This window comes from Elgaria multicarinata, chromosome 7 (genome assembly GCF_023053635.1).
Source record: "Elgaria multicarinata webbii isolate HBS135686 ecotype San Diego chromosome 7, rElgMul1.1.pri, whole genome shotgun sequence".
In the NCBI taxonomy this organism is placed as follows: domain Eukaryota; kingdom Metazoa; phylum Chordata; class Lepidosauria; order Squamata; family Anguidae; genus Elgaria; species Elgaria multicarinata.
Window position 1 is genome coordinate 18,730,426 of NC_086177.1, and position 144,179 is coordinate 18,874,604.

Here is a 144,179-nt window from a genome sequence, read left to right on the forward strand (position 1 = left end):
GGGTTAGTGAGTCAACTATATAATATATTAGTTGAGAAAGGAGGGCTGGATAGTGCTGGGGAAATGGTTTGGGAGACTGATTTGAAGATACAAATAGGACAACAGAGGTGGGATGGACTATGGAGACAGAGAGTGTTGAGAAATATGTCAGTAAGAATAAAGGAGAATTACTATAAACTTGTATGGAGGTGGTATTTAACTCCGGTTAGATTAAATAAGATTAATAAACAGCTTTCAGCAGATTGTTGGAGGGGTTGTGGTGAAAAGGGAACATATTTACATATGTGGTGGGATTGTATACATGTGCAAAAGTTATGGAAGATGGTGTTTTATGAGATTGAACAGATTGTGGGATTTAAAGTAGAAGTTACACCAAGGATTGCATTACTCTCACTGCATGATGATCTTAAATGTAATAAAGAAATGAAAGAATTGATAATGAACCTGCTGACAGCTGCGAGGTTGATAGAAACTAGGAATTGGAAAATTACAGGAGATTATTGTATTGAAGAATGGTATAAAGAAGTGTGGGACATTGCTATAAATGATAAATTGACATGTAATATAAAAATGAAAAGAGGCATAGTAAAAACGAATGATTTTGAGAGTATATGGAAAAAGTTCCTGGAGTTTGTATTTTCTAAAGGAAGGGGGGAGCCACCAACAGATGAAACTATGAGTTTTTGGAAACAAGAATGAGATCCCGAGGTGGGGGGAGCACTGTTATGTTTATTATATTATGTTTAATAGGTTAACATCGAATATATGATAGTAAGGTATTATAATGTTTTTGTATTAAGTGATTTTGATTTGTGTTTGTTGTTTCAATAATAAAAATAAAAATAATAAAAAAAGAAATGCAATTAATAAACAAACAAACAAACAATGACAGGCTCAAGAAACCATCCCAACCTCAGATGTAAACAGTCCCTGACTCTAGACCCCATAATGAGCAATGAGTGCTCTGTGGAAGGGAATTGATGGCTTCCTTTAGAATTTCTATGTCAAATTTCTCCAAGAATTTGGGAGGTATGTTATTCTGTGGAATTTTAGAGGCTGTATTCACCTATCTCTGTGCTATGATAAATGGGAATCAGCAACATATTTTTGGAGCAATTAGGTTCTTTCCATTTCTAGAGCAAAGTAACACTTGAAGGATCAAAGACAGTGAAATAAAAGCCACATCTGCTTTGATGACATAAAGCTGGCGGAAACACTCTTATGTTACCTATATAAATAAATAAATAAATAAATGGAAGCATGGCTTCAGTTCCAAAACCTCTGAGCTGGACTTGGAAGAAAAATGTTCAAATGAGCCAAGCTAAGCAAATACTGATTAGGGTAATTTACAGGCTAACAGCAGCAGTCACACAATCTATACAGTTAATCCACCAGAAATTACTTTAACCAATTCTAGTTTGGGGGGGGGGGGGCTTTTTTTTTTAAAAAAATGATCCTAAATCCAGATTGCCTGCATTAACTGTATACGGCACAATCATTAAAATGAAACCCTGTTAAAAAAATAATGAAGTCCACAAATTCCTATCAATAAGGCAATAGTTTGCAAGGTTTATGGCTATATAATTAAAGAAAAGCACCTTTTAGCAGTTTTAGTTATATCCTGGGTTGTGTCTAAAGACACTTGTTTCTCCATTTTCAGTATTCAATATTGCTTTGTATTCGTGTTGATAATTCTAATGAAATATGACTTTCCTTCCCTCCCATTTTTGGCCTAGGAGTTTTACAACAACAAAGTGTAAAGAAGGCTGACCTAGGCAAAAGAACTGATGACTACAGGGCACAGTGGCCACAGTGAAGTCACAGCAACGCTGCACTGGAGACGTATCCCCCCTTTTTTGTAGTAATGTTTTCGTATATTTATTAAATGGAGAGCAGAAGTGAAGTGAAGAACTTTGGCTGGTTCACATCCAAGCTGATTTCTTGGGGGCTGATCAGATATAAGCCTAGGTGGTTTCTACCTCAAAAACCTCCTTTCTGTTTCATTTTTGCAGGATAGTTGGGAACAATGGGCTTCTTTAGCTTAAAGGGAAATTGCATTGCCTTACCAGAGGTTTGTTTCCTCCACAATTGTAATGGACTGCATTACATGGTCAGAGAGGAGCAACCACAGTCTATAATGGGAAACTTCCCTCCTTCTCAGTGCTCATAGCCCTGAAGGGGATAACACCCTCCAGTGGGTGCTTTGTAGTGCAACTTCCCCTGCACACGTTAGGAAATCCTGAGATATTTCAGAAGAATCCAAGGTTTTTAAAAGAATGGAATTACCAGGGGAAAGCACAGGAGAAGTGCAGGAGATTGACAACATTGTCAAAAGGACCCACAAATTTCTGTGAATGGCCAGTCATAAGTGTGCCTTATTTCGCTCGTGTGAAGAAGCTCAATGAGAACACAGCACAGCTAGGGATGGGTGAGAATTCTGTTTGCAAACAGAGAAGGAAGTACCAGAAATAAAACACAGACACCAGAATATGGGATTAAAATAGGGCCTCTTTATTTACTCATGGGGATTCTACCCTCCATGAATCTGCATGTGACCATGCAGGAATCATCTTATTTCTCTTCAGGCAACTAGCCTGTCCCCAGGGCAATCCACTCTGCTGGAAAAGGGGGGTTGGGTGACCCAGCCCACTTTCCAACCACACTTGTGTGTTTGGGGAGACCAACCTGCGTCATCTCCATTCAGGCTGCACAGCCGAGTAGATGAGACAAGAAGGTCCCCAAAGGCAAACCATATCCTGGCACGAAGGCTTCAAAGCCCTGAGGAGCAGGACCTCTGGATTGCCCATCACCATAAAGGTGCCAGAGTGGTCACCATCCCTATCCTGACTTCCATCAATTCCTGCACATCCCTGCCATTAGATCAACCTATTTATCTTCTTGAATAAATTGGATCCAGTATAGAGTAGGCAAAAATCTGCTCATTTCTACATGGCAGGGGAAATTCCTACTCAGCACCCTCTCCAAAGAGGGCGACTAGTTACACCTATACTAGGGTGACCATATTTGGGAAACTAAAAAAGAGGACACCTAGTGTGTGTGGGGGGAAGCAGGTTTCTGAGTCCTGCAGAAAGTATGTTATTCCCCCGCCACCTTAAAGAACCCGATTGGAGTGGAGGAGGGGAAAGGATTTCATTCTGCACCACCACCATCCACTCCAATTGGGGCCTTTTCTATAATGCCCACAAATGACCCACTTTCCCCTTTAAGACCTCAATTGGAGCTCGGGGTGTGGGAATGATGTGCCTCAAGAAAGCATGTCATTCCCTCCTGCCATGCTAATGGCAGCCTTAAAGGGGAAGGTGTGTCATTCCAGGACATTATTGAAAATTATAGAAAATCCCCCCTGACACCATGGAAAGAACAAAAACCAGGACAAATCCGGGGAAATTCTGACAGTTGGTCACCCTAACCTATACTGGTTTATAGGGTGGGACGGTGGGGCCGAAAGCGAAAGAGGCCAAGTGCCTCATGGGTGTGAGCCTTTATACCCTCGGCTTTGCCCCCACGACACGAGGCAGCACACGTGCAGCCCGTGCTGTGTTTGTTTCATTTCTGCCTCTTCCTTGCTTGCAAATACCACCCCCCGCCTGAGCCAGTTAGGCAGGGCGGTGAACGGGCTTTCAGTTGGTTTTTCCTAAACATAAATACTATACAAAAGATAGCAATTTTTCCCATATTCAAGACAAAAAGAACTTGAAATTGGACAAAAATGGAAGTGGGAGAAACCGAAACTGACAGATTTGTCCATCCAAATCCAGGGCTTTGAATGCTTAGCTTTAAAAAGTCTGGGTTTGAGTTCCTGTGTATTGAACCATGTTAGCACTGAATTAGGGTTGTCTCTTCTGCTTTCTGACAGGCTCCTCATCTTAACAGCTCTATGGCAGGTATGTACATCTTGGTCCTCTCCATGCTGCTGCATATAGCTGAATCTATCACATTTGGCCAGTGAGATGATTGAGAATTTAATCTCAGTTAATTTTTAAATAGAAATTTACCCAAATTCACACACCTTCATATTTGGGATGCAAAGAATTTCAGATTTTAATTTTTTTTAAAAAAATGGATGTGGGAAAGAACAAGGCACATATTCATCTACCCCCTTGTGATGACAGGTTCAGCTTGCATGAAAAATGAATCCTGCCAGAACCAAATAGAAGCAAGATCCAGAATAGACATTTGGAAATGCATATTAGCTTCCATACCCATGCTGGTACATGAGTGGTGCCTGTTGAATTTCTGCCTGTCTTGCCACCATTAAAGATTAGAGATGCCACGGACATTTGCCTGAGCCAGGGTTCTTGAAACGGCACCTGAAGAGACAGATGAGCTATTCTGCCCCTGATAAGCTAGAAAAGAGGTTGCAGCTTTCCTTACGCACATCGTTGTCAGCTTTCTAGCCCTCAAAGTGCCTTTCCTTTTCTTATCTGCAACTAAGGAGTGTGAAAGGCAATAGTAGTAGCAGTTGAGAGAAAGACAAAATAATGTTTACCTCCACCCCTATGCCTCTGTTGTCCTGACACACTCCGCAAACTGAAAAGAGCAAAGGCACTTAGGAATTGCTGAAGTCTTCTCAAGGGCTGTTGCCCCTGCAATAACACCGTACAATCAGTTTACTTCCCAATCTGACAAAGTTGATAAGCTTTAAGCCTTTCATTTTAAACTTGTTTACTCATAAGCCTCACTGTTATTTATAGCCGTGATTGGTGAAGTGGAGACTGGATTCAAGCTGGCATTAAAGTATTACAAAGACACGGCGATTATGATAAGTGTTTGGCAATTGAAAGAGCCTCGTGTGGCGCAGAGCGGTAAAGCAGCAGTTTCTGCAGATGAAACTCTCCCCACAGCCTGAGTTCGATCCCAGCGGAAGCTGGTTTCAGGCAGCCGGCTCGGGTCGACTCAGCCTTCCATCCTCCCAAGGTCAGTAAAATGAGTATCCAGTTAGCTGGGGGAAAGGTAATAATGACCGGGGAAGGCAACGGCAAACCACCCCACTATAAGGCCTGCCAAGAAAATGTCAACGAAAGCTGGCATCCCTCCAAGAGTCAGTGATGACTCAGTGCTTGCATGAGAGGTTCCGTTCCTTTCCTTTCCTTTCCTTTCCTTGGCAATTGGAATTCAGTTCAACATTTGATATCAAAGTGTTGTTAAATTTTGGAACTGGAATCATTTGTGCAGGCTCCATTACACAATTTAACACAGTAGCGTTGGCGTTAAGGGTGTGTGCAGTGCAGTCTTCCATGTGCTATGAAACATCTACGAAGGGGTTCATCAATGTTAAGATCACTGGTCCAGGGGCCTACATGGCTTCAGTAGTAATTTCAGCTGAAGTTGTATGCAAATGGCCTCTTGAAATTGGTCACCTTGTTTGTGGGCAGAGAAACTAGGACGGGGAGACCATTTCATCTCCAGAGGGAGGAGAAAATTTTCCAAGTTTCTCAGAGGTGGAGCTCACCATTAGGAGTAGTTGTGGCACGATTTCTTTCTTTTTTTCTAAGTTCTTTTTCTTCTCTTTTTATAGCCACTGCCAATGTAAACTGCAGCGACTACAGAAGGAATTAACTCTCATACTTCTGACCCACCAAGCCAAACACAGACCACCAACCATGTCCGGTAGCTGATCAGGTCCTGCTTTTGCTCTTTGCCTTCCTAGGACTAGAAAGAGAGAAAACACAGAATTCTAAAGAAGAACCTGCTAAGCCACAATCTGTAGCTACTTGATTGAGTTTGGTTTGGTGGATCAGCAATCTGACATTACCTACCGGAGCCACCAAGTGGTGTTTAAATATTAGCAGAGTAGTGTAGAAATGACAACCATATCACTAAGAGAATATAAGAAGGGGCCTCAAAATGAATGGGAAAGGAATCCTTCTCTAGACTACCTCAATGACATCAAATATTTTGTCTCAAACACTGTGGCAGGATCTACACTACAGCTTTAAAATGGTTTATAATGGTATTGACAGCTGTTGGGGCCCAGAACACACTCCAGATACAGTTCTCAAACCATTTTCGAAGTATTGTATCCTGCTTGGTGCAAAAGTAGCCTGTATCAAAGTATTGGGCTAAGCACATTGTTAGTATAGAATCAGACATAGTAAATGGAAGGAGCTAGATGTTACAGGAGGAGATCCAGGACTGTAGTTAAAATCACTGGACCTCTCTCTCTCTTTCTTCTATCTGACACAGGAAAGTCTAGCAGTACAAAATGTATTATATAATGTCACGGAATTGAGAGATTGACAGCCCTCATTCCACTCCACTGATGGCTGCCAGTGGAGAGGTTGGTGAGTTTGCTATGTGACGACATCACATCATATATTTCTAGATGTATTATTAGATGTTACTAGGAGAGAAAGGAAAAAAAAACCCATCAGCCATACATTTTCCATAATGTCTGATTCTGGCTTAAAACATAAACCATTCTTCATGTATTCCAAATGGCAGTTTTAATGCATACATTATCTGTAAATCGTGCATATTCAAATCTGGATTTGAATCCCCTAAAAATCTGAAATGAAATGGATGGATTGTGCAGTCACCACCCAAAGGCAGATGTTTCACATCCAATAGCTTGGATTTCCTTGGTACTTTAAGATCTTCCTCCGGATGCCTTCTACACACCAGGTCTCAAGTATAATTCAAGAAAAATCTATACATTATGGCCTCCACATGAAGGCTGCTCAAACCTTCTTCAATACAGCAGCTTCCTAACAATGGAGCAGTTTTTATCCTCATCCATTCTCCCCAAACTGAGGAAACACTCTTAAATATATTTACTAGACTATATGGATAGTTTAGATGCCTGGGGAAAAAATCCATGTGGAGCAGCCTAGGGAGTCCATTGAATGGAAATAGCATCTGAGAAAGTGCATCCATGCTTACAGTAGGGTCCATCACTGGGAAATCCAGCCCTTTTGGACCTCGATGGATTTCTCAGGCATCCCAACTTGGTTTGCATTTGTGAGCTAAGCCATGAGTTTCTTCCAGAAATTTGGGGACTTTTTTGGTGTTATTAAAATTTGTGTAAAATTATTTTTGTGCAAATTCCAAAAATACCAGTGAAATTTGCATAGTGTGTGTGAATTTCTGCTGTAATTTCCACCAACTGCTTTTTATGCAAATTAAAAATAATAACAACAATGAAAATCTGTGAACTGGTCCAAATTGATGCAGATTGAGCCAGGCCAGTTTACCGGAAAGCAACCCAAATTCCCGGGAAGGGACAGCTGATGAAGCCGCCGTGAGAGCCTTTTTTGGCTGAATGGCGGGATAAAAATGTTTAAATAAATAAATAATAAATGAAAGCTCAATGATCTTCACCCGCCCGCCCCCGCCATGGATTCCACAGACATCCCTAGCTTACAGGAGTTCCCTACCAGTCATGATGTGTATGAATGTAACAACTGAAAAAAAATATGTCACTGGGGAGTGACATCCTGGGTACTGCAGAGCTGGAAAAGGTACAAAAACAGGTTACCGAAATGAGCAAGGAGTTGGAGCAACTCCCTTATGCGCGGTTCACAGCTGTTATGGTTAGAGAAAAAAGGGTGAGTAAGCAGGAAGCATAGTAGACGTGTATAAAATCATGCATAGGGTGGAGAAAGTGTATACAGAGATTTCCCCCCCTCCTTTCCCCATATTACTAGAAAACCAGGTCTCCGCCCAACCAACGGTTTGGGCGCGAAACCGGCTGTTGCTGGGGAAAGGAGGCAGAACAGGGCACCTCACGTGGTCACAAAAGATCACGTGGGGCAGGGGCTGCGCCTGTATAAGGCAGCCACACCCGAGGCTCGGCCTCTTTCGGTTTTGACTCCCACCCTTGTCTAGTATGGGATTAGCCAGTCGCTCTCTTTGGAGGGAGGGCTGAGTAGGAATTTTTCCTTCAAGGTTTTTGCCTACTCCATACTGGAGGGTTATGTGAGGGGGTGTTTAATTAGGTTAATTTGTGGCAAGGATGTGCGGGAATTGGCTTTATTAAGATAGGGACGGTGAGCATTCTGGCACCTTTATGGTGATTGGCATATCCAGATGGCCTGCTCCTCGGGGGCTAAGCGGCCTCAGTGCCAGGATATGGTATGCCTTTGGGGACCCTCCTGTCCTCACCTACTCTCTGTCGATATGGCAGGGGGCGTGGGTGTACTAGGGGGGTCTCCCCACACTTTCATAGTTTCAGATAAGGAAGGAACCGGATTTTCTGACTCCTTCTTTTGGAGTGTGGCTCCCCCTTATTACAGGCATGTGGCTTGAGATAAGGAATTAATTCCCGCACTTTCATGTGCAGATATCGGGAGGGTAAAGTTACCATTATTTAATAAAGAGGCCCTAGTTCAAACCAAGCTCTGTGTCTGTGTCTTTATTCTCGCCTTCCTTGTCTATCAGCAACCAGTGATATCCAATGAAGCTGGATGGTGGGAGAGTCAGGAAAGATAAAACAAAGTATGTCACACAGCGCATATTTAAACTGGAATTCACTATCACAACATGTAGTGATGGTCACCAACTTGGACAGCTTTAAAAGGGGATTACACAAATTCATGGACGTTACGGCTGTGAATAGCTCCTAGTCCTGATGGCTATATATTACCACCAGTATCAGAAACAATATGGCTATGTAACCAGTTGCTCAGGAAGAGGAGCAGGAGGGTGCTGTTAAACTCATGACATACTTGTAGAATTCCCATGGGCAACTGGTTAACTATCACGTGAACAGAATGCTGCACTAGATAGGTCTGATCCAACATGGCTGTTCTTATGTATGCAGCAGTGGACATGCTGTACCAAATCTTATTTCCTCCACGTAGCTGCACCCACAGGACTTCTCCACATGAAAAGAATTTCAAACATCTGAATGAGCTCTGAGAGCCATTGAACTCCATGTACTTCTGAGTAAACTTGTTTGGGGTTAGCTTGTTACACAACAAATCACTGTCACTGAAGGGCTTGCTTGGGTTTATGAGTAGAGAAGCAAAGCCAACAGTCATTGCTTCCCTGGGGCTCATTACTGTGGCACAACACTGACTCAACAATGCCCTTCTTGGGAACAGTTAGACATGGAGGTTTTTAATGACATACAAAGCACAGCAGTGATGGTCTACCAAAACCAATTGAAAACGCTATTTAACCTATAGTGGTATAAATCTGACTTCAGTGCAAAGCTCTTCAGAATCTGGCCATTACCACCACCACCCCACACACACAAGTGTCTCCCAACATTTCTGTATCACATATATGGTAAACTAAGGCAGAAATTTCAGCTGTTATTGAAGATCACAGGGGAAGTCTGTAACGCAATGAATCTTTTCTTTAATGATCAAAGTTAGCTCTTTAACTATATTCTCAACCAACTTTCTGCTCTATCTCTGACCCCTCTCTCTCAAACAGAGGCCTCTCATAATCTCTCCTCCTATTCCTCAAAAGAAAACTTACAAGGACTTCTGAAGGAGAATGTCATAGTATCAAAAAGGTTTATCCCAGGATCATCCTGGGGTCATCCCTGTTCATGTAAATGACACAGAGGATATCCCGGGAGTAGGCAGGGACAACCCCAGGATGATCCCGGGATAAACCTTAGGTCTAGCTAAGGCCTCAGTCTTACAACATAACTCAGTTTCACAACTTTACTGCACAATATAACTGAAATGCTGAGTTCACTAAAACATTGGAGAATGACTCTAGGCAGATGTGCAACCTGACTGGGATTGTGTGCAGATGCCTATTACAGAGATGGTGACCTCCACATGATTGCTTAACCTCAAGCGTGGGTCACATGTCCTGTGGGCCCCCTGTGCCCCCTGCTGCCCCAAGTAGTCCCAACCATCCCCACTGCCCCCACAAACCCCCCAAAGTTTTTTTTAAAAACAAATCCCCCCCAAAAAAACATGGCAGTGGAAGCACTCTGGAAAACATTTTTCCATTAAAAATTAATTCATTTTTGAGAGACCGCAGCCCATCGGAGGGTCATAAAAAGGTTGCAGGAGACAGTGTGTATAATATCTTTCAGATGGAAGCCCACATTGATATACCTCCAGTCAGTCCTAATCTGCTTGTGAACCTCTGGGCAGCACCATGCACTCCTAAACTTAGGAAGAAAGAGGAGCACCATGCTGTATATGCTGGTTCCAGGAGAGAGGGAGGCAGGTGAGGAAGAATCAGGTGGACACCTGCACCCCTATCCTGAAAGCCATCTACATCAACTGCCCTGTGGGTAGGATCCTGATTAGATTTTATATGTTAATAATAATTTTATTGTGATTTTGTTAATATTTATTTAGGATACCTGTAAGTCTCCTTGGAAGGATTTTTCTCTTGAAAAGCAGGAAATAGGCAATTGCAATAAACAAACAAACTAACTAATACCAGGTCAGACTAATACCTGGTCCATCTAGTGGAGTGCTGTCTGCACTGAAATGGAATTTCAAGGTTCCAGACACACCTTTCTCAGCTCCACCAGGAAACGCAGAGGTTGAACGTGGAAGGGGCCTTCTGCATGTCAAGCATATATTCAACCATTAATCAATGCCCCCTCCCCACAACTGTGGCAATACCAGCTGTGTTGGGGATGCCAGCTCTCTGAATTAAGTCACTCGGACAGAATGCTTGCTGGAAATGATCAGATTCACAGATAGAACAGTTTACTTTAGAATCACTGGATATTCAGCTACCTCCCACTGCCCCTGACTGGTCTGACCTTCCAAATCAAGTTATATTTTTGCCTTTAACTTGGTCCTGAGAATCGATACTTGAATTTCAGATATAAAAGTCACTGAACAAAAAATACTGTCTGCCAAAGTCAATGCAAAAAAGAAAAAGGAAAAACGAGCATTGGTTAAATAGACACAGATCACATTCCAAGCCATCTGCTAACACACACAAAAATGAACAGTCTGTAAATGTGTCTATTAAGAGAGAAAACACAATTATCTGTGTAGATTCATTGATATTTATGGCATGTTTACAAATAAGACACTCACATGCCCAGTTTTAGGCTTTTGCTTAAAGACAGCAAAGGAGCCCACAGAGAAAGAAATTGCAATATGTCTCAGGGTTCTTGCACACAGTTTTTATTTTTTTATTTATTTTATTGCATGTTTATACCGCCCAATGGCTGAAGCTCCCTCAACTTGGTGTCATTCAGATATGGCATCAGATTGCCCAAAAGGGCAGATTTCCTGGTGTCTGACATCCCTAGGCGTGACAGCTCTACTTTAAATTGTAGAGCAAACAACTGGAGGAGGCTCTTGCACTGATCCACTTCTTTCTTGAACTGGATTAGGATTCCAGTTCTATGAAGTGAAAACTGAAATGTTTCACGTGTGACACGTAAGGATGAATGTTTCTGGTTTGTGTCACTTTTGCATGTGTTGAACTATTTGTCTGTCCTACTTCTGCATTTTTTTTTATGATTTCATGAAAATTTGCATTTGAACACCTATTTAAATACTGTTTTATTGACCATGTCACAAATTTGGAGAAGGAGAGTTCTGATGGAGAGCTACCACACATTAATCAGGCCAAGTCAGTTCATGTTAGAATTTGCAAGGTCGAATTCTTAAGCATCTCTAGTGACATGCATTGAGAGATCCCTCTGCAAACTGCTGCTTTCATGCAGGCACTGGAGAGGCCATCGTACTAATGTTGCGCACAGGCAATGTAACATGTAGTTTGGCCTTATGTTCTCAAATAATAACCAGTCAGCTAGGTCCAGCTAACAGTAGAGGAACTCTTATCTTTCTTTCTTACTGAAAGAGTTTGTTTTGTGTGCCGAGGAATTATTCAGAGCACATTGTTGAAGCTGCTGATTACGTACGGAGAGGATGAAGAACCCTGTTCACAGCTGTCAACCCACTGTGCTTGACAGCACTTTCAAACAAATGAATATGGATGCCTTTTTGGATAAACGTGTCTGTCTACACTGGATGTCTGAAGGTACACAAGAAGAAGGTGACGAATATTAATAGGAATAACCTCTTGCTTGGTCAAAAGAACATTGTCTCCCTTTAAAGAAAAGAAAAGAAAATTCCTTCTGCAGCAATCATGTCTTTCTAAATCTTACCTCATGCCTCCAGTGCAATGGGCAGTTTTAGATCACTGCCATTTGCTAGATCAGGGCTGGGAAACTTGTGACCCTTCAGATGTCCTGGCCTACAACTCCTTTGATTCCTCAACATTGGCTATGCTGGTTTGCTTTGATGGGAACTGCAGGACAAAATATCTGGAGAGGCCACCCTTGTGATAGACAGAAAGGCACAACTGTGGTCAACAGCTTCACTTTTCACAACGTTTGTTAAAACTATGAGGGACATTCCAGCCACAGTTATGTTTTTTCAGGTCCCATTGATTCTAGTGGGAGAAAAATTAAGATATGCTTAAGTCTGAATCAGGAAGTGCTTTATGGCCAGGGCAAGGCTGGGGGTTTGGGTGACCACTTCCAAAATCTCAAATTGGAGAATCGGCTTAAAGCCCTTGTCATACCCCTTGCTATGGGTACATTTGATCAGTGTAAAAGAGGGGTCTCTCCTTACACTTCAACCCTTCCCTTTATACACACTCACTCCCAGTTCATGGTACACTGTTTTCCCCACTAGGCTTGACCACTCCCTTAGTACCACTGCCACCATATAACCTTTATTCAATACTGTTGGTCTCACTCAGAGACTACCCATAATGAAAGATGCCACACTATATGCTGTGAACAAAAGAGCTTATAATTTATTAATTATACATAAGATGGTAAAGAAGATTTATTGTGTGTTCAATAAAAGCTTTGAAATTAACATTTCATTTATTCCTAGCCTGATTTAATTCCTCCCTCTATATCTATCCCAAAACAACAGATTGTCCCTGCACTCTCTAGCTCTAAACCCCAACTATCTTAACTCACTGACTCACTCCTCTTTATACCCCATTATCTCCAGGTTCTCCACCAATCATATGCCAGCACACCAACGTTCCATTCACTCTCTCCCCCTTCTGTATTAACTAACTTACCATATTAACTCTACACAAAGGACATAAATGACATTACCATAAATATGCACATTACCAATGTTCCCCATAACTCATGTTACATAGCCAGACATCACAACCTTCCAAATACAGAGGTTGTATCTCAAGAAGCTGGAAGTACAACATCAGAATGTACCACTTTCTCCACGAAGTAAAGGCAGAAGGCCACGTTCCTACATTTATACCAGGCTTGGACAATCAAGAAGCTTCATACCAACTAAGTGCAGATGCTGATGTTGCCCACCCCTGTTACTTCAGTGTCCTAAGTGAGTTCAGTCCATGCTAACTTCAGATCAAAGATTAATTCTCAACTATAGCAAAATGGAAATGAGCCAGGACTTGCCATGGGCTCATGTTCTCCCACTCCCCTCTCAAACTGTTGTTAGTCTAAAGTAGATCTCCAGATGTTTTGGACATCAGTTCTCAGCATTCCTGACCATTGCCCATGCTGGTAGGGACTTCTGAGAGTTGAAGTCCAAAACATCTGGAAATCTACCTTCTGCTCACCCCTGGTATAACATAGGGTTTGCAAGGAAAAACACAGTTTGATGATAACTTGTTTCTACAAATGTGATTTCATTGTAATTTTTTATTTAAAATATGTAGATACTGAACTGTTGCCAAAGTTCTGAACTGATCACTTACAAAGAACATTTGAAATTATGTCACAGGCTGTAAAAAAAAAAAAAAGTTATATAACTCCAAGCATTCCTCAGCCAGCATGGCTGGCTGGGGAACATTGGAAATTGTAGGACTTTTTTTTTAACTCTCTAAACATGCATAGGATTGTTCCCTTAGGGATGCAAACTCATATCATTAATGGTATCTATTTTTATTCTTTTGTTCCCTTATTCACTAATTTCTTTTCTCCCCTGCTACTGCCTCTGCCACCAAAGCAGATACATTAGAATAATCTATTGCCTGGATATTCTGTGGATAATTGTAGGTAATAGACTGATCAAAATCTGTCTACTCTCTCCTTTAAAGCGAGTCTGAGCACTTGCAGAGAAATAGTTCCTAGTGATAGCGACAGAAGAGGGGGGGGAAATGGCATGATAAATTACTACAATTTCACCAGACACATTCAAGTGCAACCCCTCCCCTCCCCCTCGAGATTAAATCCACAGAATGTATTACATAATTAGGCTGTCCTTGGGTGACACAGGGAGCAAGAGCCTTTGGAATTTGTTCCATTCTGAAGCCAGCTTCCCATGTGGCAAAATCATCATGCTGCTTCCTCTCTGGTGGGCCAGCTGCCAACGGCTTTAAAGGATCATTAGGCAAACTTTTTAAAGTGTTGGGAAAATTGAATGTAGCAGTTATGGGCACACACTGAGATGGGAAATCCCAGTGATGCAGCACGGCATGTCAAAACGCAGGCCCAGTGGAAGTAAACAAAAGCAAAACATAATACAGTGCTATGCCTTGAAATCCAACTGAACTGACATGATCTAAAGGGAGGAGGGAAAGCGATCCCTCCTAATGGAGTTGTGTGTTGTTTCTAGCCTCGCCAAGAACACCTAACATATGGGAATGCCAAATTACATCCATGTGGTCCCATCAGCTAGCTCATCTATAGAAATCCACAAGCAAACGATAAAATATTAATACTTCCTGTGATGCTTTTGTGGTTCAGGTGAACATTCGGGGCTGAGAAATAAATTAATGGCATGGTAATCTTGAATCCATTCACTTGGAAGCAAGCCTATTTCTCTCCAAGGAGTTGTGATGCACCAGAGCCTCCAATTTCACTGAGCTCCCTTCAGCAGATGGTACAGACAGCATGTGGTGGAGCAGCCATCTCTTTGCTTCGCCGTGTGCCCAGTTTGAGAGGAGGGAACCTAGCTCAATCGTAGAGCATATGCTCTCTATGCATAAAGTCCCAGGTCCTGTTCCTGGCCTCTCCAGTCCAGTTAAAACCTTTGAGAGTTGCTGCCAGTTAGAGAAGATAATACTCAGCTAGAAAGTCAAATGTTCTGATTCAACTTAAGGCAGCAGTACTTCAACACAAGCGCTCAACACGAGGGCTATGTAAACCAAAACATGTGCTTAGGGTTGCAAGCTGAGATCAATTTCAGAGGTTGCTTTCCTTCAGGAGATTATTCCTGTCCAGTCATGTCATAGGAGTTCTCTGTGTTGATGAACTTCACTTTGAATAAGTTCAGGAAAGGAAGGTTTTGAGATGGGTAGGCATGCAACCTTTCAGTGTGATTTAACACCATAGAATGTCATAGTATCTGGTGAGATGTGACTGAAAAAGAGTGAATGATAGTAGAAAGAATGGTTGGAATTAGTTGTATTAATTCAAAGAACGCTACCAGATGCCATTTTATTTATTTATTTATTTATTTATTTATTTATTTATTTATTATATTTCTATACTGCCCAATAGCCGGAGCTCTGTGGGCGGTTCACAAAAATTAAAAACATTCAAAGTATAAAACAGCAGTATAAAACCATAATATAAAATACAATATAAAAGCTCAACCAGATAAAAACAGCAGCAATGCAAAATTACAAATTTAAAACACCAAATTAAAATTTATTTATAGACTGTTAAAATGCTGGGAGAATAAAAAGGTCTTCACCTGGCGTCTAAAAGCATATAATGTAGGTGTCAAGCGAACCTCCTTAGGGAGCTCATTCCACAGCCGGGGTGCCACAGCAGAGAAGGCCCTCCTCCTGGTAGCCACCTGCCTCACTTCCTTTGGCAGGGGCTCGCGGAGAAGGAACCCTGAGGATGACCTTAGGGTCTGGGCAGGTACATACGGGAGGAGGCGTTCCTTCAGATAACCTGGCCCCAAGCTGTTTAGAGCCATAATGAAAGTTGCTGCTGCTGCTGCTGCTGTTTTTACTTGTTAGCCTTTTATAAATTAAGCTCAGAATGGCTGTTCTATAGTCAGAAGCGGAGACCATATCTCCAGTTTCATCTAATTTACATTAATTATGTATTTATTTGGCATATTTACCCCAACTGTTAACAAAAGCTCTTGAGGCTGCTTGCAATTTCTTTAAAATACCGCAGAAGAGTTACTTGGAATGGGCAAAGGTGCAAACATATTTCCTTCCACTCCTCAGATGTTCCAGCTGGCACTCTGCTGCTGAATCTCTGGGCCACAGCAGGCCTCACAGGAAACAACCCCAGCCCTGAAATGGCTGCTTCACAGGGTGGGCCTTCATCAACCAGCTGCTGCTGCTATCTCTCACAGCTCCTAGCCGCTGGCAAACGCAAGAGGCACTGGAGGTGTGGGGGGGTGGCATTTCCAAGCCTCCCGCAAGTCCAACTGCCTTTCACTTGCCATGTATTCATACAGCACGGTTAAATTTTCAGAGTGCATTATTATTTGTATTGCCTGCCCTTGAAAACAATTGTCATGAATATTACCATTGTTGTTATTTTTCAGATGGAGAGCTGGGACTAAGAGAAAGTGATGTTCTCACAGCTACACATTGAGTTATGGTGGAACTACCAACCTGCCATTTGACATTGTGTGTGTGTGTGTGTGTGTGTGTGTGTGTGTGTGTGTATATATATATATATATATATATATATATATATATATATATAAAATCAGAGTTGAAATATAATGTGTGTGTGTGTGTGTGTGTGTGTGTGTGAACCAGTACACCCATCTATTTTCCCTTCATAAGTTCAATTTATTGGATAAAAGTAGTTCAAACATCACTCTTTCTTTTTTTAAAAATCCTTTCTCAAACTGAAAAGGTGTAGGTTTTAGTTTGCCTTGGTATTCATTGGGGTATGTTACCATAGCAACATCCTGGGCATTGTTAGTAGAAAATTCGAAACACCATTCTATTAGCTACATTTTTGCATCTGGTTTAGCCACAGGGGGATCATGATTTGCAGTCATTATCAGCGACTGTCATAAAATATTATTGCTTAGACAGTTCTTAAATGTAGTATTTTTGGGTGGATCCTTTTGCTACTTTTTCTGATTTCAGTAAAACAAAATCCTATTATTGTGATTTTTTTTTTCTGGGACTAAATTTAAAGATCCTTTTTGTGAATACTTTTCACAGTGTTGGAAATTCCCCGCTCAAGGAATTGTGTGTGTTTGCGTGTGTATTTGCTGTGAAAGGACTCAAATATCTTTCCTAATTTGGGAAGTATTGCCCTCATTCTGAAGTGATGTTGTTTGCACTTAGTGACACTACATACAGGCAGATCAGACTGTCTCCATATCATGTGATATCATCCCTTTCATTATGTGATTCCTGATTGGCTGGAATGGCCCATGTGTCTTTTAGGAGGAAGATAATGGCTCAGCAATGGCTAGTTCTTAAATATGCCAAAGTAGTAACAGGTTGGAAAAAACAAAAGCAGCAAAAAAAAAGTTCATAAAAGGTGAACATTACATAAATTACGGGTTTTCAGGGCACATTGTTGCTCTGGAAATCCTACCTTCAACCTCAAAATCAAAACAAATGAACAGTTGGTGAAGTCCTACCTCCTCTTGCCACTATATCTACAACTTTGTTACATGTGATATTTTTATCTATTCTCCCTCATGCATTCTCAAATGCAGAATGATTCCTTATGTCAGGGGTGTCCTGAAGACAGATTGTCATAAAATATAGATAGCTGGAAACCTGAGATTTTTGCTAGTCTTCGTGTATCACTGAAATCTCTTAGATTTTTCTTTATGGTAGCACCTGTGGTTCAAAATAGGCAAAATTTCTGATCAGGATTTACCCAGTTCAGACCTTCAAGACCAAATCAGAGTCCTTACATTTCTGAGCTTGTAATGTAATTCATGGGCAGAAAAAGAATGTTCAACAGCATGCATACATTTGAAAACCGTGCAGGAAAAAATGTGTCCTTTTGAGAAATGCATCTAAATACACTTTAACCAATGGAAGAAGAATGTCTTCATTTTAAAGATGTGCACAACTGATGCATGTATTTTTTTTGGGGGGGGGGGAATACACACAACAGTACAGCCCCAGAACTGTTGTTGATTAAATGGATACTGTTGTTTTGTACTGCTGTTTTTATATTTTTGATGGTTTAAAATTTTGTATACTTTTTAATGTTCACTGTTTTTAACTTTTGTAAACTGCCCAGAGAGCTTCAGCTATGGGGCAGTATATAAATTAAATAAATAAATAAATAAATAAATAAATAAATAAATAAATAAATTTATATTTAATAATAAATAAATGAGAAAAGAAAAAAACCCTAAACTCACTATTTGGTATGCACGTGAATCAGAATGAGCTTCCAGATGGAGTTCAGGGAACTCCAGTGGGTTCCGGTTTTGCTGATTTGCACATCCCTATGTAAGACTGATACCTCCATAGCTGCTCTTCACCGGGTGGGTGATGCCAAAACAACATAGGGACGCTGCCTTGATTGCTTTTTAGCAAGTAAATCAGTCTGGTGATGTTAATAATAAATATGTAGACGTAATGAGCATGGAGACTGCTCTTATACCCACTCCCCATGCCTGGCCTTGTTACCTGACTAGCTCCAAGCCCATACTTTGTTCTACTAAGATGCCACAATTCTTAAAATCATATGTTGCCAATGACACTTGCAACCCATCTCCACTGAGATCAATTAAAGCTGTTAGATTAACAGTTCCAGTAAAGTAAGTGAGTGAGTGAGAGAGAGAGAGAGAGAGAGAGAGAGAGAGAGAGAGAGAGAGAGAGAGAGAGATGCCCCAGGATGCTGTAGTGTCCAATTTAGTGAAACATTGTCATTGGAAAAACTTCTAAAACTAACACGGTTTCATTTTTCTCTTTTATCAGTAAAATAGCAGCATATGGGCTGCAATCCACAGCATAAGTAATGTCACCAAAGTTCATAATATATATGGCAAGAAATATGCACTTGTCCAGGTCCTAATGCTCAGCTACATTACATGCTGAGTGCCATTTCTTCCAAAAATATTCTTAGAATTGGATTATCATATGAATTCCTCCATCCCTCCTCTGCATCTGAATACTGCAAGAGCATTATCTGAGACACCAAGGTCCCTTGGAAAAGTAACTTTCCAGGGCACTTGGAACCTCACTATGGATATTGGGCACCATGGAAACTCCATGCCCCCAAACTTCTCATATTTGGAATGATTCTGAACATACTCATGACATCTTGCATGAAAGAAGACTAGGACATGTAGTATCAAAGGGTGCCTGTCATACTAAGGATCCAAGTGCCCTGGAAAACGAAGTTTTTGTGGTGCCTCAGATACTGTCGTAGTAATATTCAAGGCATCAGGAGAGAGGAAGACTGTCATGAAGGTCTGTTGGAAAACTTCTCACCAATGCCATCACCATATAAGTGAAGAGGTAATTCAGTGGCAGCAGAGGCTGGTGGCTCTGGTGTCAGTGGGGCAATGAATCCGCTCTGGGTTTCAGTTAGAACCAGTCAGAACTCTAAAGGAGCTGTCCAAGCTGCAGAGCTCCTGGGCTAAGTCGGGCCAGCTCACAGACTTCTGTCAATGTCAGCTGCTTGAAAAAGTTGTGCAGAGTGGTCAGCAGGTGATGATGGCACTGACCATTGTTCACAAAGGTCTCCAACACACTGGTCACTGTATGCAAAGGTCTGCCTTCTCCCTGCTGGGGCACACAAAGAAGTGAGACTTGAGCACAATGACCAGTCATAGCACACAAAAGTGGTCCTTCTCACTGCATGCAGGGGAGACTTACACACAATGACCAGTGCTGGAATTGCCCATTGCAGTTCATTGTGCACCAAGTTTCCCTTCTCCCTGAGATGAGACTGGTGCCCCAGCAGGGAGAAGGGAGACTTGCGCCCAAGAACTGGAACTCTTCAAGTTCCAGTGAGAACCCTACAGCTTGGCTTGTAAATACAAGCTGAGCCTGGGGCTCTGGGGGAATCTCTCAAACCCCAAGAGTGCTGGATTTCCCCATGCCAGACATCCCTACTGGTAGGTCTCCAGGATTCAAAAGCTGAACAGGCCTGGTTTAGATGAAATGCTATGGTTGCTGCTACACTGCAGCAAGACTGTAATTATTCTGGCATTTTGGCTATTGCAGTCACAATGTTTATAAAAAGATTCCATTGCATTTAATTCTAACTAATTGTGTATGTAACTTTTAAAGAAATAATGAGACCACCATATATTTAGTTATAATTTAATTTACGTAGTTCACTCACCAGTTCAAAGACATAATGAGTCTTCAGTAATAATCTATAAAAGCCATAATAAATGCCTTTTAAAATACAGCCCTTTATCAGCATTCAAAGCATACGTTTTTGTTTTACTGAACAAAATAATGAATTGTTGACCATCATACACTTTCACTCTTTTGTTGTTATGGTAACCACCAGTTATTATAATCAATTTATTTTTAAACTATTCTTTACAGGAGGAACAATCAATAGTTCAGTTATATGGTATTTATTTTGCAGTCTTTGATCATAAGATAACAGAGACTATGTAAGTCTTTCTATCAAAGAAGAGATAATGTATCAAAGTTTTAAATATGATAGGTCTTTGATCATGTCTGGAGCTTTAACAAATGCTTGAGTAACATCATTATCAACTCCAAACACAAATTCATTAGCCAAATAATCATACTTTAATGCAGCATATTAGAAACATTTATAAGAGAAGTGCATTGGACAGAGAAGCAAGGAGATCAAACACAAAAAATGCAAATTAATGCATAACTTTCATAAACAGCTGCAGATGAAGGGAATCTTCAAATAAATACAAAAGCATATGTAAATTAGTAGGAAAAAATGAAACAAAACAAAAAGCTTGTGTGTGGTGGTTCTATAACTTTACTCCAGAAGAAAAGTTTTCCTATAAGGAAAAGCTTCGGCTATTGGGCGGTATAGAAATGTAATAAATAAAAATAAATAAAAATAAATATAACTTTACCCAGGAAGAAAAGTTTTCCATTAAGTGACTTAAGTGCCACCTTGATCCTCCTGACACATTGGCCTGGTTCAGACAACACGCTAAACCATGCCGCTTAACCATGAAATGGTTAATGGAATGCATTATGCCAGGCCACTGAGGAGCAGTTCATAGAACCATGACTTGGAAACTTTATCCATGTGTGTTGGATATTCGGATTTCACATGCTCCTCCCAATGAACATGTATAAACTATGTGTTACATAGTTTCCGTTTTTTAAAAAACCTGGTATTGTACAGAAAGATCCTCTATACTGGCTTACAACAGTAAAAGAAAAAACCGGGGGAGGGGGGAGATGCATAACTAAACACACACATACATGAGTATCACATGATAATGAGGGGAATTAATACTAAGTAGCTTTTTTGTTTGTTTTTTATTTTAAAAAAATCTTTGTCCTCAAACAAATTAATGATGTAGAGGTTTCTGCCTGGGAGAAATATCTAAGGAATTCTGGGTTGTATCTAATGCTTTACTTGCAGAAAAGTAGAAGACGAGGCATTGTACCATCAGCACATACACAACCACCAGCAAAACACTGAGCACAATTATTGCAAGTGACTCCTATCCTACTGAAGTCATAACGATTTGTGCAATGACTTATGGAATGGCTTGCTCAATTGCACATTTAGACATCTGCACAACTATGAAAATGGGTCTTTCACAAGTAGTAGAAGCTTCATGCTAGTGATTCAATTCAATTCAAGAAGGACGTAGACAAGCTGGAGCGTGTTCAGAGGAGGGCAACCAGGATGATCAGGCATCTGGAAACAAAGCCCTATGAAGAGAGACTGAAAGAACTGGGCATGTTTAGCTTGGAGAAGAGAAGATTGAGGGGAGACATGATAGCACTCTTCAAATACTTAAAAGGTTGTCACACAGAGGAGGGCCAGGATCTCTTCTCAATCGTCCCAGAGTGCAGGACATGGAATAATGGGCTCAAGTTAAAGGAAGCCAGATTCCAGCTGGACATCAGGAAAAACTTCCTGACTATTAGAGCAGTACAAGAATGGAATCAGTTACCTAGGGAGGTTGTGGGCTCTCCCACACTAGAGGCACTCAAGAGGCAGCTGGACAACCATCTGTCAGGGATGCTTTAGGGTGGATTCCTGCATTGAGCAGGCGGTTAGACTTGATGGCCTTGTAGGCCCCTTCTAACTCTGCTATTCTATGATTCTATGATTCTATGAATGACACCATTGGATATAAGCTTATGGTGGAAAGCAAACAGATTTTGATTAGTTACATTTCTCATAGGGTCACCACCCATTCCTCTCTGGGACCAATGTGACACCAATGTTTTACAAGGATCAGAATCATTTATTCAGTTTAATAGGAAAACAAGCTTTGATAGATAAATACAAAGTGAATAGCCTTGTTCTTCTAAAAAGGTCAGTCTTTTCTCAGATGTCCCATATTGTTAACATTATCCATTACAAATTATTATCTAGCATACTCTACAAGAAGATGGCATAAATTGCCCAAATCAACATTTTACCATGTCGTGGCTTTAGGCCACATAAAATCTGTATCCCTCAGTAAATGAGGGTATTATACAATGAGGATCACAGTGTGTTCCATTATGCATTAAAGTGTAATTACATTACAATAAGCAGAGTGTTTGTTTGCAGAAGGAGAAGAAAAGAAAAAGAAAAAAGGAAAGCCAGATGTCTAAACCAAGCATGCTGACCAAAGACTTTAAACAAAATATCCCCCCCCCCCCCCCGGGGCAACAATCACAAATTCCTTTACAAAAGATGCTTCCTTAGAGATTGAATTCAAACCTGATATTTACAAGAAGAACATCTTGAGTTAACTACAGTTCCTAGGAAGCACTTTTTCAACATATACTGAACATGTGAAGTTGATTTATACTTAGTCATGTTACATTAACCCAGCCACCCCCATATTAGTGTGTTTTTTCTTTTCTTTTGAAAAGTGTGTTTGTGTCTGGGGGTGTCTTGTTTTTATCGGTATTCCTCATGTGGGGAGAGGAGGTGCAATATGCTTTCCCCAAGGTCCTCTTTAAAAGTGCCACCCCCATATGACTACAGGAATTATTTGGTGAAGGGGCGTCTTTTTTGAGCTCCATAGCTGTGGGGCGGGGAGTAACAGTGCGATCACCAGTAAAATCAGTGTTGGAGATGGAAGTATTAAACCTTGTATACCCCTATCTGTGGGGTGGGGTTGGGGATGGGGGTGAGAAAAGGAAAGATGGGAGGTGCTAGCTTTGTCTTGAAAGCAACATGGTTTTAAGCCCATGGTGTAGTCTGCACCGACTGGGAGTAATTCTCCATGTTCTTAGAAAGAGATCTTTCCCAGCCTTTCCTGAAGATGCCAAGAATTGTACTTAGGACCCTCTGAATAAAAAGCATGTGCTCTACCATTGACATATAGACCCTCCCCATGATGCCCGATTGCTTTATTGCTTACTGGTTGTTCCCAAGATTTTTTGTTTGATAATACACAATTGTGGAAAAAGAAAATTAAACTGGAAAACCACTATGGAGAAGATACAACAAACTGTCCCCCATAAAAGAGAAAACCTACAGTATCTGTATGTTTTTCCTCATGGGGCAAACAGCCCCCCCCCATACACAAATAAACTCTTTTTCTTATGGGCTAATTTTCTGCTTTAGTTTGCGCATGATTTCTTTACATTAGCTCAGTGTTCATTTGATGACTGGCAAGTGAATATAGTAAAGTCTCTTAGAAGCCACTGCATTTGAAGACATATCACAGATATGTGGTAATGCCTCTATGATGAGCCATATACATATGCAATTCAGCACCTGATGCTACAGTAACCACATAATGGATATGCACAGGACTACCAGACTTGTGTGAGAAGCAGAGTGCACTGCTTGTGAAAGGAACAGTAGAATATACATTGAAATTTTGTTTTTACTCACTGGGTGAAATCCAGCATAAGTCTTACTTAGAGAGACTATTGAAATGAATTGGATTTAAGTTTGTCATGGCTAACTAAAGTTATATTTATTTCTGTGGGTTTACTCTATGTAGGACCTATGTTGGATTTTACCCTTTGATTCCTTTTAAACACTTAATTCAAATGCAGGTCAATTAAGATGACTCCCAGGCTGGTGGCTACTGGCTATGGATTGCCTCATTTCCTTAGGCAGAACTGGAGAGAAAAAGTTTGACAGCAGGAAATAGAGATGGGGGAGAAATTAGGATTAATTAACTTCACATTTTACTACCAACTTACCTAATTTTATACTTTCAAATCACCATGTGAACCAAAACTCAGTTAACTTTTAAAATGTACACATTTCCTAATCTTCTAATGGAGTTCCCAGATCAAAAAGTGTATACAAAACCGGCATATTAGACAAAATAATGGTCAAAGATGCATGATATTAGGAAACATGCTTCCAAAAATGTTCACAAAAATACATGTATGAGCAAAAATATGCACAAAAATGTGTATAAATTTACATGAAAACTTGGTTTTAAAACATTTAAAACATTTGGTTTGGAACAAACCAAACTTAAATTCTCAAACATGGAAATTACTGACACTTAAGATTGGAAAAATGAGAAACTGAGAGAAACTGAGATGGATGGATTCATCCATCCCTAGCAGGAATGCATTAAGCAAATAAACCATGATGCAATGTTAGCGGTTCCAAGCACACAATGTGTTAACTTCTGGAGGAACTGATACTTTCCACACAAGAACTGCCTTTCGGGGAGCCTGCCAGAGTTCTTGAATACTTGGGGTGTTACTAATTTGAAACCTCTGTACCAATCAGCACAGGAAATCTTAGCGCCTTCGCTTTTGTAGTCATAAATTACAGCCACAACTTGCATGATTAATCCCAGGAAGATGATTTGCTATGAGCTACAGAGTTTAATTGGGATGTAAATCATGGAACTGGTTATAAACTTAGACTGATGTAACAATAATAAATGATTAGACTTTCTTCACTTGTTTTGCATGCTTAATGTAATGCTAAATTAATGATCTTCTGGTAGCCTTTACATTCCAACAGTTGTAATCAGCTGCCAGAACACCATCTAATCACTCACAGAAAAGCTAGTTGTCAACGGGCTCGGGGAAGCGTAGAAAATTCAGCCAAGCAGAAGGGACCAAAAATGGAGCCCTTCATTTAGCTTAATGCATAGTGCTCTGAGTGGGTGAAAGTATAAATGAGATAAAAAATGTGTAGTGCCATTGGTAAAAGATAGGAAGAAGTGCTATCGTTAGATGGATGTAACGATAAATTCAGCTTCTAGTATTTCACAACTCTACATCCTGCAAGATCACAAAACACAGCTCAAGGCAGGGTTATGCAGAGAGGACAGCAGATTTGATTCTCAATGGCTGAAGTCACCAAAGCCATGGGTAGATATAGCAGCCCAGGGGCCAAATTCCATTTTGGAGAAGCTCTTGGGGGCCACATTCCACTGGTGGAAGGGGGCAATGGCAAATAGGGAAGTGCCAAAATACCAGCATATTGTAGCTCTTACTGCCAGAACCTACGCCTTGGGAGAGGCATTTCAACCTTCTAGAATGGGGGAAAACTGCACAAAAGCTGGGAAACCACCAAATGATGTGGGGTCAGGGGGGAAGAGAGAATGCCCATTTGGGGAACCCCAGAAGGCCATATTTGGTGCCTGGGCCTGAGGTTCTCCACTCCTGAGATATTGCAGGCATCCTGTTGGTCATCCATCTCTGCCCTAGTTTCCCCAGATGTTTTGGACTAAAACACCTAGCACGCTGGCTGGGACTGATGGGAGTTGACATCTTAGACATCCAGATGGCACCAGGTTAGGGTAGTTGCTGTAAGTGTCTCCACTCTGCTTAACTTTCTCTTATTTAAGTTGATACCACTCTTCAAATACTTGAAGACATGATAGGTAACAGGGGAGACATGATATCACTCTTCAAATATTTGAAAGGTTGTCACACAGAGGAGGGCCAGAATCTCTTCTCGATCCTCCCAGAGTGCAGGACATGGAATAATGGGCTCAAGTTACAGGAAGCCACATTCTGGCTGGACATTAGGAAAAACTTCCTGACTGTTAGAGCAGTACAGCAATGGAAACAATTACCTAGGGAGGTTGTGGGCTCTCCCACACTAGAGGCATTCAAGAGGCAGCCATCAATGAGGTATGCTTTACGGTGGATTCCTGCATTGAGCAGGGCTTTGGACTCGATGGCCTTATAGGCCTCTTCCACTTCTACTATTCTATGATAGCTATAGGAGAAAAATAAAATCTTGCACTTGTGGGCCAAATCTCCCCTCCTAGGGATGTGTGAATCAGCAAAACTCATCAAAGTTCTCTGAATTCCATCTCAAAGTTCATTCTGATTTGAGACCATTGAATGTTTTGGGGTTTTTCGTGTGAAAATCCATATGAATTTTCCTAAATGTATGCATCAGCTGTATGCCTCTTTAAGATGAATGCATTTTTCTCTAATCGGTTAAAGCATATTTGTGTGTTTTCAAAAGTATGCATTTTTCATACACAATTTTCAAATGTACTCAATGCTGTCAACAGCATTCGTTTTGGTTTGTGAATAACATGGCAAGCTCAGAAATGTATGTACTTCAACTCCAGATTGTGCCTGAGTCCGTGTTTTGGAAGGGACAAACCAGGTAAATCCTGATAAAACAAGGAAACTGAACCTAGTTTCAGATACATCCCTACCTACATCCCAACATTACGTGAACTGGCTTTCACCAATAGGAAACAAGCAGAGGGTCAATGCATCTCTGAGCAAAGAACACATATATTTCTATTTATTACTGCATTTATACCCACCTTTTTTTCCTGCAAGAAACCCAAGGCCTTGGTTCTCCTCATCTCCACTTTATCATCACAACAACAACAAGCCTGTGAGGCAGGCTAAGCTGAGAATCTGTGACTGGCCCAAAGTCACTCAGTGGGTTTCCATGGCTGAGTGGGGACTAGAACCCAGGTCTCTTGACTACCAGTCCAACTCTTTAGCCACTACACCACACTGGCTATATTCACTTCACTACACACACACACACACACACTTTACTATTGCCCAACATTCAAGACATTTGTCAAACAAATACCTAAACAGATACCGGGTAGCCCTTGCAATATTCAAACCTTCTTTACAAGAACACACATAATCAAGATGATGGACATTTTGCTAGGAATCGTAAGATGACTATTCATTTTTCTTCCTTTCAAGGAGTAACATTTTTTCTTTCTTTCAGAGGATGTTTTTAGAATGTTTTCCGAGCCTTTATTTTGAGTGGCACTGTGATTTTTAATTATTTTGAGGAATCACTTTTCAGAAGCTGTGTTATTCTTGCCACGTCTATTGTGTTCACAATATTGTACACTGCCTCGGGTGCTGCTTAGGTGGCAGAAAACATGAAACAAAGATATTAGAAATCAATCAAACACAGATTTTGAAAAGCCATGATGGCTGCAGTCCAGCTCTCGCCATGAGTTACACATGTCAATGAGTGTCCCTGGATGGAAGTGCACATTAGTTCAGAGGGTCTGAAAGAACACTGTAATATGCATGTAGATCTGCATCACTTATACATGCAGAAGCATGTTTATGCATACAAATCTCCCTTCCCTTGCCAGACTGGGATAAATCAGATTTTAAAGTGTCTTTTTTCATGTATTCAGATAAAAGATGATAAATACATAATTTAAAGTGTTGTTGTTGTTTTTTAAAAAGCTTACATTAATTCTGCTTCTCAATCATTTCTCAAAATTATTATCTAAACATGTGTGCTCTGAAAATACATTACATTTTACAGTGTCTGGAAATAATTTGCTGGAAGAGAATTTGCTGGTGCAATCATTTTGCATCTCTCTCCTGATCCTAGCTTGGCTCCCGACATGACATTTTAACCACCCTGTCAATCTACAAAGAATGCTAAATGGGTCATGTTTTTTCTTCCATTCACTTGTCGAACTGTGCATTTGGTTCCTCTGAACAAAAATTCCCCATCACCGAATGTGCTAACATATCAAACTTCTGGGACTGATAGTGTATGTTAAACTGAAAAGGCCATCTGCCTAAACTAGACAACATCCTTTTCATATTAAAAAACACTCATTATAGCAGAGATGCAAGCAATATTCTCTAATGCCTCAACATTTTGAACCATATCCCATGAGAATACTACAGCCTCTTTTTGGAGATTGCCACCCAAAGTTCAACTAAAGCAATTTGTATAGGGTGACCATATGAAAAGGAGGACAGGGTTCCTGTATCTTTAACAGTAATGTAGGAAAGGGAATTTCAGCAGGTGCTGAATGCATACAAATGACGCCTGCTGAAGCTACCTTTTCTATACAACTGTTAAAGATACAGCAGCCCTGTCCTCCTTTTCATAGGGTCAGCCTACTACCTTTCTAATAAGGGCTGTGTCCTAGGCTGACCCTATGAAAAGGAGGACAGGGCTCCTGTATCTTTAACAGTAATGTAGGAAAGGGAATTTCAGCAGGTGTCAATTGAAGTGGGTGAAATTCCCTCTTCATCACAACAGTTAAAGCTACACTGGCTATAGTAGAGTGGCCAGATACAAAAAAGGACAGGGCTTCTGCAGCTTTAACTGTTGTGATGAAGAGGGAATTTCACCCTCTTCAATTGACACCTGCTGAAATTCCCTTTTCTGCATTACTGTTAAAGATACAGGAGCCCTGTCCTCCTTTTCATATGGTCACCCTAAATTTTAAGCAAATGTGAAGGGTTGCTTCATAAGACTATCAAACACCCTAAGGAAAGTCCCATATGCCCCTATGTTATTGCCCTAATCCAAAATGGGTTTACTCATTTTGGGTTTCTAGTATGGGTTTACAAAATGGGTAAATGATATCACGTTCAATGGGACATACTCAGAGATGGCTTGAGATGGCAGCTTTAGAAGGAAATTCTTTTCGCATGTCACGAAACTGGCTAGAAAACAACTTTAGACACCACTATTCCAAGAAATCCAAGGAGCAAATTACAGTGGGTAGTATCCAATGGTGATGCAGCATTACAGGAAACAACACTGGGATAGATGGGACCTACTGCTTTGTAGCACAAGCAGAAACTTGCCCAAATGAGTGCTTCCAGATTCGGACAAACCAGTAGAACTGGGCTAGTCTTTGGGGTTGCGGTCCAAGCACTAGTTCCCTGTTGCACTAGTATTTGTTTCCACTAGCACATCATGTTCAGTGGCAGCAGACGGCTGTGTACATTCCATTTCAGGCCTCTAGGGGGCTTCTACTGTCTCTGTGGTTATCAGTGCAGAACAAAGCAAACAGCCAACACAGCAACAGGTCTTGCCTCGAATACTGGAGATAGCACACAAACATCAGGGCTAGTAGCCATTGATAGCCTTCGCCTCCAGGAATTTATCCAACTCCCTTTTAAAGCCATCTAAATTGGTGGCCATCACTACATCTTGTGGTAGTGAGTTGCATAATTTAACTCTGCACTATGTGAAGAAGTACTTCCTTTTATTTGTCCTGAATCTCCCACCAATCAGTTTCATGGGATGACACTGGCTTCTAGTATTTTGAGAGAGGGAGAAAAATGTCTCCCTATCCAAATTCTCCATACCATGCATAATTTTGTACACCTCTATCATGTCTCCCGTTAGCCTCCTTTTTTCCAAGCTAAACAATCCCAGTTGATGTAACCTTCCCTCGCAAGGGAGATGCTCCAGCCCCTTAATCATCCTAGAGAGGATCTACACTAGTCAAGTTAGAGCATGTCTTACCGTTTTTAAGTGTCTGTTTCGTAGTATTACGCCACATGACATTCAGTTTGTGACGTCTTATTGTTGTTTTTTCTCCGGTTTTTATTTTGAACTTATCTGAAATAAGTCGTTCTATTTGGTATGATGTGGCCAATTTCATCGTATTAAATGGGTTTCCTGTATTTCTTAATTAGCCAATCACATTCCTGGGGGGATGTTTATGTAATTTCCGCACCCAAAGTTGGAGCCTTTTTTTCTTTCAAGCCTCTTTTTTGCAGCCACTTCCAGATTCACTTTTGGGAGGCTACTTGGTGGATTGTTTGTAGGTGGAGGATTGTCTTGGAGAGAAGAGGAAGTGGGAGGGGAAATTGGCAGATGGGGAAATAGAACAAACGGATTTATTTTCTTAGTGTGGCCAAAAGGAATGCATTCCCATGGAAAGAGAAAACATAAGTAAACGTTTTAAAAACTGCTACGGTTTAAATCGTTCAAAACTAAAACGTTCAATGACTGTAAAAACAATGTTTTATATACTAGTGTAGATCCCCTCTTAGTCACCCTTTTCTGCACTTTTTCCAACTCTATAATATCCTTTTTTAGGTGTAGTGACCAGAATTGTACACAGTATTCTAAGTGTGGTTGTACCATAGATTTGTATAAGGGCAGTATGATACCGGCGGTTTTATTCTCAATTCCTTTTCTTATAATGCCTAACATGAAGTTTGCCTTATTTTCAGTGGCCACACAATGGGTGGACATTTTCATCAAGCTGTCCACCACAATCCCAAGATCTCTTTCTCGGTCTGTCACCGACAGCTCAGATCCCATTAGGTAATACTTGAAGTTGGGTTTTTTTTTTGCCCCAATGTGCATCATCATACACTTGCTTTCATTTGAATGAGAAAACTGCACAGGAAAAGTGTGCATTTCTGTGTGCATTTTTCAAAGATGTACATTTGGTTGCAAGTTCTTCTGCTTGAGCTAACACTGCAGATGTGGCCTCCAAAACCTTAGTGAAAATGCTGTGTCACCCAGCTACATCTCCACCACTTCCAGCAGCCTCCGTGGCAGTTCTGCAAACTGCTCCAGGGGCAGCACTACACAGCCGGTCCCTGCCCTGGGCGCAAAGGCCACAGACTCTGCTCTTTTTCAAAAGTGTGTGCTCCCTCCATTGACTAAAGAATGAATATGTAATATATCAAAGTGTGCTTTTTTAAAAAAAAAAAAAGTTTGGGACTGCTTGCACAGTTTTCCTCAAAAATGTGCTCATGTTCACATTCATGATTGCTACTGGGCCAAGTCTTGATTAGCTGTGAACTGTAACAAATATTCTCTCACATCCCTAGTAAAGAGTGATTCTAAGCACGGTTAGAATCCTTGCTTAATATACAAAGGTCAAGAGTGGAGTGAGTGACATGAGTGGAGGACACTAGGGGTGGAATCAGCGCATGTAACACTACAACCCCTACATAGGTTTTGACCTCATGCGATTGGCTGAATACCTCAATCATGTAACAAACAAAATGCTATACCCAATGGATATGTTAAACCAAATGCCCTGTTTGACTCAGCCATTTTTTTAAAAAAAGACTATTGAGTTTCATGCCAGGGGCTACTCATTGTAGATAATTCAGATGACTATTTTGGGCTCATGGAGTAAGATTAGCTTCTGGCAGTCTCAAAAATGAGACCAACTTAAAAAAAATAAAACAATGACCGGGGGGTGGGGAACTCAGCAAAAGTGTAATGTTTCTGGTTCTATCCAGCCTAGTGGCTGAAGGCATATGCAGCTAGTATAGCATCTTTCCTAGGAGAAACTATGAAAGAATTGCTGGGGCTTAACACCACAACCTGTTCAGAGTAAATCATGAGCATTAATCTCCGTGCCACATTTTCCTATCCCTTGTGAAAAATGGAGTGTTGACAGGAATTGACTTCATTTTGTTTACTGAATATCAATGAGGTGCAGGACAGAGGCAGTTAGCCTCTGATGACTAATATTACTACTAATGAAGAAAAGATGGTTCTGCCTGAAATGTTCAGATTTCAGGGGGCCCACCGGGGGTCTCTTGGGATGACAATCCCCCTTTATTAAAGTCAGTGGGGGAGAATAAAATTCTGTATAGCCAAGGATACAATTGCCAACTGATCAGATCTACTCCTGTGCCTCTGACAGAATGTAGTATGCAGAAATTAACAAGTGATTGCATTTCTTTATGGAACAGAAATTTAAAAAGAACACTAGTCCAGGGCTGGCCTAATATTTGCGAGAGGAAGCGGAAGCATAGAATAAAGACACAGACACAAGAGCTTGGGTTAAACTAGGGCCTATTTATTAATAATTAGATAGATTCATCCCTCCCTGGATCTGCATGTGAAAATGCGGGAATTAAGTCCTTCTCTCAGGCCACTTGCCTGGCATATGGGCGAACCACTCTCCAAAGCAAGGAGTTGGGAAATCCGGCTCCTTCCTTATGTGACACTTTGAATGTGTGGGGAGACCGCCCTACGACACCCCCACCCACTGCCATAAGGGACAGCAAGTAGGTGAAGACAGGATGGTCTCCAAAGGCATACCATATCCTGGCACGGGAGCCACATAGCCCCTGAGGAGCAGGTCCTCCAGCTATGCCAATCACCATAAAGGTGCCAGAGTGCTCACCGTCCCTATCTAATATAGCCAATTCCCGCACATATCCCTGCCACAAATCAACCTACTTACTTACCCTCTCACATAAGACTTCCAGTATGAAGTAGGCAAAACCATCAGAATGGGAAAAATTCCTACACCCACCCCCCCTGCAAAGGGAGCGACTGGCTAATCCCATAGTAGAAGAAGGGTGGGAGGGTGGGAGCCAAAATGGAAAGAGGCCGATGCCTCGGGCAGGCTGCCTTTTATAGGCACAGCCCCGCCCTACACCACATGGTCTGTGTTTCACGCCACAGCAGATGACTTCATTCTGCTCCTCCCCCTCGCAACAGCCCGCCTCCTCCCAAGCCTTTGGGCTGGGCGGATACTGGATATTTTACTTTTGGAGGAAAAGGTCCCCTCCCCAGCTCCCATCCCATGTACAAAAGCTGGCCAGACCAACAGTTGAATTTTATTTCAACACTGCTGAGAGGTCAGCATCCTTCACTGTACCTAAAGGTAGCAGACTAGGTTAAAGACTGCAGGACAGGCAAAGTGGCACACATAGTTCTGTCCTCCAACACCTTACGACCTCTGCCTTCAGCATCTACCACCAAAGGTGGCCACTTCTGAACATCAAATTGCTATCAGAGGTACAGGAGCAAAGGATGGTTAAAAAACCAAAAAGGTTGGCAGCCCTAAGGTATAAATGTCCTCCAACCTTGAAAAAAAACATGAAACTGATAAAAACTCAAACCTCTTGATGTAATTCTTCTTCTTCTTCTTCTTCTTCTTCTTGAATATTTATTGTTTTTATTTTACTATAGTTTGTGTACAATGATCAATAAAGAGTTTCCTTTAAAAAAAAAAAAGAGAGAGAGAGAGAGAATGAAAGGAAAGTGAGGTTGTAACCTTCTGAATCAATTATTTGCTCTTTACCAAGTGGTTTAGAACTTCAGTAAAAATGTAAAAGTCAGGAATCTGGGGATGGGTCTATGGATTTTAATATTCAAGGATCAGTGTGGGACACAGATATATCTTTTCTATATTTGCAGTCCTACATTGTGCATAATAATCTTGAATAGAATTCAATTGTTCATAATAAGTTTGAGCACATGTTGAAACATCACCTATCACCATCACCAAAATTTCACTCATCTAATCAAAACTCATTTTGCTGCCCTTGAAATCTCTTATATATACCATGAGGGACTTACACATTTGTCTTGAAATACTGCTTCAAGTGAAATTGAACTGCAACATTTTACTTGATTTTTTTCACCATTGCCCTGTGTGCATTGAGAGTTGGGCTGGCAATGGGACATCCAGGGCTAGTGAGAGGCCAGTGAAACTCCCAACGAAGATTAAATGATCATCTGTATTAATGTTCAATACTGATCTGTCACTGGGAAATCCAGCCCTTCCGGAGCACCCCCAACTTTGTTCACATTTGAAGACTAAGCTGCGGGTTTTCCCAAAATATGGGGACTTTTAAGTTTTTTAATTTATGCAAATAGAGACTTTTGCAAATTCCGGCTGCAATTATTGTAAATTAAGCAAACTGCACCTGCAATTTTCGCATGTCTGTATTAGTTCATTAAAAACAAAATAAAACAAAAAAACAATGGAAAATACACTTGCTTGCCTGACTCAATCCAGATTAAGTCGGGTCAGATAGTGGAAATCCAGTGGGCCAAATTGACAAAAGCTTGTTGAGCTCCACCCCACAACCAGATTCCTTCAACATCTTTAACTGGTCCCAGGCTCTCTCCTTCCAATGAATTAAATTCTTATAGGAACCCTTTTTGTCACCAAAGAATTCCCTCAGATGTCTGAGAGCAGGAACATCTAAACTCACCTTAAACTACTGCTTTTGGTTGGAATTAGGAGACAATAATAATTAAATTTCTGCACCTGTTAAATACACCTCACTTAGACTGTTGACTGTAACAATGGATTACTAAGGCACTGTAAACTGTAGAATGGTTAAACTGGCACATTGCACATGCATGCATGCGCTACACTGTAATGCCAGATAATTGTACTGGGTGATCAAACTGGCTCCCTAAGTGCTATAAGGCATGAGGGTTGGGAAGCCCATAGCTTAAATAGGGCAATGACAAAAGTTAATAGGTAAATTTGTATGTCTCCAAGGATTGGAAGGGATGTGTGATCTGCCATCCAAAAATTACACCAGAGGGGAACCTTATAGTGCTGGGGTTCACCTGTCCAATGCAGGCAATTGTATTTTCTTGCAGGATCTACATGTGGGCCTGTGGGATTTCCCCAGGCTTGTGGGGGTAGGGTGCTGAAGCACAGGGTTGGCACTCACCTGTGGCAGGATGTGGGAATTTGCATGATATTACAATAGGGACTTTGAGCACTCTGGCACCTTTTGTTGATTGGCATATCCAATCAACAAAAGATGTGGTTTGCCTTTGGGGACCTTCCTGTCTCTTCTACTCAGAGCTGTGCAGCACTGAGTGGGGATGATGCAGGGCGGTCTCCCCACACTTTCAAAATGTACCATAAGAGAGGGGCTGGGTTTACCAGACTCCTGGCTTTGGAGAGTGGCTCGCCCATAATGGCAGGCTAGGTGCCTGAAGAAAGGATCTAATAGATTCCTGCACTTTCACATGCAGATCCAGGGAGGGGTGAAGTTCCCTTGTTTAAATAAAGATGCCCTAGTTTACCCCAATCTCTCGTGTCTGTGCCTTCATTCATGCTTCCTTCTCCACTCACAACAGATAGCAAATCAAGTGCTTCTGAGCAAGCCCTAAATAGAAATTAGCTATTTCAGCCCTGAAAATTTTATGTTATTATATTTCTCTTATTCTCTTTGTATTTACAAAACAGATTAATATTAATGACACATTTGACACATAATTAGCCTCTCAAAAGAAATTCCTGTTGGGTGATAAAAAGAGCATTATACAGAAGTAATGAACAGCTTATTTTCCTGCAGACATGTTCTCAAAACGTAATGGTTTCCAGAGATTATTTATATCCATTTTACGACGTTCTTTTTTTGCCGATAAGCAAAATTAAGGCTAAAATTCATCACAAAAATATGGAACAGAAGTCTATATTCATGGCAAAATGTGGACTTTTTGACCATGGTGCAGTTAAAGGAGTCTAAAGGTGGAAGCTGATCCTCTACCCCAATCAGCTGGACTGGGTGCATAAAGAGATTGTTCTGCAGGGGGAAAATCCCTGCATCCTGCAGTTCATAACACAGGAAGAATGCTGTGCACTACTGCATTTGGAAATATTCTTTTTATTCAGCTCCATCTAAAAAAACAGGCTTAGAACATGGAAAAAAAAATCCCATCCAGCTCTGTAAAAAACAACCTGGCATAACCTTGTAGGTGACCTGCAAATGTATTGTGGCTGTCATAAAAAGAGATTACCATTTCTGTTATTTTTTTTAGCTAGTTAGCATTTCATGATTAGGGATGGGCAAACTTAACAAAGCCTGGGCGGCATGCCACTTGCCAGATCCCCATTGCCCACCCAAACTTGCTTGCTGTTTTTGGTGAGCCACTGTGCAGTCCGTGGGCACCCAACAAGCATTGTGTGGCCTCCCACTCCCTTGCTGAGCTTCCATTTTGCATAAAAATGACAGCCTGACTATTTTCCGTAAACGCCATTTGTGTAAATGGCAGCTGTAAAGAAGTTATTTATGCAGTAAGAAATCACTGGGCTTCGAGCCTCAACTGGACACCTGTGACATCCCAACTCATTATATTTCTATATTATTTTTGATGGTGATGATGATGATGATGATGAAGATATCTACTTAAATGAGCTTTGTTTGATGGCTGGTGGCTATTAATTATACAGCATACACCCCTCCTGCATTGTTGAGAATTGGAGAGAATTTTTTTCTCTCTCCGATTGTTGAGAATTGGAGAGAAAACTGGAACATAGCCAGTGAATGAGAAAGCTGTTTGGGTTTTGCAGAAAGAAGTAGCCGTGGATGTTTAACATGTGGTCGGCCTGCATTTGAGAATGCTGCTGCTTTATATGTCTGCTTGTGTCCGTCTGTGTCCGCAATTTCAAGTTGTTCAAAAAGAGCCACATGTTGAGCAAATGTTTAATGGAGTGAATATGGGGCAACTTATTTTCAGGTAGTAAACTTCAAGAACAAATTCATATATATATATATATATATATATATATATATTGATAATTTTGTGATTTGGTGGATCAGAGACACGTGTTTGAGGCAACATCTTTGTGTGACTATATTAAATTGCAGAAGATAGTATAAAGGGTAGTGACATATTTTGTGAAGTTTAAAAATAATTGTAAGAAATTGGTGTGTGAGCTGTTGCATCCTGTAACAAGATTTTGTAAGTAGTTAAAAGAGAAGCAGAATTTAGGAAGCCCCTTTTTACACTTCTGGGTAAGTGATTTATGGAATGTAGCTGGATTCCCCACCACCACCACTGTGATTTGTATGCTACCTAATATTTCCTTTTCTTTGAATAGCTTTATAATAATACAAAGGACCTTTCCTAAAAATGACTTAACTTTTGACTTCTTTGGACTAATTCAAGCCTTCTGTGGCCTCACTAGAAATGTACAACACATACATACACACACCAATTTGGATGGCTTTAAAATGGGTTGGTTAAATTCAATGCTATCAATCGCTACTAGTCCTGATAACTATGTACTACCTCCCTTATCAGAGGCAGCAAGCACATATTTTCCAGCATGGCATATGTCTCAGCAGAAACGTGCATATTTTCTTGAGAATGAAGTTGCGTAACTTTCAGGAAAGTTATATATGGAATTCTGCGGACTCTGCGTGGCCTGGGGAGGCTGCTCCACAGCAGATTCCAAAGGTCGGATTCTTAGAAATCCAAACTTATTTAAGTCCATCCCAAATTTCTCCAGTATCTCTAGTCATGAGTCCATAATTCAAAGACAGATTGTGCCCATAGGATATTTATTTGAAGAGTGACAACAGAGCTGTATTGTATCATGCTATACTTGGCAGATTGCATACATTAGTGCTGTGCTGAAAGAATTCTACTATATTTTTTTCTAACATTCTCATTTACACTGATAGAAAAGAAATTGCTTTCAAAGAGAAATACAAAGGAGAAGAAATTTCTGAGAAATTCTCATGGTTTCAGTCCAGGCTTCTTGTACTTACCTTACTTTTGAGAAGGCTTCCCGCACTTCCTGCCCATAGATGTCTTCAATTTATATTGCAGCAATTACTAGCATGCATGTGTAGACTCTTTAGATTCTTTCTTTTTAAGAAACTTTCGGTGAAGGATTTTTCTGGAATTTCAGCTACATAATATTACCTAATCCACTCTTGCCTGATTGATTTCCTCCACAATATCCAGTATTTCCTCCTCTACAAAAACAGTCACTAGCCTTCACATGATCGGTCTGCCTTGACTAGTTTCTGCTAATTTGTCTAGAACAGAAGCAGCCTCATTAGCCTGTGATTTTTAGAACTACAGCTTGAAAGGCTGGTGTTACTATCATTAATAACCTTGCTAAAAATGCAGAAGTGAGAATTGAGAAATTGGATTCTGTGCATTATAAACGTGATGGCATGTGGACCAATGAGTGTCAACCTTACAAACATACCTGTGAAGTTGAGAATCATGAAGGAATTTTACAGGTTATCATTTACCAATGATGTTCTCCTTAAAAAGTGCTTGAACATTACCATGCCAGGTGCTGGTATGTTCATTTTTGAAACCACTGGCCTATAAAACATCTCTTCATAAACTACCTTAGAATTCTTTACACTGACAAAAGTAATTAAATTTTGTGGAAACTAAAATTGCTTCCTACCAATTTCCAATAATTGAGAAATGAGAGGTCGCATTCATGTTATCTGATCATGCACATCCATGACCATAGATGAGAGCCAGTGTGGCCCAGTGGATAGCATTTTTTACTTGCCCCTTGGAGAACTGGGTTCCAATCTCCACGTTGGGTAAAATTGAGCTAAATTCCTAGTTAAAATGAACCATCAAAACAAATAGGACTTTAACTTAGGTCCCATTTGTTTTGATGGTTCATTTTAACTAGGAATTTAGTTCAATGACTAACCTAAATCCCATTCATTTCAATGTGTCTACTCCAAGTAGGACTTTAGTTGGATTTTAGCTTAGGACATGAAATCCCTTTATCAACCATTGTCTCTCAGCCTAATCCAGGGGTGAAGAACATCTCTCAACCCAAGGAATGAATTCAATATCAGCGAAGCTTTTGTGGGCTACATTCCATGGGTAGGCAAGGCAAAAGGTGTGGAGCCAAAATACCAAAGATATGACCATATTTTAGGTGAAACTCCATACTGAGTGTAACTACATGCTAGGAGAGGCATTTCAACCTTTTAGAATGGGGGAAAAACATGCAAACACTGGGAAACCATCCAATGATCAATAGGGAAAATGGGTGGTAACCAGGAAAGTGGGCATGACCATCTGGGACATCTGAGAAGCATAGATTAAGGCCCCTGGATGGTCAGATTTGGCCCATGGGCCTGATGTATTTCCTAATCGTATTGTCAGGATAAGATGCAATTCATGTATTCTTCCTTTAGTCTCTTGATGGAAAAGTAGGTTGCAAATGTGAAAAATAAATTGCAGCCCAATCCTATATAGTTCTAGTCAGACATAAACACAATGAACTCCATGAAATTTATTCCCATTTAAGTGGGTATTGGACTGCTCTCATAGGATTAATATAAGCTCTATATTAAGGCTTCAATGTGAATCAGGAATTCATTTCTCCAGACAATTGATCAGGTTTAAAAATATGTAACTATGATCATACGTGCAAGACAGAAACTATTTATTTAGAACACTAATGTCCTGCCTTCCTTCCATTGTAGAACTCAAGCCAGCATGCACGGGTTTCCAATGTGGTCTTCTATGCAGGCACTGACCAGATTAGAACTGTTGCACTTCATCAAGTGATTACATTATGAGCCATCAGACCATGTCCTGGCTCACCTCAAATCAGGATATCACTGTGTTACTTACATGTCAATCGTAGCTGCGACCTCGTTAATTGGCTAAAGAAATAGAAGATGTGAGTGGGCTTGTTTCTCACTAATAATTGGTGCTAGCAAGTCTGTCATTTTGATTTATATTTCTGTTCTACAGCTTACTTTTTGTTTTGAATACAGGACAGCTAATGGCCGAAGTGTACACTAGGCGGCATGGCTACTATCCAGACAAAACCAAGGTATTCAGACCACATACCCCTATACCCAAGTGTATATACACCATAACTGTGAAGCCTTTACTGCCAATTGAATCATAAGGCCCAACCAACCTTGTGATATTTATTTATTTATTTTTATTTTATTTATTTATTTATTTATTTATTTATTACATTTTTATACCGCCCAATAGCCGAAGCTCTCTGGGCAGTTCACAAAAATTATATAGCTTGAATGTAAAGGCACACACACCATTCCTGGCCACTGGACTAATGAATGAAAAAATGTTATGTCCTTTACATAAAGAAGTTGGCCATCCCTTTGTTTAAGGTTCACAGCATATCAAGCTCCAACATTAAAAAAGATTGTGCATGGTTCTTCCTCTTGCTTATTTCTTCTGGCCTATCAAGAAGAATTGGGATGGGGTGGGGAGAGATCTTGTAATTTTCTTTACTCCACCACAAATAGCATTGATTCACAGTCTTTTAAATTTTACATTGTCATTGCATATTGGTAGCAGGAGAAGTTTAGTTAGGCATGTTGAGTAACTGCACTTGCAGGAAACATCTCAGACAACAAAAGCAAATGGTCAACAACTGGTCTCACTCTCACTCTCACCAAGAGCTAGCATAGGAGTGACTCCAGTCAGGCAAGGACAAGAGAGATATGATTTGCAATCCCTCCCCCAAGCACTCTGATTGGATGGGGACAGGGAGACAACTGTGTCCAATTGGATAGCCACAGATATCAATATAAAAGCTATCTCCCACACCCTCAACGTCTACCTTGTATGGAGATGTGTTCAGTTAAGAAAGACACAGTCAAAAACAATGTTAAAATCAAGCCTCGAAGCCTGAAAAAACATAGAATACTTCTAGAGCAGTTCAAAACTTTGATTGGATGCTGCTCCGCTCCAAAAATATTCGATGGATTTAGAACTGTCATGCTCCACTCTGGAAGATCGGAGCTTTGTGGGAGCTCCAATTTTTCGGAGTGGAGCACATAGCCCTGGCATACAGCACAAATGTATCCAGAGAAGAAGTTTTTGCATGTTACACCTGTACACATGAAAGCTTCCATGCAAGCATGAACCCATCCCCATCCCTACTCAGGTGTTGATGTAACTACTTTTACATAATGCCTGAATAGGGTTAAGGAAACACCATACATGGAGTGAGATCTCTGAAAGTACTGTCTTTCTATTATACATTGGATATAATTGGTAGATTGTCAGGCAAGCATGGTTTGGTAGAACTGACATTGCAACAATGGTAAATGTTAGTTATCATATATATATATATATATATATATATATATATATATATATATATATATATTCAGTGTTTGTTTGTAATGCTTCATGTTCTTTTATTTCAGCTGAGAGAAGCAGATCTCAAGTCCAACATGAATAATAAAAAATAACTATGGAGATGTGCTAGTTTGGCAGTCCATTATACAATGGCATCCTACAAAAGCATGGTATTTTTCCATTAAGATTGGCACCAGAGGGAATTTAGACAGATTCATCACCTATTTTAGCTGGTGGGCTGATCATTATAAATGACTTTATTGACCCATGGTTTTGTTCAGCATCATACGCTTCAGTGAGCCAAGCAATCAACAGCTGATAAATGCAAGTGAGTACCCATAATAGCAAATACAAGTATTGAACCACCAGTTTGCTTGCAATCGTTATAGACAGGTTGTTTCAATTTGCTAAGTTTCTATTTAGTGGATAGACCTCCCTTTTTCGAATAGCAATGCCTCCATTAGCTGCTTCCAGTTTTCAATTTTAACAAAGGTGGATACAGCCATTCAGTCAGTTATGACTTGAGAGCAGAGCTATTGCATAGGAACTACTTTATACTGGCTAAAGTTGAGCATCATAAAGAAAGAACCACGTGGACAGCCAGTGTTCCAGTTGTTGGCTTTCCTCATTGCAGTTTCTGCCGCTGAAAAGACAACCCACTGATCAATTTACAAAATGGCTTGACTTTCAGTGGTAGAGACTATAGGAATTAAAAGAAATAAAGACACTATAGCTGAATGTGCAGTTTTCCCTCTGAAAGCAGCTGCCATAAAGACAGTCACAAAGACTAATCTTTTCCAGCAGACCTACCAAGATGAATTTTAAATCTAAGAATTTTAAGATGTCATGATTATTTTAATATTGTATTGGTTTTATATGCTCTTTTAATCACTTTTATGTATTTGATTTATATTGTATCATTGTATTTAATGTTGATCTCCAACTCGATCCAGAGGGAGAGGCAAGTAATAAATAAATAAAATTACTATTATTATTATTATTATTATTATTATTATTATTATTATTATTGCCTGAGCGTGAATCCCTGTGTAACCCACCATGTTAGTACTAAATTAGTGTTGCTACTTTGTTTTTCCAACAGCCTAATCATCTTTAACAGGAAAGTACGTCATGATCTTCTCCATGCAGGCAATAGCTGTACCTACTGAACTTGGCTGCTGCGGATGGGAAATAATTTCGCATTTCAGTGCATTTTTGATAAGGCTTTACCCAAATTTGCAAAGTTCTTCATATTTGGAAAGAAACAAAACATAGGTTTTTGTAAAAAAAACAACCCCCCCCCCAAAAAAACCCCCTGTGGGATAAAGTGAAACTGACGGATTTGCTCATCCCTAATTTTGAGAAGATATTTTGAAGTCACTGCAAGTGGGAAAATATGTTTTCCATCCTCAGTGTTAAAACATCGCAAGATCTAACTGCCATTTTCATTCTAAACATGTGTTGTAACAGAGATGTTTTCTGGAAGAAAACCTTCACCAAAGTAAACTTTTATATAAAAGTATCTCCATTCTGTTGCACATTCTGAGCTAACAAGTCATAGCTTTTAAGTCCTTGGATGCCAGTTCCTGATTTTGGACCATGTCCCAATAAACGTAGAATCTGATGAATTGGAAAGACAGGCACAGAGCTCACATTCATTCTCCAAGGGCATAATAACTCCATCTGCCAGGATTGTTGTCTTTGTGATGAGGTAAAGGGAGTGAATAGAAATATGGTAGAGTCAAGACATATAATAGCCAACATTACTCAGGCTTCATTTTGGAAATCTGGACAGGAGATTTATTTTTGCAAGAACAAGTGAGAAAGGTACTGTATTCTGTTGAATAATATATTTTCCCTCAGCTACAGAGGTTGTTTTGCCTAGGAACAATGGAAACAGGTTTCAATATATAGGAATAATAATTTCTGCAGAGTATACCAATGCTGAGGTTAAATGCAACAATATCTGGTAATCATAGGTCTTTTCAGAAAGACACTGTAATTTATAAAACTGTATTGGGAGTAGACTGGAAATATAACCCCATGAAGTCTAAAAGAACAAATTGTAGTGGACAAACCAGATTGGACTCAAATTAGCTCATAATTTGTAGAGCTATCCCTCGCTCCCACCCCTGCAAAAGAAAATGGGACAAGAAGAACTAAGTGGACATAATGCTCTCCTTTGTGTTAAAGGTGAATATTATGATTCAAAGTTCATATTCTGATAAAAGAATACAAATTTGGCTGACATCTTTAACACATATGAATACCCCAATATCCAGAAATGGAAGAACATTAACTCCCCAAGACCAGAGGCAGTATGCCTCTGAACAACAGTGGGTGGGAAACAACAGCCATTAGAGGGCTATTGGCCTCATGCCTTGCCTGTGGGCTTCTCATAAACATTTTGTTGGCCAACAGATGGTTGGACTAGGTAGGTCTTTGGTCTGATCTGCAGGGCTGTTCTTATGTTCCGTTAAAACAATTGGAGCAATACCCAACAGATGTACCATGATTGTCTTAAAATGGGTGGAATTGAAATAACATTGCCTTGTGAAACTCTTGGCTTCTGGTTTCACCCAGATAAGCAGTTCCAAAAGATTTTGCAAGTCAACACCATGGAAAACGAGCACCAAAATAAACTAAGGCCATAGCTAGACCTAAGGTTTATCCCAGGATCATCCAGGGTTCATCCCTGCCTGAGCACTGGATGCCCTGTGTGGCACTTAGATGGACAGGTTTGACCCCAGGACAATCCTGGGATAAACTTTAGGTCTAGCTACAGCCTAAGTTTCCAGATCATGATTGGAGAAATGTGTTGATGACTAGTGACACCCCATGAATGCTTACACCACTGCCACTGCAGCCCCATGAACCAGGCCCTGTGAGGCTCATGAGCATTTGGCAGCTGCCCTCCATGGCTTTGGCCCTTTCCCCCCACTGTGTTAATGGCAGCAGCCAGTAACACAGTGGGGGAAACACACACTTTCTGGAAGTTGCCCTTGTAGACCCAAGCAGATGTTTGGGCCATCTCTATTGATTAGTGCTTACAGCAAAGTTTGTACTAGTCTTTCCAGGGTTTCTACTCAGCAGAAACCAGGGCTAGATCTGCACTAGTTGTGTTTTATCGGTATGGAAGTGGACAGGTAACTATTGGAGCACATTAGGCATTCTGTATACTGCTTTTCTAGCATTATTTCCTTCTTCTCATTCCATATTGTCCAAAATACTGCAACAGATGTCATTGTGTGTATTATGAGGTATAAATAAGCAGGAGGGGTATACGTCACCATGATGGGATTGTATCAATATGACACAAAGTGTAGATCTGGCCCAGGACATGAACCAAGGAAAACAATGGAGATCAATAAAAATTTTCTGAAGCTAGTGAAGTCACAGAAGTCTGAGAGAGGGGTGGACTCCCCCACTACTAGGCCTCCCAGACTCCAGTCCACAGACCACCGTGCTTGTCTGTGACAAGTCATGCTAGTATAGTGGTCCCTGCTGGCCTACCAAGCCACCATTTTGCCTAAAATGGTGACTCATTCTTTAATGTCAAGGGCCTTTTATGTAGGGATGGACGGACTCACCTGGGTCCATGCTCAAGGAGCCATCACCTACTCCTCCATTTGATCTTCCATTTTAATGCAAGATGGGGGCTCTAGATATTTGTATATCTAATGTTGTGCTTTACATAAACGAACAACCCTCCATTTTTATGGAAAATGGCAGCTCACTGAGGGATTGGGTCACTGTGTACTGGAGCATGCTGGGAGTGGTAATCCATCACATCTGGAGGGCACCAGGTCAGAGAAGGCTAGCTTATAAATACAGGGACCATTGGTAGCAGTGTCAGAATCAGAGGATATATCTCCCACAACAGCAAAAACATAGCAGCCTGCAGCCCCCTTCCCATCAGTGGTTCCTAACTCCTCCTATCTCAAGCCAAATTACAAAGTTAGGGAAGTAAAAAACGAAATGCCATTTTTCTGCCACCGCCTCCCACTCCTAAAGCAAGGCCGGGATTGTGGGGAGTGGGGAAGTGCTTCTACTTCATACTGGAATGTGTCAATGCAAACTTTCAGTGAACTGGCTGTTGGTCCCCATGTACTACACCCCTGTACCTTAACGCTTCTCTTTTATATTCACCACTGAGGGGGTGACTGGAACTGCTGATAACTGTGAAGGAGAAAAGGAAACAGAGGTAGGGAGGTGACTGGAAAGGAAACAGAGGCAGGGAGATGAAATGCAGATGCTCCATCCCCAAGAATCACCACCAAACTCCATGAAAAAGAACCCCGTTGTGACATGAGTCATATGATGCAGGGTTCAGCACTGTTATGCATTGTCCAGCTTTGTCATGAATCTCAGGAACTTTCAAATTCCTGCTCCTGGCCCTTCAGCATTTGTAAAAAGTTCCAGGTCAGAGGGGACAAGGAAATAGAGAAAATCTCTAGCTCAAATTCAATAGAGCTCAAAGAAACAGATCTCAATGCTTCACCAGGAGGTTAAATAAATAAACTTGTTTTGAACCTCAAACTCTGCGATCTATTTTACCACCCCTGAGAACTGAAAAAAGCAATTCATTATTGAATGTTTCAGCAACCGAAACAGCCAATGACAAGAAAGTTATCAATAATTGCACAATATATTCTATTCTCCTCTTACTGCTCCTCGACAATTACCAGAATCCATGAACAAGACATAAACTAAAAATAGAAGGGATAAATAATTAAAGACATTGCAATGAGTTTGTTGTTGCAGTAAACAGCTTAATTTTCCAAAGTGCAATTGTGATGAAGGAGGACAATAAGCCTTAAGAACGGTTTCTTGCTATCAGCTCTTCTGCAGGAACCTTTTGATGTATTTTGTACTCTACAGACCTATGTCATTAGTTACTGTCCATGCACTGTTCTAGCTCCAAACACAATAAGCATTTGAGCAAAGCAGAAGTATCTTTGGCTCAATTCAAAAAGCTCTGAAATTCGATTGAAGGCAACTTTAAGAGCGTTATCTCCCCACTCTGGATGTCTCCACATTTGGGCTCACTTTCCATACGGGATACGAGAAATGCATTGTATTTTCTCTGCAAACTTGCAGTGTATAATATCGGCTGAGAATATTTTCTCACTGCCATACTCAAGCCTGCTTTGTTTGATACCTCATTATCCACACAGGTGATAAACAAGTTGTTCCCGTATTTCAATGGAAGTTACACAGGCTGAACTTAGTCTTAGGGGGGGAAGTGTGAATGAAGACCACAGCAGGGTAAATAAATTAATCACAGGCTAGAACTCCTATACCTTTGTTTATTTGGAATGTGTAAAATCTCTCTCTTTCATTCCCTCTCTCTCTCTCTCTCTCTCTCTCTCTCACACACACACACACACACACACACCCCTACCTTCCCAATGCTGCTGCTCTTTGACCTGTTGGAGTAAATTTACAGCTGTCTATAACTTTAATGCCTATAATTTTGCCTCTATGGGGAAAATAGCTTCAAGGGTAGCTGGAAAATGGTATGAAGGGAAAGAGTTAAACCTATCTCCCTTAGCCCCAATCAAGCTGGGATGCAGTGTCAGAAACACTCATCCCACCAAATTTGAAGGAGATATTAATTTTAAAAAGTTATACTTGTGCTTCAGATTAGGGGGATCAGTAAACAGTGTTTTTTTAAAAAAATTACAATTAAAATAAAAGTACAGATCTAAAAAAAAGAAGTAAAAGCTTTCATGCTATAATACCAAATCAATGTGCATTGATCTTGGTGAGATTCGCTTCTGAATCAAAACCATAGGATTGTGCTTTTGCATGGGCTTGATAAAATGATTTATAGGCAGATTTGTGTGTTAGGGGAGTACTGTCATCCCTCACATGACTACCTCTGATTGTGGCATCGCTTGCATCTCAGCTCACTGCAGTTTCAAAAGCAGCACTGGAGTATTTCCCACCTGAGACTAGAGATACAATGGATCTCAGCTGAAAATAAACGTTGAGGCATAATCTGAGGTTACAATGAATTTTGAAGAAGTGAAAACAATGGGCAAGACATTTCTTAGTAACAATAGAAGCTGCCTTAAGCCGAGTCAGAAACATGGTTCATCTAGCCCAGTACCGTCAACACTGTCTGATAGCGGTTCTCCAGGGTTTCCGGTGCAACATTGCCAGCCTTATCTGGAGAGGCTGGGAATCAAACCTGGGGTCTTCTGAATACAAAGCATCTGCTCTAGCACTTGAGTTATGACCCCTCCTGGGGGCAGGTTTGTGTGTGTGTGTCCTGTATGTCCATTACTGAAAGGCATGAAATAAATTGTTCAGAGTTGCTAGCAATTTATTTATTTTTTACTTACACAGAGCATTTCCTGTGTGTCATTTACTCGCCGCCCAGAGAGCTTCGGCTATGGGGCGGTATATAAATGTAAATCATCATCATCATCATCAATTGTGCGAAGGGGAGACACAACCAGGTTTAGTGCCTGTGTAATACCTGCAGTCCTTTACACCTATCCCTTCCCTTCTTTCACACCTATTCCAAACGTCTAGAGTGCCTGTCACCAAGTGACATGAAGCTAATGGGCCAATTCAAACTGCTCTGTAATGACTATCACAGACTGAATTCTTCACATGCTTAGAGGGATGGGGGCAAATAGATTATGCTCACCAAGAATGAGACATCTGGCCTGATGAAGTTTACAGTCCCTCTTCTCCTTTCCAGTACAGACAGACAATATGGTTAGGTTAAATTATGCCAATTCACCCACCCTATGTTTTTGTTAGGCCACTGTCTGCAAGACTTTTGGGTACTCTATAGTGTCTCCCTCCATATGCAAAAGTGAAGTGGAGTGGCATTTCAATCTTCAACACTGATGATAGGAGAGCACCTGAAGGCAGCAGGAAAGGATAGGGGATATGGCTCTCTCCACTAGCACCTCCCAGCATCTGCAACCTCTGAGACAGCTACCTCACTTTGCCTAATGGTAAGGCTGTCACTGAAGTGTAGAGACACTTATTATACATTTATTATGCTCTCTTTGCAGAGTGATTGGGGGTGAAAGGGAGAGACAGGTGATAGGAGATGTGTGACTTTACACAGCCCATAACATGTGAACAACTGTAAGCAGCAGGCAAGGTAAATATGGAGAAACTGTAAAAAGCACTTATGGATCCATGCAACTGGAGGAAATGAGATGGTTACGCCTAGAAAGGATGAGGCGAGTCAATTACTACCTTAAATAATAGTGCCAGAAAGCAACGAGAAAAGATAAAACACTGCTCATAGTGTAATGAGGCACCTGTTTCTCAGCCACATTGTCACTAAAATTTCCACAATTTCTTTGACCTCTTGCTAATGGTCGAGAGGATCTGATCCATCTCTTTCACCAAACTCTAATAGCTAGCATGTGAACCCTGCAGAGATGGCCTACAGTAGACAAAGGAAAGTCATCCATAAAATAGTAAAGCTACCGAATTGTGAAAAATCAAAGGGAGACCACAGGCCAGTTGGACAGCTTTGGTGGGTAGAGGCCTCAAAGAAGATCCAGGAAGAGTAGAGATGAGAATGCATCTTAAGAAGTCAGCATGGCACTGGATCTATTAACATCCTGCTAGGATGTTCATCTGGTGAGACACGTCTGAAGAATTGTTTTAGGCATCTTTAAACATTCAGCAGTGGTGCATGTTTTATTTATGTTTAAGCACCATGCCTCAGACTGTAAGAGATGTCATTAGCTGACATTTCAGAGTCACTTATGTTTACCATAGTATCGCTAGTATCACGTTGCTCCTCCTTCTGACAGATTTAGGAGCAATGTAAAAGTGTTTGTGCATGTGTGTGTATTTGTAAAGTGGTATATTCACCAACAAGTAAAAAAGCATAATATTTGGACTAAACATAGCAGCCATGAACTCAGTAGGTAGCCTCTGACAAGCAAGCCACTGTTTGTCACCTTCAGCTCCACATCTGAAGTGTGGAGATAATTACACAGAGTTGTTATAAGGATTGCTTCTGAAGTAATATATGTAAAGTGTTCTGATCACTTTGGAACGCTGTATAAAAAGTTGAAAATTCTTAGCAATGCAATTCTATACACGCATATCCTGAAATAAATCCCACTTGATTGGAAAACCTGGAAATTTGTTTCTTTTTTAATATTTGCATAAATAGACATTTACACATATTATGCTAATTTTGTCTGAAATTTGTGCAAATGTCTATTTACTCAAATAATAATTCTTTTTTTTAAAAAAAATGGAAAATTTGCCAGGTGGTCTGAATCGCTGAGAGCAGATTCCGGTCAGCTGGTGGAAATCAGAACAATGTCCAGGGGGCCAAGCTGAGGAAAGGTTGTTGAGTCCACCCCACAACTGGATCCCTCTGACATTCTTATCTGGACCATAGTGTTGAGTAACATGAGGAAAAAACAAAGTATTCTTCCAATGATACCGTAATAAACATAAGGAAGTTTGCATAATTTGAGCCACCAAGCCCATATTGAGCCGCCATAATATACTAAAGCAGACCCATAAACTGAATGCAGCCACAAGGCATGTATGGAGGCCCACCAGGGAATCAGTAATCCTCCTGCCTCTGGTTCCTCCCTGTGCCTACAAAAATGGAATGTAGAGGGAGAGAGATGGTTATCAAGCAGCAGAAAGAGGCTGTATTCAGCTAGGTGGGTTGGGCCTGCAGTAAAGTCATCAAGGACACATTATATAATATTGGAGAGACTACGCAAAAACTTTGCTCTTGGAAACTGTAATGCATTGACTGAAATTTCAGTGTAGTGCATTGATACCTTGAATGCTGTCCAATACAAAATACCCTCAGAATATATCATCTTTGCTATACACAGGAACTTACAATATTACTGGTTAAGGGTTTGCCATGTTTGAAAACCAGTAAGGTTTTTTTAAAAAACAAACAAACAAACCCTTATTTGATATATTGACAAGGAAGAGAACAGCTGATAAGACTGCTATCCAAGAATGTATACCAACAACAGTATATTAATACCCAGTGTGTCTAACTTCATAAGACTCAGCTTCAGGTGCAACTGATTCAAATTCTCCAAAGGATACCTAAAACGATCTTCTGTCTATGCTGTATGATGGAGGAACTTTCCATTAGTCTCCACCCTGAAACTCCCTGTTACTACCCTATTCTAACTACCACCATCTCTTCCAACACCATTTTTAACTACTCTTATGTCTTCTTTCCCACACCTAGACACATCCATAATCAATTCTTCTAGACTGTCCCTCTCCTATGAGCTGTGATTCTCAGTCTATACCATATAAACCAGATTTCCCTTACCTGATGCTCTCCAGATGTGTTGGACTAGAATTACCATCATTCTGACTAGGTGGTGAATAGAAGAGTTGTTTTCCAGCACATCTGGAGGGCACCAGGTTGGGGAGCCTTTTCACAGAAAAAGTGGTTACTTCTGGGAGTTGAAGGTCTAAAGGTCATCTGCAAAACTGATCTAAAAAAAAAAAAAGATTCCAATGAATCTGTATATGAACTTGGCACATGCACACACACACCATAATCTCTCCACAAATGTCACATGCAACAATTCACTATGGCAATCATTATCTTTTCTACTTGCCTTAAATATGTTAATTGTTATACATCTGAGCAGGTTAATTAAAAGTCACTATAAGTTTATAGTATAAATATATAGGAACAGTATAAATATGACTATAAACTCATTTGAAAACTACAAAATAAATGACCCAAGGACTGAGGCCCTTATAATTTTAATCAAAAACCACAGGATGTGACCCCATAGCAAATGTACCTAGCTGCAAGTCCCATTGAAGTGGATGGTTCTTACCTCAGAGCAGGCATGGGTTGAGCTGATAGTTCTCATTAGCTTATTGCACTTCATGTGAATTACAACAGAGAGGAGTTGTTGTCGTTAAATGAACCAAACGTACAGAAAGAGCCCATGATTACTGCTGGCAGCCATGATTCCCATGGAGATCCTTCAACTGAAGAGGTCAGGAACTGCAAGTGGTTGGGCAATGCCTGCCAAAGACATTTTGCTGCCAGCAGCAGAAACCAAACAGTGCCCTCCTCTCCCTAGGCCTTTAGCGAGGCACTAGAAACTTATGCTATTTTTGCCAAGAATATTTGTGCTAGTTTTAATAGCATTTTCACACATCCTTTCAAGTAAAGTGTGGGGAGAATCCTCATCAACATCATCCAATCGAGCTTTTTCGTCATTTTCAAAATCAAGGAGGATAAATATTTCTAGTTGATTAAAAAGTTTCTGTATTCAAAATAACCCCTAAACCCATTCAAGCAGAACATTTTCAAACTAATAATTAAGCTAGCAAAGATCAAAATTGTATTTTGTAACATAGCCTGCTATGTGAATAACATAGGAAGAAAGAGCCCCCTAATGGCTCTAAGTTAACTGCAGGGAAAGAGTTTCCATCCCATAGCATAGAGAAAATGTGTTCCTAAGCAGGCAAAGTTATCAAAATGGGGTCAATCTGATTAACACTGAACCAAAATTCTGAACAATATCAGGATTTCTTATGCTCAACATATAAAGGAAACAGCCAGTTCAAACTAAACAAAACCAGATCGAAGTAGGGGTTTTGGAAGTGTTTTCAATCACAACAGAACACACATGTGCTGCATGCCATCCTTCCAAAAGCCTCCGACCTGTGTCAGCTTTGCCATACAGAAGCTTTAAATACACCCGGAATCCATTTCTGTTTATGACATTATACAAGCTCTGCAATTTTCTTTTAGCGCCACACAAACAGATACGTACAGCTTGCAGAAGTTATGTTTGGACAAGAATGGCATTGATTATATTCCTTTTGCAGAGCTAATAGTATTTATGGGTTCCTTCTCAAACAGGGAAGAAGGAAAGTCCCCCTGAGATACATCATGTATTAAAGAGTGTAAACACAGTGAGCAAGGACCAACAGTTCAGAGAAGAGAGAGATGTATACTACAAGGGTTCACCATAGCACTTCTTGTAAATTATCTCTAATGCAGGAAATATGTAAGTGTGTTAAAGAGATTTTACCATATTTGACATGAAGCCACTTCACCATGACATAACAGAATGTCACAACCAGTTCATCTCAACAGGCAAAGACAGGAAGTCTGACTACCTCAAGACCCATTACTCACAATACCATTGTGTGGTATTTCTAACCTGTCTCCATCCAGCAGTCTGCTGGCTTTTAACAGTTTCTCCTCATAATGTAAGCACGGAAACCTTCAAAACTGCTTGCGCGTACAACAGATTACAATATGGCTGTTGATTTCAATAAGCTTTTGACTATTCCCAATATAGGCTACATATGGGAGAATTTTCCTTCCCTTGAAGTCCGAGAGAACTGGACAGGCAGAACGTTTCCTCAGGGTAGTGAAATGTGCAGAAGAAATATAGACAAAATGCATTTCTATCAGTAAGAGACAAAATATTGCCAGGGATGGAGAAAAGTGTCTGTGAAACTGCACCTGGAAACTAGCATTTCTTTTCCTAAAATACTGACTGACACATAGACACCTAGGGCACGATCCGGTCAGAATAGGGTTCCAAGGTTATTGATGAGATTGATTTACATATTCACTTAACTTTCCCATTAAAATCACTGGGACGCAAGAGCTTAAATTTGGCTGGACTGTTCTAGAGTTTCACTGAAGTAAAACACTATATACTCCGAGGCAACCAATACCACAGTTTACCTCACCAATGCCTGTAGAAGATATTAATAATTCTACTATCAATTCCTTCAGGTCACTATACAAAGAGTTATTCTGGTTCTTAACAGGGCTGCAAAGCCAAATGTTTTTATTCTTCTTCTTGTTGTTGTTGTTTTAAGTTTCTAATGTTCTTTTATCAGCTAAAAATCAGGGTGCAAATTCTATACCACCATCGAACTCCATGGGCCTTACTTCTGAGTAGACATATACAAATTTACATTGTAAGGTCACAACTCTAACCTACCTCCACCCAGCTATCTGCAAGCTTTAATGGATCCTCAGAGGTAAGGTGTCCAAATACATAAGAGAACAAGGCTCCTGTATCCTTAATAGTTACATTGAAGAGGGGATTTCAGCAGGCATGGCTTGCATGAAAAGCTACACCTGCTGAGATTCCCCTCTTCTGCACAACTACTATTAAAGGTACAGTGGTGCTCTTAAGGATGCAGGTGTCCTCTTTTCCATCCGGCCACCCTACCTGGAAGACAGCTCCCCTTAGGACAGTCGTACTTAGTGTTGAAGAAATGTATACGTCAGTGGGCTACACCAATGTATTGGTACTATTTCATTCTGATTTCATCAACAAAACTGGATAATTGATTTTTTAATTAAATATGATTTTAAAATAGATATATAATAATCATTTAAAATGTTACATATACTGACCCTGTAGAATTTAATCTATGTTTTTGGAAAGAAGTGGCGAACAGTAATGTCAGTGCACACACGGCTATGCTTGTCAATGCAGCACCACCCTATAGAATAAGAAGCTGCTCTTGTAGAGGTAACATGCTATGCACATTTTGTTAATTGGACAAGCCCCAGGAAAGTTGTGGCTGGCTATGCAAATAAGCTGATCAAAAGCTCTGATATAGCAACTCCCATTTCTCTACACATGAGAAGAAATCATAGCAACTGAACAGCAATAAACTAACATAAAATCCTTTGGGCTGTGCTCATAGCAGCAGTGTAAGCAAACTAGGTGATATGTAAAAGGTGAAGCAGATCATCACAGCTGGGTTAGCATAATGCAAAGCCCAATAATCTGAAGTAATCATGTTGCCCTCTTAGAGCTATATCCATCCACTGCTAATATAAACTAAGTCAAGCAAGCTCCTAATGCTAGCATAGCTCACAATGAAGATATTTCCCCCCCAATCTAGGAGTTGCCACAAGTCTAAATAGAGCATCAACTTCCGAACTCAGTGATTTTATAGGTGAAAAGAAATCTGACATTTTTTAAAATAATAATAAAAAAAATAGATATTCAATCCAAATAGGAGAAATGCTTCAGACATCACACACACAAGATCACAACCTCTTTGGATTTACATTTTCTCTGCGACACCCTGATCCTCTCATTGCAGAGCGGATGCCCACTAGTGTCACGGTATCATTGATGGTACCTGTCAAGTCATGGTATTTTAAACAACCAACAATTGTATTTGCAAAGGAGTTAAGTTCACAAGTTGGAGGAGAGAGACAGAGATAGATATTTAAAAGCAATTGCAAATTCTGAGGTAAACCAGCATCTTTTTTAAAAACAAAACAAAAATTCAGCTACCTGGAAGTGCTGCAGGAAGAGTAAAGAAGAAATAATAAAATTCCACAGAAATATTTTACTGTGTTGTTCCTCCTCCATATGCTGATTAATATATTGAGATGGAGGGAGGAAAGCTCACTATCAAAATATTTCCCAAGGACTTAGCAGAATGTAATTTCATTACTCTTCTGTCAGGGCTGAGGAATAAGCTTTACTTCCTTTACAGTTCACCTTTTCTTCATTGATACAGAGTCAGTCTCTCTCTCTCTCTCTCTCTCTCTCTCTCTCTCACACACACACACACACACACACACACACACACACACACACACACGCACACACACACACTATGTTAAAAATGCAAACAATTCAGGCTTGCTACGAACTACTACAGGAAACATAACCACAGAATACAAATGATAAAACATGCATTGAACTTACCCAAAATATTCTTTTGTACCTTTCGTTCTAAGGGGGCTTACTGACAGCAGGGTTGTCAAGTTATGAACCTTGATTTCTGAGACTCAGATTATAAGTCAAATGAACTATTCCAAGGTCCAGTCCTATTAGCTGTTTCACAGGCATACCGCTGGCATCCTCTCTCGACGGAAGAAAGCAGCACAGTAAGTTGTCCACGGAGGGAGCTAGGTAGCAGAATTATCTGGCTCGAGCCGTTACATACTGATGCCATAGTACATATTCTCTTCCCCTCTCTCTGGCTTCCTCGCCTCAACGCTCACTGTGCACTGAACTCCTTCTGCTGCTGTATAATCAATCCAGCCTATTTGGATCCAATAGGCCCTTATTTAAGCAGCCAATCCATAGCCAGCATTCTGCTGCTGCTTCCCAGAGTCTTTTCCAGGAGTGGTACAAAGAATACGAGTTTTGCCAACAATTTAATCAGGTATTTTCTTTAGAAATGATACTGCAATCTCCTCAAAAGAGAGAAGGGGGGGAGGGAGGCTGCATTCAAAGCTGACTCTCTTTCTAAAAAGCAGTCGTCAATTTGCTTCGAAGAGTGCCACTTTACGAAGCTTAAGTCAGGCGAGAGGGGAGGAAAATCAGTCTCTCCAGCTTCCACTGCATGCAAGTTTGCTCAAAGATTGAACATTTTCTGGCTCCAGGTCCCAACAACTGCCTTTCATCTTCACGCGGTTGCACCCTGATTTCTGGAGTTGTGGGACAGACATAGAATGCCAAATTGCTTATGTCTGAAACCCACAAGGCACACATCCCCAGGTCTTCCTTCCTCGATACCCCATCTCTGCTCCTCTATTTCATCCTACACAACAATCCCCTGGCATCTTCTACTGCCTTGCCCACCCCACCCCATGATCCTCAGAGCTCCATATCCTTGCTTGAGGCCCCAAATATTGTACTTATGCCATAATCTTGCTCTCCTGTTCCTGACTCTCTCTCCCCCACCCACCACCCACTTCTTCTTCCAGCTCAGTAGTTTCAGTGTGTGGCTGAGAGTAGGCTGAGTACCGAAAGTTTCTGCTGTCTCCAGTGAGAGCTAGTACAATGCAGTAGCTGCCTCCTTGCACCGCAACCCCCTGAGTCATCCCCAGAACTGAAACCCTGGGGATACCATTAGTATGCAATAAATACATATTGCAGATTTAACATGAGTTTATGTGACCTGAATGTGTACATATAATCACATCAACTATTATGCAAATACTGCCAGTTTGGTAGCGGAGTACTCTATCACACTTCGGAGGAAGAATAGTCTGCAACTCAAGGGGGCAGGTGTAAAAGAGGGCAGGGCTCCTGCACTTTTAGTACTGGCATAGAACAGGGAATTTTATTAGAATGTAAGACTGTGTGGCAGGGTGTTGCTGTTTTATTCTTTTACTATGTACAGCACCATGTACATTGACGATGCAATAATAATAATAATAATAATAATAATAATAATAATTTATTTCAACAGGTGCTGAGCCTCATCCAAGTTACAGCTGATGAAACTCCCTGTTCTACACAAGCATTAAAGAAGCAGGAGCTCTGTCCTCTTTTGCATCTAGCCACCTTAGAAGGGTGAGAGATTGAAGTCAATGGATATTGTTTTAAACTGAAAATTTGCCCTTTTTTGCCACTGCTGCCATGCCACCAAAACTCAGTAGTAGTGTGGCAGAGATTATTTGGGGGGTGAGCAACAAGCCCCATAAAAGAGGCCGGGGTGGGCGGGTTGCAGATGGCTCATGTGTTGCCCACCCATTTTAAAAGTGATGAGAAAGCATGCAAACATTGCTTCCCATACTACATAACCCATATAGCACCCAAACATAACTTCCCTGCATCCAGAACAAACTTGTAACAATTTTGAAAAATTGACAAGCAAATCCTTGCCTGTTTTAGTTTGAGAGTAAGTCAGAGATATGCTTCCTTATGTGAAATGTTCTCTCGAGGACTATGAAGTCCCAGGATTTCTTAGTTTTGTTAGGCATTTCCTATATCACGGACAGGAGGGGACAGCAAGATGTGGAAGAGGGTTGGGAGCTCAAGGGAGAGACAACATCAAAACAACGTGGACATTGGGTTCTCTGAACTTGTGGGGGCCAGTGTTTCTGGCAGAATTTGCAGGACCCCAGAACATATGTAGGGGAATAAATTATTTATTTTTATGAGGTGCAATCCTATCCCTATTTAGACAGGAAAAAAAGTTCTAGAACTCCCAGTATTCCCCAGCCATCATGGCTGGCTGCATCCTGGGAGTTGCAGGATCTTTTTTCTGTCTAAATAGGCATAGGGTTGCATCCTTGTACATTGATGGTGCTATATAAATAAATAATAATAATAATAATTCTTAGTCTGCAGACCGCAGCAGAAGAGGACTGACATGGAACAGTATCTGAAGGGCTTTTGTCACCCATAGGGCCTGTTCAGATAGCACACTAAGCCATGGTTATGCTGCTAACCCTTCTGAAGCAAATGGTTTGTGGTCATGTAGCAAATGCTTAACCACCATGGCTTAGTGTGTCATCTAAAGGAAAGAAGCCTCTCGTGCAAAGCACTTGAGTCATTACTGACTCCTAGAGGGACGCCTGCTTTCGCTGACGTTTTCTTGGCAGACCTTATAGTGGGGTGGTTTGCCGTTGCCTTCCCCAGTCGCAGTTACCTTTCCCCCAGCTAGCTGGCTACTCATTTTACCGACCTCGGAAGAATGGAAGGCTGAGTCGACCTGAGCCAGGGGTCTGAGAACCAGCTTCCGCTGGGATTGAACTCAGGCTGTAGGGAGAGTTTTGGCTGCAGTAACTGCCGCTCACCACTCTGCGCCACACAAGACTCTGGGCCTTGCTAGACCTGCCGGCTTACGCCGGCAGGGAGGTTGGGCCGAGGCGCGCTAACATTAGCGCACCTCCCCCAGGCTACCACACAGCGGATGCGTAGGGATGTCATGTCCCTGCGGCGTCCGCCATTTTTTTATTATTTTAAAGAACCAGGTGCGGCCTGAAGACGGCGGACAAGGTAAGGTTTGTTTTTTTTACGGGGGGGGGGGGTGAAGCCTGGGAGGGTGGGTGGCAGGGAGGGTGGCACGGGGGGAGGGGGAGGGCGGGTGCGATTGCGCTGTGCGCCGCCCGGGCAATGCCTGGCATGGGGCGGCATTGCCCGGGCAACGCCGCCCCATGCCAGGCATTGCCCGGGCGGCGCGATCGCACCCGCCCTCGCCCCGTGCCACCCACCCTGCCACCCACCCTCCCAGCCTTCGCCCCCCCCCCGCTGATGGGCACAGCGCTCCTATGAGCGCTGTGCCAGGCAGGTCCGCGGCTTTTCGCGGCTCCTCGTGAGTAAGCGAGGAGCCGCGAAAAGCTGCGGAAGTCCCTAGACGTTCCCCAGCTCCGGCCTGAGGCCAGAGCTGGGGAAAAGGAACGCCATAAGCAAATTCGCTTATGGCGCGTTGGAGGAGGCCTCAGCGCAGCCTGTCTCCGGATTCCCCTTTGCGTCATCTGGACGCACAGCAGGGAAGCCGGGACAGAAGGCGCGCTAAGGCCTCGTCTAGGAAGGCCCTCTGTCATCTGAACAGGATCACTAATATACATACTTGTCATTCTGCTGTGTCTGGCTATAAATACAAGTCAGGCACAACATGTAAGGACTTAAACAATGGAAAGCAAAAGAAGCTAAAGGACAGCAATTTTGAAGCCACATCAATGCTTGAATAAAGCACACACCTGTAAATAAAAGGAGGGAAAGGATCCCTCAGTCATTCCATGTAACACTATGGTAAGCCAACTTCCAACACACACACATATAATTTTGCCCACAAATTTTCAAATTGCCAAGGAAAACGGGATTGAAAGGTTTGGCTCAGCTCTTCTTAGCACTTCTACTTTTATTTTGAAAGAAAAGCAGCAAATCAGTAACTGTGGCTGTTGAGAATAGGGCAATCAAACAGAATACAGTGAAAAGCAATTTATTCTCCTTCCCTCTCTAATGCAATAGGGGATCAAAAGGACTGCAGAGAAGAGATCCCCAGCCAGGAAACCCACCAATCCACCCCATGATCCTCTGATCTCTGCTGCTCCTGGGGAGGAGGGGCATGCAAGCAAGAGAAGGCCGCGGCTGCTCCTACCTCCTCTCCTTTGCTCAAATTCTGGTTTGGTTCTGAGTGAGCAGGCAGATAACTTCCAAGGACAGGGTGACCATTTGACAAGGAAGGCAGGGTCAGGGTTATCTTTAACAGTTGAATTGAAAGGGGAATTTCAGCAGGTGTCATTTGTATCTATGGAGAACTTGGTGAAATTTCTTCTTTATCAGAACAGTTAAAGCTGCAGGTGCCCTGCCCTCTTTTAAATCTGGTCACTGTAGTATAGCTCCTGCAGCTTTAACTGTTGTGATGAAGAGGGAATTTCACCAGGTTCTCCATATATACAAATGACACCTGCTGAAATTCCCTTTTCTTTGCAACTGTTAAAGATACAGGAGCCCTGTCCTCCTTTTCATATGGTCACCCTATCCAAGGAGCAAAGGCAACACCCTTTTGCTTGCTTACTCCTTCCGGATGCCTACCCTGGCCCTCTGCCTTCTCTTGGTTGCTTGCATCCAACCCTGCCCAAAGCAGCACATCTCAGAGGAAAAGATGCTATGGAGGGGATTACTGACTGTGAGTAGTTCAACTGTTATTCTTTCCAGTCTCTGCTCTGGGACAGAGGAAGAGGAGAAGTTACTGGACTGAGTTCGGATGACACACTAATCAATGGTTGTTTCCCATTCGGTTCCTATTACCCCCCCCCCCCCCCAGTTGATTACCGTGTCCTCTGAACTCCGCCACTGTTGTCTCTCATCACGATGAGCAGCTGCTGATTGGCAGTGTTTCCTTTACAACAGAAGTAGCAGTAATAAGCATGTGGTTTTTGTAGTAGTTTTTTTAAATGTAATTTGGCCCTTGGATTACTGCTTATATAAAACAAAACAAAAATGTAACTCTGGGAATAGTTACCTGGAATTTTTTTCAGAATTTATTTATTTTAATGCATTTCTTAGCCACCTTTCAAGACTGCAGTCTTACCAAGAAAGCTTGCAATATAATCAAATCAACAGGACTTAGGGTTGCTTTATACTAGTAGATATATTCCAAAGACATGACAGTAAGGTTACCATTTATTCTGCCAAACTGTTATACTGAAGATCATTAGTTTAAGCTATGTGCAGCTTGCACAGTTTCTAAGTAATACATGGTGATATCACTGGAGCAGAAGAATATCAGGAGACTCCAGTCAACTGGATATTCTTTCTCAGTTTCTTAAGCAGGGAGCAATGGCTGGATAGAGAATAGTGTTTTGAATCTATCAGAGTCTTCAACAACTTGGGCCATAGCTAGACCTAAGGTTTATCCCTGGATCATCCAGGGGTCAAACCTGTTCATCTAGGTGACACACAGCAGATCCAGTGCTCAGGCAGGGGCGAACCCTGGATGATCCCAGGATAAACCTTAGGTCTAGCTGTGGCCTTGGTTCTTCAAAGCTACCAATCCCATCACTAAAACTCTACATTGGCCCTATTCAGAAGACACCTTAAACCATGGTGAATAAGGGAAATGCCTTCTTCACTGTGGTTAAAGCTGTGGTTTAAGGTGTCTTCTGGCCATTAAGAGACTGATATTTTGCTTTCTCCTAGCACTGCCCATAGGGAGTAGGATGTATTTCATGCATCTGCTGCATAAAATTGTCCTGGAACATTTAGTAATAGCAATGGAGTATCATTTCCCTATTCTGTTTGAATCCTTCCCCCAAAACATGACATATTCAGATTAAATTGGCAGAACTAGGATCTGAATCTCTGGAGGCATTTACAGAAAGCTACCAGCAGAGTCATGAAAAGAAGGAACGCTCTAACAGCATAATCTTATGCAAATATATTCAGAAGTAAATCCCACTATATTCAGCAGGGCTTACTCCTAATAGGCCCAATATTAACACCCAGCACCCCTGGGCAGCTGTTGGTGCTACAGGGACTTCCAACTCTGACACCTACCCTGCCATAACCCACCGCCATACTGGTCAGCTGATTCTGGGAAGCTGCCATTTTGCATTTCCACAATGCTACAAATGTAGTAATACTCCGGAGCACTGTGGGAAATTTAAAATGGTGACTTTCCAGTAGAGCTGAGACAAAAATTTGCAGAAGACATTTGTGGGAGAACATTTCTGAGATTGCTTTTCTTTTTCTCACCTATAGGAAAAGAAGGGCACTTTGCAGAATGTTCTCCAAAGATTACAGTGTGTGTGTGTTGGCTGCCATTCCCTTTCTGTACTCCTAGTGTCCTGGAATGATGGTGGCCAGGGTGCCAACATTGTTGCTGCTATTGTTTACAGCCCCCCCCCCAAAAAAAACACCCCTAAAGGCAAAAGCCATGCTTTGGCTACTGCTAATGGTGAGTCCCACCCACAAGCAACTGGTGTAGAATTTCACCTCTCCCTGGAGAAATTCGGTGAAATGGTCCCTCGTGCTTTTCTGTCCACAAATAGGGTGGATAATTTTAAGAGGATATTTGTGCAGAACTCTATTTTCCAGCCATGGATTGATGTTGGAGGAGGGAGCAGGTGGTATTTTGCTGAGTGTCCCCTCAAACCTGGAACTGGCCCCGCTCCCTAGTAAGTTTTAGTATTGCAGCTTTAAGCATATCTACATCACAGAGATGTTTAATACTCATGTTATTCCCTCATCCCATGGAATCATAAGAACTGAATGGCTATGAAATGCTTACAGATTCCCAGCCTCCTCACTGCACTAAGTCAGAAAATGAGAAAAACATTTCAGACTACAGGTAACTGAATGCTCCTATGTATTCTAATTTTCTGTGTGCTAGGATTTATTTATTTATTTGTTTATTTTGTACGCAATTATATTGAATCATCTAATTCCTCCAATTGCAAACTGAAGTGGTAATAATAATAATAATAATAATAATAATAATAATAATTGTTACCTGCCTCTCCCTCTGGATCGAGGCGGGGTACAACACTAATAAAAACACTGGTACATTCCAGAAACACTCTGAGGCCTTATCTAGACCTAAGGTTTATCCTGGGAACATCCTGGGGTCTTCCCTGCCTGCTCCCGGGATCCTCTGTGTGCCATTTACATGAACAAGGATGACCCTGGGACGATCCCGGGATAAACCTTAGGTCTAGCTAAGGCCTGGGGGGGGGGGGGGAGAGAGAGAGAGAGAGAGAGAGAGTTGAAAGATAGATACATATAGTATGAATCCCAGGATTCTTTGGGAGAATTCTATTAAACTGGTATAAAGCTAATACAGATTTATAGCATGGATAATGCCCAATCAGGATAAATGGACAGCTAGCAAAATAATGTGAAGCCTTTCAAATTATACATTTGCATTTTTATTTTTGTTAAAATCCCTTATGTGCTTCACTTGCATTACTAATTGTAATACTCCCAGAGTGCAGGACACGGAATAACGGGCTCAAGTTAAAGGAAGCCAGATTCCAGCTGGACATCAGGAAAAACTTCTTGACTGTTAGAGCAGTACAACACTCGAATCAGGTACCTAGGGAGCTTGTGGGCTCTCCCACACTAGAGGCATTCAAGAGGCAGCTGGACAAGCATCTGTCAGGGATGCTTTAGGGTGGATTCCTGCACTGAGCAGGGGGTTGGACTCAATGGCCTTGTAGGCCCCTTCCAACTCTGCTATTCTATGATTCTATGATCACCTGTCACGTCACCCAGGCATGCACTGTCACATACATACAGTGGTCAGAAGGAGAATTCCAGCCAAAAAATACATGGCCGCCATTACCATGTGCGTTGTTTACCGGCTCCCAGGTGTCCTTTGTGTTGCATACCTGCATTCCCACACGTAGCCCTTTTCCTAATAATTAATTAATTAATAATTAAGAATGTAGTGCTTGAATTTGCTTTTCTTTTCCCCCTCCTCCTCCTCCCTCCCAATCCCCTTTCCTTTTGTGTCATGTCTTTTAGATTGTAACCCTGTGGGCAGGGACTGTCAAGGAATATTTTTGTAAGCCGCTGTGAGAGCCTTTTTTGGCTGAATGGTGGGATAAAAATGCTTAAATAAATAAATAAAGTGGTGTATCCAGGAAAACAGCTGTAGGGATTCAGGTTCACATTTATATGAAGCTGAATGGAGTTGGAATGAAAGACCATTTGGTCATCTCTGGCCACCATCCCATCATGCACTCCACCCAGCCATCTCAGGTAAACCCCAATATGTACCCCTGTCAATATTGTATGGTGCTGTGCCAATCCCTAAGGCCAATTCATTGAATGTTGCGTGGGAGGCTAAGAATAATATAGATAAGGCGGCACGTGGCCCCTAACTAAAAGAGAGACTATATAGCTAGTTGTTGTTATTCTCTGAGAGCTGCCAAACCCAACTAACATGAAATTGAAACAACAGATTGCACAGTTCCTGGGACTTTTAGAAAAGGGAAATGGACATATTCGGGGCTTGAGGTTGATTGAGGTGAGTTTATACAACAAACAAACCCCTTAATGGGCTAAAAGTCTTCTCAAGTAAAGTGGTCTTTGGCTGCTGGCAGAAGGACACCAGAGAGAAAGCAAACCAGGCCTCCTTTGGGAGGGAAATTCCACAGCCTGATAGCAGCCACCAAAAAGGCCCTTTCTTGGGTTGCCACCAAACACACCTCTGAGGGCAGTGGTCTTGAAAGAAGGGTCTCTCCTGAAGACCTTAAGCCCCAGGCATGCCTACCCAGTCAAATTTTAAGATGTCTGGCTGTTATTTTAATAATGTATTAGTTTTATATGTTTTAATCAGTTTTATGTATTTAATAATGTTTTTGTATTCTGTGTTGTTCCCCGCATCGATCCAGAGGGAGAGGTGGGTAAGGAATTATTATTATTATTATTATTATTATTATTATTATTATTATTATTATTATTATTATTATTATTATTATATGGGAGAACGCAGTCTTGAACATAAACTTAAAGACCATCAGAAGGAAAAGCTGGGACTTTAAGGTGCCTATTAACAGCACTGGGACAGCAGACAGAGCAAGGCACACCGGTTATCTGGGCACAGTCTTCTACACTAGAGTAAGATGTATTTTATTTCTATTTAAAGCATAATAATCATTTCTAAATTTGCATGTGTGCACATATATATCAGTATATGCAAATTTTACATGTATCAGTGTCCTCTTTTTTAATGATGTGTGTCCTCTTCCTTGGTGATTCTTGAGTGGCCACCATACTTTGAAGTAGATACTTATAAACAGGGGTTAATAACACCATAGACCAGCACATCCCTGAAAGGGCTTTGTCACTAGTTCAGCCTAAATCTTATGTCTCAGGTCTTCATTCTAAGGTCTAGCCTCAGTTAATATTTAGAACTAGGAATGTATGAAAACTTCACTTCAATTCATTTTTGATCACTACCTAACCTTCTGGACTAAACACTGACTCGGACGCAATCTGCAGTTGAAGTCCATACATTTCTGAGCTTGCCATGTGATTTGTGGACAAGCAATAAAACAAAAAACTGTGTTTGACAGCATGAGTACATTTGAAAAAGGTGCATGGAAAAATACGTGCTTTTGAAAATGCACACATATATTCTTTAATCAATTGGAGAAAAAGCATTAGAGAGATGTGCACAGTAGATCGACAAATTTGAAAAAAATGTGCACAAAAATACACATAGATTTTCATGCAAAAAAGAAAATAACAAAGTTCACACTCCGATATGGATTTGAGTCAAAATGAACTTTGGCAAGCTCGGGTATTCCTAATTCTCACATCTTTACTTATGTCCCTATTTATTAATAAACTTTCAGACTGAATTCCTACAGTGGAGTGTGTGTACCATTAAGTTACAATGAGCTTTTTGACAGAGCCTCAGATTCTGGCTAACAAACCCATCCAAGAACATTAATACGAACGTGCAAACTCAGTGCCAGCCACTATTCAGGCTTGCGTTCTTCGAACACTGCACCACTGAGCAACTGAGGCAATAGAAAGTCTATAACAGCTGCAAGCAAATAATTCCATTGAACTGGCAAGACACAGCTAATGTTCCAAACAGATCTTCTCATGTGTCATCATTTTGAACATGATTTGAGTGCAGAAATGGGTGGAAGGGAGTTTCTGTATGAGGTGGAGAAGGACGAATAGAAAGCCACAGAGCTGGGGGGGTAGGGAACATGCAGAGTTTGATCATCGGAGACTACCTTCTCATCTTCATTCTCTAAAGCCCTGTGCAGTGTGCAAATCAGGAAGCTTATAATTTATTTATTTATTTATTTATTTATTACATTTTTATACCGCCCAATAGCCGAAGCTCTCTGGGCGGTTCACAAAAATTAAAATCATCATAAAACAACCAACAAGTTAAAAATACAAATACAAAATACAATATAAAAAGCACAACCAGGATAAAACCATGCAGCAAAATTGATATAAGGTTAAAATACAGAGTTAAAACAGTATAATTTAAATTTAAGTTAAAATTAAGTGTTAAAATACTGAGTGAATAAAAAGGTCTTCAGCTGGCGACGAAAGGAGTACAGTGTAGGCGCCAGGCGGACCTCTCTGGGGAGCTCATTCCACAACCGGGGTGCCACAGCGGAGAAAGCCCTCCTCCTAGTAGCCACCTGCCTCACTTCCTTTGGCAGGGGCTCACGGAGAAGGGCCCCTGTAGATGATCTTAAGGTCCGGGTAGGTACATATGGGAGGAGGCGTTCCTTCAAATAACCTGGCCCCAAACCGTTTAGGGCTTTAAATGTCAATACCAGCACTTTGAATCGGGCCCGGACCTGGACTGGCAGCCAATGAAGTTGTAAAAGGACTGGTGTAATGTGATCTCGCCAGCCAGTCCCTGTTAGTAAACGGGCTGCCCTGTTTTGTACCAGCTGAAGCTTCCGGACCGTTTTCAAAGGCAGCCCCACGTATAACGCATTGCAGTAATCCAAACGAGAGGTTATCAGAGCATGGATAACTGTAGCTAGGCTATCACTGTCCAGATAAGGGCGCAGTTGGTATATCAGCCTAAGCTGATAAAAGGTGCTCTTTGCCACTGAGTTCACCTGTGCCTCAAGTGACAGTTCTGGATCGAAGAGCACCCCCAAACTACGGACCCGATCCTTTAGGGAGAGTGCAACCCCATCCAGGACAGGGCAAACATCACCTCGCCGGACAAATGAACCACCCGCTAACAGTACCTCCGTCTTGTCTGGATTGAGTCTCAGTTTGTTAGCCCTCATCCAGTCCATTACCGTGCCCAGGCACTGGTTCAGAACAGTCACTGCCTCACCTGGGTTTGATGAAAAGGAAAGGTAGAGCTGGGTGTCATCCGCATATTGATGACACCTCAGTCCACATCTCCGGATAACCTCCCCCAGCGGCTTCATGTATATGTTAAACAGCATAGGGGATAAAATAGAGCCCTGCGGAACCCCATGGCTTAGGAGCCACGGCACAGAGCAATAATCCCCCAGCACCACCTTCTGGAATCGGCCATCCAAGTAGGAGCGGAACCACTGCAACGCAGTACCTCCAACTCCCAGTTCAGACAACCTATCCAGAAGGATACCATGGTCGATGGTATCGAAGGCCGCTGAGAGGTCCAGGAGAACCAACAGGGTCGCACTCCCCCTGTCTCTCTCCCGACAGAGGTCATCCCACAGGGCGACCAAGGCAGTTTCTGTTCCAAAACCAGGCCTGAAACCCGATTGAAATGGATCTAGATAATCCGTTTCATTCAAGAGTGCCTGGAGTTGTCCTGCAACCACCCGCTCAAGCACCTTGCCCAGGAAAGGGATATTAGCCACCGGCCTGTAGTTGTTTACATCTTCCGGGTCCAGATTAGGCTTCTTCAGGAGTGGTCTAATTACCGCCTCTTTTAAAGAGGCCGGCACCACTCCCTCTCTCAAGGAGGCATTTACAACCTCCTGGACCCAGCCGGCGATCCCCTCCTTATTTGATGTAATGAGCCACGAGGGGCAAGGGTCAAGCACACAGGTGGTCGACCGGACTTGGCCAAGCACCTTGTCCACATCCTCGGGCCTCAATAACTGAAACTCATCCAATAAAACTGAGCCGGACGGCGCTCTGAACGCCTCTACTAGTGGTGCTGCATTAAGTGTGGTGTCCAATTCATGACGAATCTGAGCGACTTTATCTTCAAAGTGCCGTGCAAACTCGTCACAGCGTGCTACCGAGGGTTCAACTATCTCACGCCCTGGCCCAGAGTGTAACAGGCCACGAACCACTCGGAAAAGCTCCGCCGGACGACACCGAGAAGACGCAATGCTGGTGGAAAAGAACTGCCTCTTTGCCACCCTCACCGCCACAGAGTAGGCTCGATAGTGAGCTCTAGCCCGTGTTCGATCAGACCCAGCACGAGTTTTCCTCCACCTGCGTTCTAGCCGTCTCCCCTCTTGCTTCATCGCCCTCAGCTCAGATGTATACCAAGGAGCTGACCGGGCTCTGCTCAGAGGGAGAGGACGCTTGGGCGCGATCGTGTCAACCGCCCGAGTCATCTCTGCATTCCACAGAGCGACCTGGGCTTCGACAGGAGCACCGGCCATATCAGCAGGAAAATCCCCCAGAGCCCTCTGGAATCCATCGGAGTCCATTAGCCTCCGGGGGCGGACCATTTTAATAGGCCCCCCACCCTTGCAGAGGGGAAAGGCCGCCGAGAGTCTAAACCTCAGTAGGAAGTGATCCGACCATGACAAGGGGGTAGATGTTAGTTCCCCCACTTCCAGATCACCATCCTCCTGTCCAGTCGAGAAAACCAGATCAAGTGTGTGTCCCTTTGCATGTGTTGGGCCGATGACATGTTGAGACAGCCCCATGGTTGTCATGGCAGCCATGAAGTCCTGAGCCGCTCCGGATACAGCAGCCTCGGCATGGAAGTTGAGATCCCCCAGAACCACCATCCTGGGGGTCCTCAACACCAGGTCCGAGACAACCTCCGTCAGCTCAGGCAGGGAGACTGTTGGGCAGCGGGGTGGACGGTACACCAGCAGAATCCCTAATCTGTCTCGAGTACCCAACACACAGTACAAACACTCCAGACCAGCACTCGACTGAACAGGAAGCCTAGAGAGGGAGATTGTATTCCTATAGACCACGGCAAACCCCCCTCCCCGGCCCTCGAGTCTGTGCTGGTGCTGCACCGAATACCCAGGAGGGCAGAGCTGGGTGAGAGCAACCCCACCCAGTTCACCCACCCAGGTCTCAGTGATGCATACCAGGTCAGCCCCCTCATCCACAATCAAATCATGGATGAGGGAGATTTTATTCTGGACTGACCTGGCGTTCAGCAGCAGCACCACCAGACCCGAGAGCAAGCTGATATGGCCACCAGGAACTATCCGGTTGGGGTAGGAACCAGAAGAGGGAATAGCTGTAAGGAATCTATAATGTAGGAATAGCCTCAAAGAAAATAGTTTAAGGCATGGGTCCCCAACCTTTTTGGACCTGTGGGAATTTTGGGGTTTTTGGGAAACTACTGTGGGCACCACCACAAAATAATTGAATTACTGGATCATGACTTTGGCCTTTATCTAATGTCTGTGGACCTTTGGATGCATCTTATTCAGTAAAATCTTTTGTTTTGTGTCTGTTGGCCACCACAATGCCTCTTTAATAAGAGATTGACAAATTCGGCTAAATGGTGGTGATGCAATACAGCTAATGCTTCTTTTAAACATATGTTTTGGCAATGTTCAGTAGTTGCTTCTTTTGGGGGTGAGGTTATTATCTCTGAATGGTTTTAATTTTTGTGAACCGCCCAGGGAGCTCCAGCAATTGGGCAGCATAAAAATGCAATAAATAAATAAATAAATATTATACAGACATTTTTTGTACTGGAACGGTCTTTAATGTTCACTGTTGTATGCACTCTTTTAAATCATTTTCCTGCTTCATAGAAATTAACAAATGGTCATTGTTAATGTGTTGTATGCATTTCATTGAAATCCACCACACATATTTTAAAAAGAAACAGAAAAAATAATTTAAAAATTGGGTGCCCATGGGCACCATGTTGGGACCCATTTGTGGGAACCGTGTTGAGGATCCCTGGTTTACAGGAATTACTTTTTTGCTTTTGTCTCGGCCTTCTTTCCCAACAATCACCCTTCAAACTATTCCACCCTTTATACTAAGGATGCAGAACTTTAGGCCTAGGGGCCAAATCCTGGGCTCACAATCTGTCCCTCTGTGGTTCCTGAGGTGGTCATACTCCCTTCTTTTTTTCTCTCAACAACCAATCATGTGTTGGTTTTCCAACTTTTGTGCAGTCCCCCCCCACCCCCGGTTCTAAAAGGTTGAAATGCCTCTCCTAAACCTTAGTTACCAGCTAAAGAGCTATGAGTTAAATATGCTGGCATTTTTGGTATTTTGCCCCTGCCTCTTTTCTGCCTTCAGTCCCACCCACCATTGGAATGTGGATCCTGAGAGCTTCTCTGTAATGGATTCATCCCTCAGGGTGAAAGAAATTCTGCACACTTGTTTTCTTCTAATCATGGAGCTGAATCCAAAATAGATACAAGGTTAGATTGGGAGTCGAACATCAGACCCAGTCCAGATCCAAATTAACATCAGATACAGATTCCATCTCATTGAGGGAAGGGACTAAAGGCCAAATGAGGCAAAATATGCCAGCATGTTTTAACTTAAACCTCTTTCTGCCAGTAGCTAAGGGCGTTCCTAGATGAGGCCTTAACACGCCTTGAGACCCAGTTTCCCTGCTGTGCGTCCAGATGACGCACAGGGGAATCCGGGCCCAGGCCACACTGAAGCCTCCTCTAACGCACCATAAGTGAAGTCACTTATGGTGCGCCTTTTTCGCAGCCCCGGCCTCAGGCCGGAGCTGTGAAACATCTAGGAAGGTCCGTGGCTTTTTGTGGTTACTCGCTTCGCGAGTAGCCGCGAAAAGCCACGGACCTGGCACAGCGCTCATACGAGTGCTGTGCCCATCGGGCCGGGGGGGGGGAAGAGAGGGGCAGGGGGAAGGATGGCAAGGGGGGATGGCAAGGGGGGAGGGCGGGTGAGAGAGCGAGCGCTGGGCACCGCCGCCCGAGCAACCAGGCGAGCGGTGCTGCCAGGGCAAGGCCTGGCATGGGGGGGCATCACCCGGGCAAGCACCGCCGCCCGAGCAAGCAGGTGAGCGGCACTGCCAAGACAAGGCCGGGGACAGGGAGGGGGGGCTTTGGTTTTTTTAAAAAAATGGACTTACCTGGTCCGGAGTCTTCGGGCCGCACGTGGCCCCTTTAAACTAAAAAAAATAAATGGCGGACGCTGCAGGGATCCCGAAGTCCCTGCGCATCCCGCGACTGGAAGCTGAGGCGGCGCGCGCTAACGTCAGCGTGCCGTCACCCCGCCTCCCTGCCGGCTTATCCCGGCAGGTCTAGCAAAGCCCTAAGTCTTAGGAGAGGCATTTCAACTCTTTAGAATGGAAAGGAAACTCCACAAAACCCAAAAAAACTAGCTTCGTGGCTAGGGAAAAGGGGATAGAGTTAGGGTACGTGTGTGTGTCCATCAAGGGAATGCAGAGGGTTGGATTTGGCTGTCATGATTGAGGTTCTGCATCCTTGCCCTAAAATATACCAAGTGGTGGGACTTACATAATAGTTTTTCCAGCAGTTACTGCGATTGTCACAGCCATGTGCAGCAGTTCCCATAGATGCTGAAAACCAATTGTAACCCCATTCCCCAGAGTTCCTGCTTGCTTTTATTTGCATTTGTCTCTCGAATACAATAACTTGTGTCATAAGTACGGCTGGTCGATGTGGGGAAATCTGGCCCGTCTGGGGGATGACAAATCCCTGCAGCACTCCAACTTGCCTTGCATTTGTGAGCCAAGCTGTAGGTCCATTCCTGAAACTCTTGAACTTTGCCAGCTGTTTTATTTTAAAATTTGCAAATCGTGATTTGCAAAAAAATTCTGCTGTTTTACAGAAATCGTGATTTGTGCAAAATCTCAGCTGTAAATAGTGCAATTTTGCACAAAATTGCACCATTTATGGCTGCAAATTGTGATATCTGTAAATATTTACAGCCACGATTTTGCATGAATCATGATGCCCATATACATTTTGCTTTCCCTAAGAGAACAGATACAAATGAGATCCAGTCAATAGTTGCAAAAGCAATCATTTCAGCTGCAATATGTCAGCTTTCTCATCATAAACGAACTCTGCGACAGCACTCTTATATCCTGATTCTGCATTCCCTGCTTGGGCTAGACTCCCTCTGAAGCCAGAGGAAGATTTGCCTGAACAGGGTATGCAATTGACCTAATAATATATATTGCTATTTTAGATTCACCTCATTGAACAAGAAAATTGCAGTTGCATCCAGCAAACACATAAACTAGAGACAAAACCGCCGCCTGCAAAGCCTTCATCTCTCAATGCTTCTAGCTAGACAAACATTGGCTTGAGTTGGAAGGAAAAGAAACGTACATAACTATATGTCTCTTCAGGTTGTTATCCATGAAAAGAGTATACTGAATATTGGGCTTATGATACTAAGGGGTTTGCTTATGACCATTCTCCTGAAGCTCAGCCACACATTTTTGCTAGCAATTAGGCAGAAATTTTACACGTGTTTGCTTACACCTCTAAAGGTAAGATATTGAGCAGAAAAATGTCCCAATGGAAAATAGTTAAGCAGCCCTCCCGATTCTGAGCTCTTAAATTTCAATTGCAGCCCACCACCCGACCCCATGGCTGCATTTCATTAAAACAAAACAGTGGTGGCAACCCGACTGTGGAATGCCCTCCCCTTGGAGGCCCGATTGGCACCAACATTGATTTCATTTCGACGCCAAGTAAAAACATGGCTTTTTAATAAAGCCTTTGATGGTTAAACTCACTGGCACATTGTTTTAACTGTTTTAACTGTATCTATTGCTTTTAAATTATATATTGTTTTAACTTGGATCATGGTTTAATTTGTTTTTAACTGTGTATATTTATTGTTTTATACTGTATGTTTTTATCTGTACGCTGCCCTGAGATCTTAGTGATATAGGGCGGGATATAAATATTTCAAATAAATAAATAAATAAATAAATAAAACCTATTAGGAATGTATTATATGTGTCTGCTATGTAATGTTTGATTGGCCCCTAATTTTCTGCAGAAAAAATTAATCTCAGTTCTTTCTCTCCCTAATATGAAGAGGTTTGGTAAATTCTTATCAAAAATGAACTGAAACACAATCCTCACCCACTTGCACCAGTGAAATTTAATAAGTACAGCTATTCCCAGTACGGAGAGGATCATGATGTGCCTACCTGCAATATCATTGTTAAAGATCAAGAGCTTGTCAGAAAGAAGGTGTAGCAGCCGGAATTCTGCACATATGGGGTTGAATATTATTATTATTATTATTATTATTATTATTATTATTATTATTATTATTATTATTATTTATTTATTTATATAGCACCATCAATGTACATGGTGCTGTACAGATTACACAGTAAATAGCAAGACCCTGCCGCATAGGCTTACAATCTAATACACAGGGATTCAAACTACTGCTGTGCCAAAATTTTCAATGCTTCTATTCTCGGCATTTCGTGGGGTGTGTCTGTGGAATTAAAACAAAAACTCTGGTGAAAGAGGCTCGCAGAAGCCAGATTTTGGAGAAACTTCTTCTTTGGGAATGGGACAGAAGCCCAGAAATTCTTCCTGAATGCCTATTGGAGAGGCTTAGTTCACATGGCCTCCAATACGCATCCAGGAAGATTTTCCAGCCCCTTCCAAGTGCTGAGGTGTGGGTTTTTTTTGTGGGTTTTTTTAAATAGAAAGAAGACCCCCAGCTACTGGCTACACTTCAAAAGCTATGTCAAAAGCCTGTCCCCTACCCCAAGAAGAAAATTCTCCCCTCCCTGTGAAAGAGGCAGAAGAAACAATGTCTCTTTCATAGGGAAAGAAAAAAGATCACAAAAGTAGGGGGGCAGAATTCGGCACAGCACTAATTCAAACCTAGACTTTTAATCGCTAAGTGCTCAAAGCCCTGGGTCTCAGTGGATGAAGCTGGCAGTTCCAGTTTCAAAGATTTTAAATCTGAAGACCTTTTTTGTCCCAAATAGGGCAGGCTTTGCAAATTTTGATATTTTTTTATAAAAACCGAATAGAAACAAAAAATTCACCTATCCGTAGCTGGAGATCACCTTCAAGTGCATTCATCTCGCCAGCTCAAACCCATCAATTGGAAAGTATCACAGGCAGTATACACTAGTTACTGGGGAACATGGGGGGGGGGGAAGGACGCTGTTGCATTCATGTCCTGCTTGTGGGTTTCACATGGGCGATTGGTTGGCCACTACACAAACAAAATGCTGGACTAGATGGACCCTTGGCTTGATGAAGCATGATTTTTCTTATGTTCTTAAGATGGTCCAAAGTAAGGATGCTTATAAAATTATTCCCCATCTCCGTCAATATTTGTGTTTGCGCTGGGATTTCATTATATGCTCGTGTGCATGGTGGGGGAGAGGGAAGATGCCAACAATGAATATACCGATTCCAAAATTACTTCTAAATGTTCTCGAAGTTAAACCAGAAGGGAGACAGAGCAGAATTCCAGTCATGGTCAACCCAAGAGACAATTATGAAATAAATCAGGGGACATCAGCAATTCCCTAGTCAAGATGTCTGACACCCTGAGAGAAGTTGAGCCCGGATTTTGTTGTTTTTAAATTCATGGCTTTTGCTGATTTTAGGAGTCTTTGGCTGTCAGTGCTTGTAAATTTTTATGGCTTTAACCTTTTTTTTATGATGTAAGTTTTATTTATTGGTGTTATTTTTATTGTGTATGATGGTTTAACTTATTTTTGTAACTGGCTGTGACAGCCTTCCCCCTCTTACCTAGGAAATAGGGTATACATATTAAAATTAATATGTAAATGTGGGCATATGGGAACAAATAAAGCTGCCTGACACTGGCAGGCCATCTGGCGCCAATGTTCTCTGCTCTTGCTGGTGGAGACTCTCTAAGGTTTCAGGGAGTGGCCTTTCCTGGCTCTGTTACTGTGTAAAATATTTTTAACTGAAGGAGCTGGGGAGTGAAGCAGGGAACATCTCTACACAAAATATGTGCTCTATCCAGTGGAGGCTGGTGACTCTGATTTGGAGGGGGGTTGTGAATCCATTCTGTGTTTCAGTCAGAACCAGCCAGAGCTCTAAAGGAGCTGTCTCAGGTGCTGAGTCCCATTCCCAAAAGTGATTCAATACCTTGGATAGCTCCTTTAGAGTTTTCGCTGACTATAACTGAAACACACAGCCCCTCCAACATCGGAGACACCAGCCGCTGCTGGCTGTATCCCTCAGCCATATATTCTTCGTCAGGATGCTCAAAACATCATTTCAGCTCATTTTTTTATAAGAACTTACCAAATTTGGGATGTAAACAATGTGGAATTTTCAAGAAAACAGTTGTGGGAGAAATCAAAACTGACAGTTTTGTCCATCAAGGCCCATAATTTTGAGTCATTTGCTCTTAAAAGTGTAGGTTTCAATCCCCGCATATTCAACTGTGTAAGTGCTGAACGAGTGTGGCCATTCTTTCTTTTTTTCTGACAGGTACCTTATCTGTTTTAGCTATAAGGTTTGGCAAGTAGAACACGGACCTCTCCATCAGAATAGATTTACCTATAGAATTTGGCCTCCATACTGATGACAATTTCTGTTCATTTTGAGGTGTTTTTTTTTTTTTAATTCATGCATTTCTTCGTATTTGGGAGAGAAAGAGTTAGAGATCTAAAAAAGTAAAAATTCAAATACATTACAAAGCGAAATTGACAGATTGGTCCATCTTTTTCTCTCCAGCATTTGTATTTACAGGAGTCAGGAAGAACGTATGCTGCATTGAGCAGGAAGATGTTTGCTACAGAATGCCTTAATTCCACATTAAAGTGAGGGTGTTTTAGACAGAGAGGGCAGTAAACTAATGATTTCATTAACTTTGCTGATTATACCAATTCATTTCATTTTCACAAAGGCTTGTATTACCTTTGTTCGTCCAACTCTCCATTCCTTTGCACTTCAGACGTAATAAAGCCAAGGATCCAACTATCTTGAGTGAGAGAGAAAAACTCCAGTAATAGCTTGGATGGAGGAGATGTAATTATTTCCCCAAACTTTGGGAGCTGTTTTCCCTGACAGGCAGGAATAGAAGAACAACATTCTATGTCCTGGTTCACACTTGGATGTTCATCACATGATAACTGTGAGAGGAAGTGAAGGCTTTTGTGTGTGAATGAGCCATCAAAGACATAATACAGCACTTCTAAAACAATATTACTTCTAAAATATTCACATATACATTCCTTTCTGAGTTGGTTCCAATTATCTGATTGACCTACCATGAAAAGGGATGGATGGTTCACATGAATGGGTACTTATATGTTCGTGTGAAAATGCATGAGTTCACATTCAAGGTTCTGGCTATTGGGGGTGGGGGTAATGAAGCTCAGGGTTCACTCCCACACTCCAAAACTTGCAGAACCTCCCACCCAAGTCCTGTTCGTGCTCTGTTTGTTGAACTCCCACTGTTTGCCCACCACTGGCATGCAAGTGTAGCATGCCACCAGATGGTCTGGCGACAACTCATGTTTTTGTCTATGACCTGTGATTTGCGCAAATTCGCATCTTGAAATATTTAAGGAATTGCCCATAAAGAGCACAATTTGCATGAAAATACAGGTGTAAATAGGGTGACCATATGAAAAGCAGGACAGAGCTCCTGTATCTTTAACAGTTGTGTTGAAAAGGAAATTTCAGCAGGTGTCATTTGTATATATGGGGAACCTGGTGAAATTTCCTCTTCATCACAACAGTTAAAGTTATAGGTGCCCTGCCCTCTTTTAAATCTGGTCACTCTAGTATAGCTCCTGCAGCTTTAACTGTTGTGATGAAGAGGGAATTCTACCAGGTTCTCCATATATACAAATGACACCTGATGAAATTCCCTTTTCTATGCAACTGTTAAAGATACAGGAGCCCTGTCCTCCTTTTCATATGGTCACCCTAGGTGTAAAGGACTATTTATATCTGCAATTTTGTGCAAATTGCACTGTTTACAGCCACAAATTTCTACAAATGACATTTTCTGTAAATGTTCCCAGCTGTGAATTTGTGCAAATTGTGATTTGCTCACAAAAAAGGCAAACTTGTCTGACTTGGCAGACACCAAGTTGAGCTGGCTGAGGGATTTGCAAGATGGCATCTGAGGGGCCATGCTCCATCCCCAAACCAGATTTCTTCAGTATCCCTAATGCCAGGGCCTAAAGAGTAATACAGATTTCGTGAAGCAAATATGATGAATAAATAAGCCATTGAGGTTAAATATAGTCAATGGAATCTTAGGTGGCCTGAGGTACTTCCAGCTTCCAGTTGTCATTTGCAACAAACTATCAGCTTACCTGATGTACCAGTCTGAATATATCAGAGGTTCTTTTTTCCATTTAGGTATTAGCAGTTTTGTTTTGCTACCTTCAACTCACCTATGATCAAGGAAGGAAGGAAGAAATTACTATGACTATGCTAAAAATTACATTTCGTGAATAAATCTGTCTTTATTTTACAGAAAGGTTGAGATCAAAGAACTGTGACCTGTGCTTTGTGAGCCAAAGTTGGCTCTAGATTTGTAATTCTTAAAAAGCATCCCCACTCAAATTTTGTAAGTCCAACTCCTTTCAGAGCTAATGGGAGCAAGAAAGGGTGGAGAAAGACATTTGAAATCCAAACAAAGCTTACACAGGATCGAAAAGAGAAGAAGAAGCTGATGTTGGAGCAGGAAAGAGGCCATGTTTTGAAGTAGAGAATTAAATACAATGTTTCCATGGACCTCCAAGTCAGAATGTCTGTTGCTGGGAAATCTGTTTCTTCCCCCCCCCCCCTTGTTCTTTTTTCGATTGATGGAGTTCCATGGCATGTGAGACTCAGTTTGCTTCTATGAGCAAAAGCTTCAGGCTGTTCCTTGAGTTCGAGGAACTTTTTGTGCATGTTTTTGGGTGGTGGGGAAAAGTTCTGCAATTTGCACAAATTATGGTTGAATCTGCACAAATTGCAGAACCTCCTCCCTGCAAATTCACACAATTCTAGGAAAACTCACAAACTGGCCTGACTTGCTACAGATTGAGTCAGGTGCCACAGCAGGAAGAGAAATGTAGTGGGGGGGGGGGCAAACCTAGAAAAACCTCAATGAACTCTGCCTTCCGAATAGATTTCTCTGGCATCCCGACTTCTGAGGCTTTTAATTTAAAATGAATAAACTGTTTTGCTCCATTGGCAATGCGACTGCTTTGAGACCAAAAGCTCTCTGCTTCATTTCCTCCCGACTCTGCAGTGATTTATACATGTGCTAATATGTCCAAATGTCTTACCATATCACACAGGTGGCTGATTATCGGAAAGGCAGAAATGAGATGCATTTTGTGTTACTCAACAGGAGGTATCTACAGAAATTAGACCATATATTATAGTTGAGAAATAATTATGGGTCTTTGATGATGGGAGACACATGACTATATGTGGTCCCATGTGGAGAGTGTAATTTGACAAGTGATTCTTCTTTTACAGACTTTACCCAGCAACTGCAACTCTTCCTGGATCTCAGCACAGCTGCGTTCAAGTGTCTTGAATGAATCTATTTCTGCACAGAACCGTTTCAGACTGCAGGTGGAGGACTGAAATGGAGCTGTGCACAAATGGCCTCTCAAAATTCCCTGCCCTTTTTGTGGACAGGAAAATTGGGCCATTTCACCAAATTCCTGCAGGGGAAGGAGAAATTCTCCAACAATTTCTCACCGTTAGAAGGCTTTTTGACTTGGCAAGGGTCATAATACAGCTTCTCTTCTCTTCTTCTTCTTGAGGGTTTTTTGTTGTTGTTGTTGTTTTGCACTAAGTGGCAAACTGCTTTGGCAGCTTTTAACGTGCAATTTTTTCTGACTAATGCATTTTGCAAATGCTATTTATTATTATTATTATTATTATTATTATTATTATTATTATTATTATTCTAAAATATTTTATTACAAGATAAAAATATATGTACAGTTGTTTCTACAAAGCATTATTACAGTCTTTAAAATACTAAAAGGTTTTAACAATAAAGCATTATCTTATCCATTTTATATATCTATCTTTGCAAATGCTATTGAAAGCTCAGGAGTAGGCAAGTGTTGTCCAAAAGATGTGCTCACATTCATGTTCAGGTCCAGGGATACAAAAAGGGGAAAGTTCTGTTGTTAAATGAACTGAAACAAAAATTTATTTTTGCTTCCAAAACATGTAACCGTGCCCTGTTTGAAGCTCCTAATGTGAGCATGTTTGTGCCCCAAATATTTAGAAATTGTTGAATACATGCTTGCATTTATCTCATTTCCAATTCTCAGTTTAATTTGTGCAAATTTGCTAATTTGTGCAAATTCCTGAGTAGACAGAAGTAGTTCCACTTTAGTCTATGGAGGAAATTTGCACAAATTAGCAAGTATACACACATTTAAAGAGATTTGCCTACATTTGGGGAAACTTGCAAAATCTTCTGTTTGGTCACTGCTTGTGTTGTACAACTTTCTTGCTCACGCAGCAACCATGAATGTTCCCGCTCTCTGGAACATCACTCATTCATATATAGGTGATCAGGATCTTGCCAGATGGCTCTAAGGATACTAGGAGAATTCAATCTTTGTGAATTCCACTATGAACTGAACTGACCTGCAACTTCTGGACTAATGTGTGGATCTGATCTTTTGTTCAATAATGTTTGATGTTCCAAATATTCTGATTCAGTTCTTGGCTCAGAAAAGTATCAAGACCCATGTGTATTTTAAGAGAAAATGTTTTTAGAAATATGTATTTTTAAAGCTTTTTAACCACCTTTCCCCAAGGAATTGATCCAAGTTAGCTTGAAAAGCAAAACATCATACAATATTTTAAAACATTTGAGAGTGGAGAAGGAACTGAGGAAATAATAACACAGACACCAGAGCTTGGGATAAACTACGGCCTCTTTATTTAAAGCAGGTAATTCACCTATCCCTGGATATACATGTGAAAATGTGGGAATTAATTAAATCCTTTCTACAGGCCACTAACCTGTCTTATGGGTGAGAAATCTGCCAAGTCAGGAGTCAGATAAACCCAGCCCCTTTCATAAGCTACACTTCTTATAAATGTGGGGAGACCACCCTGTGTCACACCTGCACAACTCCAAATAGGTGAGGCCGGAAGGTCCTCAAAGGCAAGCCATATCCTGGCATGAGGGCTGCACAACCCTCGAGGCACAAGCCTTTGAACTTACCAATCACTGTAAAGTAGGGCTGTTCAGGGACCCCCCAATCTGCCTCAGAGGCCGATCCAGAGCTCCCAAAGCAGCCCTGATCCATCTCAGGGCTGCCTCGGCAGTTCCCAGTCTGCCTCAGCACCAAAGTCAAGGCAAAATTCAGACCCTCCGAGGTAAATTGGAGTTTTCTGGGTGCCGGCTGCACAGCTTTTACTGCGCAAATAACAATAAGGAAGGAAAGGAAAGGAGCCTCTTGTGCAAGCACTGAGTCATTACTGATAGGGATGTGCTCCGCTTCTAATCGGACCGGCGAATTAGAAGCAGAGCGGGGTGCTTCGCCTCCCCTTAAGGCGGAGGCGAAGAGGATTGGGGGGCCGGCGGAGCATGGCGAAGAGGATCGAGGTGAAGGCGGATCCTTCGCCTCGATCCGGAGCTCCGCTGGAAAGGTAAGTGGGGTTTACCGGGCCCTGCCACTGTCGCTGTCGCCCATGTGGCGACAGCGACAGGGCCCGGTAACCCCCCCTCCTCTCCCTTACCTGCCTCCGTCCACGGTCCCTCGGCTTCTTCAATTGAGCCCGCGGTTCAACCAGGAAGTCTAGGCTGCACTTGCGGCCCAGACTTCCTGGTGGAACCGTGGGCTCAATTGAAGACGGCGACGGACCACGGATGGAGGCAGGTAAGGTCCCCCTCTCCCTTGGTCCCTTACCGGGCTCTGCCACCGTCGCCGCCCATGGTGGAACCTGGTTCCCTGGTGGAACCGCGGGCTCAATTGAAGACGGTGATGGACCGCGGATGGAGGCAGGTAAGGGAGAGGAGGGCGGGGGGTTACCGGGCCCTGCCGCCATCGCCGCCCATGCAGAGCCCGGTAAGGGACCAAGGGAGAGGGGGACCTTACCTGCCTCCGTCCGCGGTCCGTCAGCATCTTCAATTGAGCCCGCAATTGAGATGAGCATCCGGAAATTGAAACTCTGGACTGTGATGAACTTAACCTCAGAAAACTGAAAGGCTCTACCAGCTCCATCAGATAAACTTGCTCACCCTTTGAGCATCCTTCAAACATGGAAAACTGCTGAGCTGCCAGCAAAAGATGGACCGGCTAGCTTACCTCATAAGGTTCATGTGGTTACCCCCCCCCCCCCATGGTTTAATAGGAGGAGAAGGGAACACTCCCATGCTGCCTACAGGAGAAGGGAACACTGTCACTGCCCAGGGAAGAGGGAGAGCCACTTACTGCTGCCTGCCTGCCTGCCTGCCTGCCTGCCTGCTGCTGCTGTGTTGTCACCACCTTCCTCTCCCTGTTGGACTTCTGCTGGCTGCCATGACCTGCAGGACCGGTCCCCCAGGTACTTGGCCAGCTCCTGCTGACATCCTCCACCTCTCCCCCTCCCTGGAGGGGGATATATAAACTGGCTGGCTGAGGTGTCCTGGGAGAGCCAGTGCCTGCCTTAATGCTTTCCTTTTATTTATTTTTATGTATGGAGAATATGTCTTTAAAATATTCTAATTTAGGAACATTATTATTATCAGTACCCATAAAATATTTGGTCTAACAGCACAATCCTATCTATGTTTCCTTAGCGATATGTTCAAGAGAGTTCAATGGGGCTTACTCCCAGGTAAATGGATATAGGATTGAAGCCTTCCACATTGGATTATTTCGTCTTCTCCATTGCTTTCCAGCATTGCTCCAATCTACTTCACTCTGTCTTGACCCAACTTTGACCTCACAAAAAATTAAAGCAACAAATTGAAATAAAACACCCATGACTGATAGGTCAAAGCAAGGTTTGACAAGTCCTGCACAGAAAAAAAATCAAAATCCGTTTCTTTAATTCAATTATTTATGCATCAGTATTTATCCAACTTGTTATATTGTCTTTTTGCTTTAAATAACTCTTTTATCTTGCTTGTCCTAATTATTCCACCAAGAACAGAACAACAACAGTCCCATCTAGCCTGTGTCTTTGCACATGTCACTTCAATGAGGGAAACTGAAAGCTCAGAATTTTTAAGAAGCATGAGATGGAAAACTGAAATGAATGTAGGATGACCATACGAAAAGGAGGACAGGGCTCCTGTATCTTTAACAGTTGCATAGAAAAGGAAATTTCAGCAGGTGTTGTTTGTATATATGGGAAACCTGGTTAAATTCCCTTTTCATCACAACAGTTAAAGCTGCAGGTGCCCTGCCCTCTTTTAAATCTGGTCACTCTAGTATAGCTCCTGCAGCTTTAACTGTTGTGATGAAGAGGAAATTTCAGCAGGTTCTCCATATATACATCTGCTGAAATTCCCTTTTCTATGCAACTGTTAAAGATCCAGGAGCCCTGTCCACCTTTTCATATGGTCACCCTAGTGAATGATCATGTTTGACTGGTAGGTAACTTTATTTTTATGAGACTGAAATGTAGGGTTAGCATATTTGCATATGATTTAATCGTAATTAATCAATTATTTTTACTTTAAAAAATCATTTTTTTAAAAAAAAAGGTCTTTTTTTCTTAAAAACAACAACATTGATTTTATCCACCCTGAAAGAAAGACAATCACAGAGGTTGAATCTTTTATTATTACCCCTCCTTGGCTTAACTTCTCATCCTGTTAGCTCCAGAAATCCACCAAGAAATAATGCTTGACTGGTGATGGGACAGTGTCTTCCACTGCACCTGAGAGCAGAAGGCTAGTTTAAGGGTCACAGAGAAGGCTGCATGGCCAATGTATCTCTGCCCTCCCACACCTTACTTCTAGTCCCCAGTATCTGCCACCTGAGGCAGCTGCCTCACTCTACCTAATGGTAGGGCCAACCTTAGCTTTGAGCAAGAGATGAGCCTTGCAATGTCCTAATGGGTGTGTGCTTGGGCAAGGGAGAAACATTTCATAACAAGGAGTGGGAGCAAGACTCTGAATGGGGAGCATATAAAAGATGAGACCATGATAGGGAATGTCACCAAATGTTGATTGATCCTATTTCTCTCAACCGAGCTAGTGAGTTAGCTTTCAGAGTTGATATAGTATGCTCAACACCTTTGAAGATTATCAGCTGGTGCCTACATCTATTTGAATGACTTGCTAACTGCATTCTGGGAGCCAGGGCAGAAGACAGATTGGAATGAGCTTGTCAGACAGGTATTTTCTAGGATAGTACAAATGGGCATTTAGCTGCTGCCAAGATGTAACGTAGCCTGTCAAGTTGTGGGGAGATCACACATGTACATTTGATCAGAGGGAGTGGTGGCTTTCTATTCATTTTAAAAACATATATGCCACCTTAGGTCAGTCTGATTTCATGGCCATTTATCTATATAAATAAAAATGTAAATGTTCGTTCAAAACAGACGTTATATCTCCAAAAGTTCTTCACCGATTGCTTTGAAATTTTGACACAACGTTGCATTCGAATACACGAGCATTGTTATGTTCTATATGGGGTCAAAAGTTTGTCTTAACATCGAAGAAATAGGCCTCCTCAAAACCAGTCCTGCTGATCATTGTGACATCGCCAACCAGTAGGCCAATCCACTGCCTCTGCTTCCTCTCCTATTTGCATGTTCTCTCCTATTTGCTCTTATAGTTCATTGTGACATCGCCAACCAGTAGGCCAATCCACTGCCTCTGCTTCCTCTCCTATTTGCATGTTCTCTCCTATTTGCTCTTATAGGTCATTGTGACATTGCCAACCAGTAGGCCAATCCACTGCCTCTGCCTCCTCTCCTATTTGCATGTTCTCTCACAATTGGCTGAGTGAATATAGATGTCACACCTGTGACAGTTACATGTTCTGAAGAAAGGTAACTGCCAGGAGTTTCCACTAACCTCCTCACTGTAAAAACATCCTTTTTAAAAAACCAAACAGTAGGCCAATCCACTGCCTCTGCCTCCTCTCCTATTTGCATGTTCTCTCCTATTTGCTCTTATAGGTCATAGAAGGAACAATCTTGACAGGACCTTTCAAAGGTGAAGATGTTTCCATTCCTCGCATTCCTATGATTCCAACAGATATGCCATTTCAATTTAAGAGATTGCAATTCCCAATTTGATTGGCGTTTGCAATCACCATCAACAAAGCTCAGGGCCAATTTTTAGAATTGTGCGGTTTAGATCTAGACACAGATTGCTTCTCACATGGACAATTATATGTTGCGTGTTCCAGAATCAGCAAACCAGACAATTTCTATATCTACACAGACAATGGAACAACTAAAAGTATTGTATATCCACAAGCATTGTGAAATTAAACATATTAGAAACATCCGCTTTGTCTTTTCTTTCTTTTCAATTTAACCAGACTGAGCCACAGCAACGCGTGGCAGGGTACAGCTAGTAGTCACATAAAAACAAACACCACTTTAAAACAAACAAACTATCTAGCAATGTCATGCAGCTCTAGAAAAGGCCAAAATGTTTTTTCAGTAGCATTATAACAACATTGTTTCCAAGTCACGGGAAGTAGTAGTCCCTCCTTATTAGAGCAAATAAGACATCAGCTGGAGGATGGTGTCCAGTTCTGGACAATGCACTTTCAGAAGAATGTAGACAAACTGCAAAGGGTTCAGAAGAGGTGGAAAATGAGCCCTAGGAGAAAAGCTTGAAGGAACTGGGAAGGTTTAGCCTGTAGAAGAGAAGACTGTTTGAGAGGTGGGGCAAATGATCCCTGACTCAAATTCCTAAACGAAGAGGGCAAAAACCCCATAATGGGTTTGAACTACAGAAGGGTAGATTTTAGCTGAACATTAAAAGAAACTTGATAGTAAGGACACTTGGACAATTTTATTTATATGTTTATTTTATTTTTGCATTTATATCCCGCCTTTTTTCCTCCAAGGAACCAAAGGCGGCATACATAATCCTCCTCCTCTCCATTTTAGCCTCACAACAACAACCCTGTGAGGTAGATTGGGCTTTGAGTCTGTGACTAACCCAAAGTCACCCAATGGATTTCCATGGCCAAGTGAGGTCTAGAACCCGGATCTGCCGACTCCCAGTCCAACACTTTAGCCACTACAATTGAACCAGAGGTAGTCAAATGTTTCAGGCCTGCAGGAACGGTTGTTATTTTTTCCCATACCTGAGGGCACATTTGTCCTCTGTTCATTTGGGCCTATGGATTTTCTTTCAAGAATATTTTTTCTTGTCCCTCCCCCCACTGCTGACATTCTTTTCTTTGTCCTTGCTGAGATTCCCTCTTTTTTAGTCCTCCTCCTCCTCCTCCTCCTCCTCTTCTTCCTCCTCGTCCACTTTTCCCCTCATTGCCCCCACCTCTCCTTTCTTCCTCCTTCTCTCCTCCTTCCACTCTCTGCCACCTCCTGCTGTTTCCCTTTCCCCCACCACTTCTTCCATTGGATTTCCTCCACCACCACCCTTGTTGTCACCCAATGGATTTCCTCCTCCTCCCACTGCTACTGCCTCCCTCGCCTTCCTTTTTCTCTCACACTGCTGCCGGCCACAGCTGCTTCTGCCTGCTCCATTCACTGGTGCTCCTGCTGCCTCTTCCTGCCGGCCATAGTTGCTTCTGTCAACTGCCTCCTTTTCCGCCACACCATGCCAACACCTCCATTTCTGCTGCCTCCTCCTTCCCCCACCCACCTACTCCCAACTCCCTGGTTTTGGGTTGAACATGGAGGTAGGAGGAAGTAGGGTGACCATATGAAAAGGAGAACAGGGCTCCTGTATCTTTAACAGTTGTATTGAAAAGGGAATTTCAGCATTTGTCATTTGTATATATGGAGAACCTGGTGAAATGTCCTCTTCATCACAACAGTTAAAGGTGCAGGTGCCCTGCCCTCTTTTAGATTGGGTTACTCTAGTATAGCTCCTGCAGCTTTAACTGTTGTGATGAAGATGGAATTTCACCAGGTTCTCCATATATACAAATGACACCTGTTGAAATTGCCTTTTCAATACAACTGTTAAGGATACAGGAGCCCTGTCCTCCTTTTCATATGGTCACCCTAGAGTATGGATGTTGTGACTAAAGATGGGTTGGGTTGAGGAAAGGGGTTTCTGCAGATCTATTAATAAATGTGGTCCTGTTTAAATCCCAATCTTGTGTCCACTTCGTTATTTCCCACCCTCCACATTCCCCACAAACTGTGCACCCATTCACACTCAGGGTTAGCAATGGGGCAAGTTTGGAGCAAACATGAATCAAAATGAAATTCTGATCCATCTCTAGTGTCAACAAGATATTTTCTGGTCATAACCGAACTGAAACAACTTTGTCATGCATCCCTACTTTCACATTCTGTGATGAAGGATGAACCATTTGTGAAAATACATGCGCTGTTTCTGCCTACCCCTTTTTTTCTTTCTTTTTTAAAAGCAGACAACCCAAGTGATACAGTTGGGGAGCAAGACTGCGCAGCTGACTGTGTTCTGTAATATTCTTCTCTAATGCAGATTGTAAAGCTAAACTCACACTATGGACTAATGCTCTAGGTACCTTTTAATTGTTATTTAAAGGCAAACGTCAGAAACCACTTCAGGATTCACTGCATGCTGTACAGTTATTGCAAAGGCTTGCTGCAAACAATACACATTTATTGACAGTAGCACATAAACACAGTCCTCAGGCTCTAGCTAAAATAAATGGAATTATTACTGCATAATTTCAGCTTTAGTCTGAAGCATCATTGCTAAGAGGTACAATAATGCATTGAACATGTCACTGCAGGCTTTATTATGAGCAGATTGTGTGACTTAATATTTATCTCTTCAGATAATTTATAAAGAGGGGGTGTCTTTTTCAATTAGTTCAGCGATTCACCTCAGAGCTACCTGGAAATGTAACGTACATTTACATCTCAGCCAAATTGTATTTCTCCAACGTTAATCACAGAAATATCAAACATGCATATATAAGTTTCTTGAGAACAGGTGGGGTGGAGGATGTTGCCATAGGTTTGTATTTTGATAGGCTACTAAAGCCTATAAGAAAACATGCTATTCATAACTGTGGAGGTGCTGGCTGTTGTCTTTGGCAAATATATTAGTCAGCTCTCAACATTCTGGGTGCTTCCCAATGAAGCTTTTGTTGTGCACATCGCCCAGCTTCAAATGCAGAATTTTGTAAGGGAGGGGGGCAGATGGCACTCTTCCATTTTGTAGCCCTTCTGTGTTTTCCCACCGCGTATTCCAACTTTTTTTCTTACCATTAAGAAAAATCCATTAAGGTGGGAAAGATGGCCTAACTGCAGTAATGTTTTTGGATTGGTAGCCTTGGGAAGCTGTCTGTCTGGAAGTAACCACTGTTACTTGGGTAAGCTTATTCAATCTCATGGCCTCCAATATCATCTGTATGCCGATGATACACAATTATATCTTTCATCTCCGGAACTTTCTCCTGATGTTCACGATCGTATCTCGGCATGTCTCTCAGATATCTCAGCCTGGCTGCTTCATCGTCGTCTGAAACTTAATATGGCAAAGACTGAATTGCTTGTTTTTCCGCCTAAACCTTCTCCTCATCTTTCATTCTCTCTCACTGTCAATGATGTTACGCTTACTCCGGTCAAGGAAGCTCGTAGTCTTGGCTTCATATTTGACTCATCGCTCTCCTTTATTCCTCATATTGAGGCAGTAGCTAAATCCTGTCGTTTTTTCCTGTATAATATTGCCAGGATTCGATCATTTCTGTCTATCTCTTCTGCCAAGACGCTTGTTCATGCACTGGTTATTTCTCGGTTGGACTACTGCAACATTCTTCTCTCTGGCCTTCCTTCTTCTCACATCAGTCCGTTGGTTTCTGTCCACCACTCTGCCGCTAAGATCATCTTCCTGGCTCGCCGCTCGGACCATGTTACTCCACTTCTGAAATCTCTTCATTGGCTTCCAATTCACTTCAGAATCCAATATAAACTTCTCCTGTCGACCTTCAAAGCTTTTCACGGTCTAGCTCCTTCCTATCTCTCCTCTCTCATCTCACACTATTGCCCCGCTCGTCCTCTTCGCTCCTCTGATGCCATGTTTCTCGCCTGCCCAAGGGTCTCTACTTCCCTTGCTCGGCTTCGTCCATTTTCCTAGGCTGCCCCTTACGCCTGGAACGCTCTTCCAGAACATCTGAGATCCACAAGTTCAATCGCAGCTTTTAAAGCTCAGCTAAAAACTTTTCTTTTTCCTAAAGCTTTTAACACTTGATGTTGTTTGGACTTTACACTGTTAGTTTTACCCTACCCTGTGCCTGTTTACCCTACCCAGTGCCTGTTTACATTCTCTTCCCCTCCTTATTGCTTTACTATGATTTATTAGATTGTAAGCCTATGCGGCAGGGTCTTGCGATTTACTGTTTTACTCTGTACAGCACCATGTACATTGATGGTGCTATATAAATAAATAAATAAATAAATAATAATAATAATAATAATAATAATAATGTCTTTCAGATAAATCCTCTGAGCAATTATACATCCCATTCTCTGGTTTCAAATGGCACATGGAGTGGTGTACAGATTGAAACAAAGAATTTACAGAAGACATAAAAAAAAAAATCAATTAAACTAGTTTCCTTAACTGGCTCCTGTTGTAGTAGACCTTACCTTGTACTGAATATTCAAAGTGTTTCCTATAAACACAGTGTGTGTTTTCCCCCTAAGGGACTTTAATTTCCAGGCATTCCAAATTGCTGCTCCAGGTAGTCATTTAATAGCACAGCCACTGACGAGGATGGAAGCAGAAATGTTTCGCATCTATGGTTTACAAAACAATGTTAAGGCTCTACAGTTTTCAACCAAGCACCAAAAAGCAGGGAAATTGGAAGTTAAGGCTCACAAGCCTTAACGCCACATCCTCCCTAAGGAGGCAGAAAGTGCCAGTGAAATTCTCATTCTCCCAAAGCAGATAAACCATGAGGACAGGATGGAGAATAGGATATGCAGAGGTGACTGTGGTGTTGTGGAAAACTGATGACGAACAACTTAGGGCTACCTACTTCTCTTTTTTGTTTAGAGCAGCCCTTCCTCAACCTGGTGCCCTCCAAAGGTGTTGGACCACAACTCCCATAATTGCAAGTCAGTATGTCCCTTAACTCCAAGTTTCCCTGCTTTTTGGTGATTGGTTGAAAACTGTAGAGCCTTAACGTTGTATTGTAAACTGTAGGTTTTTTGTTTAATGAATATATATTCAGCATTGATCCTGAAAATGTCCACCTGTTCATTTACATTGCCTTCACTAGTCCTTAATGACATCATCACACAGCCGAGGCTGATTGGCTATATAAAGTGTGATATCCTATTCAAGGTGTGATCTGTGATTGCAAAGTGAAGCACTGCCTTCACTCTGAATTGCCCTCATATGCCCCTCGATGATGTCATCACATAGTCAAATCTGAGTTCATTTTTCTTATCACCCATGTGACTAACCCAGGAGTAAGAAAAATCCAACAGTCAGGAAATTAACAAATGTGCCAATTGACATCTGCCAGGGAAATAATGCCACTAAACATTCATGCTCATCTAGGAGGCCCCAAGAAATAAAGAAAGTAATTTTATCTGGATTTTCTCCCCTAGGGGGAAAAAAATACACTTAAATTGAGCAAATGTCCAGTGGCATTGTTTTCTCTTGTGGCTGTCCTTTAGCACAGCTCCTCAGTCTTTCTCCTTCCTGGGCCAGATCTACACTAAGCAGGATACAACACTTTTAAAATGGTTTGAAAACAGTGTGTGCAATGTGTCCTGGGCCTGAACATTTGTCAAAACCATTATAAATGGTTTTATAATGGGTCTACACCACTGTTATAAGCAGTAGTGTAGATCCTGCCCTGGATTAAGGAGTCATATAACTGAGGGAAGCAATCCTATGCAGAAAAAAAGCCCTACAACTCCCAGAATTCCCCAGCTAGCATGGTTGCTGGGCATGCAAGCAGTTGTAGGCATTTTTTTCTGTCTTAGAAGATGAAATCAGTCTTGAAAATCAAAACTGTAGGTTATTTGGTACAGTCTTAACTACTATTCCCATATTCCAGGAAGGGCAAAAGGCAGTGCTGTCTCTAAGGCAACCGACGATGCTAGAACTGGGGACTTCCCAGTATATAGTTTGCCCTTGAAGCCACCACACCACAAGTATCTGGGAAGACAGTTTGAACATTAAATATTACACATTTTAGATGGGTGACCTGTATTGTGCTGATTCATACAAATTAGTGTCCATCCTTCTGGCTCATTTTTCTCATTTCACCCTCAGGGCTGAAGACGTTGCCCATTTCAATGCTTGGATGGATATGCCTTGTTTTGCTATTTTGTATGCAATGTGAGTAAACACATTGGATTTTGGATGGATCTTATCTCTACCAGTCTACTTAATCAGAAGGCGTAGTGATTGTTTTTATTTCCCTGAATATATTTGTCTTGGAAATTTGCGTTACTTGCTTTTAAATGGTTTTAACAGCCTATCTCGTTTATATAGAAGTCTGGGCTTATTGACATCAAGGGTGCTATCAGACCGAACGAATGATGTTTCTCAATCAAATCAACATAGGGTACACATTTTCAAATGAGAAATATTGCAATAGAATAATACAATACTCTATTGCAATAGAATATTGTATTATTCTGATTTATAAATGACTGTACACTCTGATTTATAAATGACTTTTCTCATATAATCAAATTATACTCATTAATATCCTGTTGTGAACATATTTTGGTTATGAAACAAATTGTACTAGTGCATCTCTTGTAATGCAGCTGCCTATACATGCATGATATGCTACAATTGTATTGAATTGAGATGGGGGGAGCTGAAATTATTATCCATCAACTCATACTGCACAGGGAATCTGCCTTATACAGGCAGAGCAATGCCTGCATAATTACAGCAGATCAGTCAATCCTACAACACAATTATAAAACCTGAGTGTGCATAATGTTAATAAAATTTGTCTAAATAATCTCAACTTTGGTATGAAGTACCTACATGTTATATGCCATACTCTGGCTAAATGTCAGACATACTGGTTGACAAATGGATGAGATACATCAGTTTTTGTCCATTTTTCAGCTATGTATGACCTTTGAGGGGTTGTCAAGGAGTTAGATCCAACTTCCTTGTTACACCTGTGGACTGGATACTGCTGGCAGAATGGATTATCCATGTTCTCTCCACCCCACTGCAGCCAATTAGTTTCTGGGCAAAGTATAAAGTGTTGGTTATCACTTTTAAAGCTCTACATGGTTTGGGTCCAGGCTACCTGTGGGATCACTTTCTCCCGTACAATTCACCCCACACATTCAGGTCCTCTGGGAAGAATTTCCTTCAGCCAGACAAAACTGGGATGACAGGTATTACTCAGAGGACCTTCTCTTCTGCTGCTCCCAGACTGTGGAATGGCCTGCCGGAAGAGATTCATCAACTTAACAGTCTTTTAGCATTTAAGAAAGCTATAAAGACTGATCTCTTCCAGCAGGCCTAGCCAGTGGAATTTTAGGATGCTTTTAGAATGCTTTTTGGAAGTTTTAACAATGCATACAATGTTTTTAATCAGTATTTTATGTATTTTATACTTACTGCTATTCCCCACCTTTATCAAAATGGAGAGATATGTAAGAAATAAAATTATTATTATTATTAAAACAACAACCCTGAAACAAAATCCTCACCAATCTATATCAGCCAAATCGAATAGGTGTATATAGCTTAGGGTGACCAACTGTCAGGATTTCCCCGGATTTGTCCTGGTTTTTGTTCTTTCCATGGTGTCAGGGGGGATTTTCTATAATTTTCAATAATGTCCTGGAATGACACACCTTCCCCTTTAAGGCTGCCATTAGCATGGCAGGAGGGAATGACATGCTTTCTTGAGGCACATCATTCCCCCACCCTGAGCTCCAATTGAGGTCTTAAAGGGGAAAGTGGGTCATTCGTGGACATTATAGAAAAGGCCCCAATTGGAGTGGATGGTGGTGGTGCAGAATGAAATCCTTTCCCCTCCTCCACTCCAATCCGTTCTTTAAGGTGGCGGGGGAATAACGTACTTTCTGCAGGACTCAGAAAGCTGCTTCCCCACACACACACACTAGGTGTCCTCTTTTTTGGTTTCCCAAATATGGTCACCCTAATATAGCTATTCCCAACATGAAGAAGGACTATGAGGCCCCTATCTTCCATATAGCAGCCTGCCAGGAAAAAAAGAATTAGCAACCCTCATTTACCACTAACATGAATGAATACACAGGGATGTAAACCCAGACTTTTAAGAGCCAAGGACTCAAAGCTCTGGGCCTAGATGGACAAATTGGTTAGTTTTGGTTTCTACCGCATTCATTTTTTAAAGTCTCAAATTCCCTTTGTCTGAAATATGGAGATCTTTGTGAATTTATAAAATTCTTATTGTCAATTGACCAGAAAAGAACAAGGCCTGTCTTGTGCTTCAGTATTTTATGCTTCTTCACCCCCTCCTCTAGAGAATTCAGCAGGCCTAGGGTTTGACACCACGGAATTCAGCATTGTAACATGCTAATTGCTGCAGATCATACAGCTAATGAAGGCACAGGCCATTTCCAAAGTTGGCAGCCCTAAGGAAGACAGACAATTTCAAAAGAGTTTCAAGAGAAGGATTTTCTGGAGGACTGATATGACCCAAACAAATAGCTATCACTTGCCTTTCATGTGTTTGTCACCATCTTTCAATGGAATTTGATGTGCAACACTTTGCACACCAGGAGCATTCCGCTGATAAAAAAACCCTTTAATGCATGCAAATACCCACATGCATTAGCATTTAGACAGCAAAGATTTGCATGAGCAAACGGAAGAGACACTTGTGGAATTTATATTGCAAATTGTTTCTCAGATATCATTAACAACTGCCCTTTGATGTAGTTTTGAGGCTGACTTGCCTGAGGTCACCCCAAAAATTCATAGCCAGGGTGAGATTTGGACCCAGGATTAAAAATATTGTAATTCATGTTTTCTGCAGGTTACCTCTCTTGGTAGTGTGGCTTGGTCATCCACCATCACCTCTGAAGTCATGAAGATAGATGACTCATGAAGATAGATAACCTCATGAAGATAGATAACCATCAACATTGTCTCCAGGTGTCTGCAATGTAAGCCACATCTACCTGCCAGGATGGAGTCTGAGGCCAATATTTTGCCTGTATACCTGATCTCATGGCAAGTGGGCGAGGGAGTAGCTGTTTAATCTGGGTGGAGAGTTAAACAGATTGAGTTTTTGAAACCGGTTGACAAAGAAGCTTTCCTGGGGAAGGAGCTGCCAAAATGTCTTCTTGTTTTTGTTGTTGTTTATTCGTTCAGTCGCTTCCGACTCTTCGTGACTTCATGGACCAGCCCACGCCAGAGCTTTCTTATATATATATATATATATATATTGCAATACTTAAACATACACCATTACAATTAAAAGAAAACAACATACTACATAAATGTTGAATAACATTAATATCATATCTATATAACATAATCATACTTAACATATAAGTGCACCCCCCACCTCGGGATCTCATTCCTGATTCCAAAATCTCTTACTTTCTTCTGCTGGTGGTTTCCCACTTCCCTTAGAAAACACAAATATTAGGAACTGTTTCCAGATTCCTTCAAAATCATTCGTTTTTGCTATTCCTCTTCTCACTTTAATATTACATGTCAATTTATCATTAATAGCTATATCCCACACTTCTTTATACCATTCTTCAATATAATAATCCCCTTGAATCTTCCAGTTCCTAGCTACAATCAGCCTTGCTGCAGTCAGCAAATTCGTTATCAATTCCTTAACTTCATTTTTACATTTTAAATCTTCACAGAGCTTTCTGTCGGCTGTCGCCACCCCCAGCTCCCCCAAGGTCAAGTCTGTCACCTCCAGAATGTCATCCATCCATCTTGCCCTTGGTCGGCCCCTCTTCCTTTTGCCTTCCACTTTCCCTAGCATCAGCCTCTTCTCCAGGGTACCCTGTCTTCTCATTATGGGGCCAAAGTACTTCAGTTTTGCCTTTAATACTAGGGATGTGCTCCGCTCCGATTAGGAGCGTAGAAGCAGTAGCGGATTGGCCTGCTCCGCCTTACCCAGAGGCGGAGTAGGAGCGGACCGCGGACCCCCTAGAAGCAAGGCGAAGAGAAGCGGCCATTTTTCGGAGCTCCGAGTTCAGGCGGAGCGCTCCGGTCGCCATCTTGAAAACATTTCGCCATAGGATTGCATTGCGGCAAATAATCGTGCATAACTACGTTGTTTTTGAAGCTATCATTCTGAAAATTCTTGTGCACAGAGAGTCGTGGATGGGGGTCATTTTGAGACCACTCTCACCTCTCTGCATCGTACGGGTCATGGGCTATATTTTTGTGAAAATCGGGTCAACCGCGCGGCTCAAACTGCGTTTTCGGCTTTTCGCCCATAGGATTGCATTGAGGGAAAGAATCGGGGATAACTGGGGGGGGGGGGGTTAAGCTGTCATTCTGAAAATTCTTGTGCACAGAGAGTAGTGGATGGGGGTCATTTTGAGACCACTCTCAACTTTCTGCATCGTACGGGTCGCGGGCTATATTTTTGTGAAAATCGGGTCAACCGCGCGGCTCAAACTGCGTTTTCGGCTTTTCGCCCATAGGATTGCATTGAGGGAAAGAATCGGGGATAACTGGGGGGGGTTTAAGCTATCATTCTGAAAATTCTTGTGCACAGAGAGTCGTGGATGGGGGTCATTTTGAGACCACTCTCAACTTTCTGCATCGTACGGGTCGCGGGCTAGAATTTTTTAAAAAATCGGCGGGAAAAATACCTTTTTCAAAGGGCTGAGGGGCAGAGTCAGCTCCCGGTCATGATGATCCCAAAGTTGGAGGAGGGCATAGGCAAAACAGGTAACTTGGGATTCTGGGAAACTTCTCTTTCTTCATCTGAACGGGCTTTTCCCCGTGTTTTTTAACACACCTCGCAGGGATGTTGTGTGTGGGGTGCCCGATTTTCAAAAATTCGCCAAAAATCAGGGGATGATGGGATTGCTTTGAAACTTGGCGTGCGTGTGTATATCCCCATGAGGTGTCATGGTGCCAAACATGAGGTTTCTAACTTGAACAGAAAAAAAGTTGTATAATTTTTTAGCTTTCAATGCAAGCCTATGGGGGGGGGAAACGGAGCTCCGGATCCGGATCCGGAGCTCCGGGCGGAGCGGAGCGGAAGTGGGCGGAGCGGGGGCGGGGCGGAGCGGCCCGATCCGAAAAATGGCGGATCTACAAGTGAAGCGGAGCAGGGGGTCCGTGCACACCCCTATTTAATACCATTCCCTCAAGTGAGCAGTCTGGCTTTATTTCCTGGAGTATGGACTGGTTTGATCTTCTTGCAGTCCACGGCACTCTCAGAATTTTCCTCCAACACCACAGTTCAAAAGCATCTATCTTCCTTCGCTCAGCTTTCCTTATGGTCCAGCTCTCGCAGCCATAGGTTACTACGGGGAATACCATTGCTTTAACTATGCGGACCTTTGTTGTCAGTGTGGTGTCTCTGCTCTTAACTGAAAAAGTGTATACTAGAAAAATAATTATCCTAAAATATTTTGTGTATTTACTTATTAAACAGTAACAGAATTAAAACAGATTATTAAAAAAATCAGGAAGAGCAGAGTTAAAACCTTCTGTCTGACATTTAAAACCATTAAGAGCTAGGCAAAATTAAAATGTTTTGCCACACATCTAAATGGCATCAGGAACAGGGCTAGTCTGACCACTCTTGTGAGGGAATTTCAATACTGGGGTGGTACCTTTTGGGGTTGGGGCATACAACAGGACCTCAACGATTATTGCAATCTATAGGCCAGTTCATATGAGAAGTATCTGTGGCTTTACAACCCACAAGTCAGTTCCCTAATGTATGTCTAGAATTTGTAAGTCTATTGTGTTTAGAATGTTGACCTGAGTGGGTGGAGATTGAATATTTTAGGAGAGGGGAGGAGGATATATATGGGAATGACTGAAGTGATAGAGGATGGGTTTTTTAAAAGTACTTTGGTTCGAGGGAGAATTAGAGGATCAGGGTAAAGAGGGTTGTCTTTTGAGTGTAGGGTGCAAATAGTCAGTTGGTGTATATTAAACAATCCTGATAAAAAAGAATGTTCAAGAGTGAAGGTGTGAGAGAAAGGAAAGCATGTAAGAGAAGAGGGAAAGGATTGGATGAGAGATTTTAACAAGGGTCTGAAAAGTTTTATTATGAAACAAAGTTTGCGAACATTGAAAGAGATTTTTATTCAGTTTGTTTTACTACCACAAAAATCCCATGTGTCTCCTAAGCATTTATCCTCTGCAGTTATATACATATAACACCCGTTCTGACATTAATTCACCATCAGCACATATAATTCACAGCACATTATTTTATTCCTGAAATTATTCCTCTTTAACCCCTTTCTTCGCATAGTTTGTAGAAAGGTGGTGTTTGTCCCTCATAAAGCGGTGGCGCTTAGCTTGAGCAGAGAGTGTCCACAGACAGGCCTCTTGTAAAGAGCCTGTGTCGTGGCACAGAGGCAGTCTTTCATATATCCTGGCTCTTTAGGGATTTTTTTAGGAAAGCACCATCATTATGTATTAGGCCTGGTTATCAATGGTTCAACACATGCCTCAGCATCTACAATGTGAAAAAGCAGATTGTGCGGTGCATGGCACCTTAGTGAATATGCACAATTCAACACATGCATTTAGAGGCAAAATGTACACATACATCACTTGAATTTAATTCCTAGAACCCTGGAAATGGGCTGAATTTCAACTTGCACTAACAACATTTTAAGAAGCCAACTTCAAAAGCAAAAAATAAGGCTGTACTATGGACATATGTTAGAAAATAGGGGTGTTATTAGTAAATAGTTGAAAGATATACAAAAGTCTTCAGTCCTCTCCGAACAAGGAAATTGACCCTATAAAGCTGCCCTAGCACTTCCTACTTCCCAGAGACATACGAAGGGCAAAACATCACCAGTGTGGCATCACTGCAGCTCCAGAAATGGGTAGCAAACCATGTACACCAACTAGTGGAGCATCCCCATCCAGTTAAATGGAGTCCACATAGAACGCAGACAGAAAAGTACATCTAAATCCACATCAACTGAGGTTGTGGAAGCCTACTTTATTTATTTTTATTTTATTATTGAATTTATATCCAGCCTTTCTTCCTCCAAGGAACCCAAGGCGGTGTACATAATCCTCCTCCTCTCCATTTATCTTCACAACAACAACTCTGTGAGGTAGGTTGGGCTGAGAGCCTGTGACTTGCCCAAAGTCAGCCAGTGGGTTTCCATGGCTGAGTGGGGACTAGAACCCAGATCTCCTGACTCCCAGTCCAACACTTTAGCCACTACAACACACTTTCACATACAGGTCTTCATTCCTGGATCAGGACACATGCCTTTCATTCAAATAAGATGGCATAACTTTAGGATTTCCTTTGCTAGATCACATTGTTCTGTAAGTATGCATACTTACTTCTTTCTTTTTTAAAACTTTTTTTCTCTCTCTTTTCTTTTGGCTCATCTGTTATCTTTGTTTTATTCAGCTTCTATAAAGCATTAGTTCCAGTTGTTGTTTTATATCATGTTCTTTCATTCAGTGTATCACCTGCCATGAAAGCACATTCATTGTAATAAATTGAGCCAAATAAATTAAAATTTCAAACTACCACTAATTCACATGTCATCACTTTATTAATGGGATTGCTTTTGTACTATGTTCACCAAGCTTCTTTAATTGCTGTGAACTGAAGTGTGTGTGGGCACGCATGTTTTCTGGACAAATAAACTGATTTGAAATTACAAATTTGTTTGTATTACCAAACATCATCATTAAATTCACTTGAGTACACAAGGCCCAATTAATACATTTATTCCCATATGGTTAGGAAACAAAATCATAATTAGATTGTACAATTATAATTTGCATTTAGATATTTCTTTTTAAAGCAAACATCACATCGAACTTCCCCCATCATTTGAATAAACACTGAGTGGTTTCATGTGGTTCTGAAAAGATTTGCAGAAACAGAAAATCTTTCACTATTCAGAGCAGCAAAAATATAAAATGATGGTAAAAATATAATGATAAAGAAAATAATGATCAATTTCCTATTACAAGAGCCTGCCACTGGAGTTAAATATGCTTACCCAGATGCCGTCTGTGATGTACTATAGATCCATGTGGAACCAGTTAGTCTGAAAAGTAGTAATATGGACCAGGATTGTATTCTGCAAGTCTCATTAGGGGATTTGTACTTAACTAAGAGGAACTTGGGAAAGCTGCCCCTTCAGGGACAGGAAGTGTGTTGTGGGACGGACGCAAGAAATGAGAGACGACACAAGTGCTGGAATTAAACTGGGCCACTTTTATTCAAGATCTGCAAAGGGGGTTCTCCTAAGGCATCCAGCCAGGCCTGCTTGCAGGCCTTCCTAAGTGAAAGGGCGAGCTTTCCTGGTACAGCCGGTGGCGCTCAGTTTCGCCACCCTGCTGTCCATCCCCAACCAGGGGTAGGGAGACCTTCCCTTGTCACCCCCAACCCCTGCCCCCCTGGGCTCAAGGTGGGTGAGCGAGGTCGGCCTCAAAGGTGGTCCTTATCCCCCGGCCTGGCCACAGGGCTCAACACCGGGAGCCCTCGGGAGTCACCAATCACTGTAACAGTGCCTTGGAATCTCGCCATTATATTCCCTCTGGATGCCTTCTCTACCTGCCTTGAAAATAGGTGACCAAATCGCTAGCAGCCGAATTGACCTAGTTATACTCCCCCAATGTCTCACAGTGTGGAGTAGGCGAAACAACTCACGTCCAATTCAGGGCGTGAGCAAAAAATTCCTACTCGGCCCCATAGTGGCGACCCAAAGAACACACTGTCTACAGGGAGGGAGGGAGGGAGCCGCGGAGCACGAGGGCAAGAGGGCTTGGAGGGGTCGGGCATCCCTTAATAAAGGGCCCCAACCCCTCCCAGTCCCCAGTGGCCCTGCCAATGCAGGGTGGCAACGTCTCTGGCTTGCCCCGCCCACAAAACCCTCCCCATGCCCAGGCTCTGCCGGGCATGGCAGAATGTGCCTTGTGTGGGAAAATATTACAGCAACATTACTCCTGCCCTTCTATAGATGATGGTTGTTGTATTCAGGCCCTGACAGCAATACAGACAAATGAATGTGGGGGGATGGCTGGATTAAACACATTCCTGAAATCATCCCCACACACCACACACAGGTTTTTTGGGGGTGTTTGTGTGTTGTCATCCCCTGTTTCATGTTGGCACTGTTCTTGGTGGTGCTTCTAAAGTGGTGTCGGCAGTTACTTGAAAGAATCTGTGGTGAAACTAAGGCTGTGCACTAACCCCAGATTTGCCTTGGAGGCCAGTTTGAAGCCCCCGAAGCAGCCCCGATTCACTGACTTGCCTCGGTGCCAAAGCTGAGATGAGATTCAGAACCTCAGACTTTTCTAGGCGCCTCAGACTTTTCTAGGTGCCGGCTGTGCAGCCGGTACCCAGAAAAGCCTCCCTATCCCCACTCTCCTCGTTACTTGCTGCCATCACTTCCTCCTCCTTGTCACTCTTGCCGGCTTCCAGTGCCAGATGTCAGTAGAACCACGCCGCACACGATTTTAAGATATCGTGAGGGCTCTGCTGATTAGTACCTCTATGGCCACCATAGTTTATGGCCATAGAGGTTCTACTGACATCTGGCGTTGGAAGTCCGCAGGAGCAATGAGGAGGAGTAGGCAGCAGCAATGGCAGCAGGTAAGGAGGACCGCCCAGTGCCGCTCCGAAGCAGCCCGAGGCACCCTAAAGCTTCAGAGCCAATCAACTTCGGGGCATCTTGGGCTGAGCCGGAACCGAGGCAGTGCACAGCCCTAAGGGAAACCATTCCAGAAGAAATCTTCTCTAGACACAGAAGATCTAAACAATTTTAGGCTGGTGGGAAATGTTCCTTTCTTAGATAAGGGCCTTCAGTGGGTGATGGCCAACCAGACACTATTGGATGAAACTGATCATCTGGATCCATTTCAATCAGGGTTCAGGGTGGGTTTTGGCATGGAAACAACTTTGGTAGCCCTTTATAATGAGCTATTTTGGGAGAGATGCAGGATCTACACTACTGCTTTATAATGGTACATTGACAACTGTTGGGGCCCAGGACACATCTACACCAGGCAGGATATAACACTATGAAAGCAGTATGAAAGCAGTATATGGTATGTGTCAATGGGCCCCAACAGTTGTCAGTGCACTTCAATACTGCTATAAAGCAGTAGTGTGGCTCCTGCCTTTTATATATACCTCTTTCATACCACTTTCATAGTGGAATATTCTGTTTAGTGTAGATGAGCCCAGAGACAGGGAGAGTGTGGATCTGTTGATATTTTTGCATCTCTGTGTGGCTTTCTATACTGTGTGGCTATTGTTTGAGCTGGGAGGGGGGCAGATACTTCATTGCAGATATGAAATAAATAATAATACATTAATGATGATGATAACAACTACAGCTGGAATAATATTGGAGCTATGTGGTCCATTCAGTAAGCACAATTCAGTATCTGGAGGCAGCCTTTTACACAATATATGTTTTCAGGGATTTGTGCAATCCCCAAAATATCTCACAGGGCACAGGTCAGGAACACTGCTCAGTACTGGAGTGCAGGAACTATAAAATCCCTCAGCTTGTCTGATCTAGTTTGGGGATGATCCACCACCACCACCATCACATTAAAGCTTCATTAAAGTCCCTTAAGGTGCAATCCTATGCATGTTTAGACAGAAAAAAGTCCTACAACTCCTAGCACACACCTCAGCCAGTTGTATAGGACTGTTTTCTGTCTAAATATGCATAGGATTGCACCCTTAATATACTCTCTACAGTTCAGTCCTCTATCCTGTGTGACTGGCAACAGCCCACTCTAACACAACTCCACATCTTTGCTAAAATGAAAGGACCAGCAAAGGTGGGCCAGGAGAATTTTGTCCAGCCATATAATATTGGCAATGTGGTGGCACAAAGTTGGCCGTTCAAAAGCACACTTTGCCAGGGAGGCAACACAGGCGCAAAACTTATCAGAGGTATTCTTGGTGTTCATCGGTGGTAGTTGTAAGCCTCACATCTGAAGATGATTGGCATGACACCAAATGCACAGCGAAGGAGATATAATCTTTTGTTTGACAGCGATTCTACCTGTTAGCTCTGAGGGATCAGCTATCACCATCATCTCATTCAACAGCTATTCTTTTCAGTTTGGGACTCATTCAATGCAAACCACCATACAAAGGAGGTAAATGGGGGTATGGTTTTAAAAACACACACACGGGGAAGACAGCATGGGTTAGATTAATTACAAATCTAAGGTGACATTGCTCCATCACCTTTAAAAGAAATTTGCTGGTAGACCCGTGGAGTGTTTCAAACAGAGCATATGGAACAAAGCAAGTGGGAGAAGAGAATATGCTACGATCATTGCTCAAGGTTTAAACCTGCCAGTAAGAAAACTATGGCCAACTGCTTCCTTCCTTTCCCAGGTTCAATAAGGATGTAATCCTATGCATGTTTAGACAGTAAGGATACATGACACCAGGCAAACAGCACAAGTTAAGCAAGGCAGAAAAGGATCACATGAAACTGAACCGGCGTGCTTTTGCAGAAAATGGTCAGCCCCAATTGCTGAGGATTCTGGCATACTGGTAAGGAGCAAGCATGCTAGTGCACACTGCCCAATCGCTCTCACTTGGCTCCACCTGCAAGTGGGGTGGCGGCGGCTACTGTACTCAGCAATAGAAAACTTAGTGTTGCATCTGAATCCAGGCTCCTAGGTTGTCTTTCATCTAACAAAGTACAGTTTGACACCAGGGTTGGTAGTCAGCTTCCAGACCCTGGCTTCTTAAGGAAGTGACACGCCAGATAACAGGTTTGGACTAGTGGAGGCTGGTGGCTTCAAATTTGGTGGGGCTATAAATCCATTCTGGGTTTCAGTCAGAACCAGCGGGTCTCTAAAGGAGCTATCCAAGGTGCTGGGGATGGGGTTCAGCACCCTGAATAGAATTCTGGCTACTACTGACCGACAGCCACAATGGATTTACAGCCCTACCATGGTTACAGCCACCAGCTTCTACTGGTTCAGGCATTACAGTAACCTTTCTATGACTAGTAAATTCATGGTTGCTGTAGGTGCTCCAGATGCAGGAGGAACCAGGCAGGAGCGACTGGGTAATATGCACCATCACACTTGCTTGTTACTGGTAAGTCAGAATTCTCAGCAATTCTGGCTTGAGGTTTCATGTGAGCTTGGTCATTATGTGCCCCTGTTAAATTTTCTGAGCTTTTCAGTAGTACCATTCTTTCTGGCTCGGGCTTCTGAAACACACAAAGACATTTGGATTATATCTTGAGTTTGAAGAGAGAGGAAGAGTATGATAACTATTAGATACTATGATATCAGCATTTTACTAAATAGCAGTCCTATTTCCAGGACTGCCATTTACCCCCTTTATGCCTGACAGTTCCTGATTATGGCTAATTGAACCCTAACCATTGTGATGCACAACTGCAGGAACTTTCCTACCTTCTTGCTAGTGACACATTAAATGGCTATTTGAAAGAACTGCTGTGCTACTGCTTACATGGGGGGTGGGGAGAAAGATGTTTATCGATGCAGAAAGAAACTTGGAAGATGAAGGCAGGCAAGAGAGAGAGAGAGAGGCAGAAACAGTGGCTACTTTTAAACACATCTTGAAAACACACATTTTCACACATTTCCCTGACCCATGAACAACTCTGCTACTACCCTGTTTTATGGTGCTGTATTTTTTTTTTAGTTTTAATCTTCTTCCTCTTCCTCTCCTCCTCCTCCTCCTCCTCCTCCTCATCTTTACATATTGTTATGTTGTATTTTATTGTGAGCCACTTAGGGATTTTAATGTATGAAATGGTTATAAAAGTATTATAATTCATACATAAATACATACATGGACTAGGATTCATCGTTATCTTGACAGGAATTTACTAACATTTGCAAAGTTCTCCATATTCAAGACAAAAAACAACAACAGCTTGATAATTAAAACAAAACAAAATTTGCAAGCAGCTGACACTGACAGATTAGTCCATCTAGGCCCATGGCTTTGAGTGCTTTGCACTTAAAAGTTTGGGTTTGAATCCCTATGTATTTGACCACATGAATACTGATTTAGGGTCGTAACCAGCACTTTTTCTAGACAGGCTCTCCACTTTAAGAGCTATGTGACAGGCAGGTACAATGTGACCTGCTCCATGCTTGGAAGATGATGATGACTATGATTTTATTACATTTAAACCGCCCAGAACCGCCTAGAGAGCTTCGGCTATTGGGCGGTATAAAAATGTAATAAATAAATAAATAAATAAATAAATAAATAAAATTTATATACAGCCCCATAGCCAAAGCTCTCTGGGCGGTTTACACAGATTCAAACACTGAACATTAAAAAACAATATAGCTGTGTCTGTTAATTTTGGCTGCTGCAGTTGGTTGAACCCCCCCTTTTTTTCCAGTTCACAATCTCCTTTGTATTTGGGAGAGAAAAAACGGAAGATTTTAAAACACCCGAATGCAGGAGAAAGCAAAACAGACAGAATTGTCCATAATTCCACCCCCAAATTCTGAAGAATACACAAATGTACCTCATATCTCTCCTTCCCTCCCTCCCGCACTGGGTGGAAAATTAGCAGGAAAAATAATCTACACCATGCTCCCAGTGCAGAAAGTAACATCGGCTGTGTTCTCTCCCTTCCAATGTTGATTATTAATGGCCATATTAAGGAGAAGCTACATCTCTGTGAACAGTGGCACAGATCAATTGGGCAACTACAGGCAGGGCAACATTTCTAGCTGACACAGGAGATTTCCTCACAGCTGTATCTGAAACAAGGTTTTTTATTTCCAGGGTGCTAACAACCACTTCTCGCTTCTGATCTGAAATCACTTGCACTTGCTATACAGAACAGCGGCATTTACACCCATTCCTCACTACAATTTACCTGACTATGTTTCATAGTTTCCTCGGACAAACTACATGTGTCCCTTCCCTGCATGTTTAAACAATGCAGCCAGGGGAAGAAGGGATAGGAGGTGAGGTGAGCACAAATATGATTTTGATACATGCGAAGAAAAGAGGCGATAACACAGGCTGAGCCCACAGGGAATGTGGAAAAATCAGAGTTACTAACTATAACACTTGTCACTTGGTGGTGCTAAAAAGGTTATTTATTGGTGCCACAGACAAATAACTTTTACAAACATGGGAAATCCCTTTAGTTTGGAGAAGAGATGACTAAGAATGGCACGAAAGAAGTTTATAAAATAATGAATGGTCTGGAGGGTGGCTAGAGAAATGTTCTCTGTCTGTCTTCCTCGTTCTGTCTTTCAGTACTAGAATGCAGGATCACCCAATAAAACTGTTAGACAGTAGGTTCAGGACAGTCAGTTTAGAATACTTCATTGCACAAACTTTAGTGTATGGAATTCACTGTTATAAAATAAGCCAGTGCCTCCCCCTATCCCATTATGACTGGAGTGAAGAGACCGTAGAAATTGCAATGAATTTTTGCTATCTGGAGTATTATGTATTTATTTATTTCAGGGTGGAGGATAAAGCCTCGAGACATATTCCTCTCTACATTATACATATCTGGAATAAAGAAAAGTGAATCAGCAAATCTTGAGCTTGCTGAAGACCTCAGAATTCCATCTCAAAGCTCATTCTGTCTTGAGACTGTATCAATTTGCGAGTTTACCTTCCCCCCTTTTCTCATGAAAATTTGTGCGTATTTTCATGCATATTCTCCAAATGTGAGCATTTGTGAGCATTTTTCAAAAGAACACATTTTCCCATCCACATTTGTCAAAAGTATGTGTGTTGCTGAATGGATGGTTGTTGTTGTTTTTGCTCCGTGAGTCTGAGTCCATGGCCTAATCTACACCAAGCAGGATATTGCACTATGAATATAAAATAGTAGAGTTGGAAGAGGCTTATAAAACCATCGAGTCCAACACCCTGCTGAATGCTGGAATCCAGCTTAAAGCATACCTGACAGATGGTTGTCCAGCTGCCTCTTGATTGCTTCTAGTGTCGGAGACCCCACAACCTCCCTAAGTAATTGGTTCCATTGTCATACTCTCTAAGAGTCAGGAAGTTTTTCCTGCCGACCAGCCAGAATCTGGCTTCCTGTAACTTGAGCCCATTATTCTGTGTCCTGAACTCTGGGAGGATCAAGAAGAGATCCAGGCCCGAAAATGGTATATAAAAGGCAGGTGCCACACCAAGCATGATATAGCACTATGAAAGCACTATGGCCCAGTTCAGATGACACTTTGAGTTTTGTGGTTAATGTAAACACATCCCACTTCCCCCAGCACACATCTGATGGGCACAGAGTCCGCAGTAAAGAGCAGCCACGGCAATTTCAGCTGCTCTATACTTCGGGCTCTACGATTTCTGTCCGATAAGCACATACATGTGTCGGAAGACACTTTTAACCATGGTTAGTGCTACTAACTATGTTGCAGAACGTGGTTTGGCAGCCTAACCACAATGTGGTTAATGGAGCAAAACGTTAAGGAAAATGTGTGTCAGACAACATACTAAACCATGGCTAAGGATTCCCTTAACCGCTTTGTGGTAAAGCGGCATGGTTTAGCATGTCGTCGGAACCGGGCCTATGAAAGCGCTATGAAAGTGGTATATGGTATGTGTCATGGGCCCGCACAGTTGTCAAACTGCTGTAAAGCAGTAGTGTGGCTCCTGCCTCTTATATGCCACTTTCATAGTGGAATATTGTGCTTGGTGTAGCTCAGTCCCATCTTTAGTCCAGAAGGTAAAGTGCTGATAAATAAATAAAACTAACTGAATCAAGGGGGTGAGTGAACTTGCCTGTGCTTGCCTTGGGAGTTGTTCGCCCCACCACTGCCCACCATAGCTTGTCAGGCCTTGAGAGCCTCTTTTTAAGCTCAGCTTGGTCCAGCGAGCACTTGGTAGTCACCATTGACACAACAGAGGAATTGTGCAATTTCTGGGGACTTACATAAATTGTGCATCCCCCACACTGCAACAGTGGCATCCTTAAAGGCCCCATTGACACAAAGGTAAAGGTACAAATGGAGTGGTTGGGCAGGAGTCCGTGTCAGAAGCACCCAACTGGGTCCAGGAACCTGGATGTGGGTGGGTGGGGGTTTCCACCAGTTTCCCAGACCCAGCTGCACAGTTTTGATCCCTACTCATACATTTATTTATTTATTTATTACATTTTTATACCGCCCAATAGCCGAAGCTCTCTAATTTGGAACAATGGTGTGGTATCTCCTTGTGACTGCAGGATAGCCCAGGTCATATGACTCTTTCCTAGCCAGTGAGGAATCAAATTTCTAAAAAGAGTGTGAATTCTTGGCATCTGGAATGAAGGAAGACCCTCAACACTGATGCCAACTGTAATATTGGCCACTCGAGTGGTGCTGTGGATGCAAAAGGTAGGGATGGGGGAGAAGTTTGCTTGGTTCACATTTTAATGAGAACTGATCTAATTCTATGTTTTGGAACTAATACACAAAATGAAACTTATTAATCCTTCTAAATTCACACTTCTCTGACATTTGCAACGAAGTCCTCCAATAATAATAATAATAATAATAATAATAATAATAATAATAATAATAATAATAATCCAGTTTGAAAAACTGTATGTATTAGGGGAAAGTGCACATAAAAATACATGTTTGAATAAAAATAAGATTCAAAATGAATTATATTAGGAAAAGTGCTTGTCAAAATGTATACATTAAGCAAAATTGCAGCAAAATGCATTTATTAGGAGAAATTCACTGCATACACCACCTTAAGTATAGCCACCTTGAGTGGCATCTTTCTTGGTAGAAAGCCAGAGTACAAATCAAATCATATATATGCAATATATATATATATATATGTGTGTGTGTATGTGTGTGTGTGTGTGTGCTGTTCTAAAAATTCCCCCCACATATTTTTGACCATTCACATTCAATTTGACAGACAAGAAATTGCTTTCAAAAAGAAATGCAAAGTGAAAATTTCTTTTGGAGAAATTCTTATGCATGGAGTTTGGGTTTCTTGTCCTTACCTTACTTAGGGGGTAGTTGAACAGTGTGTGCAAGTGTCCTGTCTTTCAGGGTATAAACATCTCCCCTTCAGCCTGTAGTCTCCACAATTCAGCCTGTAAGTGCCATGCTGGATCAGAACAAGGGTCCATCTAGTCCAGCACTCTGTTCACACAGTGGCCAACCAGCCATTGGCCAGGGATGAACAAGCAGGGCATGGTGCAACACCACCCTCCCACCCATGTTCCCCAGCAACTGGTGCACACAGGCTTACTGCCTCGAATACTGGAGATAGCACACAACCATCAGGGCTAGTAGCCATTGATAGTCTTTGTCACAATTAAAGCCCAGGTGGAGAATTTATTTATTTATTTATTTATTTATTTATTTTGTTACATTTATATTCTGCCTTTTTTCCTCCAAGGAACCCAAGTTGGCATATATATATAACCCTTCTCCCTTCCAACTCCACAATTTTATATTTCTATGATTTTAAAACTTCCTCCTAGTCTAGTATAAAAGGCTTAGGCTTGAGATGCACACCAACACTAGAGAGAAGATGAACTATTAAACAAGTTAATTTATTAAAGTGCTATTTTACACATTAGAGAATATTTGGGTTTTCAAGAGACTGTGTAGTGACTTAAGTTTTAGTTTCTTGGTTTTACGGACTCAAGAGACACTCTTGCTTCTATAAGCTTCTAATGACACCTTTTACCTCAGGCTTAATTCCCTAAACTTCCATGCCAGCCAAATACACTCACAACCACAACTAGGTCTTGGTTCAGTCTTCCTTCTGATGGTTTTTTAGCTGCTTCACCAGTTTATCTGGCTTTTTAGGGCCTGTTTGTTTAACCCTTTTTTGGCAAGATCTTAAGATAACTTTCTGGCAAGATCTTAAAATAACTTTTTGGCATAATACAACCACCTGCTCCTTACTCCTGAACTTCACCAGGGACTTATGGTTATCAGAGAGAGAGAGAGAGAGAGAGAGAGAGAGAGAGAGAGGTGCTTATTTTTCAACCCTTTCCTATCCACTTTCTCCTCTGGCTTCTTCTCGTCTTCTTAAATCACCACCCACCAAACAGCCAACTTTATCCCTCATTGTCTACCAACCATCTAACAAACTTAATTGTCAACTGTCAACTCCATAACTGTCATTCCGCAGCTGCTCTTTTCCACGTAGCCAATCAGAAATTAATTTATCTGACCCAGGCTCCAACTAATAATATTCAAAGTTATTCTCTCTCTCCTCCCCATTAGTATATCACCAAGCAACTACTGCACTGGCCTTCGACAGTACAAAGTAAGGTCTCAGGCCTACACAGACACATTACAGCCTAACAGAGGCCACACAAAGTAAACATTACAAAACAATAACAGATATATACAGTATATGGTATTTCTTCACAGAGCCGTTCTGTATTTTTAAGTTATTTACCATCTGGAAATGTGTTTACAAAGAAAATCTTTTTTGCCTTCTTGTGAATTCCAAGAGCTATCTGCTTTCCAGATGCAACATCAGATCTTGCCTGACACAAAATTGTTGTTTGTGCAAGGGTCTCAGAGAGGGCAGCTTATAGATTGATAAGATGGTCCTTCTGGTTGCATGTGCTCTGCACAAACACATACATCAGGAAACTTATGCATCCCCTTGTGAAAACAAATTTGCTTTGTTCTCTTTCCAGCTACAATACATTGCCCAACCACCCGCCCTGAGAAATATCAGCCTACAGATTCTTCATCATTTTTATTCTCACTCAGCCTTGGGTCTGTTGAATTGATTTTGGCTACTTAATGGAACCCAGTGTAATGTTTTAGCGGTTGAAGCAATATCATTTTGCCAAGAGACTAGAACATCCCTGGAAGAAGTGATGAGCTGAGAAGAGACCGGGCCTGAAGAGTTCTTTTTCATGTTGTAATGGCAACCCCACATCTAGCTCCCCCCTTTTCTACTGATAATTATGCATTAAGGGAAATAGTTGATGTCATACTATGTATAATGTGCATTCTAAAAGGTTTTATCTTTGTAAACTACCCAGAGAGCTTTGGCTATTGGGTAGCATGGAAATGCAATAAATGTAATGACATACCATTATGTCATTCATTTCCTTGCTCCTGTTTAATGACAGTAGTTTCCACTGTGAATGACATGACTCTATCCTTTATAGCGTGGGACTGAATCCCTTTCATGTTTGCAGAACCATTTAGGTCCCCTCAATAATGGGGAGAATTTGGGGATGGAAGATGAAATCTAACCCCTTTCATGGTGGAGCAGGCTTACCTTTATGACAAGTGGTGGCAGGTGATTCAAGTAATTCTCCTTTAATGAGAGGAAACAGAAACTTTGCTGCTGCTTCAAGCTTCAATGGGGCTGCAAGTGGCAGAAAAACATTCTTTTGGTGGAAGGAAAATTTCTGGAACCACCAACCACCTCCTGTCAGAATGGTAACCTACTCAATGAGTAGATTTCATCCCCCCCCCCAAAAAAAATAATAATCTAATGCTGTTATTCATATGCCCCCCCATGCCTATATTGTGGATGATACTGTTTTGCTCCATGTCATAAAAATGTCATGTGTTGCTTTCTGCATAACAACACCCTGTTAGTTTTGTTTTCATTGTTCATTGGTCATCTACAAGGAGGTGATCTTTGCAAGTAAAATGATCTCTCGAACATGCATCATAAGGTATTATAAGGCTATTGACTGATTGATATTAACATTTTGAGCTTTTGTTTAGAGACTACTTCCCTTTTTTAAAAGGTTATGTAGCCATACTGTCAAAGAAAGTCTGCTCTGATCTATCAGCAGAAGCCACGTTAAAATAAAAGATGGCAGTGTCAATTTCATTAAGAATCAAGGTATTTTGAAAATCAGATATCACTTAAATAAGACACTTAAAAAAAAAAAAGGCACACAACAAACTTCCGAAGACTATGGCCTTAGCTAGACCTAAGGATTATCCCAAGCAAACAGAGGGGTTGTTCCTGCCTGCTCCCGAGATCCCCTTTGTGTCATTTGGATGCACAGGGATGATCCCAGGACAATCCCGGGATATAGGTCTGGTCTAGCCATGGCCCTAGTGAAGTACATTAATAATGAAAGATAACCCTGACCCAGCAATCACTACCCAGAGATTCCCCCATTCACTTTAATGGATATATGGCTCTGATTTCCTTGGAAGATCTACATTCAGGCAAGTCAAGAAAACTTCCCACTAGTTAAACCCTGGTACCCCATGTGATTGCACCAGAAAACCATTGCTTTGGAGGGAGAGTGTTGACGGACACCACATGACTGATGAGGCAATGTGAATTTCTGGGGAGACAAGCTTTGTGCCATGTATACAATTTCAGAAAGTCTTGAAATAACAATATTTCATATTAACCCTCCCATCATAAAAGTATCTTTTTTTTTTCTGGTCAGTCCTGTTGATTTTAATGGAGTTAACTTTTAATTAAGCACACAGCATTATTTTAATGTCCAGTTTACAATGCAGTTGTCATTTGTATGTGAAAAGTGCCTTTCTGTCAAGTAATCACAGGGTGTCCAGCAATAGAGTGCAGGCTCCATCCCCTCTGCTTGCTTTCTGAGATATTAATAAATCTTCAGTTAGGTGTGTATAGGTTTTCAAAATTCTTCATCGATATGAACCTTCAGCTCCTTCACCACCAATGTTCTGGATACAACCCATTTCCCCCCACTTTTCTCCACCACACCTGTTTTTTTTTTTACCTCTGCATTAGCAACTGAGGAAAGTGAAGGAAGACGGTGACCTTTAATGGCCAAATTTGGTTCTGGGTCCTCTTGACCCCTATTTGACGCTATCGTACAATTACGTAAATTAAACACTGTACATTTCAAGTTCCCTGCTACGTTATGCTTGTTACTGCTGTTTGCTGGTCTTGTGACTGTAATAAATTACTTACTTCCTGTTTATTACTGGGTTGCAATCTTATATTTACAAAAAAGCCATCAATGTAAGAAAACAACATATTATACACATTCCTGGGGCTGCTGGTTCTGGTATTATTTGTAAATGCAGGTATGGCTACCACATGGTTAAAAGGCCTTTGTTAATATATTTGTTTTTAAGCCAACAATACACTGCTTCCAATATGATGGATGAGGCTTTGAGACCATTTTCATTAAATGGTTGCTAAGTGCTAATTAAAAACTAAGTAACCAAGTTTCTTTCCTACAGCACTGAAGGATTAGTATTTTGTTGTTGTTGTTGTTGTTGCTGCTTTTGTTCTCTTTGCTCTGTTTTGTGAATAATTGTGAGAGCAATCCATTTATGATATTGTTGAAGCAGCTTTTTTTTTTAAGTCCTGAATACTAATTCCTAATTGTGATTCATAATGATGGGAAATCCTTAAAAAGGCCGGCATCAAAGATGGTTGTTTAGCACCTGCTTTTCTGCATCAATGCAAAACAATTTGCTACACCCTAAAGAAGCTGAAGATGAGCGGCTAACTATACACTGCATGCAAGCGTGTGTAACACAACCTCAACAGCAGCTGCTCCGAAGGAAAAGCAGCTTGGAGAGGAGTTGAAAAGGAGTCGTGAGTGCGCATCAGGAATATTAATTCTTTCCTCTTGACTGCCACTTTGCCATTCCCCAGGCAAGTTCAAGGGACATCTGTACCTCATGAATGGGCAAAAATTCCAGGATCGGGTGATCCCGTATTGCCATATGAAACATCTGGCCCTTACTGTATTGCCAGAGTAGTCCTCTGTGAGGTGACTCACAGCTTTATTCTGTGAGTTGACCCATGCCTTTACTGGATGAATTGATAGTGAGACTTGGGTGTCACCTTTCTTGGTTTCTATTCAAATTTACAGAATTCTTATTTTACTGTTTGCCTTATCTATTGGAGGCACTACTGTGCCTCTGATAATTTTGAATTCCCGTAGATAAAAAGCCATCACCATTTTTTGACTAGGAATTCCCTTCTTATAGGTCACATTAGGTTGCCCTGAAAGTGCAATCTTAAATGCAAACCAAACTACACACATTTAAGCAATACTCTTACATTAGCATTTCTGCAAATATTAACAGGTCAAATTTTAATTGCATTAACGACACAGTAGTCTACCTCTCAACTTCCATTGTGTCTTGCTGTGTAAGTTCTTTTAGCAAACTTGCTATTACAGGGTTGATCAATTCACAAAACTCAAGTGATAATACAGGTGCTATTAGCAGCTTTCTAGAAATAGCAGCAGCGACGTTAACCTGGCAGTATCAACAGCTTTTCTACAATATAGCAGGCACCATAATTCTGCCAAAGCTGTGTCAATATTTTTTTTTAATATAGAAGAATATTCCACTGCTTATTTGATGTAGAAAGTATACTGACATGAATACAAATTGCCCTTTCCCCAAGGACATACTAATATAACTAATTCAATTGCTTTTTCTATACTTCTCACTTTTTAGCGGAGTAGGGTAAATAAATGCAATTATGACCAGAACTGATGCAAGCTGTTCACTAGATTCACATTCTGCCAAACAAGTCCCAGTAATCCACCCCCCTTGGAAAACAAATGCTTGTTTCACTAGGGGATGTGTACATTTATAACATTTTCAATGCCTTCTGAAATTCTTCCTAGTTTTGCATCCCTAGGCAGATTGAGCTGCCTCTCCTTAAATTCATATCAGGATTAGAGATTTAGCTTGTTCATTAAACCAAGGATATCCTGTGAGCCACACACAATCTCCAAAAGCAATGTTATTCATCCCTGGTGCGTCTTCACACCCACTCACACCCAAATACTTTCAAATTGTACCAAATGGAGATCCCATACTATAACATTACTACTCTTTTGAATTGTGGTGTAGTGGCTAAGGTGTTGGACTGGGAGTTGGGAGATCTGGGTTCTAGTCCCCCCTCGGCCATGGAAACCCACTGGGTGACTTTGAGCCAGTCACAGACTCTCAGCCCAACTTACCTCACAGGGTTGATGTTGTGAGGATAACATGGAGAGGAGGAGGATTATGTACACTGCCCTGGGTTCCTTGGGAGAAAAACAGGTGGGATATAAATGTAATAAATATTTATTGTATGTAAAATATAAACATACAGTGGGTATGCTAAACCTGAGTACACATAATCCCTAACCATGCTGCTCTGATTGCTAGAAGGCAATAACTTTATCATGAAACTGATCACTCACTGCCCTTGAACCACTGATCAGCCATGCACTAAATAAGCCTTCCCCTACCTGGTATCCTCCAGGTACTTTGGACTATAATCCCCATGATTCATGATCATCGGCCATCTGGATGTCATCAGTAGGATGCCCCTATGAAAAGAAGGACAGGGCTCCTGTATCTTTAACAGTTGCATAGAAAAGGGAATTTCAGCAGGTATCATTTGTATATATGGAGAACCTGCTCTTCATCACAGCAGTTAAAGCTGCAGGAGCTATACTAGAGTGACCAGATTTAAAAGAGGGCAGGGCACCTGCAACTTTAACTGTTGTGATGAAGAGGGAATTTCACCAGGTTTCCCATATATACAAATGATACTGGCTGAAATTTCCTTTTCTATGCGACTGTTAAAGATACAGGAGCCCTGTCCTCCTTTTCATAGGGTCACCCTAGGGCTGGAGAAGACTGTACCAAGCTATCACCCTCAATAGTTTCCTTCCCCAATTGAAAGATAACAGGAAATTCACATTACCAACTCCTGACCTTAGGTAGAGAAAGGTGAATGAGTGATATTGGTGATCACTAGGATTCTCTGAATACCATCCTGTCGGTCAACTCATGACTGATTCCTGTTCACATGTGTAGTCACAATTCACTCAGGATGAGCAGGAAAATGGTGCAAATTAAGCAGTGCATAATAAGTACAAATTAAGTGGTGCAAATTAAGCATCTGTCAGGTAAGCTTTAAGGTGGATTCCTGCATTGAGCAGGGGGCTGAACTTGATGGCCTTATAGGCCCCTTCCAATTCTACTATTCTATGATTCTATGAATGTGAAAATTGTACAAATTTCCCCAAATTTGTGCAACCTTCCTCCATTCAATCCACAGGGAAAATTTGCACAAATTGAACTGGGAAAGCAGTGCAAATCGAACACATGCACAGATTATCTCTGTTTCTTATCTATCTCGTCTTAAGTTCACTATGTTTATGTGTATTTTTGTGTGCATTTTTCCTAAACATGCATTATTATACATGCAATTTCCCCTTTAATATGAACATTCTTGAAAGTAATTTTCGTAATATAAGGCATTTTGTAAGTTAATTTCTGTAATGCATGCATTTTTGTCTGCTCTCTCCTAATATGGAGCCCTCAATTGCAAAATTCAAAGAAGTCTGCATTTTGATGGATAACTGAGTTTTGGTCAACATATAGGTTCAAAGGTGCTACATTAGATAAGTCTGCAATAAAATGTGATTCAAGTAATTTTTGTTCCTATGCCCCATCTCTAATCTTAGGTTCAGTGGATGTTCAATGTGTATTATAGTTTTCTATTTGGCAAAATGCCACATGGTCAGTTTGATTTTCATTAGAATGAATAGCAAGAGGAAACATAGGCCATAGCTAGATGAGGGGGTCGGAGGGCGATGATCTCCCAATTTTATGATCACAAGATCATTGCCCTCATTTACATCCAAAATGAATGGAAACACTCATTTCTGGAAGGAGGCAGTTTTGGCAAAACTTATTATTATTATTATTATTATTATTATTATTATTTATTTATATAGCACCATCAATGTACATGGTGCTGTACAGAGTAAAACAGTAAATAGCAAGACCCTGCCGCATAGGCTTACAATCTAATAAAATCATAGTAAAACAATAAGGAGGGGAAGAGAATGCAAACAGGTACAGGGTAGGGTAAGCAGGCACTGGGTAGGGAAAAACTAACAGTAGAAAGTAACAGTAGAAGTCTGCACAACATCAAGTTTTAAAAGCTTTAGGAAAAAGAAAAGTTTTTAGTTGTGCTTTAAAAGCTGTGGTTGAACTTGTAGTTCTCAAATGTTCTGGAAGAGCGTTCCTTATGCAAGCTCTTTTGACCTGCATCCTTCCAGAAATGAGTGTTTCCACTTGTTTTGGGTTGGCCCAGGAAGCATTGCTTCATCATTGTGCAAGTGGTTGGGGCCCATCAGCACTACAGAATTAGTAGAACATAAGAGAATCAGTGGGGGTGTAAGTGCCCATTGTACCCTGGGCAGGGTCACTCCATCTGCAAGGTTGGATTCTTCCCCCTGCCCGATGTTGGGGGCTGCATCAAAAGAGAGGACTCTAAGCAAATTTCACAACATGATTGCTGCTTTTCATTTATGTATGTTTCTATTTTTAAAAGATAAACATACAAATAACAACAATGATCATTTTAATCGTCCCATAGGAGTATAAAAAAGCAGGGCTATTTTGCTTTTTAAATTATTACTGTGAGATTGTTCATGCATAATCCATTACTGCCATTCCAAAATCTGATGTTTCTACCAGTTTTAAGCAGAGTAAAACTCAAGGAACATTAATGTTCTAGTGCAATTACAGTGGAACTGATGGAGTCCCGTCTTCCCTAATTGAGCAGTTGTTTATGGGTTGATTTGCATGGTTTTACTTTCACTTGGAAGAGCTTCCACACAGCAGTGGTGCCATGTAGGGCAGAGAAGAGGGACTGGAATAGAGATGACACAAGATTTCGCATGTCATCACCAAGCAGGAAGGGGTAGACCTGGCACAGGTTCAGGGACACTCCACATGGTTCATAGGAAAAATGGATTATGTATGTATTTACTACATTTTATACTGCCCAATAGCCAAAGCTCTCTTGATGGCTCACAAAAATTAAACTGAAAAATACAACATTACAAAGCACAATATAAACCATGAAATGCTTAAAACAGAATAAAACCAAAGTAAGAACCAGAGTAAAAGCTAAACTGTGTGAAGATATAAAAACACAATAACACATTTAGAGCATAATCCTAGGCATGTTTAGACTGAAGGAAAGTCCTACAACTCCCAGCATGCTCCAGCATGGCTGGCTGGGCATGCTGGGAGTTGTAGGACTTTTTTCTGTCTAAACATGCAAAGGATGGTGCCCTTAAAAACAAAACATAAAAACTAGGAAGACGTGGGAAATAATAAAGTCTCCATCTGTCATCAACAAAACCATAATGTAGGTGCCAAGATGTAGTATGCATTTATTCATTTTATTTAAGAACCTAGGAAGAACCTAATTGGATCAGATCAAAGACCTATCTAGTGCAGCATTCTGTTCTCACAGTGACCAACCAGATACCTATGGGAAGCGCACAAGTAGGACATGCTCTCCAGCAACTGGTAGACCAAGACATACTGTCTCTGATATTGGAGCTAATACTGGTAACTATTGGTAATCTTAGCCTCCATGAAGTTACAAAATCCCTGTTTAAAGGCGTCCAAATTGGCAGCCATCACAGTACCTTGTGATGACAAGTTCCATAATTTAACAATATGCTCGGTGAAGAAGTACTTCCTTTTGTCCCGAATCTTCTACCACCCAGCTTTGGCGGAAGGCCCCCAGCTTAGAGTATTGAGAGAGGGAGGAAAAGTGACTCATTATCCACTTTCTCTGCACATGCATAATTTTATCCACCTTTATCAAGGCCGTAGCTAGACCTAAGGTTTATCTCAGGATTGTCCTGGGGTCAAACGTGCTCATCTCAGTGCCACACAGGGCATCCAGCGCTCAGGCAGGGATGAACCCGGGATGATCCTGGGATAAACCTTAGGTCTAGCTATGGCCCAAGTCTCCACTTACTTACTCTCACCCCCCCCCGCAAGCTAAAAAGCCCCCAACACTATAAACATTCCTCATGGGGGAGCTTCTCTGATCCCCTTGATGATTTTTGTTGCCCCTTTCTGCACCTCACCTTCTTCAGCAATATTAATGTTGTCTACACTAAACATTCACCAATTTTAAAGAAATTAAATTGGAGAGGAATCCTATGGCTACTAAATAGCACCTGGCAGGGGAGAGGGGGATAGGGTAGTCCTGAGTCAGACTGGAGAAAACACTTGTCCCTTGGACCCAGGAGCCTGAACTCCCTGCCCCCTATTTGCAGCCAGTGTGAAAATAACTGCGCAAAAGTGCCATCAGGCAAGGAACCTTGGAGGGGATGGAAAGTGAGCAGTTCTGTGAGAGGGGAGGGCACTGGGGAAGTGGGGATCCTTCCCTCCCCCTCCACAGAGACTTAGCTAGATGTGCAAAAACCAAACAAAACTGCAGCGCTCCACATAGGATGCCCATCAGCCTCCAACTTCTGAGGCTGATGGGCATCTAGATTGGGAGGTGCCCTTAGTGCATGTCAAAGACATCACAAACTCTGAAACAATGGGGTTACATTGAAACCAGATAAAGTAAAGCTCACCATTGCATTTGAAAATTACCTAATTTGTTTTGCTCTCAGTACGTCTTTAATTACTTTCCTCTACCCATCTTAGGAGAAGACTTGTGAAAACAATATATGTAACGTTCGTTAATTTAGTCACTATTTTTAAGACGGTTGGAAAGTAATGTATAAACTGTTAGTTTCCTAATGTGTTCATGCCTGTTGGGTAGTAGGGAAAGTTAATTTTATGCCCCAGTTCTAAAAAGCCCCAATTTGTAAACACTCTAGTTGAAAATGAAGGCTACTTAATATACATTTTAAAAAGCATATATCAATAGGTGTGAAAATTGTGTCTGTTCCAAGTATATGTGTGTTTGGAAGGCAGTGTGCAAAACAGTTGTGATTTCAACATCGACCGTTAGATGTGAAAAAGTGGTTGCAGTCTTAATATATATTTTTAGTTACGCTGCAAACATAAATCTTGGGATTTATAATGAAAAGGCTAAAGCATATATTTTCCTATACCTGTGGACATAGGTAACACAACCACCCAGCTTGATTTCCTCAACAATGTTCACATTTTAGTTTCCTTCTGTGTGGGGAAAATGTCATACATGAAACAGCTCTAAATCCCAGTGAAATCAAAGGAATGGACACCTAGCAATCTTAAATATAGATGATTGTCATTCAGGAATATAGTTATGGACATTCAGCATCACTTCAGGATTAAACAAGCAGGATTGTTTAACTTTTTCATTAAAAAAGTAACTTTATATGGAGGTAGATTTTATTTGAGTTTTTATGGTACATTGTCTTGAGTGAATTAGCTATAGGGTGACTAATACATTTTAGAAATACATAGTTTGTAGCCAGGGGTGAACATTTTTAGAGATGACAATGAGAACCCAAGTGAACTGTCATGCTCTCTGACAAGATCCTCCCAAACTGGATGAATAGGCAACAAAATAGCAAATGAGGTTCACTCTAGTTAGTTAGTATAAATTGATGCATCCTGGTACAAAGCAAAACACGAAATAAAATTGGGGGAAGCCCAACTTTACAGGTTCCTGGATGGGGATTGAACTGACACTTACTAATCAGGAAAGAGATCTTGGACTGTTTTTATGCTTTTTTGTCATTTTTAAAGCAAGGTGCCAGATTCTCCACACGTTGACCTGAACTTGCCACTGATCCCCTGTGGAACAAGCCAGAACAATTGGAGAATAAACTTGGCTCTATGCACCCACTCACTCTTCTTTTAACCAATCATCTTTCTCTATCATAACTCAGCCTGTTTCTCTTTCTGTTCCAACTAGCCCCTCTTCTTTCTACTAACCCCATGCTGTTCTGTTGTTCTTTCTGAGTTTCTTTAGCTCTTCTTTACTTTTTCCACCACTTTGTTCTTACTGTCAGTGCCTACCCTTGTTCTTACTGTCCCTGCAAGCCCATTCCTGCATGGCCAGCCCTCCCATGAGGTGGGATGAAGCCCCGTCCTCGGGCAGCAGGATGAGAAGAACAGTGAATTGTGCCATTCCCCTGCCCGCACCAGAAGGGCCCACCACTGCCACCACCAGAGGGTGCTCCAGAGAGACTTCCCAACTGCTTTCCCACATGGCATTTCCCACAGCAGGACAACAAGGCTCAGCAGCCCTCTCCAGACTACTGGGTGCTTCGAAGAGCCCCGACATCCCACTCTCTCATAGTGGCACATGTAGTGAGAGAGTGGCTGTTGAGACTCTCTGGAGCAGCTCCCCACCGTCTTTTTCATTCTGATGGGATCATCAAGGGAAGGAAATAGAACATTCAGAGATGGGCTTTAGGGGAGGAGACCTCTGTGCACCCCCACCCCCAGCAGCTAGCTATGTAATCTTTTAAACATATTTATCTATAAAATGATATAATGTCCCAGTCTAAATATAGAAGTTGTCTTTCTTGTGTACTGTCACTTAAGAGGCAAGGCCAGAAGGCCTCAGTGTTAGCAGGTCATATGAGAGGAATAAAAAAGAATGCTTTTTCTTTTGAGTGGAAGTTAATAGGAGCTAGTAGGCCTGCATTATAACGCAGTTATTCTTAAAATACTGCAGTCTCTTGCATTCATTGAACAATCTCCTGAACATCCAGGGCAATCCTGGACATATATGACTGTACCATCTACCAGGACCATTGTTCAGTTATGTTGCCTACGTTCCCTAGCATGTCAAAGTTTGTTCCTGTATGTTTAAACAAATAACTATTGAGTTTGAAGACATCTGGGAGTGGGGCAGGTGCTGTTTCTCTTACGACAGGAAGTCTGACAGATAATATATTTGCAGTATTTCACACAGAACTGGATTAAATGGGTGAGTGTGGCCAAATAGTTAACTTGTTGAACTGAGGGTGCTGATCATACCAGGCCTATTTCCTTTCATTGATTTGGTGTCACTACTTATCTAATCTGCTTACTTGTCCACAAAGTGCAGTCAGAAGAGAAATTGGTGATTTCTATCTTAACAATAACATTGAAGAACTAAGTCTCAAGGGCGCAGATCCTTCAGACTTTCAGTTATCCTCTCACCCCGTTAAAGTGTGTGTGTATGTGTGTACACATTTTGGGTTTCATGCCACAGGACTTTGAGATTCTGGACAAAAAAATGCTCTACCCACTGTAGGAATGTTGACTACAAAAGAAACTTGCAACATTTAAACAATCGTAGGCTCAAGAACATAAGCAGAAGGTGAATTTACAATTACTATTTTCTCTTACACTTTTTGGGTTGAAGACTGGTTTTTAGATTTAATTCTTCATATGTTTTTGCCAGAACGTCAGCACGATATTTGATCAGTTACTAAAATGTGCTTTGTTTTGGAGGAGTGGAAGCAGATGAACGGATTGGTGCAGGTGTTTGGTCTAGTGCTTTTAATATCAATTTGTGTCCCATAACACTGTTGGTTCAAATCCCATAGAAGTCATACCCAATGTAGAATTGGGATCTGTACCTTTGGTGGGGAGAGTCCCAGGCTCAGAGATTTAGGTTCAATACTTATAGCAGGCTTGGGCCAAATCTACACTAAGCAGGATATCACACTTTGAAAACTTTTTGAAAACTGTATATGGAGTGTGTCCTGGGCCCCAGCAGTTGTCACTACTGTTATAAACCATTTTAAAGCAGTAGTGTAGATCCTGCCTTGCATCTGTCAGGGTGTGACATTAATCTCAAAGACCTTCCTCAGGACAAGAAATTGTAATTGGGGGGGGGGGGAAGGGGGAATGGAGGAAGTCTATATAATTTTTGGCCATTAAGAGAGGCTGTGCTGCCTCGGTGGATAGTGCCAGTCATAACACCTTTTGATGAAATCTGATGAAAGTAAGGACAAACTGGGACTTTTAAATAAATGATAATTCAATTCTCTATACACATAGAAGCTATGAATGTCCTTCACTGGTAAATCTGGTGTTTTGTTATTTTGTTTTTTGTTTTGCCTTGACAGATTTCTGCAGCATGTACAACCTGATTTGCATCTCCGAGCAGTGCTGCAGCCTGATCCCTAAATTTCAGGAACTTTTTTGCACTTCGGGGTGGGAGGTGCGGGAAAGGCTTCACAATTTGGGCAAATCATAGCTGAATTTCTACACATTATGCAAATCTGGCTAAATTTGTTCAGAGATTTGTGAAACTTGCAGAACCTTCAGCAGAATTCCTGATAAACCCTTGAAAAGGCCTAACGCTCTGCCTGTCAAATTAGGCACTGCAGTGGAAGTGTAATGAAGTCTGGGGGGCTTAGCAAAACTCACTGAACTCCACCCCAAAAGTATTTCTCCAACATCCCTACAAAAAACAAACATGTTTGTTTTATTATGTATTTCTATCATTTATATCTCACCTTTCTATATCACAATATATTCAAAATAACTCAGATTCAAAGACAATAAACAGAGCATATAAAATCACTTTAGAAATGATTCTTGGAGGAAGAGTATAATAACAATGTAGCTAGTAATTAAAATAAAATATATAATTTTTGAGATTAAAAGAGATGCTGTATCTTAAACATGCCTTCTGGGATGGAACCTAAAAGTGGGAAATTTCATTTACTAACTGCATATCTCTCTTGTGAAGCCATTCCATGTTCTGGGTACCACAATAAAAATTCCCCTATCTCTGATATGCACTCTGTACAAGAGAGCCTGTATGGTGTCGTGGTGAAAGTGTTAGGCTTGAACTGGGGAGACCTGAATTCAAGTCCTCACTCGACTGTGAAGCTGACTGTGTGATTTTGGGCCAGTTACTGACTCTCAGCCTAACCTACCTCAGAGGGTTGTTGTGAGGATAAAAGGAGGAGGAGGAAGAGGATCATGTATGTACATCACCTTAAGGCAGACAGATGAGCCATGTGTTTGGCCAAGTTTGTATAAGCTTACAAACTTGGGTCCAGGTTATCAGAAAGACCACATTCTCCCATATGAGCCTGCCCATGATCTGAGATCTTCTGGGGAGGCCTTTCTCTCAGTCCCACCAACATCCCAGGCACGCCTGATGGGTACGTGTGAGAGGGTCTTCTCGGTGGCTGTTCCAAGGCTCTAGAACTCACTTCCCAGGGAGTCTAGGCTGGCTCCCTCTGTGTTACAGTTTCGGAGGCAGACAAAAACTTTTTTGTTTCAGCAGGCTTTTGGAACTACACTGGACTTAATCTGTTACAGGTTTTTTTTAAAATAACATTTTTTGAATTTTGCTGTTGGTTTAATTCTATTTTAAATTTTGTAATTTATATTTATATGTTTTAATTGTACATGTTTTAATATTGTAAACTGCCTTGAGTCCCAGTACTGGGGGAAAAGCGGGATATTTATTATTATTATTATTATTATTATTATTATTATTATTATTATTAATTATCTCTTAAGGAAGTGATAGAAGAGGAATAACTGGCTCTCCTTTTGATTTTTCTGCTCAGATTATGGCTTTGTCCCTGTCCATGAAGTAAGCAAGTGAAGGTTGAAATTTCAGATAAACCCTCCCGCTCCGCTTCAAGAAAGAGCTGGTTGGTGAGATAATAAATATCTTCTGACCTGTGATAATATAAAAATACAAACAAAACAAAGGTTGAGTTAGTTTCTATATGATGCATTCACTGAACTATGTAAGCATTATTCTGGAAAGTTTCATTTATATCCCTGAAGGAAAAAAAAATACTGTGAAAATTGGAATTGTGTTTTATTCTCTATTGTGTGATTTGCAGTTGAGCTATTTCCATTCCAAAGGATTGTGTTTAAGAGAAAACACAACAGGATTAGTGTTGATTTAGTGTTTATAGATTGTTTGTTTTGTTGGGAGAAGACAACCACAGAATTAATGAATAAACAATTTTATACTCTCATGCACTGTTCCTTCATGGAAACCATGCCCTGAGTTGGGTGAGGGCCAATTATAATATCCTCATTCACACATAATAATGTTATAACATGTGTTACTTAATGGGGCTGCTGTTTTGTTGTAACTAAGCAGTTAAAAAGAACAGTCTATCCAGCGTTTCTGACCATCCACTTATTCTCTGGTGACTGGACTGTAGAAGACTTCAGCGAAAAGTGTGGTTAACCCTGGAAGAGGGATATCTGAGAATTTTATTTCAGTCCACAACTCATCCAAACTTACACTGGTTGCAATCCTGAATGTGAATGGGAGCACTTTTTTTTCTAAAACTGTTTGCACATTCCCAAAAAATATTCAAAACGTGTATTTCTTTAAAAAAAAACAACCCTGTCATGTTTCAAAATGCTCATTCCCTCCAAAATATGTGTTGCTAAGTAGGGATGCCAGACTGGCATCTGTGGCTCAAGCAAATTCCACAGATAAGTGACTCTCCCCTTAATTTCCCACTTTTGAAATTTAGTTGTGGGGGGCACTATTCTTCTTACCAGCAGTATCATAGTGAGCAGTGTGTGTGTTTTAGAGTGAAGTCTTCAATATTAATGCACTTCCTATATCCATAAAAGGAACTGGGGTCCTTTCATGAGCATTTTCTTAAATGTGCTGACTTGGAGACTGCCTGCATTTTTCAAGAAAAGAGCCCTTTCCCTCCATCTTTGAAAGATACTCAGGCATTCTCCCAGCCAGGAAACTTTATGGAATGCCCATGAAATGACCTCAAGTCCTTTGATAGATATAGGAACTGCACCAAAATGGAGACTTCATGGACACACACAGACAATGTTCACATGTTACTGCCAATTAGCAGAATACTGCCCCCTCATAACTAAATTTATTAAAAAGTTGCTTCTTTAACTTGCTTCAAATTTATTTCTCTATATTTCTGGGTGGGGGGGGAAGAAAAAAAGAAAGCAACTCTACTGATTTGCAAAGGGCAGACCAGAAAATTTAACCCAATCTGCGGATCACAGACAGTCTGGATTCAATACAATCCTAACATCCCTAATTGTTACGATTTAGTCAATGAAAATGTGCACTTTTGCCATTTGAAATGCACATGTGTCTTGCATGAACAAATTGGGAAAAAAAATTAGCAAACAAATGTGGGAGTGAGCCAAACTGAGCTTCGATGTGAACTTTGGAGAATTTCTGTGAACTCGATTATTGCTGTTTCTCCCAGCCCTACACTGGAGCCTAGGGATGTGCTCCGCTTCTAATCAGACCGGAGAATCAGGAGCGGAGCGGGGGGCTTCGCCTGCCCTTAAGGCAGAGGCGAAGAGGATTGGGGGGCCGGCGGAGCATGGCGAAGAGGATCGAGGTGAAGGCGGATCCTTCGCCTCGATCCAGAGCTCCGCCGGAAAGGTAAGTGGGGTTTACCGGGCCCTGCCGCTGTCGCTGTCGCCCATGCGGCGACGGCGGCAGGGCCCGGTAACCCCCCTCCCCGCCCTCCTCTCCCTTACCTGCCTCCGTCCACGGTCCATCAGCATCTTCAATTGAGCCTGTGGTTCCACCAGGAAGTCTGGGCCGCTTGCGGCCCAGATTTCCTGGTGGAACCGCGAGCTCAATTGAAGACAGCGACGGACCACGGACAGAGGCAGGTAAGGTCCCCCTCTCCCTTGGTCCTTTACCGGGCTCTGCCACTGGGACTGCCTTGAGTCTTGGCGTGCATATGTATCCCTGGACAAGCTATCATGGTGGCGAGTTTGAGGTTTCTAAAGTGCAAATTGACGGAGCTATGGAAAGGGGTGTGAATGGGGTGCCCGGTTTTCATAAATTCCCCAAAAATCAGGGGATGATGGGACTGCCTTGAGTCTTGGCATGCGTGTGCACCCCTGGATAAGCTTTCAGGGTGGTGAGTTTTAGATTTTTAACATGCAAATTGACGGAGCTATGGAAAGGGGTGTGAATGGGGTGCCCGGTTTTCATAAATTCCCCAAAAATCAGGGGATGATGGGACTGCCTTGAGTCTTGGCGTGCGTGTGTATACCTCCATGAGGTGTCATGGTGCCAAACTTGAGGTTTCTAACTTTAAAAGAAAAAAAGTTGTATACTTTTTTAGCTTAATGCAAGCCTATGGGGGGGGAATGGAGCTCCGATCCGGATCCGGAGATCCGAGCGGACATAGGCGGAGCGGGGGCGGGGCGGAGCAGCCTGAACCGCAAATCGCGGATCTGGAAGTGAAGCAGAGCGGGGGGTCCGTGCACACTCCTACTGGAGACCACATTAGTCAAGCTTCTGTGGTTCTTCAGAGATTCAAAGGATGACAGTCTTGCCTGATAATGAAATAGACATTAGGAAGTAAATGGGAATTTTGCCCAGTAATCATGCCAAATGTCAGGCTCCTGAAGACAAACTTTAAGACATCTACATTTTACTATGTTGGTGTTTATTTAAATTGGATATCTGTTTTATGACCAGTTTTGGCTGGTCCACAACATTTTATTCTTCCTGTCATTAAAAAGACTGAAATATCTTGAAACAGCTACAAAAATGTCTATATACATCAGATAATATCACAGTCTTGAGAGAAACCAAAGTCTGAATAAAGTTAAGATGTAGATGCATGAGTTGCCCTGCCAAAAAATTAACATAAAATAGTTACCATCCATGAAATTTGAATGTGAGAGGTCCTCATCAGGAAAAAAAAAAGAGGAATTTTGAGAGACGCCAACATATTTTGAGAAAACTAGAAACATTTTTAAAGATTTATAACTTGCTCCCAAATTTCACCTTTAGTGCAATTCAAAGTGAATTTGGAAGATGCTTCTCAGGCAAAAAGAACCCTGTGGAATTTGGTGGACACCACAGGAGTTTTGATAAGACTAGTGCACTTTTTCTGGAAGTTTCCCACATTGCTACAATAATGATAAGCACAATTGACTGTACCTGATTTAGAGTGAAACTACTAAAATTGACCTGTGGCAATTTTATCTTTATGAATTCATAATGCTTCCTTGGCATCAGAAAACTTCTTTTTGTTTAAATGGTGCACTGGTGCTTTAGTGAACCATGTATATAGTTCATTCAGCACAATTTCTTTTGATGGCTTGATAAGTATAGGAAATTATATGTGTACTCTCATTTCCCTCAAGGTCTTCCTGTTCTTCACTTTTGAAAGCACATAACAGTGGCAGCTGCACATGAGTTTATGATTTCATAACAGTGAATTTGTTTTCCACTGACTGACAAAGCAGTTCAAATGTCAAGCTAGCAGCACCGCACTAGCGGTATGCAGATGCAGATAAATGGGCTGGTGCTTGAAATGAAGCTATTCATGCCATTTTGCAGCCCAGTAAGCTTAATAACAGCCATTAAAATCATTATTTTTTTCCTGGAGTAGTAGCTTAAAATTTGTACAACAGAGAGGCGTTCAAGAACAGTGCAGCTCATATTTATACAGCTAAAAAGTCACTCTTTAGGTGATACAAAACAAATCAAAATCTCAACTGAAAACACAGGGCATATCTACACCAAGCCAGATATTCCACTATGAAAGCAGTATATAAAAGGCAGGAGCCACACCAAGCAGGATATAGCAGTTTGAAAGCGGTATATGGTATGGGTCAAAGGGTCAGTGCACTTCAATACAGGTATAAAGCAGTAGTGTGGCTCCTGCCTTTTATGTACCGCTTTCATAGTGGAATATCCGGCTTGGTGTAGATGAGTCCACAGTGCCTTCTCATTTGGAACATACAACTGATCTGTTCCTTCCAGGTGAGTAGATTTCAGTCCCTGTTAAAATGCCTTCTCTACATTTTCAAAAGGCTTTCTCATGAGCATTTTACTCAGAATTTTATTATCAGCTGTCAAGAATATAAAACCCTTTTATGTAGAAGAATATGTATAGCAACATCGTTCAAAGCACTAATAGAAGTTCTAGAATTGGGGGAGAAACAAAAATCAATCTCCAAAGCAATGGTTTTACCAAACCAAGCTTTTGTGTCACTCCTCCACAAGTGCTGGGAGCACAACAAACGAATGCACCCAACTGAAAGAGGGGAGTGATTCATGTGTGAAAACATATTTTTGTATTTAGGCCTGCACAATTTCTAATCCACCAAGCTGTATACAGCTCATCCCCCTTGTGTGAGGGTGGTGGGTGAAAAAGGCCAACACCATTTCTTCTGCCACCTGCCTGTGACAGCAAATATGGCAACTCCCAAGAACAGGGCAGCCTACGCTATGTGGCTAGCTGGCTGGCTGCATTCTTCTTGTTAGGTTCCATATTGGGAGTCTTGCTGTACACAAATTTCCCTTCTATATACTCAACAGCTGCTGGTGCTGGTGGTGTGTGTATAAAATTCCTTTCATCCCAGAGCCCAGTTTATACGGTCACTCCCCACCCCCAGTGTGGAGCATCACAACAAAGCTGAAGGCGTTGAATTTGTGAAGGTTTTCTATTTCCCCCTCTATGGCTGGGGAGCCATAGAACAGTCATCTTGCTCTCTTTCCCCTACCACAGTTCATTAGTCTGACAGGATAAATGGGGCCTTGCTGGGTGTGAGGAGGGACGAGCCCGCAATGAAAGTATCACGGGCTGTCACTCTAATCCACACGTCAGGCGCGACAAGGGGAAGGGAAGCCCCCTCACGACCGACATTTTCTTTTTGGTTTAAAGGAGCCGCTGTGCACAAACGCTGGAGCGGCAAGGGTGAGGTTGCTTTTTTTAAAAAAAATATTTGTCCGCTCCCCCCACCCTGCCCCCAATCTCCCCACCCTGCCTCCGATGGGTGCAGCGCTCCTGCGGAGCACTGTGCCCCATGCGCAGCTTCTCCCAGCTCCTCACGAGTAATCGCTGAAGCCGTAAAACGGGCCACACACTGTAGGAAATATCAGGCTACAAGTGGTGCCTGTTATCCCGGGGCAAGGGAGGGTTCATCCCTGGCTGAGCCCGGGATCCCCTGTGCTTCATCTGGACACACAGGGGCGATCCCGGGTATCAGTCTGGGATAACCCCTCATCTAGCTAAAGCCTTGGTGTGTATGTGCCTGTGTAAAGGGAAATCCTGGGCCACTATTTATTCTGATGGTTTTCTCTGTACTGAAACGAATGACTTTCAGAAAAGTATCACAGGCCCGGAGACACTTTGCCCCCACTTTAGGTGAAACTGTATTGCTTTTAATAGAAGAAGCCTTTTAATTAGGGATGTGCTCTGCTTCTAATCGGACCGGAGAAGCAGGAGCGGAGCAGGGGGCTTCGCCTGCCCTTAAGGCGGAGGCGAAGAGGATTGGGGGGCCGGCAGATCGTGGCAAAGAGGATCGAGGTGAAGGCGGATCCTTCGCCTCGATCCGGAGCTCCGCCGGAAAGGTAAGTGGGGTTTACCAGGCCCTGCCGCTGTCGCCCATGCGGCGACGGCGGCAGGGCCCAGTAAACCCCCCCCCGCCCTCCTCTCCCTTACCTGCCTCTGTCTGCGGTCCGTCAGCGTCTTCAATTGAGCCCGCAGTTCCACCAGGAAGTCTAGGCCGCTTGCGGGCCAGACTTCCTGGTGGAACCGCGGGCTCATTGAAGACGGCGACGGACCACGGATGGAGGCAGGTAAGGTCCCCCTCTCCCTTGGTCCTTTACCGTGCATATCACATTGCAAGCATTGTTGTTTTTCTCTCCATGTGAAAAAATGTACATGTTTTTATGCACATTTTCACAAATAGAGGCATCCGTTCTGAGCAGTTTTAAAACATGCATTGTTATAGCGTTGATTTAAGCATGTTTGTATGCATTTTTCGCATGCACACATATTCCAAACTGATTTTATTTTTGTAAGTTCATATATGTATGGACTTAGACTGCAGATTTGTATTTGGACCTGGGAAGTGCAAACTGGGTAAATTCTAGTCAAAAATCAAACAAACTCAAACTAATTCATCATACATCTTCAAGTAATCCTATCAAATTTCTGAGATTAGGCTAGATGGGTGGGCGGCATGTTCTTAAGTTCACCAAGCTTATTTATATGTGCACCCATTCAAAAGTCAATTATTTTGGAAATGGAGAAAACAAAAGTAAACAGTACTGACTTTTTTATAAGAAGTAGCAGTCTGTAGGTAGGAATTCTTATGAATATTTATGGACTATATATATTTTTAAAGCGTTTACATGGAATGCAAAATATTTAAAAATCCGTTTGCACAAATTATGTGTCATTCTTAAATTTGTAGCTGCATTTAAAACAGTAGCATAGCAAAGCAGGAGTCTACTTCAGCCTAGTTGAGGAAACCTGTACTTGGCTTGTTCAAAACCATTCAGGTTGCCCTTTTGGTGACATTTGAAGACTGATGAGGAATGCCCGGCGTCTTTAAGTCCCATTGATCTCAATGGGAGCAATCGGTGCATGCTTACATTTTCTTCCAGTGAAATCAATGATGTGTTAAAGTGCTTCACTTCAGGTGGACCGTACCTTTTTATTGCAGCAATATCTCAGTTCAGTTTCTCCAGTATCCATTCTTCCTTGTATGAAGTGATTTGGAAAAATGTACCACAGTGAACTCAAATTAAAGTGGAATCTTAAAAGAATCAGTATCAGTACTGATAGCAATAAAAAAGAAAGAAAGAAACTGTTCAGCTGTTACCAAGAAGAATGAGCTGCAAACTGTTTGGGTACTATTTAATCACTCTTAATAGTACCCAGCCACTGTTAAGCACATCTATCTCTTGTTGGTTTCTATGGAAGGAATAACCATGTGACTAACTGAGCAATTCTGTACAGAAACAGCAAAATTCTAATTCTGGGACATCTCTCCCTTCTCCCCACAGCTGCCAAAATGGCTGCAGCCACATGGGTTATTTCTGCTGCAGCGGCAGGGTGCTTCCACTCATCACACCACCTCAGCTGCCGTTGCCTTCACTCCATCCTTTGTGTCCTCCTCACTGTTGGTACTCAGCATCTCCAGAGTCCTTCAACTTGCCATCACCATCCAAACTGGGTGGACCTAGGAAGAGCAGGCAGAGGAGGAGCTGACTAACCTAGTAAGCACTGTGCCATGGGGAGCAGCTGGTCAACTGAACACTTCTGGAGGCTCTGGAAAGACAAGGGTCACATTTGGCTGGCCACCATGAGGGGTAAACAGGAGAACAGACAGCAAGGGAGAGACTGAGAACACCTCAGACAATTCTCTACATTGAATTTCAGTTCAGTTCACAAATCACTTAAAAATGCCCCGGGGGTAATCACAAACAGTAGTGCCTCTTCTCTGAAAATGTTTGGAAATTCCAAACTTACATACACAAAATGTGCACTTGAAAATGTGCAAATTTGGAGAAGTGCACACATTTTGAATCACTCAGATTTGTGCAATGTGGAAATTTGCACAACTTTAGGAATCTTTTCAGCATAATTTTCACATTTGATAGTCGTTTGCTTGGCACAACTTTCAAATTTGTGCAAAAGGAACAACAATCACAAATATGAGCACAAGAGAAAATAAGCAGCAAGCTGATGTTCACAGACACTGCGAGTGGGTGGGTGTCTGGTAGAGGGGGTGAGTCCATCCATCCCTAAATATCTAGCATTCAAACAGCATTGGGGAGGCACACATATATGAGATTCCCATAGTTAAGTTTGGCTAAAAATAAGCTGAAAATGTACCAGTAACTGCTTGAATTCACTAGTAACCCATTTGCACTTGTAGTGAGCTTGCATGAACTTCCTTGTGGAGTTCGGATTGATGGATTGGAGGAGCTTTGACTTGTAATAATTGATTTTTAAAGCCAGAGAGCCAGCTTCCAATGCATAACCATAGAGCTACTAATGATGTTTCACACTCAGCCACTTTAAATATAATCCACCATTTCTATTCTAGCCACAATAATTTTTATTGACCTAAGTGTTCATCTGAAGGCCATTTGCAGATTGAAATATTGAATGTCGAAGACAGCTGAAATGAAATCTTCTCCCATTCTCCTTTGCAAATGTTGATGGAAAATATTCTCTGGATGTTCAAAAATGTGATAAATTTTTGATCTTTAGTATCAGCACATGACAGGTGGCATGCAGGAGCACCTTGTATTTTACAGTAACTGACATATAGCAGTCAGTATTTGACAATATTTGATAGCTGATGTTCAGTAGATGTAAATATTTGATGGTGGCAGATATGGAGCTATCCATTATAAGCAGTATGTGACAGCTGACTTGCACTGGAGTTTAGTAAATTTTATAGTCATTTAATTCATCCATTTAACCAACCAAAACAGATGGATGTTTATATCAAATGTTGATCCAAATGCCAAATTTTGAGTTCACGTGTCATCATCAAAACTCCAAGTTACAAATTTGAAAATTCATCACATTTGGTGGGTCGGGAGGGGGGGGAGCATGCTTGCGGAATAGGTACGGGATGATAAATGTTCAGATCAAAGCACCTCTCCATGTGTTCAGCGCATTAACTCAATTGGCATTATATCCAAACGGCAACTTTGCAGGTCCTAGAAATCGAGAACCAGGACACAAAAATGTGTGGCACACAGAATACCGTACCAATGGCAAGGAAATGAAATTAGGAGACGTTTTTAAAAGGGAAAATAATAGATTAGACTAAATATGTGCACAGTGTGTGTGCTGAGACCTAAGTAAATACATAAATGCTCAATTATCCTTGCTGCGGTGTTTTGAAGTTCTTGTCATTATGTCAAACGCAGCGAAATGCTGAACAAATATTTGTATTGCCTTTATCTCTTTACTAATGTTACCATAATAAGATCTGATCAACTATTCTTTATTGTAACAGCTGGGGAATATGCTGTGCACTGACATTTTTCTCTCATTGGAGATAAAATAATCCTTCAGACCAAGATTGCTTAATTAATGAGCCTTTGGTTGCATTATAGCTTCCCCCCTCCGCCACCTCAAAGATAACAAGAACATTATAAGAGCCATGCTGGATCAGACCAAAAGCCTGCCTATCTAGCCCAGCATTCTGTTTCCACCCTCAGTGGACAACCAGAAGCTCATGGGAAGCCCACATACAGGGACCATATTTGGGGAAAGCACAAAAACGGCATGTCTAATCTGGAAAAACTGGTACAGCTTCAGATGTCCTTAACATTTCAGTGCCAATTCTATTGGCACAGAAGTTCTTTAGATATGCTGCAAAGGAATACTTCATTTTTGAGAACTAATCTGCTGATCTTTTTTTTAAAAAAATCTACTTAAGAAGAAAACTAACCACAATTGACTGTCAGAATGTACAGTAGCACACACTTTTACTAACCTGGTTCAGACAACACGCTAAACCATGCTGCTTAACCACAAAATGGTTAAGCAGCATGGTTAAGCATGTTGTCTGAACTAGGCCATTATTTCAAAATAATTTTAAAACCTTTGGAAAACAAAGGTCTATACTATTAGCAGTGTTCAGACCTATCTGTTCAGGATTCAGTGCCTAAGAGCTCTTTATTGAGGCAATTAGTGACAACCATATTGCTTTCTCCCACAGCAAATCTGTATGGAATATTGGGGCATCATGATTTATCAACAGAGGTAACCAAAATATTCTCTGTTTAATCATTATCGCAAATCTCATCCTATAATTGTCCCATCTACTGTACTGTAGCATATAAAGTGGCTTCATCTATACAGATGTTGGGGAATTAAAAGAGAGTCTATTGCCACAAAGATTAAAAAGCCACAGTGGACAATAGTTAATTACGATGTGATACTAATATAGCTACAGTGGCCAGAACCTTTAATGAGAAAATGTCAGAAAAGTCATAGGATCCTGCGTTGGTTCAATCTACATATTCCTCAGGGACTTTTTAATTTAACCAATATAAGTTGAGAATTAAAGATGATAATTTAAAGCAGGTTTCTCATGTTAATCTTGACAAAGAGAATACACCAACCAGCCTGCTCATTGAGTTAAATGTATAATCTTCTGCATTACAAACCAAGGATATAACAGGCTTCTGCTTTCTCCCTCTCTTTCTCTTTCTCAAATCTGGTGACTGTTTGGAGAGGATAAGCAAAACTTTTAACACACTTATAAACTGAACATCCATTTCCCTGCAAGTTTTTTTTTTTTTAAAGAAACTGTTTAAATGGGGGAAAAAACTGTAGAATAGCAAAATATTTCAGAGCAATTTGCAAGTAAGTCTTAGTAATGCTGAAAAAAGCAGTTTCTGTAAAATTAAGACACTAAAGAAACTCATTGAAGATGATGTAGAGGATTATACAACATAACCAAGGTCAGAAAGGACGTTCTGACAATGAACCACTTGGAGAATTTTCTGTCCCAGTAGATTGGGATTAAATTCATGCCTAGTTCAAAGCAATAACACGACAAATGAGCAATGTTACAAGAGTGATGATTGCCTAGGAATTGAGAAGCAATTTTTCATATACCCTCCAGTCAGGAGCCCCAAAGAGGTCAATATTGGGCAAATTCAGAAACTTGCATTTGTCTCAAATATGTTGACAACATTGGCCACTAGAAATGTCCTTGATATATGGGGAGGACAGGCTGTTAGATGAAGCTGCAGGTCTGCTGGTTCATTCTCCATTTTTCTTCTGTTAGAAAGCTTAAGCCAAATGAAGGAAACTGGTGGTACCACAGATATCGTGGGTGGCCATACCTTCGGCTGGTGTGCCACTATTTTTCTTTATTTGCGTTATGCTTAAGAGGAAAAAAGATAATCAGGAAATATAAGAAATAGAGGGAGGAAGAAGAGACAGAGAGCACCAATAATTTTCTTCATTTGGTTTATGCTTTCTAAGAAGAAGACGGTGGAGAAACAGGGAATATAAGAACTAGAGGAAGGAAGAAGGGTCAGAGAGTGTGATGGAGGAGAGGAAATTGACACAATGCCACAATCTTATGCATACTTACCTGGGAATATTTATTTATTAATTTTATTTATTTATTTATTACATTTTTATACTGCCCAATAGCCGAAGCTCTCTGGGCGGTTCACAAAAATTAAAACCATAATAAAACAACCAACAGGTTAAAAATGCAAATACAAAATACAGTATAAAAAGCACAGCCAGGATAAAATTACGCAGCAAAATTGATATAAGATTAAAATACAGAGTTAGAACTGTAAAATTTAAATTTAAGTTAAAATTGTTAAAATACTGAGAAAATAAAAAGGTCTTCAGCTGGCGAAGAAAAGAGTACAGTGTAAGTGCCAGGCGGACCTCTCTGGGGAGCTCATTCCACAGCCGGGGTGCCACAGCGGAGAAAGCCCTCCTCCTAGTAGCCACCTGCCTCACTTCCTTTGGCAGGGGCTCACTGTAGATGATCTTAAGGTCCAGGCAGGTACATATGGGGAGGTGTTCCTTCAAATAACCTGGCCCCAAACCGTTTAGGGCTTTGAATGTCAATACCAACACTTTGAATCGGGACCGGACCTGGACTGGCAGCCAATGAAGTTGTAAAAGGACTGGCGTAATGTGATCTCGCCGGCCAGTCCCTGTTAGTAAACGGGCTGCCCTGCTTTGTACCAGCTGAAGTTTCCAGACCATTTTCAAAGGTAGCCTCACGTATAACACATTGCAGTAATCCAAATGAGAGGTTATCAGAGCATGGATAACTGTAGCTAGGCTATCTCTGTCCAGATAAGGGCATAGTTGGTATATCAACCTAAGCTGAATAAGACCCATTAAATCCAATAGGACTAACATCTGAGTAGGAATGTAGAAGTTGCATTGTAAATTGGTCTTACATTGCAAGTTGGGGTTAAAAGTGATTCCTGGGACTCTAAAGGTTGAAACTATTGATCTGATTTCTCCTCCCCCCTTCTCATACTAAGGTAAGCCTGAATAGTATGTAAGAGGACAAGACAACATTCATGTCCAAATATGATTTATTATTTTTCTTCACACACATCTAGAGAAGTAACTCTACTGAAATATAACACCACCTATCACACACTAGTACTGTATGAGACCTTTGTTATACTGTCACTGACCACAGGAAACAATGGTTATAGTTGTACTCCCTTGCAGAAATGAATAGAAATAGCACAGTAATGTAAAAAATCCCTTTGGTGTTGCTAAGTGATTGCATCCCAACCAGTAATTCCACAGCTTGAAAATACCTGAGTGTAAGGTTGTGTTTCAATGCTACACAGAAGCAGGTGGAAATAAATTCAGTCTGTTTGCTTAAGAAGACTAGTTTAGTTTAGTGAGCTGCCTGGAAAACTGCAGTTTTGGGTGGCCAGCATACATACTGTCACTGAAATAAAATAAAATGGGCTACCTGAGCTTGTCCTATAAACACTTCCAATGGTGTGCTGAAAAATTTCGTCAATCTATTTATCCCTTAAGGACTTAGATTTCCAGGTTGATGCTATCACATGTTTTGCAGTTAGCAGTAGCATTAACACTTGGGATGTGCTCCGCTTCTAATCGGACCGGCAAATTAGAAGCGGAGCGGGGTGCTTCGCCTGCCCTTAAGGCGGAGGCGAAGAGGATTGGGGGGCCAGCGGAGTGTGGCGAAGAGGATCAAGGTGAAGGCGGATCCTTCGCCTCGATCCGGAGCTCCGCCGGAAAGGTAAGTGGGGTTTACCGGGCCCTGCCGCTGTCGCTGTCACCCATGAGGCGACAGCGGCAAGGCCCGGTAACCCCCCCTCCTCTCCCTTACCCGTGTCTGTCCACGGTCCCTCGGCTTCTTCAATTGAGCCTGCGGTTCAACCAAGAAGTCTAGGCCACACTTGCGGCCCAGACTTCCTGGTTGAACCGCAGGCTCAATTGAAGAAGCCGACGGACCGCGGACGGAGGCAGGTAAGGCCCCCTCCCCCTTGGCCCCTTATCGGGCTCTGCCGCCGTCGCCGCATGGGCGGTGACGGCGGCAGGGCCCGGTAACCCCCCCCCCCCGCCCTCCTCTCCCGGCCTTACCTGGCGCCACTCCCCTCCACTGCGGAGCTCCGATTCGGAGCCGGAGCTCCGCAGCGAAGAGGAGTGGAGTATGGGCGGAGCGGATCGGCCCGCGGGGCGGAGCGCAGGGTCCATTCACACCCCTAATTAACACTCAAGTGTAAACAATGCGAGAGGTGCTAGTTCCTTTACAAAGATAGAATCCCACTTCTGTCCTCCAGGAGCAATTCATTATCAGAAAATCTTTATTTCCATTGCAAAATCTTCCCCCACCCACCTCTTTTCCTTTCATAACTCCAACATAATAATTTGATCTATTAATTCCATTTAATAGAATGTGCACAAAAGAATAACATGAGTTAAACTCTTCATGTAATCTCATGCCCCTTCATTGATTACATCAGTCTTTCTGATTTGAGCAGCTAAGTACTATCGTATGGTGATAGCATTGTGTATGAAGCTCTCTTGATGTGCTGGTGCTTTTTCAGTCAATGTATTCACAGCAGGTCAAAAGAGAGAACATCTAGTTTCATTAACAACTGCTACTGTCATAAATTGTGCTCTTGCTTACTCCTTGAGTGTGGCCATTGTTCTGTTTGCTTGCCAGAGAGCATCTGCTCAGCAATTTAGAAAGCATATGACTGAAACAGATCAAGGCCATGGACGTTCAAATTTTAAATCAGATATATAGCTGTAGGCACATTAATTGTCACATTTATTCAGTGCTTGTAGCTTTATATAGATAAGTCACTTACTGTCTCGTATTACGGAAATGCATGCATAATCAAAACTCAGCAAATCAAGGACTAAAGCCATAGCCATCTATAGATGATGACTCTATTTTAATTTTCTCAAACTGTACTAACACCAAAATTATCATTCAACAAGGGCCCCACCTTTCTAACATTGTCAAGTGTGCAGGACACGGAATAATGGGCTCAAGTTAAAGGAAGCCAGATTCCAGCTGGACATCAGGAAAAACTTCCTGACTGTTAGAGCAGTACGACAATGGAATCAGTTACCTAGGGAGGTTGTGGGCTCCCCCACACTAGAGGCCTTCAAGAGGCAGCTGGACAACCATCTGTCAGGGATGCTTTAGGGTGGATTCCTGCATTGAGCAGGGGGTTGGACTTGATGGACTTGTAGGCCCCTTCCAACTCTGCTATTCTATGATTCTATAAGTTCCCAGAGAAGCCAAGTAGCCTCAATGTTGAGACAGGGAGTGAGTGTGTAGCTACTCCCCGCAATCTTTCCCTGAGAACTCTGATGGAGATAAGTTTTCACAGGTTCTGACATTTCAAACTAGTTCTAATTAAATCTAACTACAACTTGCAAGGCCTCAATGGCCTTGCTGAAACCTATACCTGACAGATATTAAATACTGGGTTGCTTCCCACAGACAAGTGCATCACTTGATGATTGCAACATCTAGCGTTGAATTGCTTGTGTGAATAAGCCACTATACAGACACAACACGATGGACAGTACCTTTCATATCACCTTGAAGTTCATTAGAGACACAATATTTTTGAGTGGAGTCAGTTCACACTGTCACAGATTATGCATGTAATGAAGCATTGCAGTATTATTGTGCTTCTCTCAAGCAATTCACATTCCTGCTCCTTGAATCACATATCCAGTTGGTTTGTTCCATGTTCTGGTGAGAGACAGAATAAATCCATACAGATGCAGGTTTTGTTGCAAAATGGCTTCTTTTGCATCCATTCCAAAAGATTTGTAAGAGTTTGTTTCTGCTTGCATAAAACTTACCTTGACCTGATTGCTTTAAATGTAGGGCATGTAGATATTTAAATAGAAGAGAGTGAACTTCTTGAAAGAGTATCAGACACTGCTACCACATCAAGTGAGGTTATTCTGGGGTTACCAGCTGTCATTGTCAGAATTTATATTGCATTTATTCACAATCTTGAGAAGTAAAAGGACATGATGGAAGTATACTCCGTCTGACTCTTGGGAATGGTTCTCTGATTACTTCGCAATCTACCAACCCCCACTGAAAGGCAAAGCTGCCCTATTGAGTGAAATAGTCAGGGTAATAACAGCAAAATAAGATCTCTAAGACTTCAAAAGGTAGTATTAATAGTTGCTTTCTTTTCATTTAAAAATACACTTGCCTATAGAGAGAATAGAAGTAAATTCCTATTCATGGGGCATGTCTGCACCATAGGGTGTAGAAGGAGGGAGGGGAGGATTGCGGACTTATCGGCTTCCCATAGCGTCTTGACGGCCATGAGACATTCTGGAAGGACGTTGCGGCCACCATTTTTTTGCAAAGAGGGAGAAGGAATGCAACTGTGCTCCTCCGCAAAAGGTAACAACAACAACAACAAAACAACAGAAACTGTTCCCAACCCCTGATGGGCACGGACTGGCCCCATGCAGCTCTGTGCCCATTTTAAGCACCTCGCAATAAGAGATGATCCAGAAGCAGCGTCCACATGGCCCGTGCTCTGTGGGATGGTCCCGGGAATGCGGAAAACCTCTGCAGGAAATGTTCCTGGTCATCTTGGTTTGCCCATGGGATCCCCTGTGCGTCATTTGGACGCACAGGGACGATCCAAGGACTACCCCAGGATATAGGGCTGGTGTAGACATGCCCATGCTCTGTTCACCTGTGACCTTACCTTTGACTACCTTGTTCTGTCCAGTTTTCTCTTGTCCTCTCACCCTTGTGGAAATTCCCCCACTGCCTAAAATCATTTACCACTTTTATGCCATCTGAAGCTCCCCTTGAAATTCTTACACTGGCTTCCGGTCCTCTTCTGCATCTGTTTCAAAATCCTTGACCTTACCTTTAAAGCTCTTCCAACAAGCCCAACTTCACTCTATTTCTGGATTTAGTTCTATTATATTCCTGCTGATGACCAGTCCCAACACCCACAGACACCCAGTCTTCTGCTTTATTAAACAAATCTTTGCTTTGCTGACCTTTATTCGTTAAACTTTGTGCCAGAATTACTTTTCTCTCTCATTAAATCACACCTTTCCCTTGAAGCCTTTTGTTTAACATCTTGGCCATCTCTAATTGATTACCTTAAGGCATGGGCACATATGATAATCATAGAATCATAGAATAGCAGAGTTGGAAAGGACTTACAAGGCCATCGAGTCCAACCCCCTGCTCAATGCAGGAATCCACCCTAAAGCATCCCTGACAGATGGTTGTCCTTAAGTCACATTGATTATCTTAAGGATAGGGAAAGTGTGGTCCCCTAGATGTTGTTGAACTGCAATTCCCAGCAGCTCTAGACAGCTTAGCCAATGGTGAGGGATAATGGGAGCTGCAATCCAATAACATCTGACAGTCACATGTAGGGGTGTGCACGGACCCCCCGCTCCGCTTCACTTGCAGATCCGCCATTTTCCGGATCGGGCCGCTCCACCCCGCCCCCGCTCCGCCCACTTCCGCTCCGCTCCGCTCGGAGCTCCGGATCCGGATCCGGAGCTCCGTTCCCCCCCCCATAGGCTTGCATTGAAAGCTAAAAAATTATACAACTTTTTTTCTGTTCAAGTTAGAAACCTCATGTTTGGCACCATGACACCTCATGGGGATATACACACGCACGCCAAGTTTCAAAGCAATCCCATCATCCCCTGATTTTTGGCGAATTTTTGAAAATCGGGCACCCCACACACAACATCCCTGCGAGGTGGGCAGGGGAGGAGGGAGGGAAGGCAGGCAGGCATGCAGCTGGCATTTCTGGGGGCATAAGGAAGTGAGCCAAGGATAAGCCAGTAATGCATATAAAATGGAATAAATCAATAAATAAACAAAGGAGGGGTGGAATTAAAAGAAGCAGTGTTGCTCAATAAACAGCAAGAAGAATTTTTTTTAAAAGGCTATATCTGTCTTTTACCAGCAATAGGGGGACGTGCCCGGGGGAGGGGGAAGTAGCTGCCAGTTCAAGACAGCCACCAACTGCTCTGAGAAGAAGTAAAACGCTCACTTCAACTCATAACAGGCATTGCTCCACCACTGAAAAGTGACCATTCACTTCAACTCATGATAGGCATTGCTCCACCGTTTTACTCTCTTTGGAAGGCTCTAATGGCCTTCCAGTGCAGGAGAGAGTGGGGGCATGTCCACGATGAGATGCCCTAGGGGAGCTCATCCCCTTGCACCACATCTATTCAGTTGTTCACCAAGGTTAGGGTGGGGAGCAGTGCTGTGTTTCTATCTCTTATTCTTGGCTTAGTATATGATTTCAGGTTGTGTTTGTGCATTTGGTGGGGCTACTGTGTTAAAAAACACGGGGAAAAGCCCATTCAGATGAAGAAAGAGAAGTTTCCCAGAATCCCAAGTTACCCGTTTTGCCTATGCCCTCCTCCAACTTTGGGATCATCATGACCGGGAGCTGACTCTGCCCCTCAGCCCTTTGAAAAAGGTATTTTTCCCGCCGATTTTTTAAAAATTTCTAGCGCGCGACCCGTACGATGCAGAAAGTTGAGAGTAGTCTCAAAATGACCCCCATCCACGACTCTCTGTGCACAAGAATTTTCAGAATGATAGCTTAAACCCCCCCCCCAGTTATCCCCGATTCTTTCCCTCAATGCAATCCTATGGGCGAAAAGCCAAAAACGCCGTTTGAGCCGCGCGGTTGACCCGATTTTCACAAAAATATAGCACACGACCCAGACAACGCAGAGAGGTGAGAGTGGTCTCAAAATGACCCCCATCCACGACTCTCTGTGCACAAGAATTTTCAGAATGATAGCTTAAACCCCCCCCCCAGTTATCCCCGATTCTTTCCCTCAATGCAATCCTATGGGCGAAAAGCCGAAAACGCCGTTTGAGCCGCGCGGTTGACCCGATTTTCACAAAAATATAGCACACGACCCAGACAACGCAGAGAGGTGAGAGTGGTCTCAAAATGACCCCCATCCACGACTCTCTGAGCACAAGAATTTCTAGAACGATAGCTTCAAAAACAACCTAGTTATGCGCGATTATTTGCTGCAATGCAATCCTATGGCGAAATGTTTTCAAGATGGCGACCGGAGCGCTCCGTCTGAACTAGGAGCTCCGAAAAATGGTCGCTTCTCTTCGCCTTGCTTCTAGGGGTCCGCGGTCCGCTCCTACTCCGCCTCTGGGTAAGGCGGAGCAGGCCAATCCGCTACTGCTTCTACGCTCCTAATCGGAGCGGATCACACCCCTAGTCACATGTTCCTCATCCCTGTTTTAGGGATTGAGGTTCTAAGCCATGCAGGGCTTTATAGGTCAAAATCAGCACATGGTAAACTGGCATGAATAATAATAATAATAATAATAATAATAATAATAATAATAATAATAATATCATCAATATCTAAATCTAACAGAATTAGATATTCCTATCTACGTTTTGTCCAAAAAGAAAGGGACAGTGGCCCCAACTCAAAGAAAGTTAATCATACTTCGGTACCGTTCAGAACAAGTTAACCATGACTGGTGCTACAATCCTATGCAGTAAGTCCTATTGAACTTACTGAGACTTACTTCTGAGTGAATATACATAGGATTGCATTGTATATAATGCCCCATTAATTCCAATGAAATGTGAACATGATTAACTTCCTCTGTATTCATGTCATTGTGATTCAAACATGTAACATCGTTAGGGAGATACACAAATATTGTCTGATGACCAAGATAGAATGAAACAGAAGAACATCTACTTCAGTGCAGGTGCAGAAATGTATTTCCACCTGATGTGATCAATATCAAGTGCAAGCTGATTATGTTCATGATAAACGTCATATTAAATCCTCAGCAGAAGTCCAAATTTTATATCTGCACTGAACATATACTTAAAAGGTCCCCCTCAAGATTTGTACATAAGTTTCTACCCTCCGTTCTGCCCATTCCCATGCACAGAATCAAGAAGACTCCTCCGAATGTAGCAGAATTTGACCTTCCAGTTTTGCACAGCTTTCAGACCTGGGGGAAGCTTCCGAATTCTGTGAAGTGCCTGGATGAAATGGAGGAATGTCATTGATTGAACAGCTAGATTACAAGACCCATAGTAGATGTTTACAGTTGAGAAACGGACCTTGCAATCCTTAACCACTGGCATGCTGATAAATTTCACTGTCACCCACAGGATTATTGCAGCCAAAAAGGGGGAAAAAGAGAAGAAAAAGAAGGAGGGAGGAAAGGAGAGAGGGAGCGAAAGAACAAGCCAGACCTGCTCTTTTCCCTTTAATAGCAATTTGACCTGCAGAAAATAGTAGGTCAAGCTTTTCATAGCATATCAATAGACATAATCTCTCCACCTATGCAGAATAATAATGGGGTGATGGAATAGAAATTGTTCCCCTCACCTTCCCACAGTCTGCTCAGACCACCACAGGTAGAGAATAGTATATGCACTGTTATTCTCAGCAAACACAAGACCCCACAGTTCGCTTTAAGCTGGAAGGAAGATGAAGACATGCAATAGCTCTCTTCTCCAATTAAGCTTCCCCCAGTGTTTAGCTTGGAGCTGGGCTTGGCTGCATCTTCAGCAAATCTATCCCAAGACCGTGCTGCCATCTCCCAGCATTGGATGTCACTTTGCCATGGGTAGGACTGGCCCTGAGCACCACAGTACTTCTCTCCCCAGTTAAAGATAGCATCTCAGCAAAGCTTTGACCCTGGGCCATGCTGCAAAGAGAGAATGGCAGAGCCGGAGGAAGAGTAGTAGTAATTAGAAATATGAGATCCCAGGTTGAGGCAAGAGGAGCAATGTCAATTTGTGAAGCATTCCAAAAGGCTGGCCACAGAGGGAAGACCTCTCTGGAAAACCCACCCTAAAGGAGGGGCTTAACTAGCCACTCAGCCTATCAAAAGATGGCTGGTGCCAGTTTTTGTTGCAGAGCCTAAGACTGTTTGTTTGCCCCATCCATTCCTTCAGGTATTAAGATCCTACAGTGTGCTGGAGGGATCTTGGCCTGAGGCTCTCAGCTATGGGCAAGAACCTGTCAAAGAAGCCATTGGAGAGGATCTGCCACCTTGGAGGAAGAGCTGAAGCTGAGGAGAGTTTCACTACGATAAAAACTGGGGTAAGGTTTGGGCTATAACATCAAGGGCCATACCAAATTTGCTTTGCGTTTTAGCATGGCTTTCTAAGTCCTATAGACTGGTTTTGTGTTTTTAATGGTTTTAGTGAGTTTTTAATTGTTTTTATTGCCCAAACTGCTATAAACATTTATTAGCATTAGTTGTGATCTGCTGCTGTTGTGTTGTTTATTATTACTTTCTTTGAATTACTATTATTATTTTTATTATTACTGTTGCTATTCTTTGTTTGTTATGGTTTGTTTGGTGTGTGTTCCCCCACTTTTACACCCATATAATAGGGCCCCAACTGATTATTGATTCCTTGTGGTTGAACAAAGGAATTCAGACTAAACTTTTTCAAAGTACTGTTATTGGGCTTGGATAACATTTTTACTGAGGCTTTATTATTGTCCTCTCCCCAACAAGCAAATTGGTCTCAAGCTTTTCCCAGCTGCATATAGGAAACTTAAACAGGGTAAATAGCCATAGCCTGATCCTTGATGCTGAGTGCAAGACAGCTTGCAGATCAGTGTTGTGAGATGGTCCTTACCAGAGTCGGGTACAATAGGGTTGCAACTATCTAACAAATTGTATTAACCAAAGGAAGATACATGTAGCCTAAGTGGACCTATATCACACAAAGCTGACCAGAAACTTAATACTTTGCTTCTGTTCATGGTTTCCAATTTAACTTGAGGCAATGCAGATCTGGCTGGCTAGTAGGGGTGAGCACTCCACCCCGGAATTATCTGGTAACCGTGAACATCCATGGAGCATTTGATCTTCCAGAGCGGAGATTGACTGCTTCCAAACCCTTTGATTAATATCAGAGTGGAGACATGTCCAATTGGAGCTTCAAAAGTCTCTGGAATTATCCTGTTCTCTCTCTCTGTGTGTGTGTGTGTGTGTAAATTGAACATCTCCATATTTGGAAGAGTGGGGTGAGGGGTAGGTTTGATATTGACATCTGTGGCTAACCTATTAGGAATAGCCACAGTGCTGTCCCTGACCATGTTCTCTTCCAATCCAAGTGTTTGGGGGAGTAGGAAACACTAACTGGCTGCTGATTCTGACCATGGGGGTGGGGAGGGAGAGATGAAGCATGTTTCTGCTCAGACTCATAAAAGTCAATCATCCACATTTCCACAGTGTGGAAGTGCTGCTGGGCTGGCTGGCTGGCATGGTGAGTGAGAAAGCTTCTACACCTGAGCCAGGCACAGAGGCAGGCTCTTTATTTCAGTGACTGGGTTTCCAGTGCAGTGGGTGGGGCTCCATCCAAAAGATCTGGAGGGCACCAGGTTGGAGAAGGCTGGAGTGGGGATTTTTTTAAAAAAAAAATCGTAAAAAATCAAGGCATGAATGAATCTGATTCAAACTTGGTATGACTAAAGACCTCCTTAAGAGCTATCACCTTGCCTCACTTTATCTCTTTATCTATCAAATATATGCAGATGTAAGCATTTTTGTTAATTTCCATTTTAAAATTCCTAAAAAATCAAAGCATGAACTGAGCTGATTAAAACTTGGCAGGGCTAAGTGCTCTTTAAGATTTATCACTGTGCAAAATTTTATCTCTTTATCTTTAAAAATGAGGGAGCTGTAAGCATTTCTGTTAATATCGGTTACCCAAATATTGAGCGGTTCTTCGACGGGTAATTTGATGAGGCAGAGAGTGGGGGGCTCCAAAATTGAGGCAGAGAATCACCTCTACAGAGCTCCAGATCAAATTTCGAGGCAGGATAACATAACCTTTCATGTGGCTCAGTAGCTAACATGTAGCCAGTGCCATTTTTTAGCACAGGTTTTATATGAGCATAGCTATGTGTCCCTATGAGCACCTTAGCTGCTGTGTTCTGCACTAGCTGCAGCTTCTGAACAACACACATGGATAGCCCCACATAGAGTGCATTACAGTAGCCTAGTCATGAGGTTACCAGTGTATGGTCCATGGTTAGGCTATCCCTATCCAGGAACAGGCATAGTTGGTGAACTAAGCAAAGTTGATAATGGGCACTCCAGGCCACCAAGGTCACCTGGGCCTCCAGTGACAAATGAGCACCCCCAAACTATGGACCTACTCCTTCAGAAAGAATACAACCCCCTCCAGAACAGGAAAACAACCCAATTCCCAGACCTCTTATTGACCCCACCCCCCTGCATTCTAAGATTTGAATAGTTCCTGAACTATTAGATTTTTTTAAAAAATGCACATTCTGTGAAATCACAACAGCTCAAGCAATGGCTAAGCTGGAAGGCAGAAGAGTTCATTTGTTTTCTTGTTTGTTTAGGGGAAAAGGTATATATCTATGCTTGAGGAAGATAGTGTTGGAATAACTTGGAATTTTAACTTTGTAATAGAACTTATGACTTTTCTCTTAATCCAGACTAAGGACACAGCAACTACTGCAGAAAATGGTGCTATTAAGAGACATTTCCATAAGTCTTACAAATACTAAGTTAAGGTGCTTTCACTCTGTAATTCTGAAAAGAGGAATTACCAGCAGATATATAGAGCATTAGTGGTATGACTGCATTAATTGGCTACTCTTTATTGCCTACAGGAGTACCTGATGATTAACAGATTATAAAATTGCAAGTTGTAATATATTCATAAGCTTTATAATGATCCACTACCACACTGTGCTGAATGTTCAGAACTCCAGTTTCTTGAAGAGTAGAAAGGAACAGCAGCACAAAATGAA